The following is a 142,812-nucleotide window of genomic DNA, read 5'->3' on the forward strand; positions in this document are numbered from 1 at the left end:
TTAACACACAGTTCAATGTACAAGGATGTTGTTCACACGAGGAGGGTCAATTCTGCATTTGAAAGTCTAAATTCTGTCATTTTCTTTTACACCTCAGTGACACATTAACAATGGTCTGGGTCTCATCACTACGGAAACAAGAGATGATGATTGACTTTAGAACAAAGACCACTGTTGCAACATTAGCGAATTAATTAATGAAATGATTAAAGTAGAAATACCTTGACAACCACTGACCACAAGTTTTGAATGGCAAAAAAAAAACTGGATTGCCAGCATTTTCACTGCACAGCACACATGTCACTGTAAATCACAGAAAAGATTACAAATTATGAAGAAATTGCAATTTTTAAAATGTTAACAATACTATGTTATCTCACCAAGTTTTCTAAAGAGAATTTTAGCATTCTGTAGACAAGGCTGGGAAAGTTGAAACTTAACAGAAATATTACGAAATTGACAAGGAGTGTAATGCAATTTTAATATTTTCGGGGTCAAATAATTTAATTCATCAGGATGTGATATGATGAAATTCCAAACAGGTTGCTTTGCAAGTTCAAGACTCAAACAAAACACCATGTAACACTATGCATTGTTGCAATACATAGAATGACTTGTATACTATGCATACCTACAAGCTCGTACTGTTCACATATTTTTTCATATATCTCACGTATTTAGGTTTTTATTATCGATGAATGAAATTGCCATCATTCTTTGTGCTACTGTGCTGATGCACAGAGAATCTTTTGATTCTCTGTGCTGATGTTTGCTTGTCAGTAGAATTTCTCTTGTGACTGTCCAACCTGTACCAACAGTGGCTCCATGCTTGTTATCGGAACTTTATTCCTCATGCAAAAGAGAACGTGTTTATATGCTGCCTTTAAGGTTCATAAATAATTACATTAAAATGGATCTCAAATCAAGAAAAAAATATGATTGCAGAGTCAAAGTTCTGCAAAATATTGCACAGTATTGCAAAATAAACTGATACATTAACTGATCATTAAAATGAATATTTCCAGATATTAAGTTATAATATCTGAAGTTAGGTGTAAACTTCCACTGCAGGTAACTTCTAAATAATTAAATAAACCTTTTGAAGCATTAAAGGCCTTGATCTTGCATTGTACCCTGTCCTGAAGTCTTAACTGTTCTCATTTGAAAAGAGACATTGTATCTTTAAGATTAATCTCTCTGTGAGCAAAGGGTCTGTTCATTGTTGGGGGAACAGAAGCGGGAGTCAGATTAATAAAAGAGCCGACAAACTGTGCATATCATAGTGTCAGTGACTGAGCGGCGAGAAAAACTAGAATAGCATCCCTCTCCTTAGAATGGGTAAGTAATCACTTGCTCTAACAAGTGCATTGTGCATTAAGATCATTTATGAAATTACAGGACTCATTTGAACGTATCTGTTGGGTACAAATTATAAATTTAATCAATAATTAACATTCCTTTGCTGCTAATTGTTTCTTAGTTCAGAGACCGTATTTTGAATTTTGGCTTTCTGGGGCCACCATTTTAGGCATCACTGGAAAAGTTTCACTTAGTTACACTGATTTTTATTTATCTACTGGAAATTCTTGTTTTTGCTTGTTTAGGCAGGGAACATGGGTGGGATTCCTAATCATTAGCTTACCTTTAATAAAATGCTTTTTATATACCTCTGCACATTCATTTTTACATACTGTGGTATACTCCTAATACTTCTGCTGGAGACTGAAATATGTGACTGAAATTATAAAAGAAATATGGAGAAGACCCTAAATTATATATATTTTTAACAACAATTGCTGTGGAGGGTTGGCAGAGAATTAAAAGTCATTACAGATTCTGCAAACAAAGGATTTTTTTATTGGTATTTAATCTGTACTTCCTTTAGATATAAACTTGACAGGGAAACTCATTCTTTGAATTATTGTCATAATTCAGCAAATAAAGTCAGCAGCATTGTCGTGATAATAATGTATTGGATCTGAAACTGTGGTCTGCAGGTGTTCACTTACCAGGACACAAGGTTATTCAAACCTCTCAAAACTATGTAGATGAAATTTAAGAGTCACAGAATGTTAAGTACGGTTCATTAAACATTAACATATGAAAACCTGAAAAGCGTAGGAAAGTTCATCTTTCTCTCCTAAATGTTGAAATGTGTATGCGATGCCCGTCTCTTTTCAGTCTGTGTTCGCACAGCCTTTTTCTGAACTCCACCCTTTTTTGGCATTACTGCCAGATAAAGTGGTACCAGTCTCAGCCTGTCTGCACCCTGGGCATAGTTGGGACCTATGGCAGTTCCAGAGCTACCCCACCCGCCCCTTTCCCTTCAGCCCACATCAGTCCTACATCAGCTCTCAAAAGCCTGTTTGTTATCCATAGTGCGGATGGGAGGAGACTCTGGTCTTTGTTTACCTGACATCACTGGCCTTTGTTTCATAGCCCTGCACTAACAGCGCTGCACAAGGACAAAAGCCATTGTCTTTCAAGTCACAAAAAGCCTCTCTCTATGACCTTGCACACCCCCCACCCATCCCCTCTTCTTTTACGCTCTCCCTTGTTGTGCTGGCTCTGGCCTTGGCATAGGCTAGCCACAGCTTCTTCTCAAGTGGACCGTGGTGCCTGCTGTTGAGGCGGGGCATGGGCACTGAGGCGGTCTCAACAGCTCAGAGAGTTCTTGAGGGGACACGATGAGCATGAGGAGACAGTTTTGTCCATAGTCCTGCACTGCGGTATCTAATTGGGGACCCATACAAGTCCAGCCTGTGTTGCCTGCGTTATTTTTGGTGCAAGAGATTTATGAAATGATTCCAAGCAAACAGCCTTGGCTTCTCGGATCGTCAGGTGCTGGTTCTCCTGTTTTTATAGATATTCAAAAATTTGTTCTCTCTGCTTCATCAGCCAATCTTGCTTCTAAAAAATGCATAAGTGCAGTGCATGAACTTTGGCTGGTTTTGCATGGGTATCTTGTTTAGATGTAGAGCATCAATTTGGGCTGTGTTTTTTGTAATTCTGAAGACAGATGAGTGTTGGCTGAGGGTGTGGCATGTGCGTGTTAGTGGTATGTGCAGTGTTTGTTCTGGTTTGTTGTGCTGTCCCAGGTTGTTACGATTGCTGCGTCCGCTGCCTTGGGGGGATTCCTTATGTCTCCCTGGTGGCGACTCTGCTGTGCTTCTCGGGAGTGGCACTGTTCTGCGGCTGTGGGCATGTGGCGCTCACCGAGACAGAGAAGCTTGTGGAAATGTACTTTGCCCACAATCACCAAGACTACATCATCCTGGCTAATTTGTGAGTGCCTTTCTCTATAAAAGTGGGTATAAAACAGACAAGAATTGTGACAAAAATGTCCTACTGCCAGTGTATGTGTGTATGTCTGTATGTCTGTATGTATGTATGTATGTCTGTGTGTATGTAATGCATTATAGATAATGCATCACTGTCTATCCTTCTAATCCTAGTGTACAGTATTTCCAGTATGTCATCTACGGCCTGGCCTCTTTCTTCTTCCTGTACTGTATCTTGCTGCTGGCTGAGGGATTCTACACCACTAGCGCCATCAAGCAGACCTACGGAGATTACAGGAGCACTAGATGTGGCCGCTGTATCAGCACGACGGTGAGAAGTCGGGGGGCAAAGAATGGAATCTAGGGAACATCCCAATTTATCATTTATAATGTTCATAAAGTCTGTAATTATATCCAGTTTCCCAAACTTGTTTAGAACATGTAGCATGGAACTTGGTGTCTGCTCAAAACATCTTTAATCTTAAATGAATTCTCATTTCTAACTCCAGTAATTGTTTTGACCACTGGCCTTATAAAAATGTGTTTCTGGCTGCAGTTCCAGTTCGGACCCATGAAGTATAACTGTACTGTATATGGTGACTTGGTGAGACTCCTTGTATTGTTTTCCTCTGCAGTTTGTGGTGGTCACATACATCCTGACTGTCATCTGGCTGGTGGTGTTTGCCTTCTCAGCAGTCCCAGTCTACTTCCTCTACAACATGTCCTTCACCTGCCACACAATAAACTTGCTGACTGAGAGTTCATCAAGTCTCAACCAACACGGTTGGGTGTGTATTGATGCCAGACAGTATGGTGAGTTACCCTTGCTGTTGCAAAACCATACTATTAATAGCTTGACTGTCAAATCTTCAGCCTGTAATGCGGACAGGAATAGTATTATAGACACCTATGTGGTTTATATAATTTCTCGATTTCTCCATTTTTAGGCCTGCTACCCTGGAATGCAACTCCAGGGAAAGTGTGTGGACTGACCCTGGCGGCCATTTGCAAAACTAAGCAGGTGAGAACACCAAAAACTCACTGCAGCAAGTTATAAGTGTATTTTTTTGTAAATGAATGCATTGAAAAGATCGATTGTACCCTCTCCATCTCTGGATGTAGTAGTACTCAGCAAGACTTTGCTGTGAGGCTGTACTAGCTCTGTGTCCTTGTCTACTGCAGTTCTTCTTGACGTATGACCTGTACGTAGCTGCTTTTGCTGGTGCTGGGATCACGCTGCTGGCCTTGGTAAGTAATGGTGCACACCAAGGAGACAGAACAGAGTGTGGAATATCACCTTATTAGTGTCAATGTCTTACATCTTTCACCTCATTGCACTTTACTAAAGTGTTTTTCAATATGGCATCCTTAGAGGTGTCATTATTTGGACAGGAGATGTAGCATCTCCTACTCGTCTCATTATATCAGATGGATTGTGCCATTCTGTGCTCTACCTGCTCTTGTTTGCTCTTTTAAGAAAATGCACAGTGATTCATTTATTGATTTATCAATCTAATTTAAGCTTTTAAATAGTTTTATTTTCTATATGGAATATTCTTCATTGTTCATAGTACAGTACTGTGATGTGTATAGTACATTCCCAATTTCGATTTTTAGTCAATGGTAGCCTGTGGGAAATAAATTGGTGAATAAAACAGAATTTGTCTTCAAATATAATTTAAATCCATCAGCAGATGTTTTTTATTTGATTTATTGTGCATAATTGTACAGAATAAGTTTCATTATAACATACATATTGATCAGTTATACAAACTGTTTCATTATATTATTCATGCTAGCTTATTTAAAATGTCTAAGTACCTTAGCATATTTCACTTTCTGGGGTTTTAAAAGCATAGTTCACTCTCTGGGGTTTTGAAATGGACTTCTTAAAATGATATTAATTTAATATGTTGGAACTCCCACGAGTCCCACCCACGGGAGTGTATTTAATTAAAACTTTCTCACATCTTTTTTGGGAAGTACAGCTGCTTCTTTCTGATGTCCATCTCCTCATCCCTTTGTCTCTCTGCAGTTTGTCTATGTGATTGCCACCACCTATAACTTTGCAGTGATGAGGTTTATGGGAAGGAAGAGCATGACTCGTTAGGATTGTATTCTGTGTCCTCCCTGGGTCCCACCACTGAGGCCCAGTCTAAGGAAGGTCCTTTAGGAGCACCATGAAACTCGCCTCTCCTTCGCTGCTAGAATCCCCTGCAACTGCAAACAGCAAGCTGCCTTTATTTTCCACAAGGGCTCCTAATGTATTTAAATTGTCCTTGTTTTGAAGAGGACACTGAGAGTTGAACATAGCTCCTGCTCTTTATTGCTTAATACTACATTTCAACTTTTGCCTAACTCCAACATGAGCTATTGCTCTGGTGCGGGGTTCTGTGCCATCTCTGTGAAACTGCTCAAAGATTCAAAGGACATTGCCTCTTATTGGTTTATTGTCAAAATGTAAAATGCTTATCTTTTTAGGTTTCTTGCTAAATTATTGAGTATTCGAGTATATATATCTTAGGAGTCAGTATTTCTATTCCTGTTTTGTGTCTTTGATGGATTAGACTCCACTATATAAGGAGATATCACAGAACACACTTAAAATTAAAACTGAATCAACACAAATAAGCTTTTTAGACCAGTGCTCATGTGAGCAACTTGTTTAAAATTTAACAAATCTTTGAGTGACGTCTGAGGATGAATTGTAGTTTCAACGTTCCTTATTATAAAGAAGGCAGGTACAGTACGTGAAGAAAAGCTGTTTTCACCTGAAAAGATACAGATGATTTAGGGTGAAGGAAGACATCAAATCACTTGGGAATGTGTGATACGCTCTAGTGAGGATCATGAGAAGTAAATAGCAATGCAAAAACCCCCTTCTATATTTTTGTCCGAAGCTCATTATTGTTTTTGCCTATGATCGTGTCAGTAGTTCGGCAGAGACCAGAATCGAGTTTAAAGGTATGTGAAGTGGGGCTCCCCCTGGTGCGGGCATTTGGTAAAACACAAGTAACACCCTAAGAACCGTTACTAGCAGTTTATAACTGAAATTTGCCATTTGTTCATCGTTCGCCATATGTGTGATGTACAGAAATGAATTTTACAGAAGGTGCTAAATCAGGTTAAATGTGTAATTGAGCCCTTTCCTATTTGGATAATTCTTTACTAAAATCCAGCAAACATTTATTTGACACACACATACTGCTTTTAAATATCATTTGGCCTGTTAAGAAGTGTGTCTAGTGAACTGTTTATATTGCTAGGCTGCATAATGTCATGCTTAATTTGCATCCAACTGCATGGGTTGTGTATTAGATGCTATGATCTGGTGATGATAAAATGGTGGATGTCTTTAAACATTTTTCTGCCTGCTCTTCAGATGACTGTAGTTTCTGATTCCATAATAAAGTCAATTTATGAATAAAGGTACAGCCTTGCTGAATGTTCTGTTGTTCCAAGGATGACAGAACCTCAATGGTTGTATGAATGCTATGATAATATACTAAACTGATGGAATGGAATACCGTATTAATTGACTATTGCATCATTATATTCATAACATGGAACACGCTGTACTGAAAATGATGAGAATAATTGTGTAAAATTCTGTAATCCTGTTTATATAATGTATTAATTTTAATTTTTTATAATTACCTGCTTTATTTTTTCGTATTGCATTATGTAAACAATTGCAAAACAATGCAACCCATAGCTAAAAGATGGCTTTCCCCAGTTTTTTATTACCAGTGATTTTAGGACAATTACATTCAGTCTCATTAAGATCATATGTATTCAGTCAAATCCAATACATATAGTTCCTTATAGAACACATTAATTGGCCAAACACAACTAATTTAGTCTCACTAAGGGCATATGCATTCAGCCAAACCCAAGAACTTACTAGTCTTATTAGGGTGATATTCATTTAGTCACAGCAAATCAAATTTTCTTGGATTGAGGAAAACTGAAAAAATTAAGTCTGTTTTCCTCAATGCAAAGGGAAATGATTGCTGAAGTCAGAGGTTCTAACCAGTTGAACTTTTCACACAGTGGTGTGTCTTTTTGTGGTGCATATTTCTGTAACAATAAATCCAGTAAAAAATTTCTAAATTCCCTGTACTGCCATATTAAGAACTTTCCACCTCACTGTTTGCTGCAAACGTAATGTTATCTTATCTACCATGGTGTGAATTTTCAATAAATTGATACATCAGTTTACACCAGCCGGGATGCACAACTCTGGTGCTGGAGGCCCTCAGTCTGCAAACCGGGGGCCTCTGCAAATCTTTATAATACACTTGCAGTCTGCAGCAGTAGCTGCTGCTTATGAAAATTCCAGATCAACAAAAAATGTGCCTATTGGCAATGTACTATCCTTGCAGTATTCTGAGGAAGATAATGTTAAAATACATATTAGTATTATACAAATTGTTGGTCCAATATTATAAGGTTGTATGCACATGATCAATGCCATAGCTGGTTTAATTAAGATTCCTTTCCTCCCACACCCAAACCACCGGTAAACACAAATATCTTCCATACTCAAACCCTTAGTAAAAATGGATGTCTTGCCAGATATGTAAGATCATTATTTTATAGATACACAACATTTTCAGACAAATACACAAGGACAAACACAAACACACAAGCATGAAAATGTGGCTCTAAATAGAAATGAGGGAATATAAGTGAGGCCAAGTATACTCTATGCTGATGTGTAGATGAGTTACTGTTACACACAGGGATGTAATTGTGATTTTTTTCAATTTAAATACAATCTACCACAGGTTGCAGCTGGAGGTGATGATGTTAGTTTTTAAGTTTGATTTGAATTCAGTGGGACACATAAACATACAAATGGAAGCTCATTTCTGTGGAAAGGAAAGCAAAGGTTGTAAGAAATCAATACCCAGAGCTTCTGATGTTCTGAAACAGTGAGATATGTTTCCTGTATCATTGATACATACGTCTTACGAAGTATGGCTTAACATGTTAGTAAAATATTGTAGAAGCAAACATGGCAATTTTTCCTAATATTTTATTAGCATTATCATTATCAAAAGATATATTAAAATAAAAGATTCCACATCACAAAAGCAAATATAATATAAAAATCTGACATACCAGACTGAAGGAGACAACTGCAATATTTATTAATGTTGCCTTTTGCAAACTAAACAGGGTGTGTTCAAATGAGAACACGGTGCACAGAAAATTTTGGTGAAAAGATTGTGCTCACTTTTGAGAGGAAATCAGAAATCATTTCCCTTTTCGAGAAGGAAGTGACCAGAGATGAGATCTTTCAGGACTTCTGAACAAGTAAGATCACCATTACCAACATACAAAATCTGGCAGAGAAAGGTACGCTAAACTGTGCTGTTCTTTATAGATGAATTGCGCTATGAAATCTAAAGGAAAAAAGTTCACTTATGAAATTTTGCATTATTATTTGCTGACTTTTAGCTAACTTTCAAAATGTCTTAAAGATATTTTAGTGCAATTAATGGGTGTCAGAATTAATATTGGATTATTGATTTGGGCCAAACCCAAGGCATAGTAATTAAAAGAAAATGTACAAAATCATTTAAAAGTTCAAACTGATGAATTGTTACACCCCTAAGCATAGTTGTGAGCATCCAAAGCTGATAGGACTCATGGAAAAGACAAATGCATTCTCATAATCAGTAGTTTATTCCAGATTCCTTCAATCAACCTATCAATCCACGCTACAAACATACTCACACACACACACATACACACACACACACACATCATGGTGTAGATGGAGAAAGCTCTGGTCAGGCCACCCTGCGGAGGTGAGTGTAGCTGTTCACAGTGCGGGTGATGGCATCCTTTAGACTGACCAGAGGACGGTAGCCTAGGTCCTGTTTGGCACGGGTGCAGCTGTAATAGTGGTGTGTGCCAGCAAGGGCCACACGCATGGGGGTGAAGGTGGGTCGGAGCTGTAGAATGGGACGAAGGAAAAGAACCAGCAGCCAGAGTAGCATGGCCAGCACATACACAAGCCGGTAGGGTAGGTGGTATCTGGGGGCGTCGTACCCCAGCCCCACCAATATCTGGGACATGAAGTCCCAGAAGCGCACAGGCTCATCATTGGTGATGTGATACACCTGTAAAAGAAGGCAGACTCTTTAGTGGCTTAGCTCTATGGAGTTAGATAGCTGCCAAAACATTTCATAATTGTAAACAGAGATTTGCAAATGAAAGTCAAATTGAAAATTTGTAAATAAAATTTATTGAAGTGTAAATGTAAAACCCAATCTGTGCATGTGATTATTGAATCTGTACATTGCTTTCTGCACATGCGGAATTCATTATACAAGTGTGTGGCTCTATACTGTACGTGCATGCATTTTTTTTGCAGTTTTTTATGCACCTACACTTAACTGTAATCGTAATTTTGAATTCGTAACAGGCAGCGCAAAATTAGATCAGGACACAACAATTAAAAACTGGAAGTCTCAGAGATAACGTTTTCAAATTGAAAGTTCATGTGTTTCCATTCAACGGCAAGTATACATTGGTGCTTTAATGGAAGAGCTATTCAACACCAGGTCCAGAGGGCCCAGTGTCTGCAGGTATTTGCTCCAACCATACACTATACCATCCAGTTTCACTAATCAATTTACTTGCTTGGTCTAGAGCAGTGGTAACCAAACCTGTTCCAGGAGATCTACCGTCCTGTAGGTTTTCACTACAACCCTAACAAAGGGCAACTCATTCAACAGCTAGAGATCTTGTTAAGCTGCTAATTAGTAGAATCAGGTGTGCCAAATTAGGGTTGGAATGAAAACCTACAGGATGGTAGATCTCCCTGTTGAAGTAATTCTTGAATTTGAGTATGTTTTCTTTATATTTGTGCCTTTGTTTTTGAAGTGTGATTGTCCCTGTGAGCCACCATAGTTATGATATAAGTGCAACAAAACTTCCAAAAGTCGGTGCGTAAAAAAACAATGCAAAGATTCGTAAAGTCTAATTCATACGAATGCAAAGTGAAACTTGAGAACTTGAATCTGCATTTTAAAAAATGAATTGTATTCTCAGAAATTTTATCTGTATCTGAAATACATACAGATCTGAGAATTACATATACAACCCAGCTTTTACATTTACGTCTTGTCCACTCTCTCCGAATACATTTGTGAATCTCAAATTACAATTACAAAATGTGCTATCAGCTGTCAAACTCCATATAGTTCTTTTACACTAGCATCAGAAGTATGAGGTAAGTTTAACCACAATACACTAGTACACTGTTTAAATGCATTCTCTACATGGTGCAGAGCATTCTCAAGCATGATAGCATAGTACAATAACCCTGTACACAACTGGGGACGGTAACAGTACCTTGCCACAAATGGGGGATTCTGGCCGCAGGCACTCAGCAGCCAGGATGTGTCCATGAGCAACATTCTCAACAAAGGTGAAGTCCACCAGGTTAGATCCATCACTGCCAACACACACACACACACACACATTTTAATTCTTTAATAGGACACATTTAAACAGAACAGCAGGCAGCCCAGATTTTATGATGTCAGGACTTGCGAACATGCTTTTGCCATAAAACACGCAGACACGCGCGCGTGCACAAATACACACGTGCACACGCACATTATTTCGGCAGGGTCCTCACCCAATGATGAACTTCATCTTCCCTCGACGGGCCGTGTCCACCAGGATTGGGACAAGCTGGGGGTCCCGAGGGCCAAAGATCCCATGGGGACGAATGGCAACAGTGAGGAAACCCTTCTGAGTGTCGCAGGCCTCCAGGACCAGCTGAGCCACAAGAAAAGAAGAAAAATCTTATGGAACCTTCTGGAATCATTATCAATGACTTTCAAGAATCTTGGAGAGCGTGCTTGTCTTTAAGGAAACAGTAACTGTGATGGTATGAGTTTGAGTCTTTCCCCCCCCAATCAGAGCCAACCTGTGGGGTATGCTCACCTTCTCCTGCTGGATCTTGGTCTCGGTGTAATAATCAATAGGCTTCTTGGCATAGGGCAAATCCTCCTTGCCATCCTTGATGTCAGTGCCTTCATACACCACACTGGCACTGCTGGTCAGGATCACTTTCTATAACATGGGAGTGGGAGGGGAGGTATGTTACTAATGCCACTCATGGTGGCTGTCAGCACCTTAAATTGATGGGCAAATGTAGGCCACTGGAGTGCTGTACTTGCCTCAGTAAAAGCCTTACAGTAATATCATAGTCAAATACCTTCAGCCCCAAAATGTGTCCAAAATCCATAGATAAATCTAACCACGAAGCAAGTGCTGCAGGTATTAAAGGGGGCTAATTTCATGTAGAAACTAAAGGGTAATGTCCAACCTGGTGCAGAAATTGAAGGGGTCAGGTCTAACTTTAGTTCAGCTATTAAAACCAGAAAATACACATTTCTTTAAAGAATTATGTTTGATCTTATTTTAAGTTGGAAGTATTTCCTATGGTGTGAGCAATCTGAGACTGTTGTAATCAAGGAAAGATGTACTGGCACAATATAAAACATATTTGTGGATTTTGCTTGTGTGTCGCTGATGCTAGCTACCTGGACCCCTGCTTCCTGACAGGTTTGCAGCACGATTCTTGTCCCATCAACATTGACACGTTGGAAAAGGGCGCGGTCATCACAGGAAGGAGCAGGTGAGGCACAGTGAAACACCAGGGACACACCATCCAGAGCTGCAAGCAAAGCCTAAGGATGCACACACACACACACTGCAGTATTCCATTGCCATTTTGAAGGACACTGATTATATTTACATTACATTTTAGGTATTTAGCAGACACTCTTTGCTAACAATGAATACAGGTAAGCCAAAGGTCTTAATATTGCCCAAATTGTGTATGGCAGAATTATGTCACTGCCATCTGTAACATACTTTACCATCTGACCGGAACACTCACTTGTTTGTCACACAGATCCCCAAGGTGGAAGGTGACTCCAGGGAGTTCATAACCCTGACGAATATCAAACACTGAGACACTATAACCCCGATCAACGAGCTGCTCCACCAGGTATCTCCCAAGGAACCCTGAACCACCAATGACTGCACATCGTTTACTACTCTGGGAGGAGAGAGGGAAATATTAGCATTCAGAAATATGCATAAAATGAACAGGTCTGACTCGCTTCCATCCATTGTATTAGCCTGCATTAGTGTCAGACCAATAGGAACACATTCCTAAAACAACACGATTTAGGTTACATTTGCATGAAGAACGTTCAGCGACATAAGGGTACCAACTTAGTTTTAAGCACATCTTTGTGCACAGTAACTCAATAATTAATCAAACTTTTCTTCTATTCGTTTGTGTTAACAATTACATTTGAAAAACTCCGTACTGTTTTATGGAACCCACTGGTTGTACACAAAAGTCGTCCCATTGTGTTGCTTAAAAACACCTACCGGTCGTATGCGCGTAGCCATAGTTCGGTGTCAATTGATTTCAGGAAAACGAGTGCAGTAGTAAAAGCCCTTTAAATTAAATAAAAAAAGGTTTGGACGCACAAGAACTGCATTAAGCTACCAGAAATGTACATATCGAACTGGTCGCAGTAAACAGACACATCTTTGGCTCATCAAACCAATTACGCAGAAGAATTTACCCGAGTTGACAGACTTCGGCAAAGTTTGCGGTTAGCTTTTTTCTTTAAACCACGATTAATATTAACTCAGTGCTGATACACATGTCATAATGAAAGCTCGTGCATTCACCTGAAGTACTCGGTAAATGAATTTCACACTGATGTCTGGTCATCATCAGCTGATGCCTCTTAGCGCTCTCGTTGGATGAATTGGGTCAAAACGTCACGGTGAGAAGGCGGTACATCCAATGCTATAAGATGAACAAGAGCGGCACCATGCTGGAAGACCAATCGGTAAAAATATTTTCCTAACTGCAGTCAAGCAAGATCACGCCCTCTATTTGCAAACGCCAACGTCAAAGCTTGTGTAAAAACTAAAAAGATGCACAAACCACTGGATTTTCTGTCCGAGCGAACTAGAAAGTGGTGTTCTGGCTTGTTTGGAATCACTGACTACATTTACATCTTACATGCACACAAATATTCATATACTACCACTGTGCTGGCATGAGTCATATAAATACCTTATCCCGATGGGCAAACCCCGAATATGCTAGCTAGAGTCAGCACTCAAACAGAACGAGGCAAGTCGGAAGTAACAGGTATGAAAACCTTGGCAGGCTCAATACCGTGAAAGTGACTTTTAAAATAAAGCGGAAAGGGAGTATTATGAGCTCTAATTGAAGTTAATTGTAGAAATGATCAACAAGATAACATGTAAAATAAATGGAAACAGTGAAATGATTTAATATTTTAAATACTACAGACCACCGACAGCCTGCACAGCAAATTAGAAATCCAATAGACTCTAGGTCTCCATCCATTTCATTAAACGTAACTAGATCATTATCGTGAAACCTATTTTTAATTGATCACTAATCATTAAATTTTAAGTGATAAGTGATTAATCTTCAAGCGTGTGCAGCCCGTTGTACTCCTCTTTGTCTGCTGTGTCCTACAGGTTGAGACTGCTGTAGTTGTTGAAGGTGGTGATGATGTAGCCTACTCTTCAGGGAAGGTGTTGGTCATGTAGCAAAAACACAGGGCCACTGTTAATCAAATAAGTCACTCTCCATTCATATTATATATAACAAGATCTGTGATGTAATTTTGTCTCTTCACTGTCATTCCAGATATAATATTAAAAGTTATGGGTTGTAAATGAAAGCTCTACCAAAAATTACCATGTCTGAATATTTGTATAAGGATTAGGATGCTGATTTTGCTGACACCTAAATATCCCCCATCTTCCAGAAATTGTTCCTTTAAAATACTACAGTTTTATATGACTTCCTTTTTAAACAAAAATTCTATATTCTAATTATTTATTTCAACTACCGCGCTAATGTCACTTCTGCACTGTGCTCAAATCTGTGTCATAAAAAAATATTGCAGCGTTGAATTTGTTTGTTGGTGTAACGTTGTACTTGTTTTATTTTGAAAGACTCTAACTGGACACCTCCAATTTATTGATCCGCAGCAAGAACACAGCTTGCTACGTTATGCACCACAGAATAGTTGTGGTGCATATTGGACAACTCCAATGCCAGCACTACAGGTAGAGTTGGGGGAATCTCCTTTGGAAATGAGGAGAAAACAAATAGCTGTGACATATTCGGTTCATTTGCTGGGTCAGGGAGACAATAATCTAATAAGGAAAGATTTAGAACCATGTTGGGAGAAAGAAAAGAAAATGGTGAAGTTTTGATTGGATGGGGAAAAGGAGGCTGAAAAATTGGGTTTATCAAGCAAACAGTCTAGCCTCACAGCTGTATTTTCTGCAGTTCCACCATGAAAATAGAGGTTAACTTGGAGCTGCTTGAGGTAGTCAAAAGGAATAGGAATTTAGAACTGATAAAGAAGTAACATCATACATTAGATCAGAGTTAAAGTAAGAACATTCTAATCACACATTTGTGATCTTACACCTTAAAGGGTTAAATAGGATCTGAGCTTTTACATTTTTTTTTAGGAATCCTGATTCATACTCATCTTCAGGAAACGTATGTTTCAAGTATTTATTTCAGTTTTTTTAAATGCCACAGGACTATTAAATATGATCAAAAAAAATTTCTGATTTATACTCCTGTTCAATTGGTGGCGGTAATGCACCACTATGTTGTTTTACAACTGCCATTAGACGAAGAAGAAGAAGCGTCTCCAATTGTTGTCAGCTAGTTTGATCAGTGTTGCTTGTTAGCCATGGGACGCACTATGATTGACCAGTGAAACTGGTCCTTGGGACTTTAAATTATATATGTACTTTTCAGCATTCGTTTTTCCTCAACATCTTGCCTCAGACAGCGACATACTACCTGAAAAGTACAATTCGCAACGCAATATATGCGTTAAACGGGTTCACACGAAGAACACAGCCGGCGGATACAAGGCCTCTCTTAGCTAAACCAAGCTAAGGTAATAATACGATTCACATTTGAACGTGATTAAAGATGCTACTTTACTACAGTAAATATTCAGTTTATGCAGTAATTGAGTGGATTGTATTGGTGACTGTTTTTGCTAATGTAGCTACATGGGCAACCAAGCAAGCAATGCAAACCGATAGAGCAGAAAATAAACACTGTTGCATTGGTATCACTGTCTGTAGCTAACCTACTAACCTTATTTACATAGTAGCTACCTAACGTTACGCTATTCATCCAGCTGTAGACGATAATAAAACAGACAGCGGACCAACATTTTATCACCTAGAGAGCTAGCTAGCTAATACGTTGGCTATCGTAGCTTAATTTTGTTCAGGCAAAGTCCTATTTTTTGATAGGCAATTATATTGTTAATTGAGTAAGCTAGCTAAATGTTAGCTAACTAGCGTTAGCTATATTTTACGTGTCTAGCTAGCTACATTTCAGCATTACTTTTTCCTCAACTTACATTTGAATTTGTAGGTATTACATGCGTGCTTGCAAAGTACTAGTGTAAATAGCGTTTAAGAGTATAAGTTGCTTTTCACCGTCCCGACCGAAGAGTTTCGACTTTGCTCATTATAATGGGCGAAGGAATGGCTCTCTAGCTAGCTGTCATTAATGGGAAGCATTATTGCACCTTTACGAACTAGCTACGCTATGTTCGGTATATACAATGCAAATACAACGAGACGCGTTAAAGGAAGTTAAAGTTTACCACACATTTGCTTTGGTTTCTAGCTAACTGCAGTCACGCTGGCTAGCTTCCTTAGCTAACTGAGTATGACAGCCACATTGCTTCGCAAGCTAATTCGCCAAACACTATGGTCCGCAACAGCAATATTAAAAATCTGAACATTTTGAACAAGAAGTACACATCGGGAGGAGAGGGCATGTTTGTCTGTGCTATTCAAATCTACAACAGAGCCTTGTATTATTTATTGTTTTGGCCAAGTAAATTAGATGAGCGCTTTCTATATTGAACAGTACAGCTGTCACAGTTCAGATGTTCCTGATGCTCATGTGAAGAAAGCATGATCTGTGCATGCATCATGCTGCATTTATGTTACAGGAACTAAATACTCATTTGAGAGATCAGGACTTGGGGCATGTTCATTCATAGATCTTCATGAGTAAACCAAAAAATAAAAAATAAATTAACATGTAAAGGTACAGCAATTAGGGAACCATTAATGATCACACTTTTAATAATCTAAACAGAGAACCTGCTCCAAATTCATTATTCTATGCTAGTTTGTGCTTTTGTAGTTGGGCAGAGCAACAAGCAACCTGTGATCACACAGACCTTGACCATAACTGTGCCTCTCTCCCCTGACTGGCTTAAAGTGGAACAGGGCATTAGAGTGGTCAAAACTGCAGGCGTGAAAGTTCCACTGCTTGGGAGGAATTGCAATCAAGAGTTCAGACGAATGTGAATTTTAGGCGCTGACATCAGGGGTTTAATATTTAGAGATACATTGGCATCTCCCCCTCCCCTTACAGGATGTCGGATTCGGACAGTGATGAAGACCAGGACCGTCCTTTCTCTCTCACTGGCTTCCTGTTTGGGAACATCAATGAAGATGGACAGCTGGAGGATGACAGTGTGCTGGACACTGTAAGGGAGGCAGAAATATTTATCCAATGAATTGGCATTAAAATGTATCAAATCCATGACAGTATCATTTTTATGTTACGTTTAGACACCTCAGCTTTTTAATTCCACAATGCTTGTCAATTTCGTGTGTTACTCTTTACTTTTACATCCGTAAGGCAAAGTTTACGAATCTTGACGTGCCTTGTACATGTTGGACCTGGTTCTCCCCTGTTCTTTGGCATGATTTTGGCATGACTACTGCCCATTTTGGAATCCTTACCTCTCCCCACCTGCTCAGGAGTCCAAGAAGCACCTTGCCGGCCTGGGCTCGCTGGGTCTGGGAACGCTTCTCACGGAGATCACCGCCAGTGAGGAGGATGTGGCCGAGGGCGAGAAGGACCCCAGTGGCACTGATGAGGAGGGTGAGGGTCGTGCTCGTTATGTGCCTTTCATTTTCTGCCGTGTGGAAGTGCTGGTGCGAGGCGGCTTACCTGTCTACCTGTTTGCAGGTTGGGTGAAGAGCACGGAGGATGCGATCGATTACTCTGACATCAGTGAGGTCGCTGAGGATGAGACGCGCAAGTACCGGCAGGCTATGGGAACCCTGCAACCCTCCAGGAATACAGGTGATTCTGTCACCCTCGTACACACCTGCATGCATACATAAACATGCACAAACCCTTCTTGGTATGAATGCTGTCTTCACCGTTTAAACATTGAGACAACGCTGTGACACACCCTAAAGATACAATGACAAAGCTGTATATTTTAGAACACTGATTCATCCCTGCCAAATGCTGGGTCATTCTTTAAATGGACTGAGAGTAGACTCCTAAGTCAGGTCAGTGTGTCCTGTATGTGAATATGCACTTACAGCAGGGGTGGTGACTGGGGTACGTAGGATTGGCAATTGTCCACCCTAACCTCTGCCTTGCCCAACCAGTAAGAGAATGAACATGGCGAACAGCAGGCATTATCAATAAATTACTTATGGTCCTACACAAGTTCTCCACAGCCAAACGCACATGGCGCACAAAATGTTAAGAAAATACATAATTTGCGCATGGTATGTGCTTTATTAACCCTTAGTTCCCCAACATGTGCAATGTGTTTTTGTTCAGCTATTAAATATTTGCATAAATTCCAACATGTGTTTGAGTTCAAGATTTAGGCTTGTGTTGTCTTTGTTAAAGCTGCAGCTTTCTAGAAACAAACCTGTCATTATTCTGTTAGTTCTTTGATTTGTTTCGTTGTCTGCTCACAACAATGCTGCAATCGAAATTGATGCGTGAAGTGTGCTCATTACAGTACATTTGAACCGGAAGTCAAAGAGATATTTCAAAATGTGCATCCTGTCAGTGCATTTTAGAACCACCCCTGACTTGCAGGTTGAGGGTAGTGCCTCTTTACTATTTGGGAGTCTGTGCTCTGTTTCAGAGGACGACGATGACTATGATGCTGATTGTGAAGACATTGATGCCAAACTGATGCCCCCACCACCTCCACCCTCAACCACTGGAAAGAAAGAGGAGCCCTCCACACAAGCTGCTCCTGGTGAGAGTGGGCAGAGTCTCTGGCCAAAGCACTTAGCTAGTGCTGGTTACGTTTCCTAACCACGTTGGCTGCAGTAGTGAGTTTGTAGAAAACGGTAGGCAAGTCAAAGGGGAATTCCACCACAAAACAACATTCCGCAGATCCTGGTGTAGCTGATTAAGTCTTTTAGTGACCAAAACATTCTCCAAACAGAGATATTGGCTGAGAAAGTTTAGTAGAAATTTAGTAGAAGTATACGTTGTCATGACATACACCTGTACCCTTTCTCATTTTTTGTAGGACTCAAATGGGCGAGTAGTTTTATCAGTTTTGGGCAGAATTCCCCTTTAATACATGTAACACATTCTGGCAGGAGAGATGGTTTTTTAAATAACATACTGTAAATTAAGTTCACCATCTTTAGGGTTAGGATTCACCTAGGACAGCCCCACATTTCTCCCAGCAGTAATAATTTTTTCACAAGTAATCGCTTGTTTGTTTGACTAGCTGTCTGGAATTCTGATGTACACAAGTGTTAAGTCAGTGAAATGTATTAAAAAACTGTCTTTATAGTTTATAAAATGCATAAGTAATCAATTTTAACAAAATAGAGGCAATTTAATAGGTGTATGGAAGCTTTGTGTGCTGTATCTTAAAAAATGTAGGAGATATGTCCAGAACAGTAGTTTGTGCTTTTGCTAAATAAATCATACACTTTTTTTGTCACGTAGCTCATTTCGTTACAATTCTAATGTTGCTGTTCATTAATAAATATCACACATAATGATTCCACGACCCAATAGGAATCTCCCACGATCCGTTTGAGTCGTGACTTTTACTTTGTGCACAGTTGTATTGAAGTACTGACTCTTGTGTATTTGTTGTGTGGTGGAGGGGTTGCAGCAGTTGTGGATGAGGGCAGCGGGATTATCCTTCCCTCCATCATTGCTCCGTCATCGTTGGGGGACAAGGTGGACTTCAGCAGCTCGTCGGACTCCGAGTCGGAGACGGACAGGCCGGCCCAGGGCCCGGGTGCTGGCGGGTCCCCGGGGAGCCTGACCCTCCCGCTTGCTGGCATCATGCAGAAGGATGCCGCCAAATCCCTACCTGGCGTCACCGAGCTCTTCCCTGAATTCAGGCCTGGCAGGGCAAGTAGTCTTTCCGGGTGCTAGAAATGCTAACTCCGTTTGGGGTATTTGCCGTGAAAATGTCCAGTTTTGTCCATCGGTTTTGTATTTTTAACAAGAGAGTTTGTATTTGTGAAAGCCTTCAGCAGAGACCCGCCCTGCTCTCACCGTAGTCTTAGCGGGAGGCGGAGCTTGGCTGTGACGCGTTCTCCACCCTGCAGGTCCTGCGCTTCCTGCGCCTGTTCGGCCCGGGGAAGAACATGCCCTCCGTGTGGCGCAGCGCCCGCAGGAAGCGCAAGAGGAAGCACCGCGACCCGCTGCCCGGGACGCCCCCTCCCGAGGTGGAGCAGGTGGAGCAGAGCCCAGAGAAGTGCGGCTGGAGATATGAGTACGCCCCGCCTCCACCCCCGGAGCAGTGCCTCTCTGATGATGAGGTCAGTACCGCTGCCGGCCACCAGGAGCTTCCTGTCGGTTACACATCAGGTTCTTAATGTTATTCCAGCCGGATGTTCTTACTGATCATTTGGTGACCTCAAATTCAACTTTGGAGTGGTGGTTTGGATTTGTCCCATGCAATGATTCTTTAAAGGCCACTATGCTGGACTCTATTCAACTGGTGTCTTAAGAGCACATGGCATTTAATATTTTACGGCCTCATTTTCCTCGACGTTTTCTTCCGTATTAGATTACTATGATGGCCCCAGTGGAGTCCAAGTTCTCCCAGGTAGCTGGTGACGGGGACAAGGTGGCGGAGTCTCGGCCCAAGGTCGCGGAGTGGCGCTACGGGCCGGCGCAGCTGTGGTACGACATGCTGGGCGTGCCTGAGGACGGGAGCAGCTTCCACTATGGCCTCCGCCTCAAGGAGGTGCAGTCAGGGTCTGAGGACGAGCAGGTGGGCCCTGGTCTGCTCTTAGCTGTGTGTGTAATGTTGGGTGAGGGCACAGCTCTCATACACAATCTCTCACCTAAAGACTTGAGGAGAATTCAGCACTTTTTAACAAGTAACAAAGTAAACTCTGTCAGGTTATTGTTTTTTTTGTTGTTGAATAGTACAGGTCCAACTGTATAATTTTTACATCACGACATGGAATTGGAATTGAACGCTCTGTTTTGCAAAATAGTTACAGCTAGTTAGCCAAAATGAGGGGCTAAAAAGGAATAAGGGTGTCTTGCTTAATGTGAATGGACCACTTATTTCAACTGCATGTATTCATTCATATAATGTATTTAATGTATTCATAGCAGAACATTTTTGACGTGTCGCCCCAGTGTATAGATAGTTTGCCAATAATTCTGCAAGTGGGAAGTTCACCTGAAGAAAATGGAAACAGTGCTGACTCACAGACATGTTGCATACATGAGATCATAGCCAATATCATTGAATATTGAATATTCATGTTTGTGAGGTGAATAAGATTTGTGTACAGTTCTGATGCATTTCAGCCATTTTTAAGCTTTTTACAAAACTTATCACAAAGTGATACAATAGCCTACACCAATAACAAATGCTTTCTCTTGCAAACAAGCGGCCTCTAAAATGGCAATTCAGAATAAGCCAGCTGAATTGTGTACTGTAGCTATAGTGATTTTACATTGACTCCCTCTATTGGAATTTATTGCGATTACAGTTTAAATTAAATAGTTTCCTAGGATTGACTTGTCCCGTGAGGCATGACAGCATTCTGGCTGATCCAATGGGAAGTGAGAAGATTTATGGCCATGACTGTGAAACAACAGTCTCTAGTTTGCAGAGTTCAGTCAGCAGCTGGAAACTGTACCTAAAACCCATCTCTGGTGCTATCCTGGTCAGAACAGGAAACTACATACCAGGTATGTGAGCCGGTCACACTGACCTGGTGTGTGTGTGTGTGTGTGTGTGTGTGTGTAGTGTCAGGAGCAGATTGAAGATGCCGAGGAAGCTTCCGCCCTGGAGAATGAGCTCTTCTTGATGGTGACTCAGCTGCAGTGGGAAGATGACATCATCTGGAACGGGGAGGACGTCAAACACAAGGGGACTAAAACCCAGCGTGCTAGTCTAGCTGGCTGGCTGCCCTCCAGCATGACCCGTAATGCAAACGCTTATAATGCACAGCAAGGTGAGTTGGCCCCTCTCCATCAGCTGCGGTTTGCAGCAAGAGGAACTCCTCTACCTTTGTAGCCGGCATGTTTCATTTTTCACTCTGACTTACCTGAGCACTGTTGCTTTTTTAGCCGTTCTTCTGAACTGTGACAATTGTCACTCCTTTTTGACTGGCCGTTTTGCCTGTCTGAACTGTGCAGGTCTGAGCCGCAGTAATTCCCAGCTGGTGCCTCCAACCCCTCCCCCTATGACCAAAGCGCCCTCTCTCAGCTCAGGATCCAGCAAACGGGACAAACACAACCAGGACCAGCAAGGTACACGACAGTAGGTCCCATACTGCAACCTAAATTCACTATGACAAGGTTGCATGTAAACCCTAAGTTGTTTTTCTGGGCTGCCAAATTTAGCAAAACAAGTATAGCATAAATCTGCCAGAAGTTACTGCTAGATGGCTAAGGAAACAACGCTAATATTAGCTAATTTCCTGCCAGTCAAACAAGCTCTGCTGAAAGGACCATGCTGGTATTTTGGATGTTAAAGCCCATTTACTACAAAATTCATGCTCACAATGACATCAAGATTGAGAAGTGGTGGATGTCTGAATTTTGTTAGGGAAACTGTCTTTTTTCCGTGAACCAATTTCTGGCGGAAAAATGTTCTGTTGGGGTGGTATGTTCAGAAATGTGTTGTGACTGACAGTTAGCAAAGTGCAACGTAATTATAGAGAATGTCATCCCATCATAGCTATCCTTAAGGTTTCAAATCTGCAGCGCTGGGTGCATTTAAAAGAAAAGGACTCACCATTTGAATCACACAAAACATAGGACACAAAACTTGAAATTGACATATATCTTTTGACACACTGAACACAAACTAGGAGGAGGCCAGTCCTGAAAATGGTTTGGAAAAGATCTGGAGGGCTTGATATGTATTTTCTGGGCTTGATTTTTATTTTCTGCAGTTTAATTAATAACTTTAAAAGTTTCCCGATTAACATACTGATTAATTATGCTATTGGGAAATTGGAAAATATGTTGAATGCATGCAAGTCTGTTTTGACTAACTAAGATACGTGGTAGTTTAAAAAAAATTATTCCCTGAAAATACGGTCCTTCAGAAACACTTTCTTGGTTTCATCGGCAGGTGCTAAACATCAATAAATAAATGTTCATATGAATATTGTATCACCTTGTCTCTCGTCCAGCTTCTCATGAAGATGACACGCCCTGGTTTTCCATCTTCCCCATTGACAATGAGGAGCTGGTCTACGGTCGCTGGGAAGACAACATCATCTGGGACGACCAGGCCATGGAACACTTGCTGTCGCCTCCTGTCCTGACTCTGGATCCCAATGATGAGAACATCATTCTGGGTATGGCTCAATGACATGGATCCATCTATAAGTCTAGTTTATCAAATCTAATTGCCCTGTCTATATGACCAGATCTGGAATGAGTAGTGATGGAATTGCTGTTTACCTTGGTGCTGTGATCGCGTCTCATTCTCTTGATGAAGCTTTCCCTTTCATCCTGTCCATCGCTCTCTCCCATAGAAATACCAGATGAGAAGGAGGAGCGGACGTCAAATTCCCCCTCCAAGGAGAACAAGAAGGAGTCCGCCCTAAAGAAGAGTCGTATTCTTCTGGGAAAAACGGGAGTGATCAAGGATGAGCCCCAACAGGTACAATGACAAGTGGAATAAGGAGGGGAAAATTGATTTGTCTGCAGGAGCACAATCTGTTATCTTGCAGGGTGTTGAAACATTGTAGCTGTTACCTTAGTGGCAGCTAATGGGGATCCAAATAAATAAACAATGAACTTTCTTTAATTTGTGTATTAGCAGTAGAGTTAAGTATCCATCTTAAACTTTTGTTTATTATTATTATTATTATTATTATTATTATTACAGTACAACAGTGCAGATGCGGCATATTGAATATGTTTTCAAACTTTGTGTTGTGAAGGTCCGAGGTGATGTTTCATCATTGCATTTGGCTCTCTCTGATTTTTGTCTGATGTCCTCCTATAACGCATAAATAACCCGCAACTCTGCGGATTTGAGTGAAGGGCCAGTGTCTAATACGGGCTGTCTCCCTGCGCAGAACATGTCCCAGCCGGAAGTGAAGGACCCCTGGAACCTGTCCAATGATGAGTTTTATTATCCCAAGCAACAGGGCCTGAGGGGGACCTTCGGAGGTAACATCATCCAGGTGAGAGGCTCGCAGACAGGGCTGTAGGGGACCTTTCAGAGTGACATCATCCAGGTGAGAGGCTCACAAACGAGACTAAAGGGGATCTTCTCTTTGTCTCGTCGCTTTTGCACTGACCGCACTCGTTTATGCCAACAAAGTTATAATTTAACTTCCTGATTTTATACAGTCAGGATTATTCTTAAATGTAATTGTTTTTAAAATTCTAGATTTAAAGGTTTTCTTGGTGCTTTTTCAGATCTTGAAAGTAACATTTACTTTACCGAGTTTTAAACTTGGTAAATGTATAATGATTTTGTGCATTAGAACTGCTGCTGCTACTGAATGGATGGCTGTGATCATGGTTTTCTCTCCTCTCCCTCTCTTTCTCTTTCTCAGCACTCCATCCCTGCAGTAGAGCTGAGGCAGCCTTTCTTCCCCACTCACATGGGCCCTATGAAACTGAGGCAGTTTCATCGCCCGTCCCTCAAGAAGTACTCCTTTGGAGCGCTGTCCCAGCCAGGGCCTCACCCAGCACAGCCCCTCCTCAAACACATCAAGAAGAAGGCTAAGGTACCCTCCACCTAGTGCCAAACTACACTCTGTACGGTCTCTTCCAGTGGCCAGGCATGATAGCATGATAGCCTGTGGTTTAAATATTAGTGGCCTGCACACAGTGATACAGGGACTATGGATGGACTGGGTCTGTGCACCCTTTACATGCCACTGTGTGTATGAGCCAGACATGGGTCAAATACGTATTTGTTTTGGATTCAAGTACTTTTCTGTGCTCTGTTGATCTTGCCTGGTGTAATTGAACCTGCCAATGTGACCTGAAGGTGGGGCTTGCACTTTTTGAGAGTGTTTCATTGGTTCCAATATACCAGACAAGATCAGTAATGCATAGAAAAGTATTTGAATTCAAAACAAATACGTATTTGACCCAGGTCTGGTATATGCTCACCTGGGTGGGAGTTTATGTATTAGATATGTGTACAGAAATGGCAGGTGATTTACAAGTTGTGTGTTTTTATGTGTGCGTGTAGATGAGGGAGCAGGAGCGGCAGGCGTCTGGAGGAGGGGACATGTTCTTCATGCGGACGGCGTCAGACCTGACCGGAAAGGACGGGGATCTCATCCTTGCCGAGTACAGCGAGGAGTTCCCTCCTCTCATCATGCAGGTCGGCATGGCCTCCAAGATCAAGAACTACTACAAGAGGGTGAGTGGAGCCCAGAGCTAACCTGCACACCACTGCACACCCTGTGCTACGGCTATCAGCCGACTGCACACCCTGTGCTACAGCTATCAGCCCACTGCACTCCCTGTGCTACAGCTATCAGCTGACTGCACTCCCTGTGCTACGGCTATCAGCTGACTGCACTCCCTGTGCTACAGCTATCAGCTCACTGCACTCCCTGTGCTACAGCTATCAGCCGACTGCACACCCTGTGCTACAGCTATCAGCTGACTGCACTCCCTGTGCTACGGCTATCAGCTGACTGCACTCCCTGTGCTACAGCTATCAGCTCACTGCACTCCCTGTGCTACAGCTATCAGCCGACTGCACACCCTGTGCTACAGCTATCAGCCGACTGCACACCCTGTGCTACAGCTATCAGCTCACTGCACACCCTGTGCTACAGAGATCAGCTCAATGTGCACCATGTCCACAGCAGCAAATTTCAACCACAGGTGTTCCCCACAGAAACCTGGGAAGGATCCTGGAGCTCCTGACTGTAAATATGGAGAGACGGTGTACTGCCACACGTCCCCTTTCCTGGGATCACTACACCCTGGACAGCTTCTGCAGGTCAGTCAGCCCATGCACACACTGATTGTGGCACGTTATAGTATAATAGGATTTTAACCCGTTTAACTGGCTGCACCACCTACTTTGCGTCTTTTAAAATGTACATTTTTTTGTTAAATAGCATTCACAGATTTCTTGTGGATTCATTGCATGGTCATGCTTTTCATGTATCAGTATTATTATTTTATTGTTTAGCATATATGATGGAACTACTCAGTTTAGGCAGTTGCCAAGATGAAATTTTTTTTCCTTTCAAAACAAAGGGAAAAAATCCATAAGTACACAGATTGAGAACAGAGTTCTTACATTGATCTTTGCCATGTTTCATGGAGTTTCATTTTGTACTGTAGAACATGTAATAAACATCCTGAAAAATCTGATAATATGGGTACTGTATAGCAAGTAATACGTGCACCGCAAAGCAGGTAATATGCATACCATAAAGCTGGTAGTGCGGATATCGTAAAGTAGATAATATGCACCTGGTAAAGCAGGAATAATATGCATATATGTGTAGTTGTATTACCTGGTAAAGCTGGTAATATGTGTACCAAAAACCAGGTGCTGTGAGTGTTTTATCATCTGCAGATTTTGCAAGTTTTAATATTTTTAAAATTTTTATTTTGCATGCATTTGTCTTTTGACACTTGTCTTTTTTTCCCTAGGCCTTTGAGAACAACCTGTTTCGAGCCCCCATATACCTGCACAAGGTTCCTGAGACGGACTTCCTTGTTCTGCGAACGCGACAGGGTTACTACATCCGAGAGGTGGTGGACATATTTGTAGTTGGCCAGGAGTGCCCTCTCTTTGAGGTGCCCGGGCCCAACTCGAAACGTGCCAACACACACATCCGAGACTTCCTGCAGGTACGGCCTTGATGGACCACATGTACGACAAACCCAAACACACCCTCAAAGTACATATTCCACGTGTTCACACGCACACACACACACACTCCCGTGTATGCACACACACGCAGATGCGCGTGCCCTTGTCCTCACTTCTGTCTCCGTGTCCTCTCTGAACAGGTGTTCATCTATCGCCTGTTCTGGAAGAGTAAGGACCGCCCCCGTAGAATCCGTATGGAGGACATCAAGAAGGCCTTCCCCTCGCACTCCGAGAGCAGCATTCGCAAGCGGCTCAAGCTCTGTGCTGACTTCAAGCGCACAGGTAGACTCAGGCCGTTGACCGTGTCCTCTACCGGCATTCACCGTCGTCTTAATGCAATCCAGGCGTTGTCACCTTGTACTCTTTGTTTTAACGTATTTGTATTATGTCTGAATTTGTATTTTGTATTTGTTGTTTTTAATGTACCTGCCCAGGGACTACAGTTGAAAATGAGCCATGCTGGCTAAACTGGCTCATTTACATAAATGTTTATTAATGTGCACTGTCCCTGTAAAAATAAACTGAATAAAGTAAAGTATCAGTCACCCCATCATCATCTCTCCCTCTCTCTCTAGGGATGGACTCCAACTGGTGGGTGCTGAAGCCTGATTTCAGACTGCCTACTGAAGAGGAGATTCGTGCCATGGTCTCCCCTGAGCAGTGCTGTGCCTACTACAGCATGCTGGTGGCTGAACAGAGGCTGAAGGTAAAGCCATTCTTCTCTGCACTAGTACTCTCTGGCACCTGGTGAACACAACTTTCTTGTTACATTACTCATTAGCTCTGAATCTTGAAAGGAGCATCTGTGTGTATAAACCTAGTGGTTAAGTTGAAGATATTGATATTAGATTGATGTGGTATAATTACACAAGAATCCTCTTGCTTTTTTTGTTTTTTTTGCTATTCACTGAACAGAATATTTTTATGAACTCCCAGTTTGTTGTATCCATTATGGCCACAGTAAGTCATTAGCCATGCCTATAAAAGTAAATGTTCTGTATTCATGTTCCGAGATCTGTCAAGTCAATTGATGTTTTCAATATCTGTATTGTGCTATATGACCAATGATGCCCTTTGAAAGAGGTTACATTGTTAGTTGCTTACCTAAAAGACTCAGGATTGAAATCTGAGGGATACCTAACTCACACAGTTTGGATACCTCATCTTTTAAAATAAACAATTTGTGTAAAATCACAAATTCACAGAGCAAATGGCAGCGAGCCAAATCTGCATTGTTTTGCTCACCAAACTGGCTAAATCAGGTTCTGGTGACTTGTGTAAATTAACGTGTCATTTTGGAACCTAAAATATCACACTTGAGCACAAATCTCACACTGTAGATAAGTAGCTCTGAGGAGAGCTCTGGGCCTTTGATAATATCTGTTTGTCTTTCTCTCTGTCAGGATGCTGGCTATGGAGAGAAGTCATTTTTTGCCCCAGAGGAGGAGAATGAAGAAGACTTCCAGATGAAGATTGACGATGAGGTCTAAATAAAGATATTTCTCCTTTGGTGCACTAATAGTATTGTTACTTTGCAAGGAATTATTGTGTAGTCTTTCTGTGTTCTGGTTTGGCAGTGTGTAATCTCTCCTCTGTGTTCTGGTGTGGCAGTGTGTAATCTCTCCTCCATGTTCTGGTGTGGCAGTGTGTAATCTCTCCTCTGTGTTAGGTGTGGCAGTGTGTAATCTCTCCTCTGTGTTCTGGTGTGCAGGTGCGCACTGCTCCTTGGAACACTACCCGAGCCTTTATAGCTGCCATGAAGGGGAAGTGCCTGCTGGAGGTGACGGGCGTCGCCGACCCCACCGGCTGCGGGGAGGGCTTTTCCTACGTTAAGGTGCCCAACAAGCCCACACAGCAGAAGGTCAGTAAATTGCCAACTGCCCGTAAATGTATTCTCTGCTCCCTGATCACAGGATTACCTAAGGAATCCTTATACATGGAGAGGACCCATGGGGTTCATACTAAGGCTTGCATAAAGAAGGCAGCACCTGTATGCACAGTGCTTGCACAGAGAGTGCTGGTACAGACAGGGTTTTGCTGTGCAGTGGAGAAACAGAATTTGGTGTACCACCCAAGGGCTCAAGTTTAAAGATATTTTTGTGTGATTACAAAGATATTATTGCGTAAAGGTAATGCCGTCATTTTTTCTCTGAGCTGCAGGATGACCGGGAGCCTCAACCTGCTAAGAAGACTGTGACCGGGACAGACGCTGATCTGCGGCGGCTCTCTCTGAAGAACGCCAAGCAGCTCCTGCGCAAGTTCGGGGTGCCGGAGGAGGAGGTAGGCTGGGACTGGGACGTCCCGTCGCCTTTCCTAACCTGCGGCGGAAACGTGACTCCCTCCCTCCCTCTCGACCCGCGCAGATTAAGAAGCTGTCCCGGTGGGAGGTGATCGACGTGGTGCGCACCATGTCCACAGAGCAGGCCCGCTCCGGCGAGGGTCCCATGAGCAAGTTCGCCCGCGGCTCCCGCTTTTCAGTCGCCGAGCACCAGGAGCGCTACAAGGAAGAGTGCCAGAGGATCTTCGACCTGCAGAATAAGTGAGCAGCACTTTCCTTACCCACTGAGCAAACAGTTGGGTCGACAGACAGGGCTTTATACAGGAAGTGATTCGACAAAAAACTCACTGAATTGCATGATTACCTTCTTAACTGCCTTATATTTTTCAACAAATTTAGGATTGAAGTTTGGGAGAATCCTGCTCCTGTGCCAAAGCCATCCGCTTATCTGACCATGCAGTTAGGCCGCATGCACTGAGGTGTGCTGACTCTGGCTTGTCAGTCCATCTCCATTATATTAACTGGCACATTTTGTGTGTGTGCGTGCGTGCACGTGCCCGTCTGTGTGTGTTTGCCTCCCCAGTGTTTGGCATACTGCTGCAAATGGAGGGGGAATGGTTGAATATTTCTGGATGCACTGGTCCGCATTTAATAATTTAATGCCTCGACGGCTCATCGGAAATTGCTGTCATCCAGTGCTTGTCTTTTTCTTTTTTTTTTGTTCTCTATTTATACTAATATCAATGGCCCTGCTAAAAATAACAGACACTAGAGCCTGTTGGACTGTTTTTCCTGCTGGCCTAAGGTGTATGTGGAGTGTGTTTTGGAAGCATTCCCCAGTAAGGATAGTAACGATTTGACATGTATGCTCCCTTTTCTCCCTCGAAACCAGAGTGCTGGAGTCCACCGAGGTCCTCTCCACAGACACGGACAGCAGCTCGGCTGAAGACAGCGACTTTGAGGAGATGGGCAAGAACATCGAGAACATGCTGCAGAACAAGAAGACGAGCTCGCAGCTGTCCCGCGAGCGGGAGGAGCAGGAGCGCAAGGAGCTGCAGAGGATGCTGATGGGGGAGGACAGCGACCGCGACAAGAGTCGCAAGGACCGCCGGAAGGGCTTCTGTGAGTGTGCAGGTTTTTATTGGGGTTGCACACAGGAATGGCTGGGCAATATTTAATTTGATTGGCTGCCAGTTCCTGCATCCATGGGAACTGGAGTCCATTGTGCTATACAGTGCTCATACCATTTACTATATACATTATGCCCATACCATTTATATTGTTGTACACATGGGCTTGGCTAAAGAGAGTAGTGTGAAATGTGTTGGCAACTGACCCAAGACTACAGTTGCTTCAGCTTGAAGTTTTGTCCAGGGCTAAGACTATTAAGCGTACGAAACCCCCTCTATTGCATTTCAGTGTATAAGTAAATGAATGTATAACCCTTTGCATGGTCTGCCTGCTTCCTCTGCAGCTAGCGCCCTCTCCACGGGCTCCCACAAGGACGACGACGCCTCCTCTGTCACCAGCCTCAACTCCTCGGCCACCGGGCGCCGGCTCAAGATCTACCGCACCTTCCGTGACGAGGAGGGCAAGGAGTACGTGCGCTGCGAGACGGTCCGCAAGCCCGCGGTGATCGACGCGTACACGCGCATCCGCACCACCAAGGACGACGAGTTCATGTGAGTGTGTGAGACTTAGTGTATGTTTAAACAGAAGAATTCTCCCAGCCTGAAGACTGGGTCTTATTTTGTAGAGAATGAAGTAAACCCAAAATTTCAGCCAAAAAACATAGAAAATGAATGTTTACAGTTTATGTGCATTTTGTACATGCTTATTAAATTCTTTTTTGAATGGTTAAAAGTTAGATGTAGGAACCTCAGGTACCTCCGATGTAACTTGTGGCCTGTCTCTGTGGTGGCTGCAGACGCAAGTTTGCGCTGTTCGACGAGCAGCACCGCGAGGAGATGAGGAAGGAGAGGCGGCGCATTCAGGAGCAGCTTAGGCGCTTGAAACGCAACCAGGAGAAGGACAAGTTCAAGGGCCCCCCGGAGAAGAAGGCCAAGAAGGTCAAGGAGCGTCCGGATCTCAAGGTACGCGCGGACATCCACATCCTGACTCAGTACTAACAGCCAGAGCAGCTTCTTAGCAAGTGTTGGCCTCTCCCAGTTCATGTATGATTATTACATTTCCATGGCAGAATAGCATTATGCACCAGTTGCCACTGGGATAATATGAAGCCTACAGGTGGATTCTTGCTGTGCGCAGTGGAGTTTCAGAGCAGAACACTACTGAAAATAATGAAGTGAGTGCATAGTACATGTGTGCAATTTAGTATACTCTGTGAACATCAACCGTTGGTTTAGGAGGAATGTGATGTGTTGCATTGACATGGTGTGGAAGCAACATGGGCCCATGAATGCAGAGGAGTTGATCAGCCATGCAGTGATGTGGACCAGCTCTCATACTGTCCGTCTTCTCCCCCTCTGCAGCTGAAGTGCGGTGCTTGTGGGGCCATAGGACACATGCGCACAAACAAGTTCTGCCCGCTATACTACCAGACCAACGCCCCGCCCTCCAATCCGGTCGCCATGACGGAAGAGCAAGAGGAGGAACTGGAGAAGACTGTCATCCACAACGACAACGAGGAGCTGATTAAGGTGGAGGGCACCAAGATCGTCCTGGGCAAGCAGCTCATTGAGAGGTATCACCACAGCCCTTTACTGAATTTCACTGTCCTGCTGTTCTGAGCACAGAAAAGTTGAATTAGCACAAGTTATATTTTCATGTATTTTGCAGGCAGTAAAAGCAAAAGGATATTCATCCCCTTTATAGAGTCAATGACACTAATTCGGCTGCACTGCACACCAGTACTGACATCATTTGTCTGTGATACTTTGTGACTGTCCTGGTGTGGGTATAAAGACAATGTCCTTGTTTTGCAGCGCTGATGAGGTTCGCAGGAAATCACTGGTGTTGAAGTTCCCCAAACAGCAGCTACCTCCCAAGAAGAAGAGGCGTGTGGGGACCACAGTGCACTGCGACTACCTCAATGTGAGCCAACAGCTGTGTGTGTGTGTTCCATTCTGATTTCAGCCTGATGTGGGATGAGTGTGTGTGTGTGTGTGTGTGTGTGTGTGTTTTTGTCATCTTCTTGGCTCTGTGTCTTTCAGTTTGATTTCTCTTCACTTTGCATGACCTCAGCCGGACGGTTTATTGTGTTATCACTATCTTGTGCTGCCTGACTGTGTGACTGATGTGACTCTAACCCCCCTCCACAGCGACCACACAAATCCATCCACAGACGGCGTACGGACCCCATGGTTACCCTGTCCTCCGTATTGGAGAGCGTCATCAACGACATGCGGGATCTCGCCAATGTAAGGTCACCTTCGCCCTCTTTCTGCTGCAGCATCTTTCTTCCATAAGGGGCTGTTTTCAAAACGAGAGTGGAGTGTTGCCTTGAGCTCATGGGTTTGATTCATCAGTTTTTTCAAAAGAAAATTACCCTTTTTTGTTAGAATCTGTTAAATGTAGCGTAATACTGGCCATATATGGTAATACTGATCTTGCATGCAGTCGGTACTGCAGTCAACTGTTAATCCGAATATGAATGCGGCCGGGGTTCAACTCCAACACAATGAAACATGGCACATATGTACATCTGAGCTCATAGAACTTATTCATTTCATTGACTTCTTTTTCTCTCAGACCTACCCGTTTCACACGCCGGTCAATGCCAAGGTGGTGAAGGACTACTACAAGATCATTACGCGGCCAATGGACCTGCAGACACTGCGGGAGAATGTGCGCAAACGCTTGTACCCATCGCGCGAGGAATTCCGCGAAAATGTGGAGCTCATCGTTAAAAACAGCATTACTTACAACGGTACGGTGTCCCCATCACCACTGTGCTTAAAATGGGCGTCTAGCCAAAAAAGAAATTAGAGTATGTTTCCACTTACCCGGAGTACTGCCCATCCATCCTGATGGTTTTGCTGAGATTTTGGTGAGAATTTTGGCACAAAATATGGGCCAATAGTGGTCCATTGTATCAAAGTGAACTGCCTCTAGAAAATTCACCAGATCTCCGCAAGTGGAAACATACTTTAACTAATTGCCCGTTTAACTATGCAGACCATCAGTACTGTGCTCAACTGTGTAGAGAATCAGCACAGCACTTGACCGATGAATGAATGTTCTCTCATTATTTTATGTATGTGTGGGTCAACAGGACCAAAGCACCCCCTGACCCAGGTGGCCCAGTCCATGCTGGATTTGTGTGATGAAAAGCTGAAAGAGGTTGGTTTCACTTTACTTTCATTTACAGTAATACATAAGCAGCACCAGGACAGATACTGGCTATCAGTTTAAAATGTGCTTGTGATGGTTAATGGCGTAAGTGCAGTGTCACACGCCATGTGATACCCCTGGGAGGGAGAAGCATCAATTCTGGGTTTTCACCGCGATTTGTAAAGTGAGCACAGTCATGCAGATATAAACACAAATTAACAAAAATCTTCATCCTTCCACCTCACCTTTCAGGCAAAAATAATGAAGGCCTCTGATGGTTAATGGTATTGGTTAATGGTTAATGGTAATGGTATAATGTATTATTACATTATTTATGGTGAGAAACTGCTGCCCTGCATCTAAAAATGCTAACTATCCCTTTAAACCTTGTTCATCCTTTCTGCTCTTTCCCTTACTGCTTACACTTTACCTCCCTTACTTTAATCTGTTGTGAACCCTCATTCTCCACCGTGTATCATCCTCATTTCCTGTCTCTCCTATGCAGAAGGAGGACAGGCTGGTGAGACTGGAGAAAGCCATCAACCCCCTGTTGGATGATGATGATCAGGTGGCCTTCTCCTTTATCCTGGACAACATTGTCACGCAGAAGATGATGGCTGTACCTGATGTGAGTTCTTCTTCAGACCTCTGGAGTGGCATTCCATTCAGCTTAGCTAGGATTCAAGCATTGGATATTTGCCATTGTAACCATAATCACATAATAAACCACTGATGTCATAACCCATACGCTGTGGCATCTTAAGACTTATTACGATATGTGGTGCTCCACAGTGCCATGTCCAGGGATCTAGAAACTACCTGTCATCAGTGGGATCTGTGCTTCGCTTTCTATAGTCATTGGCTCCGCTGTGGTACTGTGTGTAGTTTGTTGGATGTGATGGAGTCGCTTATTCATTTCGTTAAGTGCTTCAGATGAGTCACTGCCGGTTTATGGGCGACTTGCAGGAACCCCTGATATGATTGCTGTTTTTATATCAGAGAAAATGGCTGAGAATGTGGCAGTTGGAGATTTAACCTTATGTTTTTATGGAAATATGAAGAACCTCCTAAACCCCTCCTGTAGCTTTATTAAATGTGTTTAAGTTCATGAAATGCATGTGGGTTTATTTATTTATTTTATAAGGAAAGTGGGACAGCCTGCCCTCCTTTCATATTTTTTTGCTGTAGTCAGACCGGTAGGATGCAGAGAGAGTAACTGATAGAGAAGGAGCTACAGCTGGGAAAGTGCCACGGTGGGGGTCGATCCCTGCCAGTGCGGGGGGGGGAATCGCTTCTGCCTGAGAGTTGGGACGGTGCCACATCATCATGCCATGTGCAGCTTTACTGAAGCTCTCTTCTCTATCTGTCCCTCTCCAGTCGTGGCCCTTCCACCATCCAGTGAACAAAAAGTTTGTCCCTGATTATTACAAGGTGATTGTCAACCCAATGGACTTGGAGAACATCCGCAAGGTGAGACATTTCTCCTGCTTGGTCTTGAACTGGCCCACCTCTCCTTTTCCTTGTTTGTTCACCAGTTTAATTTTTGTATGAATCTGTCATATTTTTCTGAAACTAGTATTTGATTATAGTTCTAAGGATTGGTCTGAGAGTAGACACACAATACATACATGCTGCAGTTCGTAGCCCCATCTGCTGAAAGAGTTCATTTCAAAGAATTTACTGCTCTTGAAATCTTTTATTGAACACCTGTAAAGTGTGCACGTTCACGTGTATTTATAAACATGAATTCATGCATTCATATGTTACACATGCAATAAATTTCATGACATTTCCAAAATGACCATAATTAGGTGTGTTCACGGGGCTGAAACCCTGAAGTAAGCTACTGATGATTTGGGTGAAGAAGCTGAGGTGGTGTTCTGCTGCTTTCACCAAAATGTGGAAGGCCACTTCTATTTTAGTCCCATTTGAACCAACCGCATGGGGAATTAACTCTGACCTGTATTCTGCTCAGAACATATCCAAACACAAGTACCAGAACCGCGAGATCTTCCTCAGCGACGTCAGCCTCATCCACACCAATAGTGTGAAGTATAATGGTGAGTGGAAAATAGTGTTTTCTGTATTGGGAAGTCATTTAGAATAGAATAGAGGTTTATATTTATTATGTTAATATTATATTTGTGCCAGAATGGAATTTAGTTTCATGAAATTTAACTATAAATATATAAAATACATTTAAAAATATAGACTAATAAAATTAATTGTTTTTATTGGTAATAAATAAATAACTTTGGAGATTTAGAGATTCGGGACACTCTTTTGTTTGCATGTGATTGTGCTTTTCGCACACGTAACCCTAACATTTCATATGTATGTACGTTCTTTTATGTGTGGTAATGCATGGTAAGAGGAATATCTATTCTTCCTTGCAGTGGCACACACATTTGGTAGGATATGATGTACATGCATTTTATGATGAAGGTGTAGTGAGTAGATGGGGTTTTAGAAAGGTTCATGCAGTTGGAATGTTATGGGCTGGGTAAATATGTCAGATAAAGTTTAATGGAGCAGGAAAGTACAGTAAGGGTTAATACATTTGGCAAGCGGTTGTGGGTGAATAGGATAAATGAGGTAACGGTGAATGTTTTTGGCACGGTTCTATTCGGGTTACTAAGATAGACATCTCATGGGCCTAATGTAGACGTTGTGGCTATGGACTATGCAGGGACAGAGGTTCATTTTCTTAAAGAATCCATCGCATTCCGTACTGTTCTGTTTTTATTTCTTTGCGGGTGAAAAAAGGATGATGTCAGGGTATCTCATTTAAGTTTGACTTCAATTGACATAGTTTTTTCTTTCAGGTCCAGACAGCCCTTACACCAAGACGGCCCTGGAGATCGTCAACGTGTGCAAACAGACCCTGTCAGAGGTAGACTTGGAATTGTTATTATCAGGAATGTCTTTTCATTATTGCAAGTATATTCAGTAATAAATAGTTTAGTGATGCAATTTATTTTTTCCATAACATTATTGTTTCTTGTTGTCATTCACCATTCTAGTATGCTGTGTTTTGCATTATTATTCAGTATTGCAAATCGTTTGTTATGCAGTGTGACTGGGATCAATAAATACTGGCTTAGCTCTATGATCAGTAACCCTGCCGGATGTTTGCTTCCAGTATGATGAGCACCTGACCCAGCTGGAGAAGGACATTTCCACAGCCAAGGAGGCAGCCCTAGATGCTGCTGATCTGGAGAGCCTGGAGCCCATGACCCCCGGACCCTACACCCCACAGGTACCCCCTACAGGCACAGATAGCGCAGTGCAGGTCCCCCTCAACGCTGTATGTCTCCGTTTGGCCAGGTTGAGTACCGGTGAAGCACGGTGTACCCTCTCTCCTACTACGGTCCCGGTCCCTTCCAGCTGCTGTCTGTCTCCTCGTGTCCCTCCCTCTCTTTCTGTGTATCCTCCTCTCTAGCTTCCTGACCTGTATGACAGCAGCACCTCTTTGAGCCTGCATAGGGAGGCTGGCCTGTTCGCCCTCGGGCCTCCTGGCGCAGCCCCCGACAAGAGGGGGGGGCAGGTATGGAGAGCCTGTGGAGGGGAGTTACAGGCCCCACCGTATCATCCCTCTTCCCCCCCCCCCACCCGCCCCGTCTCATCCCTGCCTCCATCTGTGTTGGGCGGGTTGAGACCAGCGCCGGGTCACATGGTCAACTGGCTCGGGTCGTTTTTTTTTTGGGTGAAAAGCGCCACAGGGCCTCTCCATCTGCTTTTCGTCATGCCTGCGCTGAGCAAGCCAGCTCTCTTTCTGTTCCTTTCTGTTCTGCGCCACCAGCCATCCTCTCTCCTATTCCCCTCCATCCTGCCAACTCTGTATTTCCTGGCCTCTCTCCCTCAATGGCCTCCAACCCCCATCTGTGTCCCCCAGGGCAGACACGGTCGCGGGAGGCTGGGTGAAGAGGAGTCTGACGTGGACATCGAAGGGTTTGAGGAGGATGATGACGGCGGCAAGCCTAAGACCCCCGCCCCTGTAAGACTCACAGAGAGAAAGATGGGGGTTGGGGGTGGGCTGGGGGTGGGCTTTCATTGCTTGCTCTGTTTTCTCTTCCTGTCTCTTTCGGCTTGTGAAAGCAGCCCTGGCATAGAATTGGAGGGATGGACCAATCACTGCAGATTATGCCTGTGCTCAGAGTTTGACTGTGTCCCACTGGTATGCTGTGCCGTCCTGCTTGGGGTATTCAACATATCAGACCCCTCAAACCCCGCGTTCTCTATTCCAGGCTGAGGATGGTGAGGGCGACCTAGAGGACGAGGAGGATGAAGAAGAGATGCTGCTGCCGCTACGGAGAAGAATGCTTGGGCATGAGGACGATGATTATGAGGAGGATGAAGGCTCCAGCCGCCCACCTCAGGCCAGTGTGTTGTATCAGGACCTGCTCATGTCAGATGGGGAGGATGATGCCAGTGAAGAGGAGGGAGATAACCCATTCTCCGGTGAGTAAGGGGGTGGAGTCAATACATGCATTTCATGTTAATACTAATCCTATTTAACCCCAAAATGTGAGCAAAAGCCAGAGCAACTACTATAGCCCCCAAGCAGTACTGATAGTATTGTGAGTGTAGTGATGGGAAAACCACCCTGCCTAGAGGCAGTTGTTTACCTTTTTAGTGTAATTTTATCATTTTTAAAAAAGATGCTATGTGGAGCAGCATCATCGTGGAAAAATTCTATTTTGTTTGATCTATAGGTGGTGCTATTTCAGAGGAAAATGTGAAAATTCACAAAACGTATGAACCGAGTAATCAAAACTTGAAATTTTGTTTGCTTGGTTAAAGATCCAGACAGACCTTAAGTGACTCTTCAAAAACAAAACCTCGTCACCATCTGCTGATCAGATTTTAGAACTCATTAGACAGACTTAATGAGGTCTGATCATCTTGAAATTTGGAAAATATATCCTACTGTTAAATCTGTACTAGGTGGAAAAATATGGTGAGAATCGGCCCATAGGGGGCACTACCGTAATTCAGCCAACCTTTGAGTTTTTAACAAGCGTATTTCTGACTCTCTTTGAAATACTGTCATTAGCTTTATGTCCCCATACTTGGCTCTGCCTGAAGAACAAATTTGCCTCAATAACCCATGATGTCTGCTATATTCAATTTTCGCAAAATATTGCATTTTTTGAAAAACAGTTAAAATTCTACAAAAAGTGACTGATTTGCACAAAATTTCTTATTGACTGGCCTCCTTAGACCAAGTTCCATGAACAACTTTTGACAAGGAGCCAATAAGCATCATTGTGGGTGTGGCTTTTCACAAAAATGCTAATAACTTTTAAAGGCAATATCTGATTGTCACAAAACTAGAAACATTTCATCATGAAGAGTGTTCAAAGAGGTGTATAGAATTTGGTTATGCTTGGTCGATAAGTGGCGCTATTGCTAGGGACAATGTGATAATACCCGGTACTTCTAAACAAAATTACCAATCTGCCTGAAATGTGGCACAAAAGTGCTGCCTCCCAAAAGTGCTACCTACAGTCTTACAGTAGCATGCAAAATTTCCTGAAAATCGGCTGTGCAGCATGAGCCATCAGATAACTCAGAACTCAGCAGGTAAAGCTACACACCAACTTTCTCATTAATTGATGTGCAGTGCCTGACTTTTAATTTCTTAATTTCTTAATTTCTTCCAGCAATCCACCTGTCAGAGAGTGGCAGCGACTCAGACCGGGAGGTGGAGCCTCATGGGGCCCCACCCAGGAGTCACCAGGAAGTGGCCCGCATGGAGCTGGAGCAGGAGGAGAGCATGATGTCCTATGAGGGGCCAGAAGAGAGCCACCTGGAGGACAGTAATGTCAGGTCTGAATCATAATCCTGCAAGGAAATCAGAAAGCCCGGCTTCCTCAACTTGTCAGAGTTCTGCCGGTCAGGTAGTAGGGGCAAACAGTGGAAAGAAGTGGAGAAACTGTGGTCAATTTATGACTCACCGAGTAATTAAATAGGTTCTAGTTCTCATCTCCATGTATTGGCAACTATTGATGTTTCACAGTGCGCATGGCCTTTATATGTAATTTATGTATCAAATGACATCCTCTCTCTCTCTCTCTCTCCCCCTCCCGGTCTCTCTCTCTTTCTCTCTTTCTCACCTCTCAGTTATGGCAGCTGTGATGATGTGGAAAGGCAGAGCCAGAGACAGCCGCCCTGCCTGGGAAACGGAGAGGGATACGGAATGAGCGAGGAAGATGAAGAGGAAGAGGAGGATGAAGAAAGCGGGGCAAGGAAGCGGGGCCCCAGTGTGCTGTCACAGGTCCAGCTCAGTGAGGACGAGGAGGACAGTGAAGAGTTCAGGTCCATTGGTGGAGACAGCGACATGGACTCAGATGCCTAATGGGGGGAAAAACTTTTGTGATATTAGATATCAATAATAATGACATTTTCAAGGACTCTACTCTTGGTGAACTCACTCACTCATTCACTCATTACAACTGAAATATCGCATTCTTACCCAGTATTTTTTGCCCTTGTATAGTTTTGTGTGGTGCAATATGCTTTCTTTAGTTTTTATTGGATTACTGAAGATATCTTGATTTATTTTTTAAAATAATATGGTAAAAGACATTCTTCAACCTTAAAATGACATTTTTATTCATAAACTTCATATATGTCTGCTGTAAATATTCAATGATTATTAAAAAAACAGTTGTTTTATATTACTGAAGTTGGTTACATGTAGGGGTAGGCAAGAGAGCGATTTCGTGTCATCATCATAATTTCAGCCATGCACCTTTTCACACACATCTTTGTGACCGTCATTCTTTTTGAAAAGCCTCTACAGGTATGGCTGGTAACCTCTGATAACCAGTGTTGCTTGCTTTAAAAAACCTAGAGTAGCTATAATGATATTTCAGCAAATTGTGTGAGACTTAGTCACTGTATTGAGGTAACACTACAGTGGAAATACTTAGTGTTTTCCCCATTACGTTTTTGTTGCCAATGGTCGCTTGCTGCTAGGCATCTCATGGCTTAGAGTTCAGACGGTATAATAACCGTCCTGAAAAAATTCTGCGGTAACCATGGTTTCTTGGTATTGGCAAGTCGCATGAATAAATGAAAACCTGTTAACATATCAATCTGTTCATGCTGAACATTATTGCTACTGACACAACACATTTTCTACCATTTTCAAATATTTTCATAATAATTAAAACATCTAAGATTGTAAAGAATCTGACTTCACCAGGAAACTTTGTACACATCTATGGGCTGCGAGACATATCTGCACGTTTCAGATTTTTAGGTGACAACTTGGCCACAAAAAGCCCATTTGTGATTTATATGTTATATGCAGAGGCTTTCCTTCAGAATCAGTTTAGCAAGGTACCTCCAGGGAATGTTCCAGCTCTGAATTGGTACCTTTGCTGTGTCCTGTCTTCAGGAGTCTGTGATTCATTAGAACAGAAGTAGTAACTTTCTACTGGTGAAACATGTTCTGGAAGGTAAACCTATGCTACATAGGAATTTGTCAGGCTTTGAGCTTATGGGAACAGATCTTCCAAAATACCTGTTTGGGTATCGTTTTGAAAGCTAAACCACAAGCAAAGTTTGTGAACACACGAAGGTGACGGACATTTCTTTGTGCAAATCAACATGAATGATAGTATCACGTTCACTTCAAAAAATCTAAAGTTTAATGTTGTATTTCCCCCAACATTTCATCAATAATAGTTTGTCATAGTAACTATTATTTCACCTGCTGTGAAAAATTCAGCTCTGCAATGGCACTGTTCATGGTTAGCATTTATATTATGATCCGTTTCATTTGTCAGAATTGCTTTTGTATGGACGTTGGCAGTGTTAACAAAACTGGCTGCACAGGTAATACATATTTCTCTGCGTTTCTAGCCTTTGCACAAACCTTTCTAAAACAGCTAGCAAGAACGACTTCTGCCTATGGAGAAGGATTGTGTTTTTGTAGTCATACCCCACAGCACTGATCCTAATCATCAGATGTGCTTCTCCACGTGAGAAATGGTGCATTATTAAATGGAAGATCAGGCACAACCACAGATAAAGTACAGATTAAGGGAGAACTGCAGCAACCAGACACAACAATGCACTGATACTCTTGCCTAATCACTTGCTAATTGCTGACATTTAATGCCATTTATGTATCTGCTCTATACATGTCACTGTTCTCTATGCATGCCTCTGTGCTATATGCATGTCACTGCACAATATGCATGTGGCTGTATTCTGTGCATGTTACTGTGCACTATGCACATCGCTGCACACTGCACATCTGTGCTCTGAGCACGTCACTGTGCACTATACATCACACTAAGCACCTGGACAGATGAGCTCAAGTGCTTAAGTGCTTGCATTTCCAAGAGCACAGTGAAATAAGTTGGTGTATTACAGTGTACTTTGTGACAATTTCAACCTGCTTTCTCTGATGATCCATTCTCTGGCTGTTATCCTCTCTGCTTTATCCCTGTCTGAATGAAGCAAAAATACAAAAGCAGGGCAGGCAGTCTGATGAGAAAAAACGTTGAAATATATCAGTCTGAAATATTTTTTTAATGACAAATGTTTGGCTGTTGCCATTGTTGTCTCTGTGAGGATTGAGTAAAATGTTTTAATATTCTGAATCCAGCAGCTTTAATGGCTAACAACACAAGTGCATCAACAGGTAAAACTTCTGGCCTAAAATATATTTATTTGATTTAATTGGGTAATTATTAACGAAAATGTAATTTCTTTTGAAAGGCAGAGCAACCTGTTGGATCAACCTTCATCAAAAATGTACAACTCACAACCAGATTAAAATGAAGAAATTTATTAAGTTATAATATCCATCTAATCTAAAGATGAAAGTTTGTACTATCTTAAAAAATCAATGTTACAGACATGGACATGTTACAAACACAAAAGGAATGAATGAAGCAAAATACCAAACCACAGCCTGGTCCTCCCAAAATAGTCCCAAGGAAAGCAAAATCAAAGTTCAAAAACAAATAGAAAGCAATATATTTTAAAAAGCTAGAGTTGAAAATGTAAAAATTCCAGATGAGCTATGAGACAAGAACATCAGACCCTGTACACATGAAACACCAAGAAGCACAAGGCCCAGATTCCTCAGATGGTAACAGCAAATATAATCCCCCAACTTTACACCACAACATATGTTAACTGGTTAAAATTAGGTACCCAAAAACCCTAGACAGTAAAGAAAAGGCTACATTTTAAGTTGTTCTGGTGAGAGAGGTTGAGAGACAGGGGAGCAACATAACATGGCTTGAGGTGTGGAAGGGCACACGTGTGATGGCAGGGTCAGACAAGTGCTGTCTTATCTGAAAGCTGACATTAAATTTTCCTTATGTTATTGGAAGCAGGGCTAAGCACTATGCTATTATTATCAAAGGATTCATTGTCTTATGGTCTTTATTAGACCAAACATGAATGTTAGGACATAATCCAGCCAGCTAGCGTCTCTTTAAAAAACATGGACTTTTACAATCCTGCATAGTATGTCCTGTTGTATCTTCGCCATCAGGCAAAGTATTTTCCATGTAACAAAACCAAATGGCACCACCTTTGTTTCCGCTTGAAACTGGAACCGCTCCAAAAAGATTTAAGTTAGTAGGCCTCAACAATCATTATCTATATAGACATTAAAAATTTTCAGTCAATGATTTTGGAGGATGTACAGTGGCTGTGGTGAAGTGGGCTGACTGATGAGGTAAGTGTCAGAGTGGAATTAGGGTGTTAAATAATCCAGACAGGATTACAGCTCAGGCTTTAATAATGGAGATGGTAATGCAGAGAGAGTGAGAGGAGGAAAATGTCATGGCTTACCTATCTCTCTCCCTCCTATTCATGTGTTATTCATCCCATAAAAGCATACACCCCACCTCCCTTAGTTTCACTAGAAAAGAGCAACTCACCGTCCCAGCCACAAATTTGTGGTTGAGGCTCCAATTTTATAGAATGATCTGTCAGATTAAAACAGGGCTTCTGACCCTTTTATATTTTGTTTAAAACCCCATTTTAAATTTAATTTCAGCCCTAACTATTTAACTGTATCACTGTTTTATTCTGTTTTTCTATACTGCTTCTGCACCCATACCTTGAGGAAAATACGTAAAATGGCAAAGAAGCTTCCAAAGATGTGAAAAGAAATATAGTGAGCTCCATGACATTTGGGAAAAAGACCAAAAAGACCATATTTTTTATTGATTTGGCTCTCTTCACTACAATTTTTAATTTGTAACCAAACAGTGCACATGGTTAAAGTACAGATTCTCAGGTATTGATTAACGGGCATTTTTATATGTTTCGGTTTCACAATGTAGAAATCACAGGACATTTTATACATAGGTATTTACTGCATTGCTCTATGTGAGCCGTCTGTTTGAACATATCACCATAAACCTTTGACAGTGAGCAAAGCTTAAATCTGCAGGGGGTTATAATAGTAAATGATAATCCAACATTATCTTCATAAAGTAGATGATGTCAGGATTAGTGTAAATCTTGTTCCGGAATCCTGATCCCTAGTACATCATTAAGCAATAATAATAATAAAAAAGATTTTATGTTTTCAATTTACAGTGACAGTCATGACTGCCAATGAGGAGAGAGAGTAGTTGGTGCATGTGGAACTCTGGAGGACTCTCAACTGTAGTTTTCGGCTGCAGGAACCCTGGGCAGAGCCTAATATCTGAGGGAGAATAACCTTATTCCAGTCAGATCCCCAGAACGACTTGCCTGCGTTGAGCATTCAGAACCAGTATCTGCTGCCAGAGACCCCATTAAAGGATAAGCACCATCTGTGGTAGGGCATGCATTTCAGGTTAAAAGCCTGATTAAGGAGAAAAGAAAAATTTAAAACACCCCATTAAAATAGTAGGGAAAAATGGTGAAATATGTCTGTGATACTATACGCAGTTTGTAGGGTGGTGGTGGTCTGTAATGTGACATTTAAATAAAAATATTTTCCACTTCATTGAAAATTATGTTGATCCACGATAGCCACAAACTGAGGACAATTGTGTGTTCCTAACTCCATGCTAACTTCAGAGAGCTTTGTTCAAACCTAAATCTATCATACGTGAGATATCTGAGAGGACTATTCTGCTTGCTCAATCTGCTTCACCGTGTTTTGGATTGTAATTTATTTAACATCTTCTGTACACAACACTCTACATTTAAGAAATTTGTTGAGATTGTTTCAGGTAGTAAACCTTCCAATGAATCATACGTGTGTTGGTAAATCTCTACCTCTCTCAGGTAGAAATACTGTCTATAGATGGCAATACTGCCCTGAATGTAGTCATAGTTAATGTCCAAGCCAGATTCGTGGTTCTGAGCAGGAGTGTGAGTGTGCGTCATAGTAGAAGACTAAGCATTGTATTTCTTCAGCAGGTCATTCTGCCAGTGCCTCTTACGGTTAGGAAAAAGTGAAGGGATGCGGATGTTTTTGAAATCCTCAATACACTTCTTCAGCTCCTCCTTCATCCTCCTTTTCTCATCCTCATCCAGATCAGGGCCGGGGGGACCCCCCTCATCCTGGGTTGCTAGTCGGGGCAAAGTTTTGGGCACAGGTCTACGAGGGCAGGCTGCAGGCAGGGGTGGTGGTGGTGATGGAAGGGGCATAGGGGGAGATGGTAGAGGATCGATGGAGTTGGGAGAAGGTGGAGGAGGTAGTCCAGGGCTGTCAGGTGAAGAAGGTGGAGTTTGTGGAAGAGATAGAGATTGTAGAGGAGGTGGAGAAAGTGGAGGAGGTGGAGATGGTGGAGGAGGAGAAGAGGATGGAGGAGGTAGAGATTGAGGAGGAGGAGGAGAAGATGAAGGTGAAGATTGTGGAAGAGGTGGAGAAGGTGGAGATTGTGGAGGAGGTGGAGACAGTGGAGGAGGTGGAGAAGTTGGTGATTGTGGAGGAGGTAGAGACAGTGGAGGAGGTGGAGAAGGTGGAGATTGTGGAGGAAGTGAAGGTTGTGGAGATTGTGGAGGGGGTGGAGATGGTGCAGGAGATGAAGATTGTGGAGGAGGTGGAGATGGTGGAGGAGGTGAAAATTGTGGAGGAAGTGGAGAAGGTGGAGATTGTGGAGGGGGTGGAGATGGTGGAGGTGATGAAGATTGTGGAGGAGTTAGAGAAAGTGGAGATTGCATAGGAGGTGGAGATGGTGGAGGAGGTGAATATTGTGGAGGAGGTAGGGGAGGTGGAGATTGTGGAGGAGGTGAAGAAGTTGAACAAAGACTCAGAGAGGATCCATTTCTCATGTCCAGTTCAGTGGGACCATCACCATGGCTGCAGGCAGTGGTCATGCATCGATCTGTCATGGGTAGTTTGTCCAAGGCAGATTGAGGGTAATATGCTGAAATGGGACTCGATGGCCTGTCTTCTGTTTGAAAAACAGGACATGTTGTCAGGTTAGTTGTGCAAGCAAAAATAGTTTTTAGAATACATATTTTGTAAATAGTTAAAACTAGTTGAAAGGCATGTGTGAAAACAGAAAGTTAGAGGGACCAAGGCTATCAAGAGAGTCTAAATTATACTGCTCGCCAAACCCTGAAATGCTCTTAAAATATCTTCTTAAGACCTTACTTCAAAAAATGAGCAACAAATGGACTGACTTTTGTAAATGGACTGCATTTATATAGCACATTTTCCAGCAACTACTGCACAAAGCGCTTTACAATAAATGCCTTTCATTCACCCATTCACACACACACTCACACACCAAAGGCAAAAGGCAGCCATGCCAAATGACCACTATCTCCTGAGCTAATGCCACCCCAGACAAAACGTCATACCCCCGTGACCACCAAAGAGCATAAGTTAACTTTAAGAATAGTGGTGGCTTTCTGTGCTAAATAAATAAAGTTGCATTCGAGTACTGTCTTCCTTACTATCTTCACTTATCCACAGCCACCACACAGATGATTTTAAGCCCACTGACCAACCCCAAAGTTATTTGGGCTGTAAAGTTTATGTAAAGAAGCACAATTAAACAATCATGGCTATGGTGATGATTACTTTACAGGACCTTGAGCAGTCTTGCTCACTGCAGCTGTTGGTTTAACACGCAAGAGCGCACTCAATCTGTGTTCTTATTGCTCTGTGATTACACTGGGAGTACAGACCTTGACCTAAAGGTGATGTCATTACATGGCAGCACAGATTCATTCTCACAGTTTCCAAATGCAGATACACCTGTCCTGGCCTTCATTCAAAATCAGCAGCACACCTCTTTACCTAACTGTTTCCACTGTTAAAATATTTGGCGGTCCTAAGGATTGTTCTTGGTAATGTCCCTTTTTACTTCCAGTTTTCTTTTTAAAGCAATAAATTTGATCTAGCAAATTGACCAAAAAGACTAACTTTATGTTGATGACATTTTCTCCAAAAGGGTTCACATAAATGCACCAATGTTTCAAAAAATTAAACATTTCAAATACAAATTTAATACACATTATAAATATAATGCACATAATGCTGCCTTAGTTAAAAATTAATTTTGTGCGAAAATCTCCAGAAAATGACAGAAACTGTAAACAAGCTACTTGTTTTTCTATTTATTAAAGGCAGACTATACAGGTTTTTTTTAGCCTTATTGTGGTCCTGTGTTTACAATCTCCTCCTACATCTTCTAGCCTGTCAACTTTTCATTTCGCTTCACTGTACTTTTGCTTTTTAACCTCTGCCATTGCAGTACCTAGCTACGAACGCTCTGCTGAACCCTGATCCTACTCCACAGGCTCTGTAGCCACACGCAGAAAAAAGCACCACACCCAGAAACGTCCCTAACACATTTTAGAAGACATACAGGCAGAGAAACATGGATTTGGCAAATTTGTGTAAAGACAGAGACTGCTAGTGCATCATAGATATGACTGAACATGGTTATTTTATAATATTTTAGAACATATTTTCAGGATTAAAAATGTATGCCTTTAACATTATTGTTTAGTTGTGTGGATCTGAATATTTTTTATTAGTTTTGAATACAAATGCAGGGGTGCTTGTACCTGTCTCAGTGGTCAGTAGGGCATCCTTCCCCATACAGCCTGTCATGACCTTACCTGTACGGGTAAGAGGAGCTCATGATTATTTCCCCATCAAATGTGCGACCAGACAATTTATTACCAATTATGATATGAGCCAGGTGAGATGTGGTGGACAATTAGAGGGAAGGAGTAAAGCATCAGAACAGGCACTATCAGACTAATCTATGAGTAGCTGAAAAGTGCAGGAATACAAACTTAGTCTGGGGAATGAAGGAGTGCTTGGACTTTACAATTAATTGTAGAATGGTGCCAAGGACATTTTAGACCATTCTTTTAACAATTGTAAACATGCAGATGGAGCTGCAGTATACAGCAAAGATAGTGATCTTACATTCATTATGAAGGTATCCCCTGCGTGCTATATTGTTATACCATGTTGTTGATTAACATTGTCAATGATAATGCAGCATGACAGTCTCGAATCAATAATTACGAAGATTCGGTGGCTACTGCTAGCTTCAGAAAATGCAAGTTACAGTTAAACACATATGACAACAGATGACAGTGGCTTCCTGCGATAAGAAACAACCAAAAGTAAAAGAATAAAAGAGAAAAAGTATTGCCAAACAAAAAATAACAAAACATGTTAACCTGTAGTTTTTTGTAATATCATAATTGTAGGGTATTTGGTGGATTCGTAGTGGATACATCCCTCTGTGATAACTATTTTCATCCCTTTTACGGTCACTTAAAATGAACATTTATCAAATATATTTGATTTAACCTTATAATTATAACAAGTAGTCCTTGATTAGAAGACTAGTCAGCTTATCACATTATGTGATGGTGTTGATATTCTTTAAAGCAAATTGTCAGATTGTTTTCTGGCCAGACGATGGTGTTCGGGATCTCCCACACTATACTCCAACTGAGCCACAGCACTCCTGCCCTTTCTCCATTTTCAAATGGAGTAGTTATATATAGATTTAGCTTTAAAATTAGTGTACAGCAACACAGAAACGTCGCAAATTACAGAGGGAAAGGGTAGAGTGAAATTTATATCTGCCTGGCTGCAAGTGCAGAGAGCAGTTATTGGTAGATAGTAATGTCCCTATTGGCTTAAAAATGGGAGGCGCTGGCTTGAGGGGTGGTTTTCATGGGGTAGGCAGGGAGAGGTGGAGGAACACACTTGCAGGCATCTAAATCTACAGCAACCATGCATCATGAAGAACACCGTAGGCCAGGGGAGATGTGTGGAAGATTGGTGGCGCGCACTCACGGTAGAACACATATTCTGTGTGGCTGGTCCAGATTTTCTCATGTGACTGGTCATGGGCAGAGGAGCAGCTTCCAGTTGAGTTGCAGGCCACCATGGTGAAGTTAGCCTCAGCCAGCTTATCAAAGGCTTGATCTAGACTGGAGAACTTCAGATAAGAGCATGATGTGTAGTTCTCCGGTGGACAATCTGATTCCTGGCTCTCATTGAGTGTATCCCCAAAAACCTCCTTAGCCAGAGAGGTCTTCCCACACACCATTATACGTTCCACTCGACGGAACTTGGCGCCCGTCTGGCTGTCCCAGCCTGGTGTGTAGGAGCCTTGATAGCCAATGGTGATGAAGCCAGAGTGGTGGCTGGCCTCCCCTCCCTCCATCACCAGGCCTGTGCAGGGAGCAGCAGCTCCGCTAAGTGTGTCCAGGTTATGGGCAGTGTTGGTTTTGGAAGAGAAATCTTCATTGTCACTCTGACAACCTTCATTGTCGTGTTTGGTGAGTCTGGGTGCCAGCTTTTTAGCCAGCTCAGGCAGATTATAGAATTCTGCCTCCCGCTGCAGCCTTGCACGCTCAGGAAAGTCTTCTGGGAGCAGCAGCTGACGGTCACGCATGTAGTCCAGGATATAACGGAAAAGGAAACCGTCGCGATCCAAGAAAAAGCGACCTTTGGTGTCACGCGCCAGCCCTTCGTTGCTCTTAGAGGTGAACATCTTCCCAAGAAGGGAATCTGGGTAGCTGATTAGAGTGGAGTAGCGGGTTATGTATACCTGGCCACCCACATTGAGTTCCACGATCTCTGGGAAGAGCATCTTGTCACCCGGAATGCTGCTGGTGCTCTCAAGTAAAGCCATGGGTCTGTGTGAAACCAAGCAGAGAACCGCTTCAATCTCTTTTTCACGCCTGACTGCCCGAACCAATCTGCCTAATCACATTGCTCATGCAGCAAGAGACATGAAAAACTGCATGTCTCTTACTGGGTCACTAGATGGTAAGGCTGGACCTATTACAATCTCAGTGATTACGGAGGATTGTGATTGTGCACATAAAATATGCCATCGGTTTTGCAATTAAATCTTCACTCCCATCTAAAATGTCAAATTGTTTGGAAAATGTAGTTGTTTAGGAAAATTAACAGGAGTTTAAATGCAAAATAAGCAAGGACAGTAGAAATATAATTGAATATAAATACCTTGTACTGTTATCCAAAGTAAAATCCTTGTTAAAATCCAAGTTGATTGGGTAAGAACCTCCACTTCATGGAATGAATGGTCTGCTACAGAGAGAAGCTCTGTTCCTGGTCAGTGCAGTTGTAATCAAGCATGTTGATGAAAGGAATATCCCAGAACTTTTTTGTTAGTGATGAAATTCAGAAAAAAAGAACTACAACAAACTTGCCTACTTGCCAACAGATAGTTCTTTTAAGATTGGCAGTGTAATACCATTTCAGCGCTGCATTAAATATGGTACACCATTAAAAATCCATTCTCCCTTGACGGAAACAATATTAGCTGATCCACGGACATGAATGTGCTTTCTCCCTACTGTCATCAGTCTATCCTTTGCTGCCCCTTGCAGTGAAAGCTCTGCTGCAGTATTATAATCTCCACAAAACCCCACCAACTGTATGATGACGTTGACTTAATTTCAGAGTAATGTGACAACTTCACGTTCCGTGAAATCTGCGATTATTTATACTTGTTTGTGTACATTTATTGCATACATGCCCAAGCCATAGCACTAACTCTACCATGTTTCACAGATGAGGGGGGTGAAATAAGAAAAAAAAAAAAACAGAAACGTAAGCCAAAACCTTAAACTACATGGATTACTAGGCGCTTTGTGATTTCTGAGCTCATTAGTGCTTTCTTTCTTCTTAATGATGCTCCAAACAGCTGATTTTGGTCAGCCTAAGTTTTAGCCTAAGTTTCAGTTTTTTCTCTCTCTCTTTCTCAGCCTCATAATTGCTTCCTTGACTTTCATTGGCACAACTCTGGTCCTCATGTTGACAAATTCCAATAACAGACTCCGAAGACAATCAAAAGGCTAGAATCAAAATTAGATACTGAAAGCTCTCTTATACCTGCACTAATGACGCAATTGAACACACCTGACTAATCAGAAACACCTGCGACGCCATTTTGTCCCAAACATTATGATGCCCTGAAAATGCTGTAATTTATACATGGTGAAACCAAAATGTATAAAAATACCCTTAAATAAAAGCTGAGAATGTGCACTACTTTACCTCACATTAATAGTTTGATTACATATCAAAAATATGTATTTGACACATTATTACACACACAAATACATATATACATGGTGTTACAGGTGTTATGAACCTTAACTCTTTGAGAGACAGTAACTCAAAATGGTTATTGAATGATGTTGGTATGGATGTATCACATGGCATTCCTGTGCCAAACTGCTTAAATGATAAATGAAAAATGCTTAAATGATAGCACCTCCAACACTGATTGACATGACATGCAATGATCACCAATTTGGTCTTTCTTTTGCTAGTTGCTGCACCTCGGTTGCTACACCGGCATGTATAAGAAATTAATACATAAAATGTGTATGCTAAATTATGTTACAGACATTAATTGTCACACATATTAATATTATTTAATCATACTTCATTTGGCAATCATTTATTGTGTGGCCTGAATCATGAACACTGCAATAGATGGTCTCCCAGCTTTGCATCAGAGCTAATGCATCCATGTTTGTGGTTCTATGTCCATAAACGTTATTGCAGATCTGGATTTGCACCTATATCTGAATCTGAGTAAGATTACTGTGAAATATTGCTTTGCCCTGGATTTTACAGGGCAGTGCTCATCTATGTGATCCTCTTATCTCTTTGATTATGGATGTGTCTTAATGTGGTTCTGTATGGGACAATTTTCTCAGAACCTTGCACTCTGTTATCATTATGGGCATTTACTGTTGCTGGATTCAGTGAAATTTTAGCACAAGAAATGAAAATTAGCAGAGATGAAATGGAAAAATATATATTAAAGGAACTCAGTTGTTGCCATTTTGTTCTGGCCTGAATCCCCAAAAAGCAAAAAAAGCAAAAAACTAACAAAAAACATCACAAACTCTCTTTATGCATGTAATTTTTACTGGACATCATCAGTTAACCTGTCACTCCCCTGAGATTAAAACGTAGACTTTGTTCACTAGTAAGCTATAGTTGAGGCTTGTAGATAACAAAGTTATGAAAGCAGGTGAACAGGTTCTGATGCCTGTATTGTATCAGCTCACGTGTGAAGATGTTTTGAGACTGATGTTTCATAGGAGTAGAGAGAAGCATAAATCAAGCTGATCAACAACTCTATTTTGACTGATGGTAGTACGGGGTGCTGTTTGTAAAATGTTGCACATTCTGTAGCCCTGCTTAATTTTTTACATGTTTAGCACTGCAAAAAAATGCACTACAATTTTCAAATGTCTCCTTTTTTAAACATTAAGAGAGAGAGATTTGTCTTAAAACACTGTAATCACTTTCCAAGAGCAATGTTACGCATTAAAACAAGAATATATGGGCATATTTGGGAACACCTGGGAATATTTTGGATAGGACTGAGAATCTGTCTGATATTATTTTCTGTATTGATAATTATGAATTTGTTGCTTTAGGGTACATTTCTTAACATATAACTTCACTGATTACATTACTGTACTAAAAAATTATAGCAACTTTTCTCATGATCTGGGACTGTAGCCCATCTCATTTCTGTAGTGTCTGCAGTCCACTAGCTGAGCTGTGTTAACACTATGCTGGAGAACTACATGGTTTCAGCTGCTGGTACTGGTAGACTGCATGTTCCTGCTGTTTCAGCTGAAGAATACAGTCCCTGCAAGACGCTACAGCCAACTGTACATAATGCCGTGGGACGCCCAGCCACAGCCAGCATTCGCACAATTTGGAATTTATTCTGGACAGTGACGTCATCACTCTGCTTAAGACTCTTGCTTAAGGTGGAAGTACCACCTGGGGGTCTCCATGTATACTTTAAAAAAAAAATGTTTAATAAATGTATCGACAGGCTTTCGGCCATCTCTGAAAGGGCACATACTTATAACTGAGCGAATGAAATTTGAGCTTTTTGCAGACCATTGTGGTCTGTCATGGAATACTACAGGTAGCTGACATCAGTTTGTTTTGGTCCGTTCAAGGAAAATAGTTTCAGCACGAAGCTTTCGATCAACTTCAAAACACTAGTTTAAGTGTTGGTACACCAGTTGCGCCAACATTTGTAAGTGCTGGTATTTTTGGTATAGCTTTCTGTGACTGTAACTTGTCTCAAGTTAATCATTATCAGCACGAAGCCCTCTGGGATGGGTGCATACTTGTAAGGCTGTGCGTGCGTAATAGATAACAGAGCACTCCTGTTCTTGGAAACACTGAGCGGATTTTATTCGGGACAGCACAGGAAGATGAAGTTGTGGGCTCTGCAGGGATTCACCCTGCTCCTCAGCACCTCTACATTTGTACAAATGTTCCCTTCAGTGACTGGAGCTGATGGAACAAGTACAACTATGCCAACAAATGCAGCAACATCAACAACTGTGACTGATAAAACAAATACAGCAACGCCAACAACTGTAACTGATAAAACAAATTCAGCAACTTCAACCATTGTAACTGATAAAACAACTTCAATAACTTCAGCTCCCACAACAAATATAATTTCAACAACCTCGACTGATTCAATAACGATAGTTCAAGATGGTAAGGAACAATCTGATTTCATTCTTAATTTTTGGTTGGTTTTTAAATACAGTTTAATGAAAAAAATTAACTGATTAAGTTATAAAGTAATGAAACTTGGTCGGATGTTGTGTGCTGTTAGGGGTCAGGTCCATTTTGTGAAATCGCCACACTCTAAAAAAATTACTGACTTTAAGGCAATAATTTGCATTGAGGGTATTATTAAGTAAATGTTATAAGCCTATAGTTTAAGTACAACTAATGTGGATTTTCTCCATATTCAAAAACCTAATTACATTGAACCTACTTAAAAATGTATTCATGAGTTACAGCTGTTTTAGAAAAAAATGCCACACACACTACTGTTGATTTGCATATGGTGGCCATATTGCTTTGAAAGTTCAATATTTTTGATAATTATTCAATTTCAGACTCCTCATATTTTTTCAACCATAATTTGGTGACACTCAATATCCTAAAACTACTTCATGACATTTTTCACAGAGAAGTAGCTTAACAAATTACAGCTAATTGAAGAGTTTTAGGCATTTAAGCCAATTTATAGGCAATTTGCATAACCAAATCTCATGAGGATCACAGCATAGTATTCATGAGTTATAGCTGTTTTAGTAAAACATGACCACGCCCACAATTAATTGACCTGTGCATCCATATTGTTTTGAAAATGAAAAATATTTGTTGATAATTATTGATGTTCAGTCTCCGGAGATTCTTTGTAGACTAATTTGGTGACGATGGACCAAACGGCCACAGAATAGTTAGCAAATTAGGTTTTTCAAAAAATTAAAAATGGCAGAAAAAAATTTGTTGCTGATGTTCGTTCTTGAGGCAAAGTTGTAAGTTATAGGAATTTCCTTGAAAAACCCTTTCCATTGAAACCTTGCATATTTGTAACACCCCCTAATGGCCGCCCGATTTCAAATTTTACGGTTTACGGTAGTACGAAGTCGAGATAAATATACTTGCCAAGTTTCATGGTGACTGGCTATTGCTAAGCTTTTCAAACAGCTGTTGTTAGCTAATTGACTGATGGCTTTTTAAAGATATATGTTGGTCATTTGAGATACTGATTGGGTCTTCAAGAGATGTACCATACAAAAATTCTTCCTGATTGGTCAAACGGTTGAAGAGTTGTAAGAGTTTAAAGTTATTTGCCTGTTATAGCGCCACCTATTGGTAGAGAGTCATCAAAGTTTGTTACAGTTCTTTTAGCAAAAAGGGCCATGCCCAATATAGTTGATTTGCCTATGGTGGCCATAATTCTTTAAAAAGTCAACATTTTAAAATTCGTATTGAGGTTCAGCCCCGAGAGATTCTTTCTGGCCTAACTGAGTGATGATAGGCGGCCAAATGGCCCCAGACTAAATAGTGGAAAATGGCACGGGCATAATAAATTGGGAATGTACATTTTGTTTGGAATGAACAAAGGAATCTTGGGGAAATGGTTGCGTTACGCCACCATCTGGGTACTAGCCATCATTGCGATAACATGAGTAGTGGGGGGACATAGGAACATATCTGCCATGTTTCATAGCTCTACGATTTACAATTTTTGCTGCACATTCCATTTCAGGGAAGAATTATAATTTTAAAAATGATTAAAAAAGACAAAAACAATATGGTTCCAGCAGCTTCACTGCCTGGACCCCTAATAAACTACATGTAAAAGTAGCATTAAAAAACAGAATGAGAAGGGCCTTATCTTGTGAGATCTTTTTATGGGGCCAAAAATTGGTCGCACCCCTGCCAGTTAATGTGCAACCCACCCAGACAGCCAGCGGTGTAAAAAATAAAGACTCTTAAAACTGTCAAAAGAAACTAAGCACTGGATAACTAAATCTTAAGTTTGAAACAACCAATTGCTCTTTCAATTGTTATTTATGTTGCTTTGTCCATTGTTATTTCTTTAATCATGATGTTATGGGGTTTTATTTCAGTACACTGTGCTGGAAAGCAGGACTTTGATCCATGTGATAATCCTGAAAATGCTGGTTGCAAAGAAAATTCTAAATGTTCCTGTAAAAAACAGAAATATTTCTGCAGGTAAAGACTCACTTTTTTTATTGTCCTTTGAGGTTAAAACTCTTTACCTACCATCGCTGAATTTTATTAACCCATCAGAATATTTTAGAAGGGTCATACTGATCAACCATTAACCGAAAGTAAACGATAAAAATGTTATTACCATTCCACAAATTTGTACGTACACAGAAATTTAGCTTAAAGTTCGAAAAAGGAACAGTTCCCCCCCCCCCCCTTTATTCAGACATTAGAAAGCAGACAAGTTAACTATGGGGGACCAACAATTGAAAAACAAATAGATAAATAAATAAATATGCACAGAAATGTATAGATATAAATGGGTATTCCTGCATTTATTTATTTATGTGTTTATTTATTCCTTGATTCATTATTTTTTGTAAATTCAGTGCAGTAAAAAAGTATTTGCCTCCTTTTTGATTCTTGTTATTGTCATAGTGAATGGTTTCAGATCTTTGCACAAAATGTAATATTAGACAAAGGTAGACTGAGTAAACATAATGAAAGGAGTCCCCATGTGTAAAAGTAATTGCCCTTTGGTTACTCAATCAATCAATTAACCAAACTGAATTGATACTTAGATTCAGCTGATTGAACACAGCAATGATTGCAGCCAGATTGCATAATGAACCTTTCCATCAGAGTGAAGTAGGCACCACAAAGTTTCTACACTATGCAACAAGTGAAGGAAATTCCAGAGGATATGAGAAAAGTTGAAAAAATACATCAGTCTGGAAAGGGTCTGTGACTTCACTACATCACAGTGAGAGCCATTATATCCAAATTGAAAACACTTGGAAAAGTGGTGAACCTGTCCAGGAATGGGCAGCCTGCTAAAATTTCTCCAAGTGTGCAGCGACAACTCACACAAGAAATTACAAAAGTTCCCATAAGAACATCCAAAAACTACAGGCCTCTCTAGCCTCTCTAGCAACACAGGTCAGTGTTCATGATTCTACAGTAAGACAGTGTGAAAAAGGATTCATGGGAGAGTAGTAAGGCACAAACCACTGCCATACTTTCTCATGGTAGTGTATTTATTTCCATATTTATTTCTTTTATTTGTTTATTTGTGTATATATTCCTTTCCGTATTTATTAATTTCTTGATCCATTTATTTGTGTGTATATTTATTTCCATATTTATTACTTGATTCATTTATTTCTGTATATATTTATTTCCATATTTATTTACTTCTGTATTTCTTTGTCTATATTACATTGAGGGGGTTGTCAATCAAAGTAAGCCTCGGTGTCACCGTATTCCCATTGGTTGATTGATAGATTGTATGTAGATTGACTGTACATACCTCGATTCAACACCGCTTGCTTTTACAACGTTTACGTTAGTAGGGGAAAGTGGGGAAAAATGTTGAGTGGGACAAGTTTTTACATTATTGCATCATGAATACCATTTATCAGACTCACTTATTTAAGCATGAAATATGTGAGTATGTGAACCTTTCTCTCACCTTTCCCTTTCACATTCCACAGATGCAACAACGACAAAGAGAAATGGTACATAGGAGAGGACTGTGAGCAGGAATGGACTGTCCTAACCTTTGCCCTAGTGGCCTCGCTACCTGGCGTGGCTCTGGCTACAGTAGTCGGTGTGGCAGTTCATTGTGTTCACCATTCCAGGAAAAAAGGACCAGCAGCCAGCGTGGAAAGGTGAGACAGGGGTGGGCCAAAAACAGCCGGTGAGGCTTGAGGACTTCTCTGGAGTTGATCACATTCAGATCTAAAAGTATAAGACCTGCAGTACGGTGTCCCAAGTGGCAATTCCTTGTAACTTTTCCTCAGAGCAGTGATTTACGCCAAGAGTCCTGAAATGAGAAAGCCCACTCAATACAGCTCCTCCAGAGATCTGCATTCACCAGGACACTGAGGCAGCTCGGTTGATGGACTGCAGATTTGAGTGGTCTGATTGCATATGCTTCAGAGAATGTGTGTGTTCAATATATGTCCTTTCGGCGGTGGGTTCACGAGCATTAAAATAAACAGTTTAACAAGAAAAATAATATAGCTCTTTGTACTTGTGCAGCTGAGTAAATGCATTGCACATTACAACTAATTATGAAAAAATAGACATTTCTAGCTTTAAAGTGAGAGAACTAAGGGTGAGAGTAGTCCAAGATACAACGTATCCATCAGAAAAATAGCCAACTCCATAGCATTCTAATTCTAATTGTTTTTGTAGATTATACATAGAACCTGAGTAATACTGATCTCCTTGACTAGCACCAATGCTTTTGTTTTCAATCATCTATGCTTGTCTCATTGTTTTAGTTCCAAAACGCAGAAGGTTGACCCAAATCCATCTTCCAGTAAAAAGGAATCCAGCCCAATGGACGATTACTCAAATCTAGTGTTTGCCTCTGACCTGCAGGTAAGTGATCAAAACCAGCATGATCAGAGTCCGCGAACAGGGTGACTTGTAAAAGCTGCTACATGCATGAAATTCCCCATTTAGACTTTTCCTGTTATTTCAAACCTGTTGATTTTCAAGCATTAAAAAAATACAGTTTTAACCTACATGCTCAAATGGGGTTTGCAGCTTACACAAGAGGACAAAGATTACAATGGACGTACATAGATCATTTAATCAAGCCATTGGTCACTGCAAGTATTCTTAATGAAAAAGTGGATCGCCGAAAATTCTGTGCATTTTTTGGGCAGCTACTACATTTAATTGACTACACAAAGAGAATTTACCCCAAACTTTGCAGGGTGTGTTTACCTCGATGACCTTTATCTGCTATACCAGGTCCCCTCTTCCATCCACTGAACTCTATGGTATGCTCTACGCTTCCACCCGATGTCTAGTATTTCAGCCTCATTCTGTTTCTGCCTCTGTCACATGGTGGCAAATTATAATGCCAATAAAGCCTTTTAGCCTCACTTCAGATTGGAGAAGACGATAAGCTAAGATGTCTAACTGTGGCAAGAGCGGACTTATGGAGAATCTGAAAATGAGCAATTAATTCAGGTCACCTCTGATAAAAAAGCCTCTTGTATTTATCTTACATACATTATTTTACATATTTATCTTAAATACATTTCCATGTGCAATCAAGAAATGTGCACTTTACGCAATGCAGCCAGAATTCAATCCGCAAAAAAAGAAAAACTAAAAAAAGAAACTAACTACAAAATCATGATCAGAAACAGGCCCAGGTGTTACCCACTCAAAGTGTCAAACTATCTCCTGTGATTAAAATTGAACTATTGTGAATTCTATATAACTACCAAAACTACTCTCTGCTTTGCCATCTTTCTAAATGCAGTCTAAGTGCTGCAAATTTTAATTTTAATTCCAATATTGATAAATTTGCTTCATATGCATAGCAATGCACTTATGCTGATAGAAAATCTCCTCACCTCATGTGGAATCTGTACTGCGTTTGCCTGTTGTCAAATCAAATCACTGATGCAATCCTTTCTTGATAACAGATCGCAGAGAAATTCTTAAAAGAACAGAAACAAAATAAATCGGTCCGTAAGCAAATTAATTTAGAGCATCCGAGGGGATGCAGTGAGAAATTCATGGTCAAAAATACAATTTTGTGCACTGAATGAGCATTTTGTGTTCAAAATCAAATGGCTAAGTAGTTGGGGGTTTTATTATATATAATCATTTATATTATTGATCATTTTTATTTTATTTCATTACTCTATTTTAAGACAGTTAAGGGACAAAAGGAAAAAAAGCACACAACAGAAAGAAGTCAGGATAAAGACCAGGAAATGTGTAATAACCACAGTAATTGGCGGTCCACTCTTCTAACTCTCTATTTATGCTGCTTTTTAGAATGGCCAGAAGCCTCAGCCAGCCAGCAGGTCACCTCATGACAGCATCCCCATGGCATCGCAGCCATACAGTGCATACAGGTAAGCAGTGCAGCCAGACGCACCTGTGCGTCTGTGTCTGATGTCAGTCCTGAGCATTGCGTAGCTGTGTCCCTGTGCGCCATAACCGCTATTCAAGGCATTACAGCTGTGAATGTCTCATTAATGTTTGTGGGCTCTGTGTTGATTGTGCCTTGTTGCTGTCATTGTGCCTTCCAGGAATCCATCTTACAGGAACCCCTATGCCAGTTCCCAACCAAGCAGGAACCCGTACAGTTCACTGGACAGATACGATGGTTACAAGAATCCCATAGAACCCCCTGGTCTGCAAAATAGCGTAGCGGTAAGTGACCTTGCTCTACCACTTCAAGAGGAAATAATCTGGCATAACAAATGGTCATTATTACAGGATGTAGTTGCCATAGTGCACCCAGGATCTGTATGCCTTTATTTATATATACTATTTATTACAGTATCAAAACAGAATTTTAAAACTAATTTTTAAAAGCATTACTTTAAATGTAAACATATTGCTGAAAAATGCCAGTGAATGAAAAAAGAATTTCCCAACAAATGGGAAAAAATCTGGTAAATGTAAAACTTAAACACATGTTACATATACACATCTGGTGTCAGGATTCTTATGTAAAGACAACTTTGTTCATCCCACTGAAGATATAATTTGACTTCTAGGTTGACTTATTTAAAGAAGAATAGGAAGGACTTGATAATTGTTGATATGAATCTGCATGCATGGCAGTCAGTTTAAATCAGATTGGTTTTTACAGGTGCAGTCTAATCTAAATAATGGTGCAGCCTGACAAAACACCTTTCTCTGGTGAGCAGGAACAACAGGCCAGATGTTCCAGTACACCAACTTTAGGTTTGTCGATTTTATTTTCCAGAGAGGAAATCAGTCTGGATATCAGCAAGCAGGTCCACCCACACCACTGTACTCCTCTCCAGACTACGACAGCTCCAGGCCACAGTTTCCTCGAGTCCAGATCGGCAGACAGTAATGATGTAAAAGGGGCTCCCAGAAGGACGGTGGTGTGTCGCTGATCAATTTCCATACTGGCACCCCCTTTCCTAATAATCTCAGCAGATTTTACCGGTAATCAGCAGGAAGGAGAGCCTGTGAGTAACGAGCAGTAGTCACTAGCTACCTAACGAGTAGGTAGCCATTCTGAATATCTGTTGCCAGAGGAACTAGAAACTGTGAACATAATTCATCATTCAAAAGAATGTACCCTGTTGACCGAATGTACACTGCAGTTATGCACTTAACATATTTTCTCTTAACATTAATGAAACTAAAATATTAGGCATCACTGCCATTTACAGGTGAAATATAAAATAAAATGCATATCCGATTTAAAAGTGAACCAGACACCAGACCAGACGTGTCTCGCCCAGTGTGATTTAGCAATAAATCTGATTATTACGCAATAACAAAATGTATCTTTAAAAGATTATCCACATATTAAATGACTGGGATATCGCATGCACCTAGTAACAGATACAGCACAGCTGATCCTATTTTACATTAAGAAAAATTACTTTGTGGGCCACAAAAAGCTGTTTCAGCACAGCTGTTTAGCACTGAAGTTATTAGACCAATTTTATTTCCCAAACCTAACTTCTACAAGCAGACAAGCAGTATGGCATAGCGCACATGGTAACTTAAAATCCTGTTTTTCAACCACCTTGTGGTCCAATCCTTGAATTATTCAATTGCATTAAAAGACTTGAATGTGGAATGTGAAGATTTGTGGCTTGAATGGAGGGTGGTCGAGAAGTGCAAAAGATCAGAAGGATTTTGAAAGATTCTATACAGAGGAATGGTTTATCAAGTTTTTGTACTTGAGAAGGATGAGTGCACAAAGTGTTTAAAACAGGACAGCCAATAATTTGACACCTAACTTTTTGGCAGCTTATTGAAATAAAACCACAAAAACCCACAGACACTGCAGCACCCTGGGAATTCAGTTTGAAACCCCTGTGGTAAATCGACCTGAATTTTTGTTTACTGTTCAAAATCATCTTTGAAATATTAGTTACAATTTAAGTTCCATTAACAGTTGTGATAGAATCAATGAATCAATTTTGAATTATATACAACCTGTATATCAAAGAATAAATATAAATACTGACTAGATTGCAATAGGATAAAGAACTTCAATACTGGAAAAATTACATTTTAATGTCTCCTTGAAAAGATTTGCAAAAATTGTAGATGATTGCAAAACACTGAATTAAATAAAATGAGGAAGCAGCACCACCTATTGTGTAGGGGCTGTCATGATTAGTGTTTATGAATCATGAAACTGAAAAAGATTATCATTCATTAAGGCAAGTGTACATATTGAGCCCTTTGCATTTTTAGATTTGAATTAAAATTGAATTCAAATAAAAACAACTAGTTTGTCCCATTTAATATGTTGACCAATTCATCACCTTATTAAATAAATGCCAGGTTTTTATTCTAAACCATCCAGATTTATCATTATTAAATTATGGACAGTTGTGTGCACACCTCCTGGCGGGCATTTTGACAGTTGCGCAATAATTTTGTCTGCTGCTGTGGCCCATCTCCTTCAAGGTTTGATGAGTTGTACGTTCAGATATGCCCTTCTGCACACCACTGTTGTAACCGCTGCTATTTAAGCATTTGAGGCCTTTCCGTTAGCCTGAACACGTCTGGCCAGTCTTCTCCGACCCCTCATTAATAAAGTGTTTTTGGCCCCAGAACTGCCACTCACAGACAGTATTTTGTTTATGGCACCACTCTCTGCAAACTGTAAAGAATGTGCGTAAAAGTTCGGAAAACTCCTAGAAGGACAGGTGGTTCTGAGATGCTGCCGCTATGTGTAGCACCAACAATCATACCTGGCCTTTAACCTACAAAAGTGTAGTGTCCATATTCAATGCTGCTTATACGGCCACTCAGAGGGCCGCAACAAGTCAAGAGACACAAAAACACTGCTTGGCAGAATGTGAATGCAAACGACAGGCATTTTAATCTTCTGCGTTTCTGCTGTTCTTCTCTGCACAAGTATAACTAACCTCCACTGATTAAGGATTTCATGTACTCATTTACTGCTGAATTCCCACAGCATACCAATCTGTCTATAAAGGGTAGTAACCTATTAACTTTAGAGATGTGATTCTTACCCATTCTCACAATCCACTCATGGAATCAAACATTCTTATAAAAACATTTATTTTGGTTCCTCTATACCAGAAAAGTTAAAAAAACAAAAAAAAAAACAATGAAAAAAAACTGCAGACATTCTGAGTCATGAACAATGTTACTGCATGGCCATCACTATGTTACTATAATGGCAAGCAGTTAAAGACAACAAAAAAAACATTGTGTATATCAACCACTTTCGGGTTACACTGTGGTTAGTTCCTGCAGGTAGGTGAGAGATTACCCCACCTCAACCTGAGGCTTGGTTGTTCAATATATTTCTGAATTTGAAAGATCACTTTAAACTCCAACTTCTGTGAGACCGTACAGGAACACCTGGAGAATCGTGTTGGTGAAAAAATAACTGACCGAAAGCATTACCATACAATTTTAAAGAAGTGAAATCGTTTCAGATGTTCGTCTGCACAAGGAAATGAAATTTTCAGAGTGTGATGAAGTAACAGTATTAAGGTCAAGGCACAACCACACCCCAAAAGTGTATTATAGACTGTATGTGATTCGAATATGTATCATCATAAACAATAGTTTATGCAAATAGTCCCACTTTTGATTTCATCCTTCAACTCATTCATTCAGGCTTGTATCTATCTAATATTTGCATTACCACACTATGACTAAAAGTGACTCACTAACATTCAGATTGTAATGACCTGTACATAAAATTTGAGTTTGTGAATCAATTGGATGTAGTGAAAATGTATGCAAATGAAAACTGCATTAAGAGTGAGGCATGACCATAAACTTACTCAGGAGAGAGTATGACGCACCTGTGCATGAGTGTGTCACACAAGATAAATGGAGCAGCGGCATTCACAGCACCGAATTCAGAACATTATAGATATTTGATTCCAAGGCATCCATCTATTCACTGTGAGAGAACAGCAGGCTGTTTAGGAAGATCTACAACCTGCAATTTGAGATTAGCCTACCATTTATGAGGGTATTAGCGATGACAGGCCTATCACCAGGTGAAAACGTACTGGATCATTCAGCTTAAGGTATTAGTTTGTAGCTAAACTGCATCATGATGTATATATTTTCACTGAGCTGGCTGCTAGTGTAGCATAGCACAGCCACAGACTCATGTAAACCAAACAAATGAAAACAGATGAAGAGACAAAAAGATGCACCTTAACATATCTATACTGAGAGGCACTGAAATGCAACATGTAATTGAGTATTTTTACCAGAAATATATGTACCAAACTGAGCACTGCTACACAATCTCTAAAGACTCAGATTTAAAGTGTTTACTGCCAACACTCCCAACACTGATACGGGACACAAGTTGGCTTTTCTGATTCGTAATTTCCATGAATACAAAAAGCTGGGAAAAACAACCCCTCTAGTGGCAATGCAAGTGTCAGGGTGGGGCAGCTACTTTATTGTGTAAATGGGAAAATGTGCAAACGAGATCAGTCTAGTACTCTGTGAATGGTCTGTACTCAGGATTGACTCCGCCCCAGGTACTCTGTGAATGGTCAGTACTCAGGATTGACTCCGCCCCAGGTACTCTGTGAATGGTCAGTACTCAGGAATAACTCCGCCCCCAAGGAGACAGATTAAGAATCCTGCAGTCATGACATGGCCAAATGGGTAAGGACCCCATGGAGGGCACACATCACACAGAATATTAGACCTCCTATTCTGCCTATTAGTGAACATTCAAAATCTGCAACCATACTGAAATATTGCACGAGTCATTTACAGCTGATACATTGTTCATGATAAAATCCATACGGATTAAATATTTTAAATGGATTTTCTGCCCATCAGTATATTTACAGATCACATAGCAGCACACCTTAAAAAACCACCGATACTGATTTTGCCACTTGATACAGAGACATTAAAGGACTACTCCCAATATGGACACATGGTACCATTTTATATTATTCTACAGAAATTCGTAAACAACATGACATTTGAGACCCTGAATGTCTGATTAGCCATGAATCTGCATCAAGCAAAAAAATAAAAATAAAAATAAAAATAAAATGCTGAAGTGACCATAGCCCAATCGCAATACCTCCGCTCCCCCGACAAACTGCAACTATTTTAACCATCTTCACCAAGTTTCAGCTCTTTGCTAGTGAATGTTAAGACTTAAAATGTCATTCCTGGAAAAGGTATAGTGGAACAGAGGACGATTATGTTACATATATAAACATAAATACATCTCCCCTCTTCAGGGACCTTCAGAGAAGGCCGGAGGAGCAGGCAGGGACGCTCCGCGCTACATTAGCACGTCTTTGTGGTGCCGCGTCAAGCGCGGCGCTACATTAGCACGTCTTTGTGGTGCCGCATCATGTGCTGGTTCTTCTCCGAGGGCCTGCGGAAGCCTTTCTTGCAGTAGTCGCAGCGGTAGGGGTAGTCCTTGGTATGTATGGAGATGACGTGGCGCTTGAAGCCGGAGGCGTCCGCGGTGTTGTAGTCGCAGTACTGGCACTGGTAGACCTTGCGGCCGCTGTGCGTCTTCATGTGCTTCTTCAGCTCGCTGTGCTGCCGGAAGCCGCGCGCGCAGTGCTTGCACTTGAAGGGCAGGTCCTTGGTGTGCGCGGACAGGATGTGGCGGCTGAGCGTGAACGGGTCCGAGGTCCGGAACTCGCAGTGCCGGCACTGGTGCGCCCGCTTGCCCTTGTGGGTCTCCGAGTGCTTCCTGAGCTCGGAGGGCCGGTGGAAGCCCTTCTCGCACACCTCGCACTTGTGCGGGAAGTCCTTGGTGTGCACCGAGATGACGTGGCGCTTCAGGTCGCTGGAGTTGGTGCTCTTGTGCTCGCAGTGCGGGCACTGGTGCGCCTTGTGGCCCTGGAAGATCTCCGCGTGCCTCTGCAGCTCCCGGTCGTCGGCGAAGGCCTGCGGGCAGTGGCCGCACTTGTAGGGCAGCTCGGCGCCGTGCTTGCTCTTGACGTGAGTCTTTAGGTTGGACTGGTCGGCGCAGCGGAACTCGCAGTGCTGGCAGCGGTAGGGCTTCTCGCCCGTGTGCGTGCGCATGTGCTTCTTCAGCTCGGACGGGTGGCGGAAGCCCTTGGCGCACTCCACGCACACGTGGGCGAAGTTCTTGCTGTGCACGGCCAGCAGGTGGCGGTTGAGCAGGCCCTGCTCGGCCGTCTCGTAGTCGCAGTACTTGCACCTGTGCAGCCTGGGCTCCGTGTCGCGCAGGATGAGCTTGTTGGAGCCGAGCGGGCTGGCCTCGCAGTAGCGGCGCGTGTACTCGGTGAACTCCGGCACCTTCTCGCTCTTGGTGATCAGCTTGTGGCCCTCCAGGTGGTTGTGGAAGCTGACCTTCTTGTTGGTGGTGAAGTCGCAGTCGGTGCACTGGTACTTCTTCTTGAACATGTGGTCCGGGTGGTTCTTCATATGACGCTTCAGGAAACCCCGGGACCTGAACTTCTTGCCGCAGATGTGGCAGGGATAGACCGTCAGAGGCTGCCCATCCGGACCGATGATCACAGCTGAGGGAACACACAAGTGAGGGCACAGAAAGGTTACCATCGGTTCCATGTCCTCCTCACCAACCAGAGGCACGGAATAAGAGATATCCAGCAAAACGCAACGAAGGCTTGAGTCTGTACTGTTTTACAGTAGAATAAATCATCCCTCTACCAGAGGGATCTACTCTCCATTCATTTGATAGCGGACAGCTTTCTCATGATAACATGAGTCTCACGCACCGGTCTGGCAGGGCCGAGCATCTCCTCTCTTCTTCTTGGCCTTCTGCTTGAGCGCCCTGCTGGTGCACAGGCTGTCGCTGATCTGCAGGTACTGCGTGGCAGCACCGTTCTTGCCCTCCAGTCTGCTGTCCAGGCCGTTACCTGAGACAGAATCAGCATCACCAGGACATTATGCAACCCAGTGCATCCAGTAAAAAAAAAAACTTCTGAACACCACAAGAATGGGGAAGACATGGCTAACTATTCTCACAGTTCCAGACACCAAGAAACAAGATTATTTTCCAATTTCCTGCACACAAATTAGATTTGACGAGCTAGAAAAGGTGACTATGGAGTGAGCAGGGATGGGTATAGTTAGGATTTTATCGATACCGATACAGTTCATCGATTCCAATGCTTATTGATGCTCTTATCAATTCTCCACTTCATAATCTGGAGCAAAAAAGTGTTAGTTTATTATTCAGTGTTTCCCCTACATAGAGATGCTTCTGCTGAATTTCTGCTGCTGGTGACAGAATTTTTTAAAGCTATGCTTAGAGGCAAATGGGTCATTTGGCTCAGAATATCTTTGCTGAAACAAACAAGTAAATCTGTGGCCTATATTATGACTTGAACTGCTATCCCCTGAAAAAGCGGTGGCTGATTCTTGGCTGACATTATCTATAGGACGAGAAATATAATCAAAAGTGTATAAAACCAATTCTGACTGCTAGTCTCTTAAGTTAATAACTATGGACTTGTCTGATAACAAGTGTTACCTTCACTTGACAAGGTTGAGACATGTTATTTGTGGGAAAGGAGCCACAAAACTGCTCTGTGGATGATGGTGCAGCAAATGTTTTACTCGAAGTCAAAACACTGCTTGTAGCATGTTGTATTTGTGTTTCATTAGTATGCTGGTATTACCTCCCTTACACGCAACAGCTTTTCAGCATAAATTGCATTTAGCTTTATTTCCGTCTGCTTTTATTAAAGTAGGCCCACACTTTCAAGTATTTTAACCAGTCCCCTATGACTTTATCGCACAGAACATAAACAGGCAATGAACATAACAATATTAGAACGTCATCATTGGGGTCAGCTAGAAATGTATTACAGGCTACTAGCTAGTTTTCATAATAAAATATTTATTTTTTACAATCCAATTTAACACTTTTCAGCTAATTTAGAATGCATGAAAGTGCATGTAATGAATGAATTAGGTGGTGTAAATACCGACAGCAGCACCGTTTGTCCAGGCCTTTATTGGTATTTCGGTTCTGATTAATCAGGAACTGGTACTAATTAAATACTGGCTCTAGATACCCATCCCTAGGAGTGAAGCTGTTCATTACTTTGTTTTTTCAAAGCCAGGGCACACTCACAGTGAAATGCATTGTGTCCTGTGAAAAACTGAGGCCTAAAACAGAGTTTACCATAAGCTGGGGCCCAAGCCACAGAGACAAAGTTCTTGTTGAGAGTTGAGTCATCTAGAGACTCCGGAATGGAGGGGTCCTCCTCTTCTCCCACAATCACCTCCATGTAAACCTCATCGGCAATCTCTGTGGAGTCTGGACAGACAGACAGACACACACACATTTGCAAAACACACACACCTGCATTAATAAACTATCAATTATTGGCTGTTGATGGTATAAATGTTGAGGTTGTGGGAATGTTTTGGACATTGCCACAATTTATAAACCATAAAAAAACATAAATTCACAGTTGCATAAGCTTCCCACTAAGAAACTCATTCCTCATATCAAAATAAGAGGACGTATTCAACAGCTTCACTACCCTTAGCCAATCTGGCCAAAAACACTGTGACACATTGGGAAATATGTAATACTGCCAGTGGGAGGATGATGCAATAAAACATCTCCATATACAAATGGACAAAAATGCCAAGACAGACAGCATTCCACCGATCATCTTTAAAGGTGCAGGATGACCTTTTCAATAAAAAAATAAATGGCTCTGTTTGGCTGAATTGTTGTTTAGAAACAAAATAACATCAGAGCAAGTGATGAATTTCGGGGCATGCCCGAATGTTCTTGCATCTTGCCGGTGATAACGTTCAGCGAGATTGGTAGACTGAGCGAGCCAGTGACCTGCTTCCATAAAGCCTCAGCATCCAAGCCAAAGAAAAGGAGGTATGCTAGCTAGCCTGCTTTGTAGGCAGCCATTTAGTTTATTTTTTATTTCAATTTAGTTACACTATAAATTTGGTCAAAAGGCAGCTTGAAAAGCAAATATTATAGTCTCAGAAACCATCTTTACATATGAACTTTCTGTTTCAAGTCTTGAATAAGGTCAGAATAACGGACTGAAAAGTATAGGTATGTGTACAAATGTATTAAATGTTTTTTCTTCTCTCACTTCCCTCTTATTATATGAAAACAACAATTGCCCAGTCTCAAGGACCGAAACAGCAATTATCATGGCTAGCAACGCTCACCACCTGTAAATCTGTAGTACTGTAATGTATGAATTACAGAAATACTGCATTTAGCTTTGAAACACTGCAGTGAGCATAATATAGCTAAAGACAACAGTTAGAATCAACCATCTGGGCTGTCCATAGTAATATCCGTGATATTACTCCCTCTCACTTCAGGCTTCTGTTGCCACTTGGGTTAGATTTGCAAACAGCACCTTTAATGGGATAGTTTTGGGAACATAAAGTTGCTGTACAAGTTGCTTTGGCGTCACTTGGAAGTGTATTCTCTTGCTTTAGACCACAAACCTGTGACCGACCCTACACCTGGCTTTGTAAAGCCAGCAGGTTGTTGGAAACTTCTGCAAGTTTATAAAATACCGTTCATCACACACAAAAAATATCTGGGCCAATCAAAACATACACTAAAATTTAAATACTATTTACAAAACCCTTTAAGTATAAAAATCTTAAAGGGTAAATAAAATTTACCTTATAAGAGGTCGATATGTGTTTCTGAATTATTGCCGTTTGATTTATTCGAACAATTTCTGAATAATTAATTCAAAATTCCTTCTGAGGATGTCCCTTTTTAGGGACCCAACGCTGAATGCTCGGTTGCACAAGAACACAGCCTGGGTGTAGAGAGTCACAGCCCTGCAGTAGGTCTTGCTGTCAGAGGGCACCAGAAACCAACGCTTTTCAGGGTTTACAGAGCCTGAGCATGTTACTTCTCTACTCACTTCAACCTGTGCTGGACACCGGCAAAAGCCGTGAGCTCATTTGCTGAAAAAAACCAGCAGCACTTCACTGCGGTGCTGGGAAGTAGCAGCAGACGAGAGGACTCACTGATGTCCTCGTCCTCCTGTGAGGAGTCCTTCAGCGCCATGTAGACCATTTTCTCGCGCGGTGGCCTGCCAATGCCGCCCGGCTCCAGCACAGCGTGACCGCAGTGGAGGTCGCTCTCTGTCACCACCTCTGTGCCACCTGCAAACACAAACACAAGCGGGTAAACAAAGCCTTTCACTGGGCGCGTCAGATGGGGCAGCTAAACCTGCCCAAAGGAGAAAAAAAAATTACAATTTTTAAAGAATACAAAACGTAGCCTCCAACTAAAATAACAAGTGGTGCCTTCGCACAATACTGCTGTGCAATTCCATGCACAAGTGCCACAGAAAATATAAGATAACTTAAGCAAATTACCAACTACTTCAAAGACAAAAAAACATTCCTTCGGTGCTGGTACAGGCCCATGATATTCAAAATATTTATTACATTACATTACAGGCATTTAGCAGACTTAGCAACAGCAACTTACACAACTTCACAGTGTCCAACCCGGGAATCAAACCTATGACCTTCAGGTTACCAGACCAGCTCCTTGCCCATTAATACTACACACACTCCACACTGCACCCAATAGGCCCCACGCAGAACTACAGGACAGTAGCAGTAACCTTAGGAACCCACGACACGTTAAACCCACTGTATCTCGTAGGATCATGCAGAGTTCACTCAGATCAATTTTATCATGCAAGGGCAGCTCACCTATTTCCACATCGTTGTTGGCCTCCGCTTTGAAGATGTACACCTTGATGACCTCTGAGCTGTAAGCACCGTCCTTGGCCCCAGAATCTTGTGTACCCTCAGAATTTATCTTCAGGTGAGTGTTTCCTCTGTCTATATTTTCCCCTACTTCATCCACTGCAGAGACAACAACATGGATCTCTCATTGCTACATCCTTAAATTATTTTAGTAGTCCCTCTCAGTCATTTCAGCACCACTGTTTTACATCTAAAGATTGAAAAGCAAGTAATATGGGGAGTCACATATTTTTCATTAAATAAACAAGATTCATTTTTAAAAATGTGAAACAAAAAAGAAAATGTTACTGCAAAAGTGTATGAAAGACATGTTCTTGCATATAATCTGGTTTTGGCCTGTAGTAAATGAATGTTACTGATGTAATTTTTCATGAAAAAAATGTTAATTAACACAACACCTGAACTGTGACAAGAAATGCAGAAATATTTTTTCAAGGTTCTGTCAAACTGAACCATTTTATCAACAAAATGTCACAACCCAACAACAGCTCAGCCTTTGCATTACTCTCACACATGGAACTTGTGTGTAACGTGCATTTAACTTACGAGAGATCATCAGGTAGTCCTGTGAGGTACTCCTGCAGTCCTCATCGTCATGCTGTTTGATGGTAACTGTGGAAGCTGGCATACCCTCATGCGCCTGGATCACCGTCTCCGAGTCGCAGTCGGAGACCATGACTTCCCCGGACACCATCTCAAAGACCTGATCGGGGACGTGCACCGACTCCTCATTCGGGTCAGCAGTCAGAACATGATGGTTACAATCCACTTCTTCCTGAATGGCCACCTCCGTCCCCAGCACGGACTCCGCCACAATCATGCCCTCTTCTGCTACCACGTCGTCGGGCCCAATGTCCGGCCCCTCCAGGACCTCCGCCTCCAGCCCAGGATCAAGAGTGATGCACTCATCAGTCACCACATCAGAGACCAGCACTGCCTCCGGCACGGACACCACGATGTGTTCACCGTCCAAGTGGGCCATTCCACCCATGCCCGCTACTGTAGAGACACTGTCATTATTAGTCTACTTGTTTCAGCCATTTCATATAGCAGTATAACACAGCGTGAAGCAGTTATGACTGACAAAATAAATGGCCCTTATGGTAATATGGCAGTTCCTTAAAGCTGAAAAGTTCCTAATCAGAACTGCCCCTGCTGCACCTCTGTATTAGTTTAAAATATTAAAATACTCAAATATTACTATGTGACTTATGACAACAATGAGAACCATTTTTTTCATATCACTGTACATTTTCCATTTAGTAACATTTTGTACATTTAGTAGTGTTTTCATTTCATGGTAAAACTTAAATAATCTATAAGAGTAAAATATGCTGACTCAATGTCAGTGAGTTATGTACCTACCAAAGTCCTGCATTATCATTGTATGAGGCATTTTTGAATCATGCAGCTGAAGTTCCAAGACCCCTCCATCCCGGTCCATTATCTCCTGCTTCTCAAGCGCTGAAAAGATCATCAATATCCAGGTTTACATATTTAATTTAATAACCAGCTACATTTCAATTCTAACACGATGGCAAAGAACACTGCTCCCATCACACTGAATGACCTGTATTAATCAACTTACTATTAGTAATACCTTCACATTTGTTGCACTGTCCTCACACAATTCAAGCAATTGACAAATGTTTCTTTATTTTCCTTCCAGGGAGGACAATAACCTGAAAGAGAAAAAACGCATTTACTTTGTGCAGCAGCACATTTGGTAAATTACACAAGCTCACAATAAGAACAGCCAAAGGGACATTCCAGGGGAAAATGCACCCTTATGAATCTCTCTGATCTTTCTGACATGTAACACCCATAATGCAACCTTTGAGCTATGTGCATTGGTATACTTTCGAGAGAAAAAAAATAAAATGTAAAAATGAACACAAACCATCAATAAGAACATTATTGTCAGTGTCCATTTTCACTCCACTTTTGGCCTACCCTACCTCCACTTTCGAGACCTACAGTTTGACAATACCTTGGTCTCATTTAATCATGAAGACTCTGCAACATGGCTTATGTTTCAATACTTTGACTGAATTTTGTGCATTAACGAATTAAGAATAAAATTAACTAGTTCACAAAACCACTTTCTAAAATTAATCTCGATATTTTAAATGTTGTTCTATATTGTTCAGTGTATACGCATGCAGAGTGGGATCTCTTACTTTCTGTTTTGCAGCAGGTCTACAACATCCCACTCCGTAAACTGTTGTACTGTACACAGATATATGTGAAAAATTGAGCAAAATCTTTTAAAAATAGTTTTGAGATAGATCCATCATAAGAAATAAGCCACTGGCATAGTGCAATAAAGATACACCAATCGGATATTTCGCACAAATGATTTGCCCATTCGATGAGTGGAACGTAATCAGTTCCGATAGTGTGAATGCCACAACGCACTGCAGATATTACGAGCGGCAACATTCCTTGCGCCGTCTAAACACTGCCCCCTCTACTCGGCCCCCGTCAATCTTCCGCCCACGCTCCCTGCTACAGACATTAGAAAATAAACATGGCCGCTATTTCTTAGCCCGTCTGCAGAAAGACTTAAAAATGAATGTGAAAATATTCTGAAAACGTGCAAAACACGCAGATTATACAGTGAAATGTACGACGGATGATTAGCCACGCATTTAGCAACGCTGCCATAATAGCATTTTGTCCAGAGAATGTCGTGTTTTAGCGCTTAAAATACATTTCACCTTCTCGGGTAGGTAACCTTATTGTGTACGGTTAGCTAGTGTAACTAGCTCGCTCAACATATGTACACAGACCGACATCTTGTTTTCCACCATTATATTATACAGTTATATTTTAAATCGATTACTTCGGGAGCACGTATTAGATAATTTACACGCTTCGAAAATATAAAACGCAAATCTGAAAGCGACCTTAAAAATGTAAGAACAAGTCGTAACTAAATGTTTATACGCCGTAGACTCATGGGCCACTATTACCTTTGTTGTTTTTCGCGCGGGTTTGATCAGGCCACAGGCCCACAGGACTGGGCCCTCTTTGCCAGACTGCAGAGGGATAAACATATTTTCAAGAAGAAGCAGAAACACGTTACCTGTTTTCCAATCCCCGTTTCCTGTCCTATGAAAATATCATATCCAAATTTATTTGAATTACACTGCTTGGTTATTATTCCCACGGTGCAGATGTCGGGGCCTATACATAGTGATTTCTGAGCTGTTTTCCAGGCCCGGTCCAATCAGGCTGCTCGCTGAAAGGAGGAAGGAGGGAGGGAGCAGGGCCTCCGCCGCAACCTGGTTCTGTTTTTCTACGTCACTGTAGTCTGGTGAAAAGCTCCAGCAATTTTCAGAGTTAGCCTGCTAGCTAGCTAGCAAGCAAGGTGCTGCAGGGCAAGATAGACCGACGAGTTGACTATTGCAACGTTTTGTATATGATGATGAAGTATTACTTCTTCTTTCTCGGAATTGACAGCGAAATTAGGCTTGGTTTTGTTCCAGCATAAACTGCGTATAGTAGAATCCCCAAGCACTGGCACGCAAGAACGGCTTCATCCCCGACTGCCGAGTACGATTTAGGCAACACAATCCAGGCACATCTACGGGCAGTTTAATGAAAAATATATAGCAAACCAACTAGATATTGACTTGGTTAACTAAAACAAGCAACCCACTAGATTTTTTTTTCTAAGTGATGCATGTTCTAACGATTAATACTGGGGTAATTTAATTGAATTGAATGGCTACTGTTGGTGGGAAATTGGGAAACAGTTTTAATGTATTTTATCTCACCGTCTCCTTAACTCACTATGTAGCGAGCGAACAGAGTTGCCGAGTTGACAGATCATCTGATAAGCGTATTGTTTGAAATTTGTTCTTGCAAAAAAATTAAGTGCTAACAGAACCAAAATTAACTTGTTTCTTAAAGTAACGCCGCTTTTGTTTTACATCAACCCCACACTAACGCGACTTTTATAGAGATGGATATTACGTTCTGTTCCATGGAAGCTGAGACTGCAAATAAATAGTACAGTAGCATGTTAAGAATATCGGAAGAGCAAGGTTAAACATTTTTTAACCTTGAAAAAAGGAAATCTGGAGGCAATACAGAATGCGCACTCGCGTGTAATTCTGCGCCAAACTTGTCATTTTAGGATAATTAAGTTTTCATGCACGCACGTTAAAAATTTCTCTACGGATACATCAGAAATTAACATTTATAAATATTAACAACATTCTGAAAGCAACTCTTTATCAAGTCTTAATCTCTGCATTTAGCTGCATCGGCACACCAGCTTCTGTGAAGTGCACGTCTATGGTTGTGTACTGTCCTTTCCGTGACAATTTACCCTAACGTAATGGGATGGGATATAAAGCCATACGTATTGACTATAAATCCAAGGAGGTTATTTAATACTTTTGTCACACCACACTACACGCACACACTAAACGTTGAAAAACTCAATTTCTTTCAAGCCATCTTAAATTCAGTGTCTGGCTTTTCCAGTCCCTTAGCTAAAGTCCATAATGTTGTTAATCTCTAGGCAGTGCAATTTCAACAGTGGGCAGCTTGTGAAATGGCATAGCTGGTACAGTTCACTATGCAGCCAGTGTCCCAGCCTTCTGGGATTGTGCTACTGAGGGACAGTGTGTTAGCTATAATCTTTAGACCTCAACAACATCCATACTCTCATTACTCTTCTGTGAAGAGACCAGTGACCTGCCACAATGAGGAAATCCAACACATGGGAAAGGCTTATACTGTGTTAGGCAAAAATAGTCAAAATTCTAATAAATTACAAAATATGTTGCTATATGTTTGAATAAATTCATGTTAATTCAGGGCCTTGTGGTGCAACAACACAGTGTAAAAAAGACAAACTAAAAATTTTTACACACTATATCCTATTAAAATATTTTTTTGCGGTATTGGCTGTATGACATTCAGTTGTTCATCCCAGTTTTAGCAGTATACAAGCGCCCCTGATGTGTACATATAAAATACTTTAACAGACCACAAATTCAATTAATTTGCCTCACTATTTGATGACCTAAATCAGTTCTATTCTAAAATGTTAAAATGGACATGCACATATTTTCAAGTCTGTACTTGCCTCCGGTATTCTTCTTTGGACCACAAAGAACAAAAGTAAACATTGTGCTTTGACAGTCCCATGTAACCTAAGCACTGTGCATACAGGCTTTCTACCTTTTCTGGCTTAAATTATTAACTTCATACATAAACGGAACAAAGAAACATCACCATTCTGAAACCAGAGATGACTTTAATTGTTCAACTTTCATACCCAGCCCATTCTACCAGGCCTCCGGGTGAGGGAGGCACACACACACAGTAATACCAGAACACCATCACTGTCCTGCACAGATTTCACACTTTAAGGCCACAGGTGCCCAGCGTTTACATAGAGCGCCTCTTCAAAGCAACATCTGCTTTAAAGGGACTGAAATTTCAGCTACATTGAAACCAGTCACACACACACACACGCGTGCACACACACACACACACACACACACACACACTGGCACACACTAAAAACATGAATAAATGGAACTGAAAATACACTGCAAGAGATCTGACAGCCATGTGGGTACTGCTCAAATCTACTGAGAATATGAAGAAAGGGCCACTTTTAAAGGACCATGAAGAGGGGGAACCTCTTGTTTTGTTTTGCTCACACATGACATGCATCAAGTGGAAACACAGTCCATTGAATGATATTTCCAGGACAATCACAACAAAATGTAACAGCTATTTAAGTAGTGCTGTGAATACCTGGTTAAATACAATCATGCATCTTAATAATTTATTTATTGGATTTGACATAAATCATGAAGGGAGAGATTAAGGGCACTTGGAATAGAGACTGTTAATGCCATCCTGAAGCATGACAGCAATCTGGAAATCAAGCTTCACTTTGCACAATGATGTACACACAGACCTATAGAAGCATTACTGCAGGCCTGTACACATGGCTTTATTTCAAAACATCTTAAAAAAATGTTAGAAACAAAAAAGTTTATACAACGCAAAATCCCCAAATTTGAAAAAGCCGACATGAGGAACATGTAAGTAATTAAGCAGGACCTAGAAAGCAGCAAAGAAGTAACTGAACGATCAACATGCCCAATGGCTGAGCATCCGTGTAACAGAAAATGGAAGGAGAACAGGGAAAGGGCTGGTTCGGGGGGGGGGGGGGGCATGTTGGAATGGGGTGGGTAGAGTGGCGCCTCCTTTGCTAAAGCTGTGGCAGATTCTCCTGGAGTAGGGAAGGCAGGTTACAAGGGAACGTGACTGAAGAGATAGGAGACAGACTCGCCGTTGTGTGTCCGACGGATGGCCTCAGCAAGCATCATCGATATGTCAATCACCTGCATGGACAAACAAATAAATAAAAAAAGCAGGGGTGACTTTCTGATGTTCCCATTCTCTACAATCTTATCTGAGAAGGGCCAGTGTGGGTGCAGGTTTTTGTTTTAGTTCAGCATGAAGGCACCTGATTCAGATAATTAGCTAACCATGGTCTTCAATCAGGCCTTGATAAGCAGGGTCATGTGTCTTAATGCTGGGCTATAACAAAAAGGGAAATGGATTTAAAAACAATCATGGTCAGGTCCATTCATGCACAACCATCTAAACATGAAAGACAAGGTCAAACATACAGAGTAGCACCATCTTCCTGATAGAGAACATACCATAAATTGACATACCCTTTAAAATGACAAATAAAATGAGTCATTGCACTGACAAAATCTATAAATTATACCTTATAACACATTCTGCACTGAGAAGCTCTACACCCATGGTGAACTCTGACCTGTATTTTAGAACACTGTTTCATCTTGTCCTCTTGTGGGATGGTGTTGGTCACAACCACAGCCTCAAAACTGGCGTTGTTGATGCGAGAGATGGCTGGGCCAGAGAAGATTCCGTGGGTCAGGATGGCATACACTTTAGTGGCACCAGCCGACACCAACCTAAGAATCGATTTTGCACTGGATTTAGCACAGTACTCACCAGCTACAGGTCAAGTGAGTACATTTCAGGATCTATGACACACAGCAAACTCAAACACATGGAAAAGTTCAGACACTAAGGACTATGTCATATAATCCTAAAACCATTACATCATCATGCAGTGAGTCCCACTTCCCCATTGACATCCATCAGTCAACTACTTCAACTAGCCAACTCTACCAACTGTACCAACCAGAATTCTCTCTTCCACCTCTTCCCCTGTTTACCCTATATTCATCTATCCCCCTACCCCCACCCCCCAAAAACATCCTCTCTACTTTCCCACCCACATGTTAATTTAGTGACAATGTTCACCTACTCTCAGGGAGCAATCACCTGACCATTGCACTTCTCATTAATCACTACTTGATTTACAAATCTCTTCTTTGTTTACACTAATTCTAAGTTGCTCTGGATAAGAGTGTCAGCTATGTACCTAAAATGTCAAGTAAAAAACCATAAAATGCTATTTATATACAGTATGTGTATACACTATATGGCCAAAAGTATGTGGACATGTGACATCCAACATCTAAGGTGCATGTAAGTGGAGCACTCAGAAGCAGGGGCTTACTTGTCGGCAGCATGGCAGATGGTGCCACAAGTATCAGCCATGTCATCAACCAAGATGGCAACCCGGTCTTTTACATCCCCCACCAGGACCATGCGGTCAACCTCATTGGCCTTCTTCCTTTCCTTGTGGATGAGGGCAAAGTCGACATTGAGTCTGTCCGCAATGGAGGTGACTCTGCCAGGGTAAGGAAAAAGCTGTAGTCCGGATACATTTGAGAAACAGCTCAGCACAGCAGGAGTATGCACATATTTACATCTTTATTTCTTAACTGAAGGGTAAAAAAACCTTGTTCTTTTTGGATCATTTTAATTATTTTACCAACAGAATACACTGTATATGAAGTTAATCAATTGAATCCCTTGTATTTGTAAATAATCTCACTTTTCAGTGCCTTTGATGCAGGCCTCAGCCAAAGCTAAATAAATAAGCTATTTTTACATTGGACCTCTGAGACCATCTGGCATTCTGTGCACTGTGACTTTACATTCCCACCCAATGGAAGTACTTTTAAGAATGAAATAAACTCATTTTACCATTGTTATAACCTGGTCTAGGGTTGGATCGTAAAAGGATGAAATGATCAGGCAAATAAGTGGGGAATGGGTAAGGGAAATGTACTGCAAACCGACTAGTAACTCCAGTCCCTATCTGCCTATCCAAATATAACTAAAAACTGGCTAGTCCTTTGAAGGGTACTGGGCATGGGGCGGCTTTGGACGCTGAGTTTTGAATAATTAGTTGGTAGTCTAAAACTAAAAGTCAGAATAGTGCACCCCCAATGGAGAGTTAAAACTCCACCCAGAGTACCCTCAGAAATAATAAAAAACAACAACACAAAATACCAAAGATGTGTCCCGATGGAAGGATTGGTAGTCCAGCAGGGAGAACAAACTAACCAGAGTCACTACACGACGAGCAGAATGAAAGTTGAGGTTGAGAACGAGTGAATGGTCAAACACAAACTCCAATCAGCAAACAAAGCAAAGGGGCTATGTGAGAATCGAAGTCGAATATGAGAGCGAAAGGTCAGACACACAAAATCACGGGGCAAACAAACGATAAGGGCTAAGGCAAGAGCCAGAGTCGAAGGAAAGGAGTCAGAAGTCACAAACGAGATCTAATTGGCAAACAAACCAGAAGGGCTAGACAGGAATTGGAATCAAACAAAATTAGGGTCAAATACACAAAGTCAAACTAAGTGATTACTGTCCACAACACACCAAGCACAAGTTTGAAAAGCTAGTCTACACTGGTAAGAGGCAAATTCAGCTTTTTCAGACAAAGTAGCTGGAGAAGGAAATAGCTAATTGGACGACGAACCAGAAAGACGAAACATGCAACAAAGACAAATGTAAGAAAAACTTATAACAGAGGTTGTAACAACTGTAAAGCTTTCAGAGGTTTAGGGTAAAGGATCGTAGGAATCTTTTATTATAATGATTGTGGCTAATAATTACAGGCTCATTATCATAAGAAGCTCTAACACTTTTGATTCCAAAAATTTGATAGTGGTTTTCTTATGGTCGATTACATTGTCACTGTTACGGGGGTGGACAAATTCTGCACTGACAATACAGCCCAATCAATTAATCTTGATTGCTGGCAATCAACACTGGTGCAGTCTAATAGAGGGCTCACCTCTTGGCACCACCAGCGTCTGGAGATACGATGGTGCAGTCTTTCCACTCGTTGATGTTCTCCTTGATCCACTTGAGTACAGCCGGTTCAGCATACAAATTGTCTACGGGGATGTCAAAGAAGCCCTACAAATTCAACAGCAATAAACAATCAGAACCAGTTGAAACTGTGGCTCAAAAGACCTATAGACTTTATCTTCACCTTCTGGTGTCCTTGATTATGCCTCGATTTCGTAGCCACAAGGAGTAGTGATCCATTAGTCATCACAGGCTTGAAACCATTTGCAATTGGACAGTGGTTAAGTGATTTTTAATATAAATGCACACTACATGGCCAAAAGTATGTGGACAGTAACATTGGGCAATAAGGCCTGACTTGCAGTCGGCGTTCCAATTCATCCCAAAGGTGTTCAATGGGGTTGAGGTCAAGGTTCTTTCACACCAAACTCTGCAAATCATTTCTTTATGGACCTCACTTTCTGCACGGGGTATTGTCATGCTAAAACAGGAAAGGGCCTTCCCCAAACTGCTAGCCCAAACCATGAAAATCAGCCCTAGACCATTATTCTCCTTCATCAAACTTTATAGTTGGCACTATGTATTTTGGCAAGTAGCATTCTCCTGGCATTCGTAAAATCCAAATTTGTCCTTCAGATGTAGGCACTCCAAACTCCAATTGTGGTGTGCATTACAATACTCCAGCTGACGCTTGGCATTGCAAAGATGATCTCAGGCTTGTGCGTGGCTGTTTTGCCATGGAAACCCATTTCATGAAGCTCCCGAAAAATAGTTATTGTGCTGACGTTGCTTCCAGAGGCAGTCTGGAACTCGATAGTGAATGTTGCAACCGAGGACAGACAATTTTTACGCACCAGGCGCTGCAGCACTCAGCGGTCCCATTCTGTGAGATTGTGTGGCCTACCACTTTCGCAGCTGAGCAGTTGCGGCTCTTAGACCTTTCCACTTCACAATAACAGCACTTACAGCTGACCGGGGCAGCTCTAGCAGGGCAGAAATTTGACAAACTGATTTGTTGAAAAGGTGGCATCCTATGACAGTGCCATGCTGAAAGTCCCTGAGCTCTTCAGTATGACGCATTCTACTACCAATGTTTGTCTATGCAGATTGTACGGCTGTATGCTTGAACGGATAGGCCTCTTAGCGAGGGGTTTGGCTGAAGTAGAAGGCGTGTTCACATACTTTTTGCCATGTAGTGTATATATAACAATGGAATAACAATGTGACTTTGAATCTTTTTTTTTTTTTTTTCCAAACAGTAATATGAGATGCATGCATTTGTCCACCTGTATCTGTGATGCATGGAGATCCATGGTCATGATGTGGTCAGCTCCAGAAACAGACAGCATGTTGGCCACCAGCTTGGCGGAGATGGGCGCACGACTCTGCAGAGAAATGATAGGTGAGACAGGCAGCACCTTACCTGACAATGCATAAAAGTGGAGAGTCCATATTTCCATACAGAGACTCTATTTCACAAAAGAAGAAATGGTATTAATGCATCAAGGTTATGTTATATGTAGGCTATCCATGTAAAGTTTAAACACAATTGGAAGTCCTGTTTGCAAATGCGCTTTGCTGTGCTATGTTTGTGCAGTTTTTTTCAAAGAATAACCATTTTCTCAATTTCATTGTATAGTATACACAAGTACTTTGTCTTCAATTACTACTATAGATTCAATTTTGTGGATTCCTAGTACTTCATCGATTTAGTACTAGAAAAGTTTTGCGAATTGTAAGCTTGTATTTGGACTCTTCAGTGCATCAGAAGTAGCATGAGCTTCTTGGATTCCTTTTCGGATTATTCAGATACAAGTTGTAGTGCCCTCTCTCCCCTAGTATAGCCCTAGAGGCATCCTCGCAGCAGTACAAGTTTGTCAAGGTAAGAGGGAAGCGGAGAGGAAAGAAGCTCATGATATTCACTCAACTGTGTTCTTTCAATTTATGTAACCCATTCGCCCCACTTGACAACACACTGGCTGAGGAACGGAAAGTTTATTGCCAATAGATCAAAATGAGAGTTTACAAACCAGTGAATGTAGTCTATCACCTTTCTGGTGCGACTGACATAGGGACAAATTTGAAATTGCAGGCTAAGGCTAAAAAGTACATTTTCTCAAACTGCTATTCACACCGAAACTAACAACATTGGATTGAGGCAACTGTAGGTCACAAAGAGTAATTCTGAGTCGGTGTGCTTGATGGCAAAGATGATGTCCCAGTCAGTGACATGCTCTGGTCTCTACCCTATTCAGTGTAGCAATGAAATCTACAGCAGATTATTGTCACTAAATGGCTGGTTATCTGAGTGGCGTGCATCAAACAACGTGGGTTATATAGATAATTGGCAAACTTTGGAAGCCTTGGACTTTTGAAAACAGATGATTTTAACCCATCCTGAGATGGCACCGCTCGTTTATCCCAGAATATAACTTATAGTCTTGATTCTTGAAAATGAGTCCTCAGAGCGAAGGCCAGGCTAGAGACATTTTGTCCAACACAGATGGCTAGCTTCTCAAAACCATTGACTATGCTTCAGCCTACCAAAACTGTCCAATTCCCAAATCATTCTAAATATTGTGGAGTTTGCCAGAAAAACTTTATCAATATTAAAACAATACATACTGTTATTAATTCCAGATTAACTCTGAGGCAGCTCTTGTTCACGTATTATGTCTTATCGAAGCATGGCTGAAAACAGACCAAACCTTTAAATGAACTTTTCTTTTCAGTCAATAAAGTATTGGGAGCTGTAATCCAGTGTGCGGATATCCATTTTCTTTCAATCTATTTCAAATCTCCCATTTTTATCAGAGATAAATGTAGCTTTCTTTATAAACAGCTTTATTCTTTAGAAAAACGTGAATGAGAGGTTTCAGTCTGGGTTTAGGAAGCACCATAGCACTGACAGCCTTCATGCCTTAGTAATGAATGATTTGTTTCTCTCCCTGGGTTATGGGTCTATTTCCATACTTGTCCAACTGAAATTTAGTGCAGCTTTTGATACAACAGACCACTATATTTTCCTATGCATGCTGAAAAAACCAGTTGGTCTCAGTGGACAAGCTTTTTCGTGGCTTAAATCCTAACACATAGATTTCAGTTTCTGAGGCCAAATAAAGAAGAAAGGGTAAACTTTGGAGTACCACAAGGATCTCTTCTGGGTCCATTGCTCTTTTCTTTGTTTAATACTACAAAAATAAGACAAAAGGTAAAAAAAAAAATCTGACTTATCCTTAAAATATAGATGGGTTCCCTGTCTCAGCCTATGGAGCTGTTAACCGTGGTGTGACTATCGATTCACATAATAATATCATAAGAGTGGCCTTCTATTACCCAAGGAACCTACCTAAATTGAGAAAGATGTCCCTGCAGGATGCTGAAAAAATGGTCCATGCCTTTGTAATCTCTAGGTTGGATAACTATAGGCTATGTTTATCTGCTTTCACTAATTTAGCCTTGAAAAGTCTCAAAATTGTATAGAATACAGCCACTAGGGTACAAGAACTAAGAATATCAGTGCGGGGCTTGTATCTCTTCATTGGCTGCCTGGTAAATTTAGAATTGGCTATAAGGCTAGAAATGGTTTGGCTCCAGAATATCTTCGAGAGTTACTTATCCTTAATTCTCCTCCAAGATTGCTTCTCTCACAATGTGCTGGTTATTTAAAACTTCCAAGTATGTCTAAAACTAAAATGGGAGGCAGAGCCTTCTCTTACAGAGCTCCCCTACACATGTTTGGGTTTCAGACACTCTCTCTGTGTTTAACTGTAGGCTCAAAACGGGCCTCTTTAGTCAGATGGAAATTAGCGATCTAGCTAAATCTGGCACATTTACATCACATAATAGTGATGTTGATCAATGTGTATTGTCCCTGTCAAACAAACAAACAAACAAACAAACAAACAAACAAACAAACAAACAAACAAATAAATAGCCAATCCTTTCGTTAAAGATGCCTGGGAAGGGTACATCAGGACCATAGAGCTGTTATGTGAGCTGAGCTGACTGTGCTGTTGCCCTGCCACTGATTACAAACACTCAAGTTTGCTGTGCCTTGTCGGGGCGCTGTCTGTTCAGGATCATTCTCGTGGATGTGTATACCCCATTCTTCAGATATTTTAGATATGCTGCGATAGCATAACACACTGGGGCTTTTCTATATTGCACTCAGGCCTCTGGATATGCAATAGTTAATCTCATAATTATATAGTTTCTTACAATTAAACATATAGGCCTAAGCTACCTTGAAAGTCAACATCTTCTAAACAACCTTCCAATTTGGATTCCAACAGCAACGCTCTACTGTATATGCTTCCATTCTGCTCTTAATAACGGTCAAATGACTGGAGTAATATTCATAGACTTGAGGAAAGCATTCAGGACCATGTATCATACACTCCTGTTAAAACTACAATATTTTAACACATCACCTGCTTCTACCACTTTGATAATATAATAATTCCAAAACTGATCCAAGCCTGTAAGAATAGCCCCAACAAGGCTCTACAATGGGACTCCTGCCTTTTATTTTATATATTAATGACCTCCTACATGCTTGCCCAAACTTGCGCTGCCCTGTGCTTGCTGATCACATGGTCACATACATCTCGGATAAGACCCCAAATCAAATCACTTCAAAACTCAAGTGATATGAACACCCTTCACTCCTGGCTCAAACATATCACATCACCTGACTTTAAACACCAAGAAAACTGAATGCATGTTCTGCTATTCTTCACGCAAGCACTTTTCTACACCTGATCCCATCACCATAGCTAACAAACCCTTGGCAGTTAACTCATGATTAAAAATACCTAGGCCTTACTCAACACTAACCTGACTTTCAAAATGTATTATCAAGAAGCTAACAATACAACTCAGTCAAGAAATCTGTATCTTCCATTCAGCCTCATATACCTAGCTAAACTCAATTATTCTTTCTTCCAATTGACCACTTCCTACCAATCTGGTCTCTAACCACAAAAGATGGCAGTGGTGCAGGGTTGGCTCAGTGGTGGTGTAGGGTTTGGCACAGCAGTGGTGCAGGGTTGGCTCAGCAGTGGTGTAGGGTTTGGTACAGCAGTGGTGTAGGGTTTGGTACAGCAGTGGTGTAGGGTTTGGTACAGCAATGGTGTAGGGTTTAGTACAGCAGTGGTGTAGGGTTTAGTACAGCAGTGGTGCAGGGTTTGGTACAGCAGTGGTGCACGGTTGGCTAGTAGTGGTGTTTGGTTTGGTACAGCAGAGGTGCACGGTTGGTGTAGGGTTGGTTCAGCAGTGGTGCAGGGCTTGGCACAGCAGTGGTTCAGGGTTGGCTCAGCAGTAGTGTAGGGTTAGGCTTAAAAATAGCAGACAGGTTTCCCTCACCCCCACCTTGTCCTTCTTGTCTTGTCGGGCGTAGGGGAAGCAGGGGATGACAGCAGTGACGCGGGACGCCGAGGCAATCTTGCAAGCATTGATCATGATCAGCAGCTCCATGAGGTTGTCATTTATCTCCCCACAGCCACTTTGGACGATGTACACATCCTCCCCCCTCACACTCTCTCCTATCTCCACACTGCAGAAAAACAAAAACATACAGCAGAGTAACACATCTCCACACTGCATAAACCCAGCAACGTACAGCAGAGTAACGCATCTCTACACGACACAAAAACAGGAACCTACAGCAGAGTAACACATCTCCCCACTACACAAACACAGGAACACAGTAGATAGAGCTGAAGAGCTTCTCATATATCATGAAAAGCAAAACTATTTGCCCTACAAACAAAAAAACAAAAAAACAATTAAGCCAACTTTTTGCTAGAGAGTTTTGTGGTTTCAGCAAGACTACTCTTTGTATAAGCTACTTCAAATTTTGTATTTCAAAAAGTATAATTACAGCCAACTTAATTTCTGCAGTTCCATAGTCATTATGTCAACGTTTTGGGTTTCAAAAGTGTTTTTTTTACATCAAACTAACCTAATTTTGTAATCTCCACAATCATTACTTGAAGTGGGATCTACTTTGATTTTGCATTGTCAACTTAAACCATAGAACCTTTGTGATTACAGATTCATTTTTAGTGCAAAATCATTTTGGTGCGATTCAACTCGTGGAAGGTGTTGACATAACTGGGTTATGAAAGTCCAACATTTTATTTTTCTGAGTGCGATTGTGATTGTGGTCCTGATGGTCTGAAAACAAACTGTGGCCTCCTCCAAGTGCAGTGTGTGGATCTGCATGCACAAAGTGCCCAGAATGAACAGCGTGGGGTGATATTGGAAGAAAGCAAACAAAAACAAGATACACAAGTTTGTCGGATGGATGTGCCTAAAGTCCAGTATTTATAATCCAGCAACAGAGTGTCGCTGCGACCGACAACATGAAATGGATGTCGCTGGTCGCAGTGACATTTGGTTTACACTCCTAGCGACTGTTGCCCTGTGGTTGCTCGGACGGTTGCTGAGGATGTTGCTGGGACATAAAATACACTGAACTTTGTAGTTTAGCAACGAACAGTAGGTACAGCCACAGCTGCCTTAAACCCATTCTCAATCTTATACAGGAAAGATTAACTCTTACTATACTCCCTCCAATACAACTCCATATGGGTAAAAAAAAAACAAAACAAAAAAACTCCAAAGCCTAAAACACATTGTTAGAATTTGCATATTGGCGATGTAAGATACAACCCAGGTCCCTGCACACAGTCTGTTCAGCATTTCAGTTTTTCCACAGTTAAACTCCAGTTCTGTGGACGTTAGGCACAACTGAGATTAATAGGAGAGTGTCTTCAACTCACTATTTCACCAGATATAAGTATCAGATATTCATTTCAGCCCATTAAGGACATGTCAGGGGCTTTTCTATAAAAAATCCCCACTAATCAACTGTCAGCAATACTTCTACTGAGATAAATCAGCCATTTATCAAGAGGACATACCGAATTCTGCCATGCTAGCAGCCTCAATACTCCAAAATCCAACTTTGCAGGGGATTGGGGGTGTGGCCATGATAGCTGGCTGTGTACGCTGTACCCCTTATCAAGAAGGGGGTTGGCAAAATTACTTTTGGGGAACGTAGGAAAATGACACACTGGAACCGGTCCAAAAGAAGCCTGACAGGACAGGAACTGAAAAATGGAAAATATCAGGCAATAAACCATGGAATGGATTTCTGATCGCTGCAATACGTTTACAAAGATGCAAATGTTTTAGCCTGGAGTTTTCCTTTAACTAATACATTATTATGTCAACCACAAAAAACAGGCCAAATTGTTTACAGAAAAGTTTGTAAAAATATATACATTTTTTATTTAGTTACCACACACAGAAAGAAAACTCATCTTGACAACATCAAATTGACAACATTCAAGACCCTAATTATGGACACAAATAACATTACAGTAAGTGGCTTTTGGATGAGCTTCACCACTTCAGTCTCTAGTCACCCAGGCTTTTAATGCATTAATTATCTCAACCAGTACGGGCCTGTATTTCTAGGAACCCAGCCATACTTTCAAGGCAGATAAACTTCATTAGAGTTGTAACGGTTTACAGTTTCATACAGAACTGTGACACAGATGAATGATCTCACAGATCACATACCCAGTATGGTGGTGTACAGAAAATGAATGCAACTAGATTCATACTGTCATGCTATTGGATAGTTAAACAGCTTGTTCGTGCAATCTGCCCTTTCAATTACCTTTGAAACCCAGAGGATAAGGAATTCAAATATATATATATATATATATATATATATATATATATATATTATATCTCAATAAATGTTCTGGCCATATATGGCTTATTGCCTATCTCAAAGTTGAGGTGGCAGCACTGCAGATGCAGAACCAGTAGCTAAAAGTGACAAAACACTGACTTGATACTGGTAAATTCAATCTAATACCAGCAATACTAGTACAAGCCCAGTATTATTATGTACTCCTAGTTTCCAAAATCTCAATGCATGAGCTTGACACATTGTGGATTGGGGGGTGTTGGAGGGGAAGTGTGTGACACCATAATACAGATGGACTCAAACTGAACCAACACAAAACAATGTGGAAGAAGGATCAACTAATCCTTATATTAATACTTGGCATAATAACTGTGTTATTTAATGGGAGTTCCGAATGGGATCTCTTCCAAGTGTGCTGCTGTTCAGTCTGTATGTTAATGACCATCCACCAGAGTGATAGCATGTTGACAAAAAAATATGCAAATGACACTGTTGTGTACATGGTAAATCCATAGATAAGGTTGCAACGAAGCTGACTGACATTATGGAGAGAAACAGAGTGACATGAACATTCTTGTGTTTTGCCTTGTTAATCTTAAACTAGGCTACCTTACATTACACAATACAAAAGACAAAACAAGGGAGGTTATGAGATGGGTACTGCTCTCACCCATTCTGCAAATTTCCTAGCTAGCAAGGCATCACAGCTTGCTGAAATGACTAGCTAGCCATTTAAGTTAAAATGTTTTTTAGCACGATAATACGATAATGAGAATGTATGAAAGAACCAAAAACATACTAGCATTTAAAATAGGTAGTTAGCAGTTGTTATCAGCTCTTACTTTTGATTAATTGGAATTTAGACATAATAGATGTATTCTTCTGCCAATCTGGTAAGACATTAAGACACTACACTCTGCAATGCATTGAGGTGCACCACAGTCTGTAAATTATTTGCTGTATCATGGGACACACTAAAGAAATGACATCAATGCCATTGCATAGGGATGAGATGCAGCTCAATTCTTCACCCAGGTGTTATTTGCAAACCACCATGTCATCACAGGAAAAGCACATTGCAGTACATTGTCCATATCATGCCTCCCTACTTTGAATGATGGCCACAGAAGTGCATTAAATAACATATGAAAATCTCAGAAACGCCATCAGGTCAAAAAGAAAGTAACAAAGTTTCACAACAGTACAGCCGAAAACACAGCCTATGAGGCTGTTCAGTCCTTCAAACCCATATATATATACATATATATATATATAGACACACACACACACACACACACACACACACAAGCATCCCATTTCCGTTACTTGCAGCCAATAAAGGTGATGGCTTTCTGGCTACCACTACAAGCATTACTGTAAAAAATAATTTTGATGAAGATATTTTAGAATCCAACTATGAGCTTGCCAGAAATACTTCATAAAAAGTGTTTTGCTTAGGCAGGCATATGAGCCTACACTACACTCGCCCATTTGCCAAATTGGAAGGATGGCTAATTTCTTAAGGTAAGAATGTTAGGTAAGATTGGCAATAACACAAAGAAACGTATCCATTTAGCAGAAACAGCAAACCTGCAAGCAACCAATGAAATTGCGTGGGGCAATGCCTGAAAACGTGCGGTGTTATTTCACACGGTCGAATTCACTGAACTTTGACATTTCCCCCAACCTATATTATATTTCACATGGCTTGCACGCATGGATTAATATAGCTAGATGGCAAGAACTCATTTGATAGTAGTTTGTGAATAACGTCAGCGGTAGGAATACGCATGCTTGCAGTTAGCTAATGTTAAATGGATGTACGACGTGCAAAATCCAAAGTCGATAATAAACCGTGATGGGTGAAACACAAGATACTAGTCTGTAAGCCATTAAAAACTGTGCTCTACTAAGTTACTTTGAAACACTGAGTTTCAGTTTCAGTTGCGTATGCTAACCCATAGACTAGAGCCAGCGGGCTGGTCAACTAAAGCTGCTTTGCTGGCGCTAGATAGGCTACTCCTGTAGCCCACTAAATTGCGTACTTATTGCGGCGTTATTGCGAGCACGTTAACGTTGTTTAAATAATACCGTTTCACAAGAATCGGACTACAGCCAAAAGCTCATAAATACTACAGGAACTTAGCTACGTACGTAACTTGGTTAGAAATTCAACGCACCAAAAACCCAATTTCTTTTAAGTTTACTACACTGAACTGCGTTGCCCCGGCAGCCTGGAGAGCACCGTTGTCAACTGACACTCAGCAGTCGTGGCCATGTGGTACGTATACATCACAAAATTAACCATACGTTAAGATACAACATTAAAAAGCTGTCCAGTTACCCATCAGTTAAAGCTCACTGTACTTACCACGTTTCTTGATTGCTGAATTTTTTAGTGACGACCTTTCCAAGTTCGAGTCCCAAGCGGTCTGCGATCTTCTGAGAGAGATCCGGGTGAGAGCTACCGCTAAAAATCTTTATGTTTGGCATTTTTGGGCGTTCCAGGGCTTCGGTTAAAGGTAGCTACAGCTGGTGGTATATCCAACGCGTATTGCTTAACGATTTGAAAATATGATAAGGTCTAACATGTGTCAGTGGTCAGAGCTCTGCCAGTTAAATGCCTCGTTCCAGCTACCTCTCCACCATCATGACCACTACCGTACGCCTAGCCATGCGCGAGCGAGTGCGTCCCATTCCTGCCAGCGTATCGACGTCATGAGTTTCGCCTTCTGTGATTCGCTATCCATTACACCCATTGTCTTTGACAATTTCATCATAGAATAGTAAAAAAAAAGAAAGAAAGTACTTTTATGATTTGTGAAGAAAATAATCTATTAAACCACAAAACAAGTCTGAAATGCTATGAAACAAAGCGACAAATGCATACCTTTGGTTTGAAAATACAATTTGCACGTAACAGAAAAATACACAAAACAAAAGAAATAATTTCCATAGAAAAGATTCATCAATAATTGGCTTGGCATTTTGTGAAAACATGATCCTTACTCGTACAACTACAACTTTTACTCAGTCTATATGAGCAGTTACAAGAAATATTACAGAATAGGTTAAAACGTGTTTCATAATCTCCATACACTGTGTTGCTAAAAGACACTGTCTTCATAAATATCTGATTTATATTATTTCCAAGTTACAGATATTATGCAGCAAAATTCAATTTAAGGCCATGTGCACCGCAAAATGTGCAGATCCTTCATATTCCTAGTCATTAAGGTACCTCATGTCAGTCACAGAACTTAATTGGAATTGGACCTAATTCTGTAAAACAAGATAGCAGGCAGAAGTTGCAACAATTAAGGCATGAAAAGCTGAGTTTGAGCATCTCTGCGCTTTAAAGAAAACCAGGAAGACAGGTATGACAGCATGATAAAAACTGGTTTATGAAGATAAAAAAAAACTCAAGGCTACACATGAGCATGCAGTTTTCACAAGTATTTCAGGTGTTGGGTCCATCATGAAAGGGAACAGGTAGAGGATTAAATGAAGGCACATACATGTTTTACTTCAGTGTAAATTTGTTTTTGTAAAATGCACAAATAATATTTGTACAAATGATCCTGAAGGATGCACACTGACTAGATACACAAAAATAATTTGAAAAGGGCACAATTACCATTACCCAAATAAATGTTGAAAATACTTGCTGCACTAAAACACCAAAGTCATTAGAGTCATTGTAAGGGCAGGCACTGAACATGTGCCGATCAACAGAATCAGTTTGCATTGTGTGTGGGAAAGGTGTCACAGTTCACATGAATTCCATGCTTACTCGCCCAGGAGTGCCTTTTCCATTGGAATGTGTTCGTGTTTGCAGTGGAAAAGGTGCCACACCAGTGAAGGCAAAGTACATTTGTGAACCACAGCATGAGCACATTAACAGATTTCAGGACTGATGTCCCTTTTACAAAGCTCTTCCAGAAATGTATGAGTTAAATGTATTGCATTGGTGCATGTGTGCCTTCCTGCACCTGTCTCTGAGACACATATGTCACTGAAGAATTTGAAGGTGATGCAATCTAATACCGTTAACCGTTAATACTGTTAACATTTCAGCCACTGTCCAGATACCCAACGGTCCGCTTTCCATAATTACACAAGAACAAAATGCACATAATCCAATTAACTACATTATGGTACTCTAATTATACTTAATGTATTCACTATTGGACATTTTCTCTTGTGGATTATTCTATTCAGTATACATTAGATGCTGGAAACTCAGTGACAGCACTTAGAAAGTATGTGAGATTCTTCTCCAGATTTGCCACACACTCACATGATGCCCAACACTCCTGGAATTGAGATGCCAACCTTGCTCATTCTCTGGAATCTGCAGTGCTTGTAGCCATGCCCACCCTTCTCCAGAGGGCTGCTGGATCCAGCTGGGCAGAAGCTGTTCAGGGAGAGCGAGACCCTTGAACCTATGCCAGACTCCTCACCAGAGCAGTCCTCTGCACCTGCAGGGCCATGCTGACAACAGACAAGCTACAGGCACCAAGCTGCATACCAGGCAGCACCTACAGCAGAATGAAGGAGCTGGGTCCTTACCACTGCTCTCCTCTGTCTCTTTGCCCTTAGCTGAAGCAGAAGGCCCAGCATGGTTCCCTCACCATTGTCTTTTTGACCAAGCAACCCTATAACAGTTTTGCCTTGACCTCTCACAGTGGTCAAGGCAAAACCAATGCGAATGGGAATAAAGCACCAACCTATCATAAAACATAATCGTAAAAGTACATAAAACTGAGAAACCAGGATAGCACTCATGATACGCACAACGCTGACATCTGCTGGACATGCTGCTTTGCATTTTGCTTAAGTGAATTTTCTTGCTTTACACCAGGGGGCACCAGCCTTGGAGGGCCAATCTGTGTGCTGGTTTTTCGTAACAACCATTACCATAATTTTAGTTTTCTAAATTTCCTAAAAGCTCTATAAACTAAGCTGGTTCATTGTCGTACTTGAGCACAGTAAAATCTTTAGGATACACTTGCAGTCTGCAGCTGTACCTGATGCTCATACAAATGTCAGCGCAATAAGTGATTGAGCAAATTAAATAATTAAAAGCTGACATTGGCACAAAATCCTGAAAAGGATTGACTCTTATTCTGCACCCCTGCTTTGGACCAGTGGTTCCCCAATTTGGTCCTGGGGATTTAGCTGTCTTTAAATTTGCTCAGTTTAAGAAATTGTTTTCTATTTATCTGTAATGGTTTACAAGCTCTGTTCTTTCTGTTAGAACTGCACTCAGATCTGCAGGCACTCAAACACTCATGCAGAAAAACAACAGTATTAAATAAAGTATTACTTTTAATTTATTTTGTGCAAGGCTTCTGATGTCCTATTTATCAATATTGACAAGTAAGAATATAACTGGATTATTCTTCATTTCTTTCTCAACATGCATTAAAACACTCCAGGTAAACAGAAAGTAACCCAATGGTAGAACATTTTGTATTGTCCATAAATGTCCTATAATATTTACACAAATGTTCAGAGGGTTATGACATTCAGTTTCTCTTAATTGGTTAACTTATCCAAGTTGTTGATGAACTCTAATACTCAGGCAGGATAGATAGACGAGCTAAGTTCCAGAACTCTTAACACTCAGGTAGAGTGGACAATGACTGGTAGTAAGTGCCACTAGGTTATTGGGACTTTGAGGAGGTGTGAAACAGGTTAAAATGATGCCGATGTTGTTGTAGTGTTATGTACATTTTTATCACTTCAAAATATGCATCACTGCCTATACAGTCCCGCCCCACTGGCCGCGAGTTGAGAAAGACATGCTCGTTGTCAAAAGCTCCTCTGCTCAGAGGTGCAAATCAGATGCTGCGTTCTGCTGTACGGCCCAGGCCCGAATTGCCTACACCGCACTTTCTCTGTTGGCGGATGCTAGGACTGCGTGGCGGCAGATGGGGCAGGTGGAGTTCTCGGAGAGCCAGCGATCAATGCAGTGGACGTGGTACTCGTGAGAGCAGGGCAGCTGCCGCAGTTTGTGTCCCTCCGCGTAGTCGGTGATGCACACGCTGCAGGTCTGCAGGCTGCCGCTCTCCCCGAAGCGGAAGCTCCGCGTGGAGAGGTTGTCGATCTGCTCTTTGGTGAGGCCGTGCGGCTGGTCCTCGTCCTCGTCGTTGAGCAGGAAGAAGTGCGCCAGCCGGAGGAAGGGCAGGGTACCTGGCTCCGCCCGGCCCTCCCCGGAGTCTTCCGCAGCTCCCCCGCCCCTCTCCTCTGGTAGCGGGACGCCTGGGTATGGACCGCGGGCAAAAGGGATGGCGCCGACAGCGGCAGGACTGCGGGGCACCTCCTCCGCGGCTGACCGGCCAGGTTCTTGGCTGGAGTTGGAGGAGTCGTGAGAGTCGGAGTCCGTGAGCGAGCTGAGCTCCCCGAAGCCTGTCATGATCTGGCGGATGACAATCCGCAGGGCGGAGGACGTGGCCTCGCTCAGCCCCGAGTCGGCCAAGCGCTGCACAGGGATGCGGATGGTGCTGACGTAGGTGCGGATCCCGGCCTGCTCCGAGCGAGAAAAGGTTCGGTGGAACCCCGAGCGCTCGCTCTCATACTGGACGGTTTCGCTGGGTGCCTGGGGCTGCGGGCCGGCGCGGCTGCCGACGCTGTCCTGGGGCTCCCCGGGTCTTGCTTGCCGCACTCGGAGGTTCAGCCTGATGGTGGGGGGCCGCCAGGCGCCCGCCCCTGAGTCCTCCGCCTCCTGCTGGTCCGGCGCTACCCTGTCCGGCAGGGCCTCTCGCTCTGTCACACTCTGCCGGGTTCTGGAGCTGCCCTCCTCTTGCGCCTGTGGGAGGGGGTCCCAACGGAAGGGGGAGCGGCTCCTCTCGGGGCGAGGCCTAGTCCGGCCCTGTTCTGGGCTGTGGCTCCTGGCCATCCTAGAGGCCCTGCGTCGTGGCCCCCTGGAAGGGGAGTCAGAAGGCACCAAGTTTTGAACCTCAAGACGAATGGGGCTGATTACAGGGGGGGTATTTGGTCTCAAGGGCTCTGGCTCAGGTACCACGACAACAGCCACCTCCTCCTCTGATGTCTCTGCCAGCATTTCCCTCACTGCAACACTCCTCTCACGTTCCGCCACTGTCTGCGGCCTCGCCGGTTCCTCCGCTCCCTCTTCCAGTCTCTCCCCGTCCTCGGTCGGCTCCTGCTGGCTGGACATGTTGCGGCTGACGTTGATCTCCAGGCTGAAGCGAAAGTCTCCACTACTGAGATTGGTCCTGCTCACTGCTCTCCATGACTGGCTCCCATGATGACGGACAGCAGATGATGAGTCTCCATTTGAACCATCTGCTTGTTCTTGTCCTTTCAAACAGAATTTAAATAAGTACTTAAAAAATAAAAATAAAAGTTTAATAAAAAAGACAAATAAGGGTTTCACATTATAAGACTATATATGTCTGCACATTGTGTATGATATGTATGAATTAGCAAATACATCACAATCCGTAAGAAAGTCCTTTCAATTTCTATTGTACCCAAGTTTTAGTTATACATGTTATATCAGTAACAGATAATTCATCCATCAGTAAGCTTTCTCCACCTGTTTATAAAAAAGTAAGCTGAAAGACAGGAGATTCCTGTGCTGAGTGAGGATGACAGTCAAGAAATCTGACTGCAACCAGGGGCATAACTGGTTCCAGTTCTCCTTGAAGAAATGTAAGGTTAATTTCACAAACATTTAGGAATCACTAAACAACTGAAGGCTTAAGTACAAATCTAATGAGATCCTGGTAAGTGTTGGTTTGATTATCAGTAGCTCAGCTACTGAATACCTCTAAAAATGGAAGTCTACTTCTGCTTCCAACAACAGAAGTGATATTTGTGGACAAATGATTGTTAAACCCAGGCACCAAAATAATTTCCATGAAACAAAGCCAAATCGCACCACGTTGGTTTCTGCCTGAAACTGGAACCACTTCTAAAAATGTACATTTCAACTGTCAGGCCTCAACAACCGTTATCTACATAGACATTAAGATTTTCAATCAGTGATTTAAATTAAAAGTCAAAGATTGCATTCAAATGTAAAACCAAAAGGGAACCATGATCCTTGTGCATTCTGTGGCCACGCTGGGCTTCTAGCTCCCAACAGTTCAGGTGTTCTGTGTTTCCTCCAGAAGATAATAAAGTATACATATCAGTTTTACACACCTACAAGACAAATGGAGCACTGTTAGGTATGTGCATCAAATTCAGATAGTAGACAATCACGTACCAGCACCATCTGCATTTCTGGACTCGCTGCTCCTCTCTTTGACCTGCTGCAGACGACTCAACAGCTCCTCTTCAGATATCTCACCTAATGGAGGAAAACAGACTCAGTAACATTTAACAAAGTACTACATTCTCTCAAACAGCAAGAAGAAACCAACATATCCACAGCTTTCTGCGAGGAGTAAAACAGGTTACACAAAGAACTATGATATAAAGGGACGGAGAAGAAAGGGTTACAAATAACCAGGGTGTAGATCTGATTCAAAACAAGAGCCACAAAAAAAAGAATAAATATATTTTTATTTATAATATATTTATATTTTTCAACTGATGCATGATTTGAAAAGTGTTAAAATGACGATGCCAATATACACACTGATCAATATACCTGATACCTGCAGTTGACCAGGAAAGGAACAGGATGGAGCTTGTTTAATGAATAATAATGACTACATGAGATACAAGAGAAGAAAGAAGTTACATTTTAAAAGCTTTTACTCAACTGTAGTGAATGCCCAGATGTATTTCTCAAACTGTATTTCTCCACGTTTGACAAAGACACAGGACGGCACTGAAAACTGCCACTTACCAGGATGAGCACTGCCCACTCAATACCACCTTCTGGCATGGCACTCAGCCCAAGGACGCTCCATAATTACATTCCTTTCTGCTATCCTGGGACAGAGATGGATCGCTGGACTCAGTCTGCTGTTCTCTGAGCACACACCGGCTATAGTCGTGGCCCTACATTTTAACAAACCATATTTTGTAGCCTGTACTTCAGTCAAAATCCAAAGAATCTCTATAGCCACAATATTTGTGAACATAATTTAGTCCTATGTGATTAAGTAGGGATTAGCTAAATTTTAGCTAAAGATAGAACTAATCATAATTAGTTTGCTGCAATTCAATCATGTGCATTAACGGAGTTGATTAGACTTGAGAATTTTTTTAAATGAAAGGCTCAGTGACATCTAAAGGGCTTGAATAATGGTGTGGAGCACTCAGGTTTCAATGGTGATGGATACAATATGTTCTGCAAAAACTGCAGGTTATCACAGCTTAATGACAATATAAAAAAAGAGCAGGTTCCTCATGATGCTACACACCACATGTAATGTACTAAACACTGTAGACGCATCACACAACTGGTCATTTTCAGGATGTCACTGACACCCAAAGTCTAGGTCAGCATGAACATTGTAACAGCAGAAGAAACAAGATATTCAACAACTTGTCAGCTCCTTTTTGATAAACTACTGAATGTTTCAAATATTGAACCTCCAATATCATTTTGCCTTCATTGCAATATTTCTCTTCATTCACTACATTTGTTGTTAATACTGCTTTATAATATAGATAAATATGTCAACAACCAGAAGACAATTCTGTGAACTGATGTATAATTTCCACAATCAGCGAAGTTAAATTACTGTGATTCAAGCAGGACAATCGAAAGCTAATTAAATGTTAACAGTTGTTCAACAGGAGATTCTTGAGGGGGATTTATTGGTATCTTATCAGTGGAGGACTGAAGAACAGGTGGTAAGTACTGGTTGAAGGAAATGCAGAGGGACTTGCTTATATGTGGGAACCAATTCTGAAACCAAACAAATTCACCTTCTTAAACAGAAATGGATCATCAGTTGCAGTGAAGAATATGGGACACTGCATCCAAAGGTGTAGACTTATTGTGTTGTACAGACACCCCCTTACCACAGACTGCTAAATTGTTTAATCTCATATAAACAGCACCACAAAATCAAAAGTGAATTATGAACCATGAGGCAGAGAAAGACAGAAACACTGATTTAGAAACTGGAATTCTGGCTGTGTGGAACGGAGCTGTGCTGCATAGAAAAATAGGAACAGATTGCTTTCAAATCAATTGCCATTTGCACTAAATAATTCTGAAATATTTGCTAAATAAATCATAGAGTAGCTGAACATCTGACTACTAAACAACCTCTTGTAATTAGACCTGCAAAGACCAAAAACATTTTCCAGTCCCACAAGGTGCCAGATTACCAGGAGTTCCAAAGAGGCTGTTGTCTCTCATCAACCGGTAGTCCTCCTCACTAAGGTTGTTGACAAAGTGGTAGAAGGCCTCCTCTCGTTGTAGTCGAGACTGTTGCCGGCGCTGGCCATGTGACTGCTCCCTACCCATCTGCTCTGATCCCTCAGAGTTCTCCATCACCACACTGGGAAACAGGTATAGCCCAACCTAGGAAAAGAAAAAGCTTTAAAATAAGAAGGGATAGATGGCTTCCACCAACATGACTTAAGCCTCTGCACCCAAGATAAAAGTGACAACAGCTCCCAGCCAACATTTTTAGAATCAAATGTGAGTATATGCTATGATAGGACATCACCTCACAAGACAGCGAATACAAAGGAGTGTCATGAAGACTTGCAGTACCAAATTATCAACAAAACTGGACAACTTTGATTTGCATGTAGCCTATGTATCTTTCCCTTTCAACGAAATACGAAAATCAATCGAATGCCAATTATTTTTACGGGTCTGTACTTAAAAATACACAGGATGAAGCACAACCAAATAAGAAGCCAACATCAGATAATGTTAGCACTGTTTAAAGATACTGTTTTTGGGTAAAAGTACAGATGAACTATTCACGCCATTTAAGATCAGTTATTCTGTCCAGAATTACTGCGAAAAACACAATTTTTGGAAAACGGAATGATTTCTGCCATCCGCGAGGCAGCTTCCACATTGTGTCTCAACGAAATTAACACAAACAAGCTAGCCAAGCAAGCTACATTACGCTCCTAAATAGGTTCAGTGATTTGCATTTCAGATGTCTGTTTGAAATTCAAAATTGGTAAAGTTCGTCTAGCAGAAAACAAAACAGAATTGCCCATATGGTGGCATACCAAAAATGCAACATCACAGCACAATGCAGCTGACATTAATTAACAAATTTAAAATTTCAGTTCGTTGTACACTCCATGTTCACAAATTTCACATCCCATCGGTGAACTACACACCGAAGAGCAAAGTTGCTCGCAAGAAAACCAATTGGCTATCTGGCACCTTGATGACTGACGGTGGGCTATTATTCGTTTAACAAGACTAGCTAGCTACGGATTTTTGAAAATTACCCTACTAGCTTTATTCCCCAATTGTCTTGGTAATTTAGCTGCGTTAGACAAGCTTGCTAAAGTTAGCTAGCAACATCCTAGCTACGATAGGTAGTGCTAGCTAATAGTTAGCTAGCTACGCAATCGACAAGAACAATAGTACAGTTATTGTCTAGACTAACGTTACTATCGTATGGCTAAATTCCAAGTAAAACATTGGCTATGTTAAACTGAATTCAAACTACGAACGAAACCTTCCCATTCGCACGCTGCTTTCAAGATCAATTATAGAGCTATACATTATCGTAAATGTAGCTGACTGATTAACTGGTTTTAACGTTATCTAAGAAACGGACTGAAAAACAAAAGATAGATCTACACAAGGAACAGACAGTACGATACATAACAATACGTAGCCTCTCTTATCCAGACATTACAACCTGATTTGATAGGAGTTGGTCAATAAGTGAATTCAAACAAGTTACCTGTGTCAACCCGCTGTTGTTTTTACACGTTTTTTTTCAATTTGTGTTAGAGTTGATTTAAGAGGCCGTTTCCGTATAGAGCTGAAACGTTACCGCCCACTTTTTCAGCGGCCCTGGTTCCGGAAGTACATTTAGATAATATAGTTTTCAGTCTTGCACCGAGCCACCCAGCTACGAGACGAATCGTGACATTATAAAAAGGATTCAAAGTAAAAGAAGTCTTTAGAAAACGAAAAAAGGCAAAGGTACAACACTCTGTACTTAACGTTTAAGAGGGAATGAACTACACGTCCCATAAAGCATTGCGAATGTTGTAATCATATCCCTTTCCTCCCACTTTCAGTCGGTTTCAACCACATTTAGGTTAATTACATTACGTTTCAGTGTTTTATATTATGTCGTTCTATACTGTAGTTCCTGACCTTTTTATCGTTTGCTAGCAAAGCTACACTTTAGTTTTGTTTGGAGACTAACGCTACGCTTCAGCTTCGTTGCCTTGCAGTCATGGTTTATGTTAGCCCGATTTCTAACAGATCAGATGATATTTCTACAAAAAGTAACATGAATACTTATCTTATCTTTTCTAACTACATGAAAAATTTCAAAGTAAACCGAGGTGGTGTCTATCAAAATCAACTTTTTTTCTGGAATGATACTGAATTCCTGGAAGCATGAATACTGGGATGAGGGACACATTGGATCTGATTGGGTTTTAAGATTATTCAGGAAAATTTAAATGTTTTTAAATATGCATGGCCTACAGACTGATTCAGAAGGGTGCTTGGTGTTTTATTAAGAATGTATATACTTGCTTGAATTCTTTTCCTAGAGATTGACTTCAAGCAAAATTCCAGGCCTACTTAACGGATTTATTCTCAAATGTATTTTAACTTTATGATCATATCTCTTAGAACACTGCAAAATTGCTTGGATTTCCACTAGCCTTAGAGCATCCTTCTTGGATGGTCACTTAGAAGTAGCATATGACATGATCTGAAGAAAAACACGTTTTCAAATTATAAAAATACTAAGTTACTCACACATACAAAGCTCTATAAGTCATTAACACGTGCAAAATCTAGTCCTGCTATTAAAAGTACTGATGTCAAAATTACACCAAGTTACAATAAACAATATTGGCTAGGTTGACTAACACAAATTAAACATGCTGTATTCCAAATCAATGCTGCTAACCAATGCTTCCTAATTATTTCAAGTAACTTAGTCCTGTGTTTAAAATTCTTTTTTAAAAATATCTTACCATGTGAAGAGAATGTGGTCATTCAAAGCATATGTGTCATATTGAAGTGTGAAATGGCAATCATTTATAGTGGGAATATTCTTGCTGAATAATTTCAGCTGTTTTACAGCAATGTATATATTTTGAAAATGACTACACAATATGTTTAAAGAACTTCATACATGCAGTGCTTTGGGTGTATGGGAAGCACATCTTGAATGAAATGCATGAATGAAATAGTTTTGTTTAGAAAATTCTGTTCAGAAAGAAGATATGTTTTAAAACTTAAAACAAAAAACTTTGAATACATGTTTTTGAGTTTTAATATGTCACATTTGAATGATGTCAAGCGCTGTCTATTGTCAAGTGCCACCTTGTGCAGAATGGAATCAGAAAAAATAATTACGTGATTCCAGCAGGTTCTCAATGTTATTTAAATTCATCCTGAAAAAAGAAAACTGACTCTCATCTGAAAGCAGCAATGAAAAGCTCATTTTTATTTTTATTATTTATTCCATAAACATTATTACAAAACTCAGCAAGTTACCAATATTACATATCACCATACAGGCTTGATCACAAATATTTAAAACCTTTGCAACAGTTACAACAAAAACAAAATAATACTAGAATAATTTACATGAAAATCTATAAAACAGCAAAGAGTACACAAATTTGTGTTATTATTCTCATGTTTTTAGTTTGCTTGGTTGTTTTTACACAATAGCACTACACTCTTACAACAGGATTGGTTTGTTTGTGAAAAAGTTAAGTTTTTCAGGTTTGTTTTTTCCCCTCATTTTTTGTCATTTGTATTTTTGGTTTTTAAAACCAGAAACTTGTCATTTTACATCCTTTTTACTGCCTACAAAGGCACAAAAAAGGGTACCCACACATACGCACAAATACTTCACAGCACTTTCTAAGAAAAATATACACTTACAAAATATGTTACAAATTGGCACACTGAAAAATATACAAGATTTCATCAACTCTTCATGTCAAGAGTCCATTAAGAATCCCTCTGCTTACAACTCTAGACAATATTTATAAAGCTCAATATTCTTTTAAACAAAGGCAAAGAGTAATTCCAATTAATGTCAAACCATGGTGTAAATACATCAAATATGACATAGGAGTATATTATACATCATAAGAGTATATCATACATTCATATAGAGGGCAGAGGGATTTGGGTTTCTTTCTCATCCTTTTTGAAGTCTGGAATTTTTAAAACATGTATATGCATGTGTATGTGGGTATGTATGTTTGTGTGCTTTGCTAGCACCATTAAGAAGCATCAGCTCAACAGTGGCACATTGCACAGATAAAATGAATCACATTGGAGTACATTCAATTCACAGTAGGAATGAGAGGCCTATCTCCATACTGGCCCTGCACAATGTCCCATGTCCATACAGGCCCAGTGCAGTGTCCCACTGGCAGCTCGTCTCCGTGGCAGACCTGGGCAGTAGGAACCCCAGCGTTGGTGGGCACCACCTCCATCACATTTTACCCAGCAAGGGAACCTAAACACATGGACAGGCTGACTGACAAGGCATGGCAAAAAACACTGACACATTTACAGTAAAATTTCAAGTGTTCCCTGCAGGAGAATGGGTTACTAAAAATGCTCCATGACTTAATGTAAAATTCCAATACAAAGCAAAGCAACAGCTCATTGCCGAAGGGACATTACATGCAGATTCTAAAAGTTCCATCTGGGAACATTTACAGGCACAGTATGCGCAATGGTACGAAGCCTCCCTAGGCACCCCAGATGAAAAAATATATTTCACCGTGGAAATCCATACTCTCGGTTTTGCAATCAGCGCGCTCAGTTTTGGAGTCCGTACCCTCGGTTTCAGCGAGATCACTCTGGTTTGCAATGTTAAACCCATTTGTAAACAAACAGTTCACTGCTGGAAAGTCAGACATGAAGCATCATAGCTACAATTCACACACAAGGAAATGGGATATTATTAAAGCGACATGGTACAAGAACCCATGGTAGCCTAGGTAGCCTATATAATGAATATGGACATGGCTAGGGGCTGAGGTCAGGCAAGACTCGATGCAGAGATCTCCGGCAAGCCACCTAACCGTGGCTATATTCATGGTATACCAGGGGTTTGAGTGCCATATCGATTTAATAAAACAGTGTCTATTTATACACCTTTTAATTGTTCACCAAAGAAAGACAACAGTTCTACAAGTAATGTTTTAATAGATTGCATGGTGTGTCATTCTGCTGAATTTGATTAAGTTATAAGCAATGATAATTTCTTGTTTGGACTTAACTTTAACTGGCTACACACAAACTATGTTTAGCTATTTAATTGAACGCTGACTTGAACCTATTACATAACCTTGTGCACAGATTTCAAAACTGGGCTTACGGATTTGGTAAACAGAATGCACGGATTGCTAAACTGAGCACACTGATTTTTAATGCCAAGTGTACATATTGTAAAACTGAAAGTATGGATTTCCATGTTGAAATTATTCTTTTTTTTTCTAGGGTACTTAGGGGGGCTCCGTACAATGGAAATAAAGACTATTGGAGTAATATTGGGTCCTCCATCTATCCAACCTAATAATTTACAGCTTAGAAAAATAAATACAAATATAATGGCAAGCAGTAATTCTGGGGCCCAAGCAGCTAGTGCAATATTACACAGCAATCTAACCATGTCCATGTAACAAAGACCACGAATGAATGTCATAGAAGTGCACTCTAAAGCCCACCAATCTGCAAACCTGAGCCAACTCACAACACCAATTAAAGACTCCTCTCTAGTCTCAACAATATGCATGTTTTTAAATGAGTAAACAACTCACACAAAACAAAACTTCACGATTCTTCCCATTTGGTTAACTTCTTGTTAGCCTTTACGTGCCCACAAATCTTTAATCTTTAACAATCTAAATTTCAAACTGAAAACGTTCCATTGTGGCTTGTGGCAATGCAGATTTCTGTCACATAATGAAACGGTAAGCATTGGGTGTAGTTCTGTAAAGATTAAACATTCTGAGTCAACACTGATTCCGATTGTCTGCTGTCAATCACTCCATTAACCACACTATGATATTAACCACGACCACTATTAAATAAAAATCAAATAAAAAAAAGAGTGGAACTGATTTGAAAAAGGTAAACTTATCTTGGCAGAGACTATGAGTACATGACTATGGCTACTTGAAACCAGTACGAGGAAGATGTTCATTTTTTAATAAATGGGCACAACCTACAGAACAAAAATTGTGGTGTGATGTTACAATAACTTCTATCTTAGTTCCAGGAAACATTTCCAATGGAGTATTGTTGTTTATGAAGTCAAGTGGTAAGGTTAACAATATCTACCTAAGGTAGGTGTCCTACTGGACCCAGATCAAGGGCGACAAAACATCAACTACCTAGCTGTCCCAATATTAATACCACAATATTAATACTAGCTTTATGATTTGCTACCAATAGCTCTGCTTTTTCAACACAATTAATAAAAGATGCACTTTTTCTTTTCATTTTGAGACCATGATTTTTGCTCTAGTTGCAGTTCTCAGAATATAGTTTGGTTTTCAGTGTGGTTAATTTGCATTAATGTATTCACATTCAACTGAATGCCTTTCTTTCAAATCAAATCCATGGCAATTAAAACCGCACACCTGGATACCAACACCTGTCCCTTCCCTCTCAAACAGGGAGACTTTGAAGCCAGAGAGCCAGCAATCCCATAGTGCAATACTCAACTATGTTTGTAACAATGGCCTCAGCCTTTCAAAATGAGAAGCAAGCAATTCTGAAACAAGAACGAGTTGAGAGATAATTTCTTAATTTCCCATTCGCTGCATTTTGAGCTCATGTTTTTCCCCTTACAACCGCTCAGGCTCCTTTGTTCTGAAGCTTATGTCAACTAAGGAAGTTCTGCTCCATCTTTAATAAGGAATGACAACATCTTTAATTTGTTACAAAACCATGACCTGCATGTGGTGCCAAGAAGGGAATTGGGGTGCTGTCCACCAGGGGGCAGTACCAACCCTACTCACAGGTATGGTCACAGCTATGATTCATTATAATCACTACAGCTACGCCCTATTGACTAATTATTGCACCTCATAAAAAGGCCAGATTCTCAGGCCTTGGGAAGGATGGTTTTTGGACTCCTTGATTAAAAGACTGGTGTTTTCGTGTGCCCCCGTTTGAAGTTTTTCTGTTCTGTTTTGCCTGCCTTTCCCCCCTGTGGAGTGTTTTGTTGACTACTTCCCCCTTTTGTGCTTGAAAATTTTGGCATTTTCCCATTTGTGGATTTAATAAAAGTTAGCAAGTCAACCGTTCTTTTGGGTTTCACCACAAGATGCACCAGATTATGACCGAAGAGGTGAGGGACCCATGAACCAATCCCAAGACTCAGAACATGAGGGCTGGCCTTTCACATTCATCAATTCATTATTATAGTGCCACCATGTTTGAAGTTCACCATATTGTCACTTCAACCAAATACTCCTAGGGTCATAATTATAAAGAGTGTGTACGGGGGTGTCTTGTGGCGTAGCCTGTAGCGCACTGTCCACATGCTCATTACGAGCCACGACGTTGGCGGTTTGAATCCCGACCGCGTGACCTTTGTTGCATGTCTCTCCCTCTCTCTTCCCCTGTTCTTCCTGTCTCTCTACACTGTCCTGTCCAATAAAAAAAAAGCTGAAAAGCCCAAAAAAATATTGAAAAAATAAACAGTGTGTACACTCAAAAAAGATGTGTACGCCACTTTCCCCAGCAGATTAATGACTGACCAACTTCTTTCAAATTCCTGAAATGGTTTGGCTGCTGTGACATGCTGTAAAGTCTCTCTTTTTTGCTTTCCGGTCTGACTTCTCCATTCTCTTTGACAATGCATTGGAATGTCAAGCTGATTTATACGCATAGCATATTCACAATGGGCATTCAATTAACCATTTACGGCATAATGGAGAGTACACAAAATTTTAAGGTGATTTATAAAGAGTTGTGTACAGTTCAGCACAGGGTTTTACATATCAGGATATTTTTGACCATACACACTGATTCTTCTGTGCGTACACAATGTTTTAGTATGAAATTTATGCAGTTTTATAAATGAGGCCCCTAGCCTGCAGGTTCTGGAGTGTCTCTGATACAGTTTGGCATCTTTAAAACTTAAAAAAAGGTTTTAAAAAAGAAAAGAGAAACATTACAAAAACAATAGAATTCCTGCAGCTTCAGCAATAATAATAAAAAACAATAACAACCAATCAATGTACTTGTACACAATACTAATGTACCTTGGTTCTGTTTTTTTCAAGACAAGAGCCTGAATAATTTCGCACAGTCAGATCCACATGAATAGCCAGTTAATTTGGCAAAACAAAGTCAAATTAGAAAAATGACTGACTCCAACTGACCACTTAAGAATCAGACAGAAATGAGGATATGGTGAAATATTAAACTATTTCCCATAAAAATCCCAAGACCATGGATAGAGACTAATATTTTCAAATAAAATATTTGGACATTAATTTTATGAATTACATCTTAATAATGGCACAAGTCCTATTAGGCAAGACATTAGGTTGTACTCCCAACCAAATGATCACCAACCAAAACGTTAAAATTTCCCAAACAATTACTAGCTTTTCCAAATAAAAATCTGAAAAACCAAATTATAATTTACAAATACAACTGATTTGTCATACTCACTAAACGTTATACTCACTTCAAGGACTCAGAAATACTTGAAGTGTCAAAAAAAAAAAAAAAAATCAATAAACTTGCTTATGTATACGTGTGTATAGCTCCATTAGCTGACTGACCAACTGCATGGCAACATGAGTCACCGAGATGATTAATATGCCACAATAGCAAAGAGAAGTCTAATTCTTCACATCATTTCCATACCTAGCGTCTCCCCACTCAGTACCCCAGAGATTTGTTACTGCACATGATAAGTTCCATGAACCCTGGTAGCCTGTCTATTTTCACTTATAGTGAGTCACTGTACACAAATACTGGCTCTGTGAACAGTTTGAGCCATAATCAAATTTATTATATGGCTTTTACAAAAGCCAAGGGAAAAAAAATTAACCCTAATGAGGGCAAGTGTCCTATGACCTGAGTTGTCCCTGAACTGTGAGTGGGTGGAGAAGGTATGCTCTGTGGTTTTTTTGACTATGAGAACAGTAGCAATTGTGAGAAATGAATTCCAAATTCCTATCTATGAATTTCACATTCTTACGTTGTTAACCAAGACATTTATGTGCTGTTGGTCAGGATGCCACTTCAAATGCCCATCGTACGTAATCCCTCCACTCAATACCAATTACCATTTAGGATATTAATAATGTAAGCAGCACAACACTAAAATTCAACTTACCTTCAGGCATCTTGCCAATTCTCTTATGCTTGAGTAACCCCCAGATTGGAACCTCCATTTTCCTTCAGCTTTCAATAAGGCTCCTTTCTCTCCTCTGTCTGCTTTTCTATGCCAGATGACATTGAGGTAATTTAACTTGGCAAGCAAAATAAAATGGTAACATTGAGAATGAAACAAAATCAAAGTCTTTCCATTTAGGTAAAATGTGTGGCTGTGTACCACTGCCAGCTGAAGGTGTTCGTCAATGTAGGGGGTCCCAAAAGTTTACTTCTCTGGAACATCAACTTGCTTAAGAGTCCCAAAACAAAAACAGCCAATATTCTCAAAGAATTAAAAATGTCTGTACAGTTGCTCATAGTTTGGCACATGAATTGCAATATTATCATCATCATAATTTTTTTTTCAAATAGTGCATATGTTTCTATACATCAGCATAAAAAACAGGTTCTGACTGAAGAGAAATAGAACAGAATGAAAGTAATATTGAATGTATTCCGGGTATAGAAATTAATCTTCAGGGAACCCATTTGTTCCAATAAGGCCCCACAAAAAACATTTATTTTAAGACACAACAAATAATGGCATTCCAAGAATAAAAAAAATAAGACAAAAGAATCAATCACCATATATACTGTAAAGGTGTGTGTGTGTGTGTGTGTGTGTGAGTGTGTGGTGTGAGTTAAATACAAAAAGGTCCCTTAGGAAATACATCTGGCTGTCAGCATAGCAAGTGTTCCACACTCTTGCCGTGACTTATGGCCTATGAGGAAAGGTGGGTCACACTGTAGTTTTCCGTTCATGACACACGTCAGGCTGTAACAGGCTGACTGCAGTACAGAGGGCGTCCATATTCTGTGTACAAAAGACAGGGGTGCTTATGTTTTCATTTAAAGCATTTCTGTAGGGTGAAAGGCGTGCAGACAGAGAGAAGGTGACAGTATTACGGTAGGGCAGCAAGTTTCACAGAAAAAAATTGTAAACATTAACATACCACAAGAAAGGCTTTAAAAAAGTTTTACAAAGGCTTTTTTCCTCTTCTTACAAAATAAATTAAAAGAAAGCAGAAGATAACAAAACATGAAGCAGCGACAGAGCAAGGAAAACTGCAGCCACGGTGGTTTCAAACCCCAGACAAGCTGGACACAATCACTCCATAGGTAGTTTGCAAGTACAAGTCATTTCTCATGCAAATTATTCATGTTCTCTTCAGGGGAAAAGGATGCCAGGGTTGTCAGGGACAATGAGTTTGACATGCAGCTCCGGCATTGAGTCAACAGGGGGCAGAGTAATGGGAGAGGGGCTGAGCAGGTAGCAGGAGGGACAGTGAGAGGGGATATAACTGCAGCCACGGTTACAAAATATTACCTCAGTTTCTCAAAAGAAGCCATCAAAGCTAAGTCTTTGTTTGGGTCTGCTCGCTTTCCCTTAGTGTTTTCATCTCGTGAAAATTTGGCACTAGTTTTGTGACGATACATCTTTTTGTGGGGCGTGGCGTTGGAGCCCGGAATGCCTAAGTTGGGCCTGTCAAACATGTTGTAGTCCAGTGCAAGAGGGGGAAAGAAGGGGTGGGAGGAGTTAAGCTTAGCTTGGTTTTTTCCACCCCTGCTGGTAGACTTCCTTCCTCTCACAGCTCCAGTGTTTGCAGCACATGCACCTTTCTTCTTTGAATCAGGCGACGTACCTGCCAGGATTTTGAGAGTCTTTAGTTTGAGACTGTTAGCCTCTTGAGGCACGCAGACTCCAGAACCAGGGCTCCAGAGTGGCTCAATGGAGGCCATCATGAACCTCTGAACCTCTGCCATTCCAGAGGCAATGTTGGAAAGGATATTAGAAGGCTCCTCAAACTCCCGTTGGCCATCATCTAGATGGTTAGTGCCTTCGGACTGACCCATTCCAGATTCCTTCAGCAAGGGCCAATCCCCTGAAAGTGGGTGAAAACCAGCCACTGTCATCGAGTCAGCAGGGGAAAACATGTTATTCATAACTTTTTGGGATATCTTTGTGCCTCCTGTCTGACCTTTAGCAGCCTTCCCATCCAGCAGAGATTTAACCTTTTTCGTTGAACAAGAATTCTGTCGAGGGCTTTTGTTCTTTTCACCCTTAGCTGCTCTGGGAGCCTTTGTTTTCTTTGCACCTTTTTGTTCCAGTACAGAATACTGCTTCCCAATTTTCTTCTTTGCTTTTGGGCCTTTTGTGCCACTGATTGGTTCAGACAACTTGTCAAAGCTATCTAAACTGGTGTCCTTAACCAGCTCTATGCTGTCATCATCATTGAAAGTATGGAGCTGGAGCTGGTGGCTACTCCTAGTGAAAGATGTACCATGTTGCACCTGCCGTGGCATGCCACTACAGTCCCAATTCCTTTCTGCTGTGCTACCCAGAATCACTTCACCTGCATCTGTGGAATACTTGGTTATTCCACTTCCCTTTATCTCTGACCCAGTCTCCTGAGGAGATAAATTTGGTGTGTCTGGGGGCGACATTTCAGATAGAGATGAGTGCCGGAACTTATCTGGAGTAAAGTTGGAAATGTCCAGTAGGTCTGTGGACTCCCTCAAGGGTGTGATTTCATCAATGCTTTGCTGTATCACTAGTTTTGGACTGCAGTGCGCCAAAAAGTTATCGTTCATGTCCTCTTCACTGTCCTTCCCACAGGACTTCAGTGTGAGTGAGCTGTAACTGCTGGAAGTGTCTGACAGTGAGCCCATTGAAACTAAGCTGATGAGACTACCATCCTCTGTGTTTATAGTGCTTCTCTGAAACTGCAGCTGGCCTTCTCCACATGGTGCCTGGCACACTTGATAGTCTGCATCAGGCTGCAGGTGTTGCTCAGAGAGATAATTCTCATGTACAAGTCTGTTGTCACTCGGGTTCCCCTGACCGTACCCTGAGATCGACAATTTGCTAGCCATTAACACAGGCATGGGGCTAACAAAGCTGGCAGGTAAAGCAGGGGATCCTGTTTTGCTGGGTGCCACTGGTGGCTGGTTAGAGGCAGACTGTGAACTCCATGTTTGAGTGAAATTTTGCTCCATCTGGTTGGTGCAGTTTTGAGGTGAATGCTGGAGCTCAGATTCAGAGGGAGGGGAGAGCACACAGCTCTGGGCAAGCTGAAGAGATGCAAATTGTTTCTCATCTTGAGAAACACTAAGCTGGTAATCCTTGGGAAGCTGCTGAGGGAAATAAGAGATCCCTGCACCACTGGATGATTCAGATGCATCTAACAGCGTCTGCAGATAACCTCCAGGGACAACAGGAACACTTGCTGCCACAGTCAGAGATTGACTTTTTTTCTCAGGAGAGCAGGCAGCTGGTATAAAAGTGCACTTTTCATTGGCATTGGCAACATACTTTCCACGCAAATGGGGGTTGTTTGCAGCTGAGGCAACTGTTGTATCATTCAAGTCCCTGGCAGAGCTCTGGTTTTTTAACATAGGGCAAATCCCTATTAGGTTTGTCACACTTTTGCAATCCTCTTGCATGTCTTTCATTTTTGTACTCCTCAGTCTGGCTTCACTTTTGAATTTCCTTATTCTCAGGATTTTATTCCCAATTCTCTTATCTTCTCGTTCCTGTGATCTGCTCTTCGCTCTGCCAGTGTGCATGACATCTATTTGGTCTAATCTTCTGGCACAGTTGGAGGCGGCTAGTGTTAATGGCATGTCGGTGAGGACTGCCTCATCTTCACGGCCGCTTTCCTGCTTGTGACTAGAAGAGGAGCTCTTCTTGTTCGTGTGCTCAACAGTTTCAATTGTTTGAATCCTGAGTCTATTTGCAATCTTGTATTTCCATTTGGGGAGACTAGAACTAAATGAACGTCTGCAACCATTCAAACGAAATTTGTGTTTATCACCCAGCACACGTCTACTCTGCGGCTTTCTTTCCTTCTGCATCTTTTGCCAGTACTCTTTCAGAGGAGCTAATTTTTCATACTTGTGTAGCGAGTCCTTGTTTATGCTAACTGGTAGGTCAGTTGGATGGACTCTCCCAATCTTCACCAGCATGTTTTTTTCCCCTTTGAACCTATTGATAATGATGTATTTGATCATCACCGGGGGCTCCTTACGACAAGATTTTCGTCTCTTTTTTGGACTCCAGTCATCATCCTCCTCCTCTTTTATGCCAGCTGGCTGCTTATCACGTTTTTCAGTGTTCCGCTCACTCTCAATAGAGTCAACGTCATAGAGGTAGTCCTCCCTAAATGGTACTTTTCTCTTTGCACGGAGTCCGTAGTTCAACTGACTAGATGAGCTTGAATTCTCTCTGGAGAGAAAGTGGCGGCTACCTTTAGCCTCCTGCAGAGTATCACAGGAGGACCCAGTGCAAGAGCTGTCATCGCTGTACTCGCCAGAGTCTTCAGTAGAGTTACTTTCACAGCTGACGTCCGGTGTGACATCAGCAGAAAAGCTGCCATTGTCAACCTTCTCCTCGGCCCAGATATCGTCTCCTTTCAGCTGCAGCCTGTCTGCTGTCTTCCTGACAGCTCCACTCTCCTTCTTGGCACAATTGACGAGGACGGTTGGGAAAAAATTAAACTGGGCCTCTTCCTGCAGGGCATTTGTCTTCTCTCGCACATTGTCTTGGAAGGACTCATAACGGATCTTCAGGGAACACACATCACTACTTAATGTTGAGTCATCATCATCAAACATGTAGTTATCTACATCCTCTTCTGAAAAGAGGTTAACGGAGAGCTCGTTCTTGGAGCAGAGGTCCAGCAGCTCTATCTTACTCTCGCTGATGAAGGACTCGAAGCAGCCCCAGTCCTGACTGGGGTTAGCTAGCAGGGCCTCCTCGCCATTGCACTTGTCCAGATGCAGGCCTTCATAAATGCTCTTAGACGTGAGTTCCTCAGAGTCGCTGTCCAACTTTTCTGCATCCCTTTTCTCTGCTGCCCTGACTTTGTGTACTGGGTAACTGAGGAGCTGGTCAGAGAGGAGCTGCTCACTGTAGCGGCTGCTGTTGCCTGAGCTCATGTCCTGCATGCTCATATCAGGGATAGAACAAGAGTCATACTCCCGGCCCAAGTCTCCCATTTTCAAACTGATCCCAGGCTCGGGGTCGGCGGCATCCTTGGTCTCAATAAAATAGCCAAGGCAAGTGCGACTTGGCTGCATCAGGCAGTCTCCTGCTAAGGTGGAGATTCCCCCTGGAACCATCATACTAAATGGTGTTTTTTCGCAGTCCTCTGGCAGCGACCAGGGACTCACTGCCTTGGTGATACAGGAGGTGAGAGGAATGGCATGGGTACAGGATTCATCTGGTACAGCGGGTGCAGGGGCCTCATTCAAGATGAGCGGAGAGGGAGGGCGCAGCACAGCGCTCTGGGTCTCCTGGCCTGCCTTCTGCGTGTTTTCTGCAGCAGCAGGTGAAGGGAGGGGAATGGCAGCATCTGCAGCACCACACGTCTTCACATTACTTTCCTGGTCATGTGATCCTGATGGGTGGAACAAAAATGATTTACGGTAAATGCTTCTGATTTATATACTTCCAGGGTCATTATACCGATAACATGTTCCCATCATGTATCATTTTAATTCTGTCTGCAGAAGAAAATGTTTAATTAAAAGTTAACAGTAGCTAAATGTTATCTTTGCTTGTCTGCATATGCAGAGAGCTGAGGCTGGTGCAAGTACTCGCAACCTTTTACACAGCCTGGAAACCACGTAACAACCGCAACTCTCCAATGACCACTATACATAGAATACAACTGTATACCCCTGCAGTTAATTTATACTACGGGAAAACAATGAATACGTGTTCATATGGGTATACAGTGTGCACACATTTTCTGATGAAGACAATGGGGTGGCTCATAATGTGACTACCTCACATACAGTCCCTCCAAAACTATGGTAACGGTAGAGTGAAATTAGATATTTTTACTATATATTTGAGGCATCTTAATTTGAGATCAAAAGATGAATATGAGACAAATGTACAGACAATTAGCTTTTATTTCATATTTACATGTATGCGTTTTACCATTTTACAGAAACAGGTGGTTTTGTGTTGAGTTTCCTCATTTTCAGATATGCAAAATTAGGTCAGGTATCCTTTTACATCGACTGTTCACAGATAAGAGCAGCGAGTGTCTAGTCTTGGTTTTAGCCTGGTTTTAGAATTTATGAAGAAGGATACCACATAAACTGGGTATATAAAGTACAGTTAGGAAAGTCTGGAAAAAGAACAAAACAACTGGTGGACTTAGAAATAAACACCGTACAGGTTGGCCAAGCAAAACAACTGCAGCTCATGACTGACAAGTCCTAAGAGCTGTGAAGAAAAACCCTAAAACAACGGTCAGTGACATAACCAGCAGTCTCCAGAGGGCAGTGGTGAAAATGTCACGAGCCACTGTACGCAGAAGACTTTGAGAGCAGAATTATAGAGGCTACACTGCAAGATGCAAACAGCTCATCAGCAACAAGAATCACGAGGCCAGATTAGAACTTGCCAAAAATACAGAGACAAGCCAGAAGAGGATTCTGGGCCAAAGTTCTATGGACAGCTGAAACCAAAATAAACCTTTAATAAAGCGATGGAAAGCCAAGTGTGGTGAAAAGAAGGAACAGCCCATGATCCAAAGCTCACCGCCCCATCTGTGAAATATTGTGGAGGAAGTGTCATGGCTTGGGCGTGTATGGCTGCTTCTGGAACAGGCTTACTCATCATTATTAATGATGTAATACAGAATGGCAGCAGTAGGATGAATTTGGAGGGTCCAGACAGATTTTGTCTGGCTATGTACAGTGCTGTCGCTTCATCCTGCTGCAAGACAATGGACCAGATGCAGAAAGCGACATAAGAAGTTGGTCACCGCTGTTAAGAAGGATATTTGGCATTCAGCAATGTTTTCTTATTTTAGGCTTTTTCTTAGGTAAAAGAAAAATGTAAGAATGGCTAAGACCACTCTCACTTAAGATATGAACAACAGGTCCCATTGCTGAAAGTCCAGAAATCGTTTGCTAAATGCACAGAAACATACGTTTTAAAATAGAAGAACATTAAAAATGCATTAAAGGAATATAAATGCACATCAATGCATCATCCCATATAGATCATTATAACGCTTTACTATAATTAAATATTACTGTGATGTTAGTTTACACTCTCCTTAAACAGGTCCCAAGGATGCAATTCTGAATACACACACTGTACACACTGTAAAAATATATTTATCATTTAGAGAAAAGGTTTCAATCTATAGCACACATGAATTTTATTGTAACCTGGCCAGCTGACAGAATTTGAATGTACCCCCCTCAGAGGACATGCCAAATGACCCAATGAAAGTAGATGTGCATCCTTATTTGCCAGTGGTTAGCATTTTAGCAAGAGGTACAGGCATGGTTTTAATTTTTGTTGAATTACTATTCATTTTGATACAATTTAAATAATTCCACACAAAATTGGAGACTTAACTTTTATTCAGGCCTGCTTTAAGAGCATTTCATTTATGCCTGCAAGTTTGTTATTACATATTATTTTATGTAGAATGTAATGAAGTCAAAGTTGTATAAATAAGCTGCATTGCTGTTAAGATCTTATCTAGACTTTTCAGGACTGCATCAGAAACCACTTTTGTCTGAGAAGGATTGTGACTGTGTTCTGGTTCTGCTAGTGGTGATAGTGGTGGTAATTTTGGTGGTTGTAATTAGCCTACGTGGCTTGGTTTTGCTCTGAAAATAAGAATATTTGAATCCAGACAAAACAAAGCAAAACAAACAGGGATAGGCTACTACAATAAGGTATGTAGAATAATAAATGGTACTAGACTAGGGCTGTCAACACTGGTCAAAAATGATGTTTGAATATTCCTTCTAAAAAACACTTTGAATACAGTAAGTAAGTTTGAATATATTCAAAGATGGCAACAAAAAAAAATACAATGAAGATTTATCCATAATATTCCACAATTTCTCTGGATTTGTGATGAAAAGGTCCAGACTTTATGCATGCTATATAAGAAAATGTTTTACTGTACCATTTTGGAGATGAATAAAGATAATTACAACTGTATATAGGAATATATGAGAAAATTATCTTTGCAAGTCCATTACCCTGGATTTTTCCATAATTAGTCCACACGTTCACTTGACTTGTGATAAGCAAGGCCCAGACCATATGCATTCTGAAGAGGTTTTACTGTCAAAATGTAGAGATATGCGCATGTAAATTCATTATAAATGTATATGGGCTTATATGGCAACACTATCTTTAGGAGTTCGTTACACAGGATTTTTGCATAATTATTTCACGGCTTCAACACTGAGGTGATTAGGAAGGCCTAAATTATATGCTGCTTACGGGCTTATATGGCAACACTAACTTTAGGAGTCCATTACACAGGATTTATGCAAATGGGCTGGACTGCTGAGTGGGCTGGGGCATACTAGCAGCACTGCCTCTCAAGCCAGCAGAACCAGATGTTCGCTTATCAGCCTAGCCCAGGGCACTGTCCTGGGCTATGGCGCAGATGGAGGAAGGTAGTTTAGCCTAGTCCATTAATGTATGGTCTGAGTTAGCTCTGCGGGGTTTGCGCATTCATTGAAATTGGGTTGAACTCTGTTTTTGGGGTATTACCTTATGCTAATCACTAATGCCCAGCCATGCGCATGCCATTTAAGAACCGATCGGTTTCACTATTCAATGGTACCATGGGCAAGAGCAAATTTGGGTGGTTCAGAAGCCACCCGACGTTGACTTTTCATACACACTTCTCTCAAGAAAAAACAGAATTGTAAGATACATTTTTAGAGAGTCTGGCCCAATGAGCCCAAATACACTGCCTACACAAATAAAGCAATCATGAACGGGAAAAATTGGACTAGCAAAGTCGGTCACAAAATTTAAATACAATTGAGCGTGCATTTGCTGAAAGGGAGACTGAAGACTGAAACCCACTCAATGAAAGCTGCTGCAGGGAAGGCCTGGAAAGCCATTTCCAGAAAAGATCCCAAATGTTTGGTGATGTCAATGGGACTCGATGCCGTTATTGCATTTAAAGGCTATGCAACCAAATATTAGACTTCATTGCTTTACTTTTTTTAGTTTATTCGTTGACTTAATTTTGCACAGCTGAAAATAGGGGGACTTACAAAAACAGCTTTTTGTGTAAAATGGTAAAACACATACGCATATAAAGGGCATGAAATTGTCTACATTCGTCTCATTCATCTGATCTCAATTCCAAATGTCTCAAATATATACAGCAAAAATAGCTAATTTCACTCTACCAGAACTATACCTTTGGAGGATAGTGTATCTGCACAGAAAACATAACTGCAGAAATGAGCATGTAGACTACTTAATATCGGCCCACCTGCAAGCTGCGTGCACGCAAAACATCTCTTGGCAGAGATTTCACCAGGATCCGTGGTGCAATGTCTGAGATAAGACCCACATGCATTTAGTGAATGCAATGGCCACTGAGATGTTGGAAGGACAAGTAAATATATGAACACTAGGTCTCTGAAAATGAAGATTTAAGATGACAGCAGCACAAGAAAGGACATGTATACTAAGTGCGCCAGAAAGATAATTTTGTTAGCATGACAATACGGTAACAATAAGATCACGTTGTCAGTATGACAATAAGGTGACAGTAGGATGATGTTGTCAGCATTACAGCAAGTTAACATGAAGATCATGTTGTCAGTATGACAATAAGGAGACAAGTAGACAATGTAGTCAGTATGACAGAATGGTAACATTAAGAACAAGCTGTAAGTATGATAGTAAGGTGACAGTAAGATCATGCTACATGCTACCAAACTCAGTCCCTTACCTTTCTCATCCACCCCATTGCACTGTGTTGGGTTCTGAGCCGGCACAGCAAGGCTGGTTTCCTGTAGAACATCCATCAATTTGGCCTGGTTCTATTCCTCTCGTGCATCATTATCACTCTCTAACCTCCTGTAATATGACAGAGAATGAGGAAGGGGTTAAATGTTGGGAAGGTACTTAATAGAGGTGTCTAAACTTATCCAAAAAGGACTGGCATAGGTGCAGCCCTCAATAAAAAGTGTTCACTGAAGACTGATTATTTCACTCAGAGGTTTTAGTGCTGGGGTGGAACAGAAGCCTGAAACCACACAAGCTCTCCCTGGATAAGACTGGAGACCTCTGCCGACAGTGATTGGTAAATACTTTTGCGCTACTACCTGACATTTCCTAGAGATTCCAGCAATATAACAAGGAAGGGTACACCATTCACCGCTGGCATAGTTCTATACAAAACAAATAAGAGGCCTTACATAACATCCAGCCAGGACCCACTGCACTGGCTTGCAATGTTCTTTTAGGACGTATTCTTTAAAGCAAAGCATAATCTGGCCCCCGAATACTGAAAAATGTGTTTGTTTTCCAAACATTCTGACCATAAACTTGGATTTCGACTTCACAGGGCTGCATGCCCGGACAGTTGGAATAAGGAGCGCATGAATACTGTAGGCATACAGTAGATGTGCTGACTACACCAGCATATCCTCAGAGGGTTCGCTGAAAAATGCAAACCACTGGTAAGCTTCAAGATCAGAACAGTCAGGTTAGAGTTTGCTAAAATGTGCATTAAAGAAAACTGTAGAGCTCAGGAACAAATGAAGAAAGGAACTGCTCATGATCCAAAGAATCTATCCATCTCAAGGGAATGTGGTAGTTAAGTATGCAATCATTAATAGATAAATAGATCAAAACCATTTATTGACACATCAGTTTGACACTGAAAGTAGTTCATGTCGCCAGTTGAGCAAGATGGCAGGTGAGTTTCTGGGCTCTTCCCCATTCACTTTATTTTTGATCTTATTTTACCTACTCCGTATCAGTTAATGTTTCTATTCTGATTTTACTTTTTAGTTAGTCCAACCATATGCCAGAGCCAGTAAAGAAGAGATCAACTTTGCATCTTTCATCTCCTGCAAAGTTGTGAAAAGTTATTCCACATACAAAGATTGAGGAGATTAATGACATTACAAATGTCTCACCACATACAACAGTGGTTGTAGCTGGAGTGTATATATAGACTGTACTGTTAAATGATCCATATAGTTAGCTCAATGAACCCTATGCCATTAACTTGTTAAATAAAACAAGTGTTTCTCAACACTTATCTCGCACCTATCCTGCTCAAAGAACATAAAGCGACTCTACATGACACGAACAAGGGTAAATGGCCAAGCGATGACACAGTAAATCCCAAGCTCTTATTAACTTCCTGGCTATTGTTAGACTCATTATCACCAGACACGATTCAGACCTCGGGGAAAAAGGCTCTTTCCACAGGCATGCCAACAAAGGATCCCACTGACTATAAACTATCATCCTGTTTCCTCCATTCTGAGGTAAAACTATGAGCTAAGGTCCTCACTCCCAAAGCTGCAAACACATCAGTCAGGAAACCTGCATGACCATATTAACACATAATGATCACAGCAGTTTTATGGCAATCAGCCTGGCCTCATGCTAAGCCGGCAAAGCTTAGGCATTGACAAACATTCCATTTGTCTTAGGAGGGCAGTGACAAACTAGAGAGAGTTCATTTTCACACTATCATCGTACCCCACACACTCAAGCTTGCTCCCTCAAACTACAGTCAAGTATACTTGACAAGGCAATTAGGATGTGCAGAGGCCAAAATAAGAGGTAGCGCATTATTAAGCCCAATGGTGTGATATGCTGAAGGAGGCTGAAATTGCAAGCACAAATCACACCTTCAGATCCATAACTGAAGCAGATTTGAAAAGCTTGCCCTCTTCAGATGGCTGTATAGACATGCCTACATTCCTTGCTGGAGAAAACACATCACAGGCCCATTTTTAACACATAACAAACTGTGAATCATCCCTCTTTCTCTCTCGGGGTTTGCTCTGTCCTCACACAGATGTGTCCTAAAGGTGGTGGACTGAAAAAGAATAGCAGTGCATACTGTATGTTCCGGGAGGTATGATGTGAAACATGTCACCTGTTTGGTGAATGTGTGGGCCGGTCACTGCCAAATCCACTGCTCCCTGTCGATCACCCTGCTACACCTGCAGGGGAGCGGAGGATGCGCAATGAAATTTGTTCAGGGCAAACCCTGTGGTGCTGCCTTCCTCCATCTCACCCATCTTTGTGCTGGATTGGGGTTTGTCCTATGTGGAGGCAGATCCCAGGCAGTGAGCCCTATGACAGGAACTATGGAGTCCCTCTAATTAAGCCATTACATCAGTGCAGAGCACCAGGAGCACTGGCTCAGAGTAAGCAGGTCTGCCACAGGCAAGGCTGGCTGAGAGAGTCCTCTCTACCCCTGTGGTGTTTACAGAGTTTGTTTGTGTTTCACAGTCCCTGTTATTAGAGAAGGCCTGTGATAACATATTCTGTGTTCAGGATGAATCACCTTTAAGGTCAACAGCTCCGGGAGGGAAAAAAGGTTAAACAACAGAGATGCCTTTCTGCCAGGAAGAACTCTTCTGCTTTTCTGGTGACTCATGTACAAAACCTTTACCACAGTAAGAAAATTTAATAATTAATATTGTTGTCTGAAATACACTCACAAAAATCCAATAAATCATTCATCAAAAATTATTCTCAAAAAAATTTTGCAAATACCTATACAATATTTGCAGCACTGAGTATACTGTATATAAAAGCACATGCCTCCCTCCACCCACCATTCTATAACATGACCACAAAGCTGTAGAGGACCATGCTGTGAGCCAACATGGTGCTCACTGCACTGGTTAATGGGATAAGTCTGGTACCCAGAGGCAACTGTAGTTGGCAGCTACTGGGCTGCTGCCAGGCCTTGGCTCTGTTTCCTGCCTGTGAAGGGCAGCCAAAGCACAGGCATGCCTAGCAGGTAGGGGACCCTGCACTGTTGAAGATGCAACACCATATAATGTGGCAATTACTTTCTGATGCCAAAATAAGCTCATTTGTTTTTTCTACAGGAGTGGCCTATTCTGCATCCTCATGTTCATCTTTTGATCTCAAATCTAAATGGCTTATGTATATAGCGAAAATAAAAAATTTCACTCTACTACCATACTTTTGGAGGGTACTGTAGAGGAGTACAGCAGAACAGGCAACTCCTGTGAAAAAAACAAAACAAAACAAATGAGCTTATTTAGGCACTGGAAAGGTAACTGACCACATTATATGGTGTAGCATCTTCAGTGCCGGGTCCCCCTATGTGTCAGGCAAGCCTGCACAATCTGTGTATTTCCAGGTTGGCCACAAGCCCAAGGGGAACAAATCTTTACTGCATGGGCCAGGGTGTTTTTACAATTCAAGGTAAATTTTTTTTTTTGCTCATATAATTTACCTGCTCACAATTAGTAGAGATGATGATGACCATTTGAGAAGTTCTTTATTTCTCATTTGTGCTTTTCCCCTTTTTTCTCCTCAATTTGGAATCCTGAATCATTGTCAGCTCTCATAACAGGGCCTGGGCTTTCGATGCAGGAGGGTGCAGACAATATGCTCTCCTCTGAAGTACGCAATGCTAAGTGCTGCTTCTTACCACACTGCAGCTTGCACATCAGCCTGGTACAGAGATGAGGTGACACAGTACTTCCTGTGCAGCTTAACAGGAAGACCTGCAGGCATCTGGTTGACCAGTGGGGGTCACTAGAGAGCAATAAGAGGTGGATCCCTGCCAGCTGAAGCCTCCTTAATTAACCCTGGGAAATGCTACATCCAATTATACATCGTTCTATGAGACTACCGGCCACAGACAGTATGGTTCATTTGCTCTGGGACCACTGGGACCATCCAAGCAGAAAGACTAGAACTCTGCCATATCTGGATGAGCCACCCAGCATCCCCCCAACCACTGAGAAGGTTAATGAAATCTTACGATTTAACTTGGCTGTTATATAATCTGATGAAGGGCACATTGCTTATTGAAATTAAAATAATTTCTCAATCTGCAATAGCCTAATTAAGGCACTAGACTGTCAAGTCTATAGAAAAATGTATATTTGTAAAATGTTGCCCATATCACTTACACAGTAAAATGCCCAGTGTTAATTCAACTCTGTTACAGCTGAATTAACACTAGGCATTTTACCGTGTATGACCACTACTGCAGTTCACTATTATCCACAGCGACATAGACAATAGCCACTACTGTTTAATCCATAACCACTGCAATCAAAAAGAAAAAAATTCTCAATTTTTGAAGCCAACTGAAAGTATACATGGCTAAAATTAAATCTTGATGAATTTTTTTGTAATCTCCTTTCATTACACCATCTAGAGACTTTGATTTAAAAACACATTCCTCTGTGAATATAAATGGTAGATTTTTTTTTCTTTTATAGCTCTGTCTATAAAAGGTTCATTTTACTTCAACACTCAGCCTGACTTTGCTTTGTAGTCATGGTAATATGGAGTCACCAAGGAAATAAGGTTTGAGGCAACTGATCGGAAACATATAGATTTCCAATAGAATGCAGTGTAAACAACAGTTACACAATAGTATGTGACAAGAGGAGACACCTCAAAAGATAAGTGCTTCCAGAACACCGTCCAGAACATATTGATCTTATTGCTTTGCACTAAAATTTCAGGGAAAGTCAGAATCTGGACATGACTAAAATGACACAATCACATAATTAGAAAGAAAATACGCATTTTTCATCCAATTGACAGTTATCTATTGTGACATAATATTGTAAATGGAAACAGCAATTAGTAGCTTTTGATTCAACATTAAATACACGTACTAGTGAGCATGTGCCAAATGTTGACTTTGATGTAATAACTGTAATTCATTGCAGCTAAAACAAAAAAAATGCTACGCCCCGTACCTCGGTAAAGTATTAAAAACACAATTAACGACCGATAACGTCCAGTGAGGTAACCCACCCAGCACATTATATTATATTAATTTAGCAGGTGCTCTTATCCAGGGTTACATAGATGAAAGAGAACAGAAATGAATTCACCTGATTAACATGAGCCATAGTGCCAGACCTGGCTAACAACATTCCCAGATCTTTCCTGTGTATAGATGCAACATCACCAAAGCACTAGCGTTAACTGCGTTAACCAAGAACCAAGATACAGATTCAAGCGCTAAGAGGAGAACATAAGACAATAAAAAGCCAAGACCTGAATTAACACAATAGGTGGAAGTGCTACGAGCTGGGAGGGGAACCACAATGCAGTCTGAAGAGGTGAGTCTTCAGTCTGGCCCGAAGATGGCCAACAATTCTGCTGTCTTAACCAACATGAGAATGTTGTTCCTCTGCTGGGGGGGCACCAGTACAGACAGGCACTGGACAGAGCACACTTCGAATTGCAATTATTTTCAAACGTGCAGCCAACAACAAACAAAAAATCTTAATCAAAACCAAAGAATCATCAAAAACTCTTAGGCACAAGATTTCAAACATTACCTAAACCAAGGTTTTTGAAATTAAGAAATGAGGTGGACAAATTTAGATGAATGAAAAAGAGAACATACAGCTCTGCTGTTAGTGATGGGGTTGGGCAGTATTCATGACACTTCGGTTCTAATGCATTGTTCCACAGCCAAAATCTGACAACAGTAAGTGGTTTTAGTGAAATCCATAACCTCTGCCTAATGAGCCATGTCTGGAGAAGGCTGGAGATTCGCAGAAATGTCATTCATTTCTTTGCAGTGCAGCACAATGGACTGTCAAAGTAACATAACATTTAAACTAATCTTTCAAACAAAAAAAAATTCAGCCAAAAGAGAAATCCAGTCATTACAGCAAAGAGCAAGAGACAAAGAAATTAAAATAAGCAAAGGTTTGCTGCAAGTCACATTTGAAAACAGCCTTATTCTGACACTGGTGTGTCCATGCGATCCCCTTTCGTAAAGGAACCAACGGAGCCCCAGTGTGGCCTCAGGCCTACTGGAGTGTAAAGTAAGTATAGTTATGTTCCTCCGGAGAATCCATCCTGTTCATGCACACTAGGGAAGCGTGTAATGATGCTGATTGCAGTAATGCGTCTCTTTAGTTTGACTCAAACAGCTACTGGAGTCCTCACCAACTCTCCTGTATGTCTCAAACAAGGTCTACTTACAACCCAGGGCAGGAGTTCTTCAAATGGGCTGTTTTTGCAGGTCTGCACTGAAGAACACCGCTGAGACCCAGCCATTCTGGTGATTTTTTCCAGGTGTAACTGTAGTCAGATATTCATGTAAAAATGCAAAGTTCAAATCCAATCACTCCAGATTTCACACACACTATTTTTATGCTACTCCTGCAATAACAGTTTAAGGTGAAATGTCGAGTTTCTGTTGAAATCAGTGCGTATGTAACCACATCCAAAGATCTTCAATCAAATTATTCAGTCCCACTTAACTCACACCCATAAATAAAAATAGTGTACTATAGGCCAAAGGAAAATTGTAATTATGCACTTGTGGAAAAATAGCAAAGCGACCTGTTGCAGTTGAACACAGGATAAAGATATATGCAAAAAATGTTACAAAAGGCACAATAATAGGAAATATTTTGCATCTTATGCAACTCATAAACCAGTAAATAAAGTACTAAATAAACAAACGTTCCACCACAGTCACAGCAGTTAGTGTCTCTGTATCAATTTATATATGGCTTGCATTAGGCTACTAAGTTTAACGTACAGAGATAACAGATATCAGAACAAGTCTGGAATTTAGCCACACACAAACAGAAGATTTAATATTAAAAATGTTCGCACTACATTTTTTAATAGCAAATGCAACACTTGTGTCACACTTTGCAGCCCTGTTACCTCACAAATGCCAAAAACATGGGAGGCTGGTCTTCCCCAAACTTCTTCAGTTCCTGCATTTCACACCAACTGTGTACTATATGGACACCAGAGATGGGCAGTGGTTGAATAATCTTAATGATCCCTGTTCAGTATTGTCATTCACCCCATGTTTAGGAATAAAAACGATCATTATCCCTGTACAATAATCTCTTCTACATGACTTCCTCTATAAAACATCAACATATACACATTTCTAAGATGAATGGGAGATGACTATTACCCATAGACAGGAGGTACAGACCTCCTTACCGTGCAGCTTCTTATGAAAAACCACAAAATGGCACAGATTACTAGCTGCCCTCACAAACACCCCCAAGCACACAGGGAGGTCCATATAGAAATGGTTTTGTCGAAAACAGTGTAGAAGAACTTGACTTGACATCCAGTATAAAGCCTTCCCAGAAACGTGGAGGTTGTTATACCAGCAAAGGGTGGACCAACTCCAAATTAATGCCCATAATTTTGAATGAGATGTTGTATGTCAGGTGTACACCTACTTTTGTCCATGTAGTGTATGTCCAAGAGGCTCTAGTTATGGAAGCTACATTCACTTTGCCTTTCTGAATGTCAATCAGAAGCTGGGTCACTGAGGCGATTACACATTATTAATGCAAGAGAATATCCTGGAGGTTTGCAAGCTCACAGTAGCACCAAGTTGGTATCTTCTTTAAATTTATACCATATTGGCCAGCCACATTTTGGCAGATTGCGAGAAATATTTACAGATTTATCTGGCCTTCTTCACTCTTGGATTCAGTAAAGCAAAAACATGTTTTTAAATGATCGGCTACATAACCAGTGAATCTACTGCCATGTTGTCTTGCGTGGTATCAGAATTCATATGGCACAGAATGGGAAAGAAACGGGAACTTCCGCGTCATGGCGCTCAACCACAATCAACTGCAGTCAAATTCAGCCTTTGTGCACCGTTCCCTTCGTTCACTTACGTCCAACACAGTTTTTCCATCGATAAAACTGAAGTGTGTTTACATCTGAAGCTAGCTCAGATTGGTGGGGCATCTTTTTGCATGTCTTATGTCTGGACAGGGAGCTCCACAGACACAAGAGGGTTAAACCTTCACAGCAGGGCTACTTCAATCCAGGTCCAGCAGGGGGCAGAATCTGCAGCTATTTGCTCCAATCATGCACTACACCAGCTGATTTTACCAACACATGCTTTTATAATCATCAGGAGGAAATAATCCTAGTAGTCCCTTTTATGTGCCTGCCTACACTTCTTTGTTGCTTCTTTGTTTACAGGCTTCTATCACAATCTGTCAGAACCTTGAAGCAGACAAGGTGAATCACCGGAATCAGTCACCGGAGAAGCGGAAGCCTGGTCCCAGCCTGGTCAGGCACGCCAGGGGGCACTGGTCATCCTCCCACCTACCAGCCTGTGCAGGCCCAGTCATGTGAACATACGCCAGGATGGCACACAATAACAGATTTGTTCCTCTTCTTCGGTCACTTTAAATAAAGGAGAAGAATGCATTATCGCCACAGTCTCCCTAAATCACTTCAAAGACGGGGTAAGAGTCCATTATTACCAGTCTCCCTAAATCACTGTTAAAGACTGTAAGAGTTCATTATCACCCAAATCTCCCAAAGACACTTAAAGGACTGGGTATGAGTTCATTATCACTATAATCTCCCTTAGTCACTCTAAAGCCAGGAAGAGTGCATTATCACAACAATCTGGCTCAGTAAATTTAAAGATTATGAAACAGTCATATCAATGTTTAATTATGCTTCAAATTATTATCATGAAAATTTGGTTTTGGCAGCAATATCTTGTTATTGACATTAAACTAGTGAAAATTAATTGGATTGACTAAGAAATCATATAAACTCATATAAGTCACTCTCATATGCAACAGTTACATAGTGTGCACTTTTTTAATCAAACAATTTAATCATTTTAAACATTTCATTTTGAGGGTAAAACCAATGTCATCAATGATTTTGGGCTGGACTCAATTGCAAAGTGACACAGGTCTATCCAAGGGGAGAAGGTATTTATAATTTTTTCTTTTATTCAATTAAATAGTGCAACTGAGAAGAATGGGGAATATTCAAAGGATGCATCTGGTATTCCTTCAACAGCACAGTGTTTTAAGGAAAAGCCTCACAACTTGTGCTGTATGGCGATGTCTATGGGTCACAGACTTCATGCAGTCACTGCATGCAAAGGATATGCAAAGTACTTAACATGGGCACTTTCATTCACAAAACATTAATATCTCCCAAACATTACGGTGCCCTGAAATGGGGGGTATGTACAGAAAGGGCTGCAATTTCTACACGGTGAAAACAAAGCATACAAAAAATACCAGAAATAGAGGCTGAGAATGTGCACTTCAACCATATGTGTATCCAATTGTTTGGTTACAAATCTAAAATCGTGGAGTTGCGAATAATCAAACATTATTCAACCATAGTATCATGGTATATTAATGTTAACATAAAACTTAATACAAAAACTTCAACAGCGTTTTAAAAAATGTAATGCTAAATGTTTGGTTTGCATGCTGTTTAAATGTCCAAATCAGCCTCCATTCGGATGTTTTTCATTACAGAAGTATTTTTTTTTCCAGGTTTTCCTCTCCGATTCATTTTAACAATGGCTCGGAAGCACACCACTTTCAGAGCTGCAGAGAAATTCTTCACATCAGGCACTGGCTTTTAAAAATACCTTCAGTGTAATTCTCTGTCTGACCAGGGCTGTCTAATTTGCGGCGATTGATTAGATACAATAGGTGTGAACTGCTGGGAGTCGCCCACACACTGCTAGGTGCTACTCAGACACATAAAGAGCACCAGCAATGGAAAGAGGTGTGTGAGCCCCTCAACATTTAATTTGCAGTTACACTTGAAACCTCCCGGCAATATCTCGCCCCATCATCACAAGAGAGACGAGAGGAGAAGCTTCATTTTGATTAAGTCATTAATAAAAAAATTATCAGAAGCATTATACAATTTCTAATCCCTTGCCTGATCCTGGCCTTTCAATTAATTGGTTGTCCTGATGGCTAAGTATAGTCATGCCTGCACCTATACAGCTTAGGTTGAAAAGGTTAAGAAAAACTCTGACATATTGCCTAAGAGTAGATGTATTCTTGAGCTCTCTGTACAGTGGGAGTTTGTTGTATGTCGGGAGCTCTACACAGTGGGAGCTTGTTGTATGGTGGGAGCTCTATACAGTGGGAGCTCGTTGTATGGCGGGAGCTCTATACAGTGGGAGCTTGTTGTATGGCGGGAGCTCTATACAGTGGGAGCTTGTTGTATGGCGGGAGCTCTATACAGTGGGAGCTTGTTGTATGGTGGGAGCTCTATACAGTGGGAGCTTGTTGTATGGTGGGAGCTCTATACAGTGGGAGCTTGTTGTATGGTGGGAGCTCTATACAGTGGGAGCTTGTTGTATGGTGGGAGCTCTACACAGTGGGAGCTTGTTGTATGGTGGGAGCTCTATACAGTGGGAGCTTGTTGTATGGTGGGAGCTCTACACAGTGGGAGCTCGTTGTATGGCGGGAGCTCTATACAGCGGGAGCTCGGGGGGGTTCAAATGCTTGTATGCCAGAGTCAGTAAAAAATGATGTACACTGCGTTTGTCAATGACAACTCTTGCGCTGTTGTAGCATCTCCCCGTGATGGTGCATTACATACAGGCATTTAGCAGACGCTTATCCAGAATGACTTACACAACTTTTTACATCGCAAGGGTCCAATGGCAGTGTCCTATTTGGGAATCGAACCTGTGACCTTTAGCTAACAAGATCAGCTCCTGACCCATTATACTACACTGCCGCCCTTATAATGCAATGATGGCACCTGTAGCTTTGCAGAGCTTACCAAACCACCTGAATAAAAATCTAGGGGAAACACTGTAAAGCATAAAACACTAAATTATAAGCTACTGTTCACCAAGCTCAGAAAGACTCTGCACTCATATAAACCACCGCACTGTTGTACATTTTGATGCGTTATTACATAATTTGTGTACTGAATGTCCTTGTGCCCCTTCACGGGAAGCCTATTGTGGAAAAGAAAATGTACATCGTCTTATTTGCGGCTTTACAGACGCACTGAAAACATGTTTACACACAGCTTACAAAATAGAAAGTTTCTCATAAATGGATATATTGTCACAATAATTGCCTCAGGTCTCACCCATGCTAGTATTGTGGCACCCAGAATTGTGCATCTTTAAAATTTAAAATTCTTCAATTTTATAGGCGTTTACTTAAATCTTCAACAGCCAATTGTATTTAGTAAGACAAATAACATTTTTAGATGTACAAGATGAACACACATTTTACTACTGCTTCAGCACACCTTTAGTTAATTTGGATATTAGTATAACTGAGCCGTCTATACATATGAAGTGGATTATTAAAAGCATCAACAGGGAGCATGCTAAATCAATATGCCGAAAATGAATCATGTTGCGAAATGTTTTCAACTCCTCGAATCCATAATGATACCAAAGCTTCAGGCACCCCATCTTGGCTAGCCCACAGCAACCTTAAGAGTACAAACACATGCTTCCACTGGAGGCACTTGCTACAGAGCATAAACATGAAGAATATCAGCAATGTATCCAAAGGAAAAGCCAAAGGCCACAACATATAACCAATGTCTGGAAGGAGGAAAACTACCTGAGAATTCCTTACTGGATGAACAGCTCCCTGTGTCAAATCATCTGCTCACAATATCATTTTAGTTTTTTGAGTGCCTTGACGTTAGCCCATACACACTTGACAAAGACATGCAGAGACAGACCTAAACATAAACACCAAAAAGAGTAATACCGTCTTAATGAGAAAATATAGGCTATTTCATAATGATCGTGTCTTGATGCTAAATTTTATGTTATTTCACATGCTTGAACAAAATGTAATTCTAGTACTGTTTAAACTTGTAATCATAACAAATTCTTTTTACAAGATTAATACAATAAATTAGAACGTGTCTGCATGTATCCTAAGTCTCACTCCTTACAGTCCCAGAAAGTTATTTTCTCTGGCTTTGAAGTTAATGCATTTAGTGTTCCGAATCGCTCCCCCACTTGTACAAGATCGTATAAACAGCTGATAAGTATCAAACATGTTAGCATTACTAATTGCTTAATTAAATAGCCTTGATGCCGTTTTCTTTGACCGTTTTGTGTTAATTAGCTAGTTTTAATTTCATGCTCACTTCCTTAAGCACACACTTTATTTTGTACCATACAACCTGTCCGTAATGTATTATTTAAACCGATAGCCTAGTTTGTGATTGTGAAACAAATTGAAAAGACTTCCTTACTTGAACAAGTGGAGTCTGGAGCAATGAGTTTAAGCGTAAGCAAAACCCATTGCTTGAGAGTCAATGTTTACACTATAGAGGCTTACAGTCTGACAGCTGAAGGAAAAAAATATACATACATTTTTAAACAAACTCTATGACTAGCTAGCAACTTCGCTCAGTGAATGAAATAACTATTTTTTGTAAAACAATTTTTGGCTGGACTGCAACAGTAGGGCCAGCCCTACAAACGTGAATGTCTGTGACTGACTGACTGACTGACTGACTGACTGAGTGAATGATAGAGTTACACCACGCATGTCTGTGACGTCGGCCGGTTTGGTCCAGCCATATACTAGGTTTTAACCTGGTCTTGTTTTCATGATCAATTGAGTGCACAGTTCACTGGCTAAGGTACGTTAGATAGTTCTATGGGGTAGTACCATCATGGTGATTTACCAACTAGTTTTGGAAAGCTCTGTGAGTTACAAAACATCCAGCCTGTTACTAAAATGTAGGCCTATATTATAACAGAAAAGTATATTTAGACATAACTAGATCACCTGGTGAAATCACTACACATGCAAACCACCTCCCTGGGTCCTTGCCTGATCACGACAGTAATGCCTGCCTCCAATGCTTTAACAGACATTAGGCTAACATTTTAAGGTTGGCGCAAAGATTTATGGGATATCCACGGTGAAGAATACAGCTGATGCTACCTTAAAATTTGGCTAAACGAAGGCCCCTTAGTCAGAAGTGTCCTGTGGTGCCTACAATTCAGAACAGCACTTGAAAGTGTGATTTTTACTTCCTGTCATTTAGTCAGCATGTACCCAAGTCATCATGCCTTAGTTATCCAGTTTTCTGCCAAATGTCTGACAAATGCAATAAAAAGCAATTGGCAGATGGCAGGTATAAGCAATCTGCTGGTAGTCTAATGCCGTTTCATCAGGCAAAATTCATTTAATTAGAGGGCAGCTTCAGGGAGGCTGCTCATTCCAAATATGGCTCTCTAAACCCAACACATAAATACCTGAAGCCACAGCCCATCTCATGACACCATAATGGACAACAGAGAACGATCAGTCTGAAGACTGCAAGAAAAAGGCTGGACGTGATAAGGCATGACTCGTAGCTGGCGGCGTAACTTGTAGGTTTCCAAATCACACCAAAGAGCTGCAGGAAATGTCACAATTCAGGCTCTGTGTATGTCGCGGAAGTCACAGACTCCATTGGTTTGACTTTTTTTGTTTTTGTTTTGAAGGTTCATTACTTTCCCAATTTGTTATCCATTTCTATGATTTCCTGTTTTTAGTGCTTTCTGTGATTTTTCTGCCGTTTTGGAGGATAATTGTTAACCCAAACATAGTGCACTGTTGTGCTGTTTAAACCATTGTACTGTTTCAATTAAAGTGTTTAGCTTCTCCCACAAGCTCATGTTGGTAGTCTGTATCTAACGCATATCATGACATCATCTGTGTTCGCACAGTTCTTAATCACTGTCACACACCATCAGTGTGAAAATTCCCTTCACTCCTCCAGGTGAATGACAGTGAGCGACGTCAATCGCTTTCGCTCTCTTCCTGCCCCTTTCACCCAAGGTGCTGCTGTCCTTTGAGTTCCCACCCCCATGAGGGTGGCACACAAGCACTCCAGCAAACTAAAGACAGAATCTAAACAATGCCAGTGCGTTTTACCGGCTGCCGGAGCCATGGATTCTTCTTAACAGCGATGCTAGCTAAACTATAATACCATGACCACGAGGCAGGGCCTGCTCCTGCTCCCCTGAATCACAGAGGAGCCTTCCTCAATGTATGAAGTGCTGTGGGAAGAACACAGATGTGACCAGCAGTGAGTAAAGGCTGTTGAAGCAGAGGAACATGCAGAGCATTCCTCATTGCAACAGTCAATCAATAGAGATCTGCAGCCTTTTAGAAAGTGAAGACAGTACCATTTCTTAACAATACATTCACATTAGCCTGTAAACTCAACCCTGAGAATGACAATGTACCTGATTAACTAACAAATTGATATTACAGTGAAACCTGCAGACCATGGTGCCCCTGTAGCACATTACAGTCTATAACAATGAAATAATGTCTGACACATGAGACTAAGCAATGTAACTGTGAACTGCGTGGAAATTCCATGCCCATTTATGAAAAAAGTGACCGGAAAATTTGACAATGAAAAAAATAAATAAATAAATCATTTTGAACATGCCCAAATGTGATTCCCAAACAGGGGGGCAATGTGCAAGTACCATAACCATTCAAAACTTTGTGCTGCCGTGTAATCTCAGCAGCTGATAAAAATGAGAAAAGTGGAGAAAAATACAGAAAAATATGCAATCTCAGCTCTAAATATACTGTTTAATAGCTTGACTTATAGCCTAGCCTATAATGTTCCAGGACCTCACAAATATTTCCAGCACATTTTGTAAATTTTCTCATTTTCCAGGTGTTTTCCATGACTGGAAAACTAGTCGATAAATTTCCAGGTTTTCAAGGTTTTCCAGGACGAGTGGGAACTCTGAATTTGTTTATGAAAAATTGTGTGGATATACCTGACAGCACCAAGGGAATCTGTGTTTATAGTGCACATTTTATTGATGGATTCTTACAGAATAGCCTCATGCAGAAGTCTATGGGTTTCGTGAAGAAACTGATTTTGAATCCTGATGCCGTGCCAGTTATGTATCCTGGGACCACAGCAGCAAGTGTTGCCAATTAGCCTATTCATAGATTCTGCCATTTTCAATGAGAGTAAAGGTGTAGAGATGATACAAAGCCATTTCATGTAGTTTTCACTAACACTATTTGGTGGGAAAACCCCTATTAAACAAATTATTATTAAATATAGAGTATTTGTAAGGTTTTAAAATACATCTGGAGGTGTAGTTTAAGACTACAACTCAAAATTCACTGGTAATCTACTGGATGTGATGACAGTATGTATACTGGCCCCCCAAGCTGAGTCGGCTAAATGACTGATATAGAACAGCAGTGGACCAGAGTCAGATTCCAGCATACTATCGCTTGGAATCTTGCGTTAGACTGTCAGCACCATCATAGCCAATCCCCATGCTCACTGTAGCTGGGGCACATTGACTGAAAACAGCCTGTTCGGCCCTCGCATCTCAGCAGTCCCATAACTTCCCCATTTGAAAGCTTTTCTGCCCAGGAAAATACACACACGCCAGTTCAGTTCAGCTCTGCAAAGCCCGGGCATTTAGCATTCGTGTGTATCTCATTTACAGAAACGCTTTCATTCAGTCTCTCGACATTCACTCTGTCGATACAAAACTCAGCAGTCAGCCTGAGAAGGTGGCTCTCGGCTTCATGCACAACAGTAAAAAAAACAAAAAAAAAAAAAAAAGAGTAGTCTCAATTTATGAAAACCTGAAGTTAAATACAGGTACAATAAGATAGCTGAAGGGGCAAACTGCTGCTTCAATCACTGCACATAAACCCACAGCTACCACTCATGCCTAAATCAGGGGTGTTCAATCTCATCCGAAAAGGGCTGGTGTGGGTGCAGGTTTTTGTTTTTTGACCCAGCACTAAGACACCTGATTCTACTTATCATTGTCTTGATTGAAGACCATCATCAGTTAATTAGTTGAATGAGCTGTCGTAGTGCCGGGCTAATACAAAAACCTGCGCCCACACCGGCCCTTTCTGGATAAGACTGGACACCCCTGGCCTAAATGCTAAAAGAACCAAAGCTCTACGTGATCGCGCTGGATGGGCATGGTCCAGATCAGGGCCGTTTTCTCCAGCACTTGCTGCTGACTGTGCTACCGCATTCAGAGACAGACTACAGCTGTGATTCGGTAACTCCCCTCTCACACTCTCTACTCAGAACACATCTGGGAGTCGAAGGGTTGCACAGAAATTGCACACCTTCCAGGCAGAGAAAGACCAGTGGAGGAAAGGAGGCAGAGAGAGAGAGAGAGAGGGAGAGAGATAGAGGGAAATAGAGAAGGAGAAGAGAGAGAGAGTCAGAGAGAGAAAGAGAGACACTTCCTGTGCTGTATTCTCTACCTCCTGAGGAGAGTCATGCTCACCAGAGAGAAGAACTGTGTGTCCTTGTACCCCGCACAGCAGCGTTCTCAGAGAGGAACAGGCTTTTTCTGGCACACTCAGTAAAAACAACATATTTTGCAATTATCAACCACAAGGTGCGCAGCAATTAATAGCACTATCCCGATGCTAAATGTCACATGACAGTGCCATATTCCTGGAGCCAATTATTCAGTAAAATGGAATTTTCCTGGACAAACTAGAGATGTGTGGCAGGTAAATGAGCTGGGTCCTATGCGAGTGGATTAGTTTTGTTCTATGTGAGCTGGGTCGTTTATGAGTAAATGACCTGGGCCCTATATGAGTGAATGAGCGGTTTCCTACGGTAGTGAATGCGCTGGATCCTATGTGTCAGATGTTTGCCCCTAAGCCTTTTTCTAAGCCAGGAACATCCATCTCATGCCAGGAAGTATAAATAAAATGACAGGCCTTTTGTTCACCCATCAGGATAAGCCCATCTGCCTCAGGGATATGATATCCCACCTCTGGAACACAGAACACGGATCAATCAGCCAAACCTCATGCAGCTGATGTTCACCGTTAACAGTGCACCGATAAGAAACACTAAGAAAACAGCGCACTCTTTGGGTTTTTTTGAAGCAATCTCCCAATCTGCAGAGGCCAATAACCTATTTGCCTGACACTTTCAGGGAGTTCTCTGCCATGCCATTCACCATGATCATGGCTGAACACAGTATTCAGTTTTTCAAAATTGTGCTCTCAATTTTATACCCTAAGGAAAACAGGAAACCATTTTATAAAATACCCTAACTTTCCAATGAACTCCAAATAAGTTGCACGTTAATGAAGATTTGTTTTTGTTTTATTGTATTTAAAAGAAATAGTTAGGGATGTGAATAATTGTGATCTGGGTGTGGAAGAAAAACACTATTAATAAATCAAAATAATGGAAAATATGTTTGTCCGAACAATCATATTAGTATTGTATGTTTGGAATTTTCTAATTTTTTTGAGCATACAATGTACCTCGGTACTTGTACACTTTATATTGTACTTTTACAAAAAATGTAATCTACTGTAAACACATTTTATTGACCCGCAGCACTGAGAACAGTGTATGGAATAAGCAGAGGAGATCACAGAATCCAGACAAGAATGCACGTGATTTACAATTACCATGCCAAAATCTGATTCAAAAATACATCACATTACAAAGCTTTAATTTTGATGAAATTCAACCTGGAAAACAGCCCCGGGAAAGATCTATTCTCTTTTAACTACACTCTCACCCTTCGCTCCCTCTGTGGGAGACATGCCGCTGCAGCCAGAGAATGAATAGCTGTCAGCGGCTGTCAGCAGGCTAGCTCACCACCTGCTATTACGACCGCCATGCTCATTTAGAGGCACTGCCATGCTTAACCATACCAGCCTTTTTCAGTGGCAGCAGAACACACTGGAAACCACTCAGAAATGAACGCTGTCCCCTAAGTATAGGGCTGGGTGGAAATTTCAAAGTCTTCAATGAATCGAGTTGTGTGTGTGTGTGTGTGGGGGGGGGGGGGGGGGGGGGGCTTGTTTGTCTATTTCGCCACCCCTAAGGAAAGTACATGAAGGAATCACATAAAGAATTTGTCCAAGACTTTGGTTGCCATCTATCAGGTGACAATTCAAATGCATTATTATTATTATTATTATTATTAGCCTATTATTATTATTATTCTACACAAATTGTTCATTGTTAAAAATATTTAAGGTCAATCTATAATGATTCAGAATATTAAAATATAACATTGATATTTAGCTAAAAAGCAAATTATATGATATAGTACACAGTACACAGTCATAGTACAATATTCATGTAAGCAAAGACAAAACATAAACTTAATTTGTCTTGGAAAGATATTTGCATAATTATTATCTGTGGAATATTTTACAGTAAAGCTTGATAACCGATTAAAAAGCTTGATAACTTGATTAATTAACTGATTAATGATCATCCCCAGTGTTTTTGCAGACAAAATGCCAGACGCCTGCAATGTTCATATGTTTGAAACATTATGGCTTGTAATTAATAGTGTTGACAAAAGTAATATTTTATTTTACTGGAATTTAGGAAACACTGTTATCTCAGAGCAACATACTAAGCATGGCTGTTGGCTGCAAGCAGGCCAACAATCATGGCAGATAATCATGGTAGAGAATATCATAATTTCTTTGGAAATCCCTATACTAAGATTTTTTTTTTTAGCAAGAACAGTCTGGGCTTAATGTCAGTGGAAGAATTCTGAACGTGTTACATATTGCTGCCCCTAAATATTGCAGTGCATCGAACAGCACCAGTAAGACATAGCTAACTCGGTCCAGGCAAATGCTAATAACTAGATAGCAGAGGTGCACAAAAACAGTGCATACACAGATTCAGTTGAACCCACTTAGTGCACATAAAGTCACAGGGACTGCTCTGACTGGACTGATCTTCAAAAAAAACTCCTAAGACCCAACACACCAGTCAGACCTCTCCATTCTGCAACATCTGAGCTCCTGGGCCCTCCCCACCCATTTGCCTGCACTTCCCAGTAACATCCCCTGTCTGTTCTGGACCCTGGTGGTGGAATAAGAGCAGAAACCCTGTGAGAACAAGCCCAAATCTAGACCAAATCTGGACGTCTAGGTTGAGAGATTGTTTCAACATCAACATACTTGGTTATGGTATAGGCTATACCATCTAGACATTCGGTGAAGTCAGTAACAAGAAAACCCGGCAGATCTCTAAACTGTAAACTGCTTGGAGCCATCACAGTATTTTCCAAATTAATTTGATGAGAGAAGCAGACACATCAGCTAGCATAAAAAAAGCACTCCTGACTACAGAAGACCCTTTGTTACAGGCTGCACAGTTCATTTTTGATATGAGCCTCAGAAGATAATGATTTTATCTGACTTCAAACCAGAGGAAAAACAATACCAGTAATAAATAAATAACTTAGGAAGAAGGGCCCCACTTCCAGCTCCTTCAGACAGCATGAGCCAAAACTTCTCATTAACATGCAAAGCAACACTCCTGTGCCAGGGCTTTGATATTTGTTTTTTCTTTTTAAAAGTCACCGATGCGATTTCATTTGTATTATCAAGGACAGAAACACGATTCAGAGGCTTACTGTCTGCCAACGTTGATGAAAATACAAGTAACTGCAGAGTGACAAGTACAGAGAACAGAGACGGTTTTTCCTCCAAATTTTTTTGTACTTACAACCCACATGCTTAAAGACCTTTTCAGTAAAGCAAGTTGAAATCAAGTGATATTGTTCTTACACAAAATGTGGACACTAAAAAACGCAGTTCACACTAAAAATGCATTCTTCGACCCTTTCTTGTAAAAAAAGAAAACATTCACAAACACACAAGTGCAGTAGATGACCAACACTTAATTTCAAAACTAGTCTCCCTGAAGTTGGTGGAAGAGTTTTTCTACATTTTTTGGTGCTTTCTGTCCAGATCCTGAGAGACATGCTGTTATGGAAACACACTGTTTATATCTGATTTCTGCTATTTGACACTGACACCATCCTCTTTATACATGCTGCAAAACATGGTTTGCCAAGCTTGTCTTTCTATTCTAAGTGGTGGGACCACACAGACCCTTGTTGCTGTTGGCTAACAGACACACAAATTCTCTGCAACTCACAGCCAGCTATTCTAATGCCAAATGAAGTCTGGCTCCGGCAAAAATAAATAATAAATAAATAAATGTGGTAGAATTTCCAGTGTGAAAGAAAAAGGACAGTGTTCCAGGATACACACAATACGTACATAACCGAGGCCCCGACATTCTACTGAAAGCATTCTATTTATTCCATTGTCTGAGACATCATCGTCTGTGAAGAAGCTCAAACCAAATCTGGTCTCACAGACAATTTATAAAGACCACTGGATACACTGATAAAGATTCTCCACCCTTTTTAATTAAAAAAATGGATAGGATCGGTCGCATTGAACCGAATTCTCACGCTAGAAAATCTGTGGTGCGTTACTTATGGCAATCATGTTGCTCACCTGAAACACACACAGCTAAGCACATTTCTGTATGACTCTATAGATTAAGTTATTTGTTGCATTTATAGCAGATCTGTCTAAAATACTATTGAAATCCATTGAAATACTTTGAAAGGCTCCCCAGAGAGCTAGATGAGCCTCCCCAGAGGGTCAGATGGGTGGGGTTTGTACTAGAGGTGCACCGATCGATCAGCCGTGGATCGAAACCAGCCGGTTTTCGCTCCATAACAAGCAATCGGTGACCGGCAGGTTTATTTCTATTTTGGCAGCTCTTTATTCCAGTTTTCTGATGTAAAAAAAAGGTGAGCAGAGTCCATGCGCAAGCTGCATTGGAATGCTTGCTGCTATATCTTTCCCCAAATGTCAGCCGTCTGGAAACAGTACAAAGAGCGTGAAGCAGACATTAAAGGTTTTTCAGGCTGGGTCTTATTTTCGTAATATTTTTCATCAATCCTATTGGTTCAGATAGTATTTTAATTAACTGCTTTATTGTCAAGTTTTTGGCTTTTTAGCATTTTTTCCCCTCTATGCCAGTAGCTTTACCATGGTGTCTATAGAGCATATCAAGATAGGCTACAAGTTCAATGTACCTTCAACCAAGTCCAGTTCATCTAAACCTGTCATTGGGAAGTGAAAATGAATATGAATGTTTACATTTATTTGTCAAAATGAAAAACAATTCTGTCTCAACTTGCAGAGTTGACCGTAAGCAACACTATTCCGTGTGCACGCAAACTTAATTTAGATCGTCGCCTGTGTATTCCGGTTCAAATAAATATAGTTGGCCATCAAAGTGAAGAGGCTCGACAACACCCTTGTGATTAATAATAAGCTAGGGTAACATGTTCAGAATTTGGACTTTCAACATTATCTTATAAAGGTTAATCCATGTTAAAATTATTCGTGGCTAGATTGCCCTCTGCTAGCCCACCAACATCACTTGCAGCAGCAATTTAGTTTTCCCAGGTGGTCTCCCATCCAAGTACTAACCAAGCCCACATTTACTTAGCTTCAGCCATTCAGCAGGAGCAGAGTGCACGGTGGTACGGCTGCTAATGTGGCTAATGTCAATGGGTAAATGTGACATACTGTTGGTGGTGCTTTAAAAAAGAATCTGAAGCTGCCCACAGGAGAGAGAGGAGAGATAGCATGTTTACAACGTCTCCCAGAGGTCTGCCGCTCCCTGTCCTCACAGCTGATGTGCCTCAGATGGAGATGGAACCAAGCCCTCCCAATTGCCATGCACACATTTCCAATAACCAAAGCACATCTCACTGACCTGATTCATTTGAGGTCGGGGATAAGAGGGTTAATCATCTGCAGTGCATGAAAAAAGTGTGGTGTCAGTGAGTAGTGGCAGTCATGCACTGATTCCCAGCATACACCTCACAAAACATTTGGGATATTTTTAGGTCCCGCTGTTTGAGATCCAGTCTGACAAAGGCCGCAGCTGCACAGACGTCCACAAGAGGTTTCAAGAACCTCTCTCCCAATGATAGTAACAAAGCTCACACAAAACACTGGCTTCCCTTTCTTTAGTCAAGCCCACCATCCAGTCCATTGCCTTGGTGATCTACAGAGTCTGCATATTCTCTGGCAAATGCATTCCACCTTACATCAAACATATTCTTTAAGCCTGACAGAAGTTCAAAAATGCACTGGAAAAAAAGGCACAAAAAAATAAAAACAGACAGAAAAACACTATTACGGAGCAATCAAACAGAACCATTACACATGAAAAATTGCACAAATAATTCGGTTTTTACCATCAGCTTCATGACTGAGAAAACATTATTGAAAATATTTAATTGAACTAGACAGATGAAATAAGGTCTTTAAATGTGAACTATGACCGTTTTATAAAAACAGACCATTAAAAAGGACTTTCTTGTTCTGAAGAGTTTTGTTCCATTGCTTCAACATCTGCTATTGAGATAGACCAAGACTGATACTAATCCAACAACCAAACATTTTGTTGCCTTCAGAGAATAACCCAGATGTAGTGAAGAACAACTGCAGACAGAATTGTTAATATTAAATGCTGTTTAAATTGTCATAATGTAATAGCAAAGAACTCTGTTACTAATAAAAAGTATCATAGAATACGTCATGTTCTGGCTCAGCTAAAGCATGATATAGCCTATTCAGAGAATGTACCAACTACTGCAGCCACATAATTTTTTTATGTTATCTGTTCAGCCTAATAAATCAGATAATTAATCTGTCCTCTTGCACAGTCAATCCACTATGGCCTCATGTGAAATGTTTACGTAAACAAAACCACAAGAAACCAGTGTCTGTTCTTAAACTTGTAAGCTAGGCGAAAGGTTATTTCTGGCAACAAACAACAGACACTGCATCCTTTGATTACAACAGACAATCATATTCTCCTTCACAGGCTAGAAAGCAGTATGGTGGTATAAAAAGTGATTTGTGGAGCCACATAGCTCTTACCACTTGTATAAATTCAACATTCTCTATCTCTAAAGTGGTGCAAATACCAGTGGTAAAATGGCAGTGCTTGTGAGTTTGTCTTAATGGATATGCATTTAATTCCAACATGGCTGGAGAGAATGTGCATGAGCCATTAGATGTAATGTGACTTATATGAGCCATAGGGTTTAATGTGGTCTATCAAGGCTGGTAACATCTGTGGCTTTACTGATAGCTGCTGTTTCACACCTGGAAAAATCAGGTGTAAACATCCTGCATGCACATTCCAGAAGGTGCTCTGCTGGCCAAACTCCCCATTTACTTTATATTATTAAACCCTTTACTAAGCCAAAGCCACAGACACACCTGCTTAACCGCACAGATCATGGGGTATGTATGTGTAGAAAGCCTTTCAAGAGTAGAGGTCAGAGCTTGGCAGAGGTACAGAATTCTGCAAGAGCAACAAGGGCTCGACCAAGTTCCTGACCACGGGTAAATATCGGTCGAGGCTGCACATGGATATGCGTGACGTCAGCTAAATTTACTTTTGTATCAGATTATCCTGTTTCAATAGGTGGCGGTGATTCTCATGAGCGAATGTTGGACAAATATAAACAAACGAGCCATGGAGCAGTGACTCAGTGCTATAATGAACCAGCGTATTGACTCACTGAATTCCCCCTCCGTCTGCGATGTGCGGATCCCAGCTGCCTCTCTGAATACCAATTACTGCTTGCTTGTTGATGGGGGAGGGAGCCAGCCAGCCAGGCAGCCAAACAGCCAGAGAGGGGGCTGGTGGGAAAAGGCTCAGACAAGAAGGAAGTGAATGCAAAACAAGAAGAGGGGAGGAGGATGACAACACTGTGGCAGTTTTGAGTCAGCCATATTCCTCAAAGCGAAGAGCCACAGATAAAACAAACAAGCGGGTCGCTGAGCTGCAGAGCTGCAACTTCCTTCAGCCTGTTTTACTGTAGGTCTGCCCGTCCCCGTCATGCAGGGAAAATGCAGGGGCGGGCCATAATGCTGCTCCTAATAGGCTGCACACTAGCAGAGGCAAACCAACGTCCATCCTCATATCGTACATGATGCTGCTAATTTCAGATGCGCTCTCTGCACAAACACACGATTATGTACGAACAAAGAGCATCTGCAATTCAGTTTTCCACCAACCAACTGTTGTGCCGTAGAACAGGGGCCACCAAGAAAATCGATCTATGCATATTCCAGCCCATCTGTACATGCTGCTATAATGCAGGATGTATGGATCAAAGAGCATTATGATATTAGACAGTGCATGGGGGGCTGCTTTCCTGTGCCTTCTCAGCACTCCTAAGCACTTCTGGTGCTCTACTAGACAAAACAATTCTTGCCTGTTCTACTAGCTTTACATAACAGATGCCAATGAAATAAATTCCGAATGCAGATATTGTCAGGACAAGCGCGCTCAACTGTTCATAAAAACTGAAGGTACCTCTGCACTGATCTTAGTCAAGAAAGAACAATGCCCTTATACTTCACACAGCTATTTTAAGGAGACATCCGCATTTCTAAGAGGGAATTAAAACAAGGCTTGCAAATGTTATGAGACACCTTTCATTGGCGACATCAAAAACTCATTCTGAATAAAAAGCAAACAAATATGTGCTGCGGTGTGCGCATTGGCGAAGGCAGTCACAAGGTAAGGCAGCATTAATTGATTTTTGAGGGTAAAGCTGGGGGTCTCAGAGGGAGTTTGCCTCCCGCCATGTGGAAATGGCAGTGGCAGCTCCCTTAATTAAAAATGTAATCAATATTTATCCAGTGTTAAAGCTTTGCTTAAGACTCTAACTAGATGGAGGAAAAGGTCCCCAGACGGGGGGAGATGTGAAATTATATTACTTCATCTCACATTATGAAGATTCCTCTAACTTATCAAACATTTTGAAGGATAGATAAATGTAGATCCACAAAAGTGTGAAGAATCATTCTGCCTTTATTGTCATAACTCAAAACCTTATGCTACATGTTCATAAAGTAGCATGCTCCTTTGTACATTTAAATTACTTTTTAAAGACTGATACAATTTAGATCATTAGCCAGGTACTTTTGTTTCAGGTATATGTTACGATCACATTAGTTTCATCATCACAAAACATTACCAAAGAATCCCAACCTGTTTCATCTGAGAGGAGGACATCAGTTTGATTCTGTCATGCTTACCAGATGAAAGCCACGCCTTAAGGCCCAGTTCCACTGGGAATGAGAACAGTAAAGTTAAAATGAAAGAATTTAATTAACATGATCTCCAACAATAAAACATGCCCAACCAATTATAATGGCGTACTTTCTGCACCTGTGGGACGCACTTGTATATTGATTCACACATGTGCAAAATTATAAATTACTGATGTGTACACAAGCAAATAATGTATAGTTGTTATTGTTCATCATTACTACTATAATTCCTGCAGGAGGTGGGCATTAACTTCATCTTGGGTATGTATAGAAAGGAAGTTAAATGTTACAAAATGAATAAATGTTTACTTTTTTAACCAGCAGCCACAGCACCTTGTACCCTTCTCATGGCTAACTCCCGAAGCTAAGCATCCATTCCACCCTGTACCCATCTCATAGCCAGCTGCTCAATTTTAAGAAATTGCTCATACTTTAGCATTTTTAAAAATGTATACTCAACTAGAATACTCAATAGAAGGCAAGTGTGCTCAATTGGATACGACCCTGGTCAGGGTTGCTGGCGGGCTGCAGTCTACCCCAGCATGCATTGGGCAAGAGGCAGGAATGCAGCCTGGACAGGTCGCCAATCCATCGCAGGGGACACACACCATTCACTCACACAGCTACTGGCAATTTAGACTCTTCAGTTAGCCTAGCCTGCATGTCTGGGAGGAAACCAGAGCACCCAGAGGAAGCCCGCACAGACACGGAAAGAACATACAAACTCCATATAGAAAGTCCCCAGCCGGGATTTGAACTCAGTGCAATCCACTACACCACCGTGACGCCTGGGTATTCTTCCCCCAGCACAGTAACTGGGCCACCGTGCTGGGGAAGGTACCATCCTTTCGATGAGATGTTAAACCGAGGTCCTAACTGTAATCATTAAAGACACTTTTTGAAAGTGTAGAAGGTTAACCTTGATCAAATTCCCACAAAAACTGGCTCTCTACATCTGGCCACCTAATCACACCCTACTGTATATCTGACTGGCTACACAATCCCATTGACTCCCAAGGTCACACACTACAGTACAGCAGATCACAGTGCATTCAATATTTTGAACTGGCTACAGTTAGGAACAAGAGGAGAGATTAAGTTAACTTAGCTACAATATAATTAATAAATATCACCACTGCAATATCAACCATCACAAATTGCTTAAATTCAACAAAACAGCCTTACTAAAGTCACTTTCTGTGCTTTGAAAACTCATATGGAGATCAGAATAAACAGGAAGTTATAATCATTCATGCATTACAGAAAGGGAACTTAAAGAAGAGCTTACATTTTAGATTTGAGAAATAAACCCCTGAAGATTACAGGATCAATTTCTTATTTTCTGATCACCGTGATTAAACTGATTTAACTGCAGAGATATTCCGTGGCCCATAGAGGCCCCTTTCAAAATTTAATCAGGAGGCGCTCTTCTCTCCTCTCACCTTTCAAGAACTCACAGCGAGAATTTTTAAATGCTGTGTTTTAAAAAAAGAGTAGCTGTATTTCAGTCAATGCACAGGGTTACTGTCGTACAATCACTGCTCACTACTAGCAATACACTAAAATCAGGATATTAAGGGTGTTTAAATGAAGCTGAGAGAAACAGAGAGAAAGGGCTATAGGGGGCTAAATTAACATTTCTACCAGGTCCGCACAA

General features: G+C 41.2%; 9 protein-coding genes across 23 annotated transcripts in view; 3 read left to right on the plus strand and 6 right to left on the minus strand.

Moving 5' to 3' along the window:
- The first annotated feature begins 1,198 nt into the window (after window positions 1–1,198).
- On the plus strand, window positions 1,199–6,709 carry LOC118236511 (myelin proteolipid protein-like). Of its 2 annotated transcripts, none has more exons than XM_035434961.1 (7): window positions 1,199–1,338; window positions 3,099–3,285; window positions 3,456–3,612; window positions 3,917–4,094; window positions 4,229–4,302; window positions 4,464–4,529; window positions 5,317–6,709. In XM_035434961.1, the coding sequence occupies exons 1-7, from the start codon at window positions 1,335–1,337 to the stop codon at window positions 5,389–5,391; spliced, it is 741 nt and encodes a 246-aa protein (XP_035290852.1). In that variant the 5' UTR covers window positions 1,199–1,334; the 3' UTR covers window positions 5,392–6,709. The 2 variants fall into 2 exon arrangements, with proteins under 2 accessions (XP_035290852.1, XP_035290851.1); XM_035434960.1 differs by lacking the exon at window positions 1,199–1,338 and adding an exon at window positions 2,575–2,841.
- A 1,597-nt stretch (window positions 6,710–8,306) lies between these two features.
- nsdhl (NAD(P) dependent steroid dehydrogenase-like) lies at window positions 8,307–13,112 on the minus strand. Of its 3 annotated transcripts, none has more exons than XM_035434959.1 (8): window positions 13,026–13,112; window positions 12,717–12,785; window positions 12,214–12,375; window positions 11,855–12,001; window positions 11,253–11,381; window positions 10,942–11,084; window positions 10,653–10,755; window positions 8,307–9,415 (listed from the first exon to the last, which is right to left on the minus strand). In XM_035434959.1, exons 2-8 carry the CDS (start codon window positions 12,735–12,737, stop codon window positions 9,083–9,085), a joined length of 1,038 nt encoding a protein of 345 aa, XP_035290850.1. In that variant the 5' UTR covers window positions 12,738–12,785; window positions 13,026–13,112; the 3' UTR covers window positions 8,307–9,082. The 3 variants fall into 3 exon arrangements, with proteins under 3 accessions (XP_035290850.1, XP_035290849.1, XP_035290848.1); XM_035434958.1 differs by having other exon boundaries at window positions 12,917–13,072; XM_035434957.1 differs by having other exon boundaries at window positions 12,717–13,062.
- A 1,917-nt stretch (window positions 13,113–15,029) lies between these two features.
- On the plus strand, window positions 15,030–40,216 carry taf1 (TAF1 RNA polymerase II, TATA box binding protein (TBP)-associated factor). 5 transcript variants are annotated; one of them, XM_035433981.1, is made up of 41 exons: window positions 15,030–15,310; window positions 16,822–16,936; window positions 17,214–17,337; window positions 17,425–17,541; window positions 18,353–18,469; window positions 19,343–19,596; window positions 19,797–20,009; window positions 20,261–20,467; window positions 21,464–21,671; window positions 21,856–21,969; window positions 22,860–23,027; window positions 23,208–23,335; window positions 23,757–23,864; window positions 24,243–24,416; window positions 24,890–25,063; window positions 25,550–25,654; window positions 26,320–26,520; window positions 26,683–26,824; window positions 27,118–27,248; window positions 27,946–28,026; window positions 28,254–28,403; window positions 28,697–28,822; window positions 28,906–29,081; window positions 29,713–29,942; window positions 30,295–30,502; window positions 30,748–30,913; window positions 31,313–31,524; window positions 31,766–31,874; window positions 32,102–32,200; window positions 32,532–32,709; window positions 33,055–33,122; window positions 33,619–33,741; window positions 34,491–34,583; window positions 35,089–35,173; window positions 35,939–36,006; window positions 36,256–36,372; window positions 36,556–36,660; window positions 37,009–37,110; window positions 37,361–37,574; window positions 38,780–38,945; window positions 39,240–40,216. In XM_035433981.1, the coding sequence occupies exons 2-41, from the start codon at window positions 16,823–16,825 to the stop codon at window positions 39,472–39,474; spliced, it is 5,910 nt and encodes a 1,969-aa protein (XP_035289872.1). In that variant the 5' UTR covers window positions 15,030–15,310; window position 16,822; the 3' UTR covers window positions 39,475–40,216. The 5 variants fall into 5 exon arrangements, with proteins under 5 accessions (XP_035289872.1, XP_035289873.1, XP_035289874.1 ...); XM_035433982.1 differs by having other exon boundaries at window positions 28,703–28,822; XM_035433983.1 differs by lacking the exon at window positions 36,556–36,660 and having other exon boundaries at window positions 15,031–15,310.
- Window positions 40,217–48,301: 8,085 nt separating this feature from the next.
- LOC118235841 (BTB/POZ domain-containing protein KCTD12-like) lies at window positions 48,302–49,219 on the minus strand. Its single transcript, XM_035433694.1, has one exon. It carries the CDS (start codon window positions 49,217–49,219, stop codon window positions 48,302–48,304), a length of 918 nt encoding a protein of 305 aa, XP_035289585.1.
- A 3,548-nt stretch (window positions 49,220–52,767) lies between these two features.
- On the plus strand, window positions 52,768–61,171 carry zgc:158432 (uncharacterized protein LOC555281 homolog). Its single transcript, XM_035433998.1, has 7 exons — window positions 52,768–53,112; window positions 55,050–55,155; window positions 56,646–56,822; window positions 57,441–57,540; window positions 58,963–59,042; window positions 59,220–59,343; window positions 59,906–61,171. Exons 1-7 carry the CDS (start codon window positions 52,818–52,820, stop codon window positions 60,017–60,019), a joined length of 996 nt encoding a protein of 331 aa, XP_035289889.1. The 5' UTR covers window positions 52,768–52,817; the 3' UTR covers window positions 60,020–61,171.
- A 1,035-nt stretch (window positions 61,172–62,206) lies between these two features.
- LOC118236012 (zinc finger protein 711-like) lies at window positions 62,207–73,941 on the minus strand. Of its 3 annotated transcripts, none has more exons than XM_035433995.1 (9): window positions 73,001–73,941; window positions 71,513–71,594; window positions 71,278–71,376; window positions 70,459–70,911; window positions 69,856–70,011; window positions 69,157–69,294; window positions 67,304–67,438; window positions 65,889–66,029; window positions 62,207–65,669 (listed from the first exon to the last, which is right to left on the minus strand). In XM_035433995.1, exons 3-9 carry the CDS (start codon window positions 71,354–71,356, stop codon window positions 64,492–64,494), a joined length of 2,280 nt encoding a protein of 759 aa, XP_035289886.1. In that variant the 5' UTR covers window positions 71,357–71,376; window positions 71,513–71,594; window positions 73,001–73,941; the 3' UTR covers window positions 62,207–64,491. The 3 variants fall into 3 exon arrangements, with proteins under 3 accessions (XP_035289886.1, XP_035289885.1, XP_035289887.1); XM_035433994.1 differs by having other exon boundaries at window positions 71,501–71,594; window positions 73,001–73,940; XM_035433996.1 differs by lacking the exons at window positions 71,513–71,594; window positions 73,001–73,941 and having other exon boundaries at window positions 70,459–70,922.
- A 1,553-nt stretch (window positions 73,942–75,494) lies between these two features.
- prps1a (phosphoribosyl pyrophosphate synthetase 1A) lies at window positions 75,495–89,588 on the minus strand. 3 transcript variants are annotated; one of them, XM_035434000.1, is made up of 7 exons: window positions 89,268–89,588; window positions 84,541–84,724; window positions 80,454–80,552; window positions 79,151–79,275; window positions 77,513–77,686; window positions 76,739–76,898; window positions 75,495–76,292 (listed from the first exon to the last, which is right to left on the minus strand). In XM_035434000.1, exons 1-7 carry the CDS (start codon window positions 89,387–89,389, stop codon window positions 76,200–76,202), a joined length of 957 nt encoding a protein of 318 aa, XP_035289891.1. In that variant the 5' UTR covers window positions 89,390–89,588; the 3' UTR covers window positions 75,495–76,199. The 3 variants fall into 3 exon arrangements, with proteins under 3 accessions (XP_035289891.1, XP_035289890.1, XP_035289892.1); XM_035433999.1 differs by having other exon boundaries at window positions 84,535–84,724; XM_035434001.1 differs by lacking the exon at window positions 89,268–89,588 and adding an exon at window positions 86,097–86,268 and having other exon boundaries at window positions 84,535–84,724.
- A 688-nt stretch (window positions 89,589–90,276) lies between these two features.
- Window positions 90,277–98,863, minus strand: LOC118236014 (E3 ubiquitin-protein ligase RLIM-like). The gene is made up of 4 exons (XM_035433997.1): window positions 98,722–98,863; window positions 97,163–97,358; window positions 95,136–95,219; window positions 90,277–94,222 (listed from the first exon to the last, which is right to left on the minus strand). Exons 2-4 carry the CDS (start codon window positions 97,326–97,328, stop codon window positions 92,784–92,786), a joined length of 1,689 nt encoding a protein of 562 aa, XP_035289888.1. The 5' UTR covers window positions 97,329–97,358; window positions 98,722–98,863; the 3' UTR covers window positions 90,277–92,783.
- Window positions 98,864–100,431: 1,568 nt separating this feature from the next.
- Window positions 100,432–142,812, minus strand: part of LOC118236242 (neurite extension and migration factor-like) — a 51,391-nt gene continuing 9,010 nt past the window's right edge. For 2 of the 4 annotated variants that reach the window (XM_035434451.1, XM_035434449.1), the window contains exons 2-5: window positions 116,138–116,265; window positions 107,713–111,784; window positions 106,348–107,199; window positions 100,432–101,490 (exon numbers count right to left, since the gene is read on the minus strand). In XM_035434451.1, coding sequence (XP_035290342.1) covers window positions 107,046–107,199; window positions 107,713–111,784; window positions 116,138–116,213 — 4,302 coding nt within the window. In that variant the 5' untranslated portion in view covers window positions 116,214–116,265 and the 3' untranslated portion in view covers window positions 100,432–101,490; window positions 106,348–107,045. Of the gene's footprint in view, window positions 101,491–106,347; window positions 107,200–107,712; window positions 111,785–116,137; window positions 116,266–118,309; window positions 118,330–139,612; window positions 140,857–142,812 lie in introns of those variants that run through there. The other 2 variants (XM_035434450.1, XM_035434452.1) reach the window with 2 other exon arrangements.

The sequence above is a fragment of the Anguilla anguilla genome, chromosome 9 (genome assembly GCF_013347855.1).
Source record: "Anguilla anguilla isolate fAngAng1 chromosome 9, fAngAng1.pri, whole genome shotgun sequence".
Taxonomy (NCBI): Eukaryota; Metazoa; Chordata; class Actinopteri; order Anguilliformes; family Anguillidae; genus Anguilla; species Anguilla anguilla.

What these genes read in the sequence shown, in the direction of transcription:
- zgc:158432 (XM_035433998.1), top strand. Translation starts at nt 52,818, where the DNA reads ATGAAGTTGTGGGCTCTGCAGGGATTCACCCTGCTCCTCAGCACCTCT. An exon ending in AATAACGATAGTTCAAGATG is followed by an intron (nt 53,113 to 55,049) that starts GTAAGGAACAAT and finishes GTTTTATTTCAG; the next exon opens with TACACTGTGCTGGAAAGCAG. An exon ending in CAGCCATACAGTGCATACAG is followed by an intron (nt 59,043 to 59,219) that starts GTAAGCAGTGCA and finishes TGTGCCTTCCAG; the next exon opens with GAATCCATCTTACAGGAACC.
- taf1 (XM_035433981.1), top strand. Translation starts at nt 16,823, where the DNA reads ATGTCGGATTCGGACAGTGATGAAGACCAGGACCGTCCTTTCTCTCTC. An exon ending in TCAAGAACTACTACAAGAGG is followed by an intron (nt 25,064 to 25,549) that starts GTGAGTGGAGCC and finishes TGTTCCCCACAG; the next exon opens with AAACCTGGGAAGGATCCTGG. An exon ending in CTGGAGGACAGTAATGTCAG is followed by an intron (nt 38,946 to 39,239) that starts GTCTGAATCATA and finishes CTCACCTCTCAG; the next exon opens with TTATGGCAGCTGTGATGATG.
- LOC118236511 (XM_035434960.1), top strand. Translation starts at nt 2,802, where the DNA reads ATGATTCCAAGCAAACAGCCTTGGCTTCTCGGATCGTCAG. An exon ending in TTGGCTTCTCGGATCGTCAG is followed by an intron (nt 2,842 to 3,098) that starts GTGCTGGTTCTC and finishes GTGCTGTCCCAG; the next exon opens with GTTGTTACGATTGCTGCGTC. An exon ending in TATTGATGCCAGACAGTATG is followed by an intron (nt 4,095 to 4,228) that starts GTGAGTTACCCT and finishes CTCCATTTTTAG; the next exon opens with GCCTGCTACCCTGGAATGCA.
- LOC118235841 (XM_035433694.1), bottom strand. Translation starts at nt 49,219, where the DNA reads ATGGCTTTACTTGAGAGCACCAGCAGCATTCCGGGTGACAAGATGCTC.
- nsdhl (XM_035434959.1), bottom strand. Translation starts at nt 12,737, where the DNA reads ATGGCTACGCGCATACGACCG. An exon ending in TGGCTACGCGCATACGACCG is followed by an intron (nt 12,376 to 12,716) that starts GTAGGTGTTTTT and finishes CTCTCCTCCCAG; the next exon opens with AGTAGTAAACGATGTGCAGT. An exon ending in AAGATGAAGTTCATCATTGG is followed by an intron (nt 10,756 to 10,941) that starts GTGAGGACCCTG and finishes GTGTGTTGGCAG; the next exon opens with TGATGGATCTAACCTGGTGG.
- prps1a (XM_035433999.1), bottom strand. Translation starts at nt 89,389, where the DNA reads ATGCCAAACATAAAGATTTTTAGCGGTAGCTCTCACCCGGATCTCTCT. An exon ending in ACAAGAAGGACAAGGTGGGG is followed by an intron (nt 80,553 to 84,534) that starts GTGAGGGAAACC and finishes ATTTCTCTGCAG; the next exon opens with AGTCGTGCGCCCATCTCCGC. An exon ending in GACGCTGGTGGTGCCAAGAG is followed by an intron (nt 77,687 to 79,150) that starts GTGAGCCCTCTA and finishes TTACCCTGGCAG; the next exon opens with AGTCACCTCCATTGCGGACA.
- LOC118236012 (XM_035433995.1), bottom strand. Translation starts at nt 71,356, where the DNA reads ATGGACCGGGATGGAGGGGTCTTGGAACTTCAGCTGCATGATTCAAAA. An exon ending in AATGATAATGCAGGACTTTG is followed by an intron (nt 70,912 to 71,277) that starts GTAGGTACATAA and finishes GTGTCTCTACAG; the next exon opens with TAGCGGGCATGGGTGGAATG. An exon ending in CAACAACGATGTGGAAATAG is followed by an intron (nt 69,295 to 69,855) that starts GTGAGCTGCCCT and finishes TTGTGTTTGCAG; the next exon opens with GTGGCACAGAGGTGGTGACA.
- LOC118236014 (XM_035433997.1), bottom strand. Translation starts at nt 97,328, where the DNA reads ATGGAGAACTCTGAGGGATCAGAGCAGATGGGTAGGGAGCAGTCACAT. An exon ending in CAGCCTCTTTGGAACTCCTG is followed by an intron (nt 95,220 to 97,162) that starts GTAATCTGGCAC and finishes TTCCTCCATTAG; the next exon opens with GTGAGATATCTGAAGAGGAG. An exon ending in CAGAAATGCAGATGGTGCTG is followed by an intron (nt 94,223 to 95,135) that starts GTACGTGATTGT and finishes TCTGTTTGAAAG; the next exon opens with GACAAGAACAAGCAGATGGT.